Source organism: Leuresthes tenuis, unplaced genomic scaffold (genome assembly GCF_036924035.1).
Source record: "Leuresthes tenuis unplaced genomic scaffold, fLeuTen1.0.hap1 SCAF_8, whole genome shotgun sequence".
In the NCBI taxonomy this organism is placed as follows: Eukaryota; Metazoa; Chordata; class Actinopteri; order Atheriniformes; family Atherinopsidae; genus Leuresthes; species Leuresthes tenuis.
The window spans coordinates 14,616,132-14,760,310 of NW_027325362.1; the positions used below are offsets into that span (position 1 = coordinate 14,616,132).

At 39.4% G+C, this 144,179-nt stretch overlaps 2 protein-coding genes across 2 annotated transcripts; both read right to left on the reverse strand.

Annotated features, from left to right (window-relative positions):
• Nucleotides 1-19,551: 19,551 nt before the first annotated feature.
• LOC140313050 (zinc finger matrin-type protein 4) lies at nt 19,552-75,676 on the reverse strand. Its single transcript, XM_072390993.1, has 7 exons — nt 75,218-75,676; nt 59,097-59,213; nt 54,098-54,190; nt 48,096-48,273; nt 44,115-44,372; nt 34,697-34,793; nt 19,552-22,073 (listed from the first exon to the last, which is right to left on the reverse strand). Exons 2-7 carry the CDS (start codon nt 59,205-59,207, stop codon nt 22,052-22,054), a joined length of 759 nt encoding a protein of 252 aa, XP_072247094.1. The 5' UTR covers nt 59,208-59,213; nt 75,218-75,676; the 3' UTR covers nt 19,552-22,051.
• A 33,529-nt stretch (nt 75,677-109,205) lies between these two features.
• On the reverse strand, nt 109,206-121,909 carry sfrp5 (secreted frizzled-related protein 5). The gene is made up of 3 exons (XM_072390994.1): nt 120,891-121,909; nt 114,361-114,438; nt 109,206-110,749 (listed from the first exon to the last, which is right to left on the reverse strand). Exons 1-3 carry the CDS (start codon nt 121,441-121,443, stop codon nt 110,421-110,423), a joined length of 960 nt encoding a protein of 319 aa, XP_072247095.1. The 5' UTR covers nt 121,444-121,909; the 3' UTR covers nt 109,206-110,420.
• Nucleotides 121,910-144,179: the final 22,270 nt, after the last annotated feature.

The following is a 144,179-nucleotide window of genomic DNA, read 5'->3' on the forward strand; positions in this document are numbered from 1 at the left end:
TATCTTTTCTCCACCTTTCATAATTTTGATTGTGTTTAGTTTGTGCATGTGCTCAACTGTGCTTTTGCTCCCTCAGATTATGTGTTAAATAAACCTACATAGCTTCTGACAGAAGATGTGTAATGTAATTATATCAAGAGCAAAAATACTGTGTAGCTTCTATATTCATTAACAGAGTGAACATTTGTGCTGAAACAAAAATTCTTCTTTGTACATTTTAACAACTGGATTTTAAATTAAGAAATTATATTTTGTCTTATACGTAGTTAAGCAGGTACAATTTCAATTCTGGTGTCTGTTGGTCAAGTTTTATAAAGTCCTAGCCTAATTCTCCTGCAGGGATAAGTAAGTGTCTTTATGTGTGTCTGTACATCCATATTTGCACCAGTTTGGAGCAGCTTCAAACTATGAAAAATAAAATAACTGGGTTTCTGTCAATTTGTGTGAAGTCATTGCTTTGTACAGAGAAACCCACACATGAGAAGAAGAGAAGCACACCGAAGTGGGGACACAGCAGTCTGCTTCTTCATGCCTCAGTTCCCTTAACATTTTATAGCTGCTGCCTGAACGTGTTGGTCAGACTTGTGTTGATCGTTTGTCTTGAACGCTTTAAGATAAAGAGTCCTTGGAAAGATGGCAGCTTCATAATGGGTCGGCCCATTGCCGCATCTTCAAATGCTCACATGTATTTTTTTTACCTAAGTTTTGTTAGGCCGGATCGTGAGTCACTTCCTTTTTTATTCAGTTTACAAAAACATGCATGGTAGGTTATTTTGTCATTCTTAATTGATCGTAGGAGTTTTCAGCTGCCCCTTGCCTGATGATAGCAATAATTCCCCCGCGGCTCTGATTTCGATGAAGCAGGTGTAGAAAATGGATGGATGATTCAATTAATCAATAAAGAAATAGACTTTATTTAAGAAATAAACATCTTGAACAATAGTCTTTTAAACAAACCAACAAATACTTTGTTTGCTTTTGTTAATTATTAGTGTCGTGAAATGAGTGGATATTGGGGAAGATGCCATAAAATGACAACAAAAGGGAAATTAAACAATATCATACAGTATAACTTATACTTTTCAAATTTCTGTTGGGAAGACATGTAGAATTAGTTTCTGACTGCACGATTAAAAAAAGGGAACAGACGGAAATAAGTTTTCTTTCCATGCTGTGATGAATCAGTTCAGCTGGACATGGGGCTTTATCATGAATCTCTGGATCTACCACTTTTGAAATCTTTGCTGCTGAGACAACAGAGATGACATAATTTCCTGTGTTTCAACATTAGCAGCACAGTGATGGCTGGCTGACAGCCAGTGCTGCGCCGTGCGCATCAGACATTGGAGCAGTGTTTGTCATGCATCGTCAAGTAAACCCAGCTAATCCACAATGAAATCTGTTTTCAACTGTTGCAGGAGTAAATCTGAATTGATTAGGTTTCAGTATTTTTTTTCTACTGTGGCTACATCAAGATTTTAGCTATGAGAAAGGTGTGTTTGTCAAATCAACAACATCTAGATCCATAAATCAAAAACAAATCATGTCATTTAATGTTTAAAGAAGTTAGTAAACTGCTTTTGTGCTTATTTTTCCTAATTTTTGAAAATTGCGATTCAACAATCCAGGTACCCAGAGTTTACCACTTATATTTCAGGAATCAGGGTATAATCCCCGCTGACGTCCATCAAATTCAGTCGTGTGCTGCGAGACGTTTTTATATCGGCAAAGACATTCCCTTCCTTTCTCTGCTTCTCATTGCGTGTAAGCAGTTTCCCTCTTTGGAGGGGTTGTTAGGTTGAGATAATCTAATATTGATCATTACTCCCTGGTGTCAAGCAGCAGAAGATATGTGACTGCTGAAATACTACAGGGCCACTTTTGGGTTTGTGAGTGCTCCTATGTGTCACTTTTTCTACCACTGTTTATTATTTGATGGACAGGCTGTTTTGAGAAAAAAAAGAAAATTGAAATTAAGACTGTCCTCACTTTTCTTGGTAACTGTACACCGTTGCTCCCTCCATAGCGGTCAGATTAGTCTTTGTCTCTTTAAGCAGTGTAGCATTATTAATTTGATGATAGGTGCTATTATGTGAGATGCTCAGAGATGAATGGAAGCGAATGCCCATTACTCCCTCTGTTAGAGCGAAGCAGCATGAGTACCTTGCAGCTCATTTAGATTCGTCTAAATTTGCCTCAGGCAGGACCAAGGTCAGTGAAGCCTTGCCATCACTTTCACGTACTGTGCAAACACAGGCACATATACATACATCTTATATATGTTAATACATATCTATATGAAAGATTTATTCATGTGAGAGCTAGGGTCAATGTGGTGTTACAGTGCTTTCAAAATGACTCATAGGGTAGGTAACATTTATCTTTCATTAATGTGCCAATAATGATGTCATCAGTATGTTTTACATGCATTTGTAATCAGCAAGAACGTGTCCACATATTTGGCAGTTGCTTGCATTATGTCTCTGATATCTGAGCCTAGTGCCAATGCCTATTTATTCCTCTTATTGATTTACTCCTGATTCTCTCTCGCACACACTTGCTCCTACACAACGCATGTCCCGGAGGGATTTGCTACTCCTTCCTGACCTTCGAAGAGCTCCCAAGTCTCTCCTCCCTTCTCTCGAGCTTACTGTGTGTGTTGCTGTTGAGCTGAGGGAGCAGTCCACTAATAGAAAGTCTATTGACTGGGCTGGTCACTTATTGCTGCTATTATAGCTGGTAAGGCCCTCTGGAAGCCAGTCGATAAAAACTGCTGGTCTCTGTTCACTGGTAAGAGGCCTTTGTCAGCACTGGAGGAAAATTAAATGTTTGATCGACCATCTTAGGATGCAGTGTGTGTGTGTGAGCATGTTGGAGAGCCATGTGTGTAGGAAGATATGTAAAGAAATGAAAATGGGAACTAGGTTTGACAATGCAGAAGTAAATCCTCTCTGATTATCTGTCTGAGTGTGTATACATGTGTGTATGTTTGAGAATACCACACAAATCCTCAGAAATCTTGTTCTTCTTTGTGCCTGGAATACGCACAACTGGCACCTCTGTCTCAGTGTTTCTTGCTGCAGACAAATGGACACACTCAAGCCAAGTCCTCTCCAGAATGTTTTGGCAGCAGTAAGTGAATCTTAAAGAGGACAAATTGAACAAGGTAAACATCTTTTGATAGTGTAAATATTTGCTTGCAGTGTGCGCAGAGCTGGATAAAAATACCTTGTTAGTTTTCTGATGATGTTTGAAACATGCCCGTGCCACTGTATGAAAGACCGCCAGCTTTAGAGGCTATGCGACACTGTCACTGTTCCTTCGAGACATGTCCCTGAGTGGCAAAAAAAATCTTCTAGGCTGCCACTGCTAATTAATGTCATCTAAATTGAAGGCAGTTGGTCTTGACAGGCATTCGTGGAACCTACCGATGTCCCTGGAAAGTATTTTACATTAACATCTGGCCAGAAATAGTGTTTTCTTAATATTTATATGTACCTAATTTCTAATCTGGGGAAACTTGAGAAGCAAAACTTGAAGTCTTTGTCAAAGTGAGATTTGACAGTGAAATTAAGTAAATTAACTTTCAACATTTTTTTTTTTTTTATTGAAAATATCATACTTGTGAACCAGGAAATGGGATAATAAAGGCAGGTTAGAAGTGTATTTAGCCATCCAACAAAATGTCAATAAGTAACTTAGTTTGATTATATTTGGAACAAACCAACTTTTGTCACATTGCAAAAAAAATAAAAAAGGTTTTGACTGCATCCCAGTCAACATTTTTATGTGGGGCCCATATACAAAGTGGGCTGAATAATGGGCCCCATATGGGATTGTTCGCAGGTTCCATGTTGGCCCCAAGCCTATTGCCCATGTGGGTTTAAGGCAGGATTACACCGGGTTTTAGGTAGGCCCCAGCTGTGCAAAATGGACAAGACCCATCTTGGTCCTGGCTTTAAGTCTTATGTGGTTCCTACATGGGGACAACATGGGTTGCCAGTGGGATTGTATGCGGGTTCTATGTTGGTCGCATGCTTGCCCATGTGGGTTTAAGGCAGGATAACACTAGGTGTTAAGCGGGCCCCAACTGGGGTTACTTTATTTTTCAAATAATCTGGCTCCATAACAGTACTTCTAAGAGTAAATCTTAAAGCTTGAAGTTTTAATTGTACTTATGCATTACACAAAGTAATCTTCTTAGTTACTTTAAAACAAATCCTAATTGAGTACAGAGTACAGTAAACATCCAACCTAGAGCTGCAATAATAATTCAAATAAATGATTAATCACCAACCAGTTTGAGTCTGACTCTAATTTAAAAAAATGGCCACATTCTCTGATTTCAACTTTTTATTCATGAATGTTTTCCGTTTTTTGGTCAAACATTTTATGGACCAAATATTTTGCAGATTAATAGACAAAATGATCAACACATTTATTGGTTGATGGAAATAATTGCTACAGAAAAACAATGTAACAGTTTAACATTTTGCGAGCTTGTAAGCTAACATTGGCAAGAAAACAATGTAATATTAACTGTACCCGAGTAATATTTTAACTCCGTAACTATAATTACACCTGTATACAAATTTGATAATATACATTTTTTTTTTAAATTCTGCACTCATATTCCACCACTGGTCAGTACAGTTTAATTTGGCACTTGCTGTCTGGATGCCCTTCGTCCTCCCTTGTCTCTTGCCCCAGTGAACCATTTCGGCAGTGCCCTCTCTGCTTCCTGCTGGTTCACCTTTGCTGTCAAGGAATTCTTTATAAGAGCCTCTGTAAAACAAATTTGGTTGACAGTATGAGCTAACACTAAAAACAGTCTTTAAACACCATTTAGAATGAAACAATGGCCAACTTCAGGGCCATATTGGAAAAAGTATGAAGGATAATCGTTATGGATTTTTAGCACAAGGAAATATTTATGAAGCACTTGAACTTAGTAAAACATTTTATCATATACCCTGGCTTTGTAAGGTGTGCACAAATAATCATAAAATAAAATTATGCACATTTTTTCACATTAAAAGGCTCAAATGCACTAAAAGCAATAACTGATACAGTTGAGGCTTCAATGGTATTTTTCACATCCATTTTTAGTCTCAAGTACGAGTGAAACACTTGAACTGTCAAGCCCTGCACAACAAAAGCGCAGGTGGTAATTTTTTTTTCTCCAACTGACGAAATTTGTCGGGGCGACAGAGACCTTTAACCCTTCAGATGGAATGTTTACTTACCAGAAACAACGCTGAAAAGACGCAAGACCCTAAATCTCTTGGCCAAACGTGTTTAAATCCAATTCCTGCTCATTTGACAGAATGCATTTCATCATTTGCTTCGTTGCGTCATCTACACTTGTGCCCCCTATGTCTGCCACCATGGAAACCAAGGGATAAGAGCCAAAAGGAGAAAATACATTAAATGCCAAGACAATTAGCTTTAAAAAAAAGTTAAAAACAACAACAACAACAAAAAAACACTTACAACAGCAGACATTAGTCTGTGGTCCCCCAGTTTCTCCTCAAGAGCCTCAACATCTGCTTGAGTTTGCTATGGGAAGACCACTCCATCAGGAACCTCCATCACTGATGCATCTTGCTCCTTCAGCAGGACATTTATCATCTTACCATGAACCTTCTGGGTCTCCTTAATTTCTTCTAAAATTGTAAGAAATTTAGAGAACATGGCTTCACGACTGGGGCTGGCGCCCTGCTGGACAGTGAACCTGGCGAAGTGCTGGACAGTGGGGCTGGTGATCCGGTTGGTCATTTTCTTTGCTGCTGGCCCAAGGAGTTTTTCTGCCTGGTCCACAGCTTCCATGGCAAGGGTCATTAAATGCTGCTGCACTCTAGCTTGGATTCTCCTCCTCCTTGTCCTTGAATTGCCATTGAAGTAATCCATTTCACTAAAATACACAAGAGACTGTAGTGTTTCCCACATGTAAAATGGCTTGTACTACATCACCATTTTGTTCAATTGGTTTGAGGTAACTGGTAGGCATCCCATGTAAACAACACCCAGTAAACAAAAATATTATGTAAGTGGTAGGTCTAATCAAAAATCAAACTCACCCTAAGCCTTCTTTGAGGTGGTTCAACCTATCATCACTAAGAGGGAAACTTAAAACAAAACTACCCACTACCTGAAATATTTTGTGTTTATTTCACAAGGAAATCTGGTTTTGGTGGACACCCGAGGGGTCACGAACCCCTGATCGAATTTAATCCAATTTTGTGGCCATTAATCAAAACACTAGCACTGGAAAGTCTGACACTGTTCTTTCCTTCTTCATCTTACACATACATGCTTACAGAATTAATGAAACTGAGCAGAGGGAGGCAGCTACTGTCCACCGTCATGCACTTCACATGGCCTACTACAATTTTTGAGCTTGCAAGTGCAATAATATCGGAACTGAAAATGACAAATGGGCATGAACGGACAACATATACATCGTGCATATATGGCAAACTATTACATTCAAATTAATTACGTGGCAAAGAAGAACACTTTCCGAAAGAGTGTGAAGAATTGTGATCTGGACAAATCTAAATGTGACAGGAAGACAATGGTTGAAAGAAGAACAGGAGGCACTTTTATAATTTGCTTTGCACAGGTACAAAGAAAATACAAATACAAAGAAAGGTAGTGAAATTTGACATTTTCACAGTAATCCATATGATTCAACCATTTTCACATTGTGGGCCGATGCATGAAATTCTTTTTGGCAGTTATATTATGGAGCCGTGTGACCACCAGGGGGCCCAAAAGTGTTTTGTGTGTGTATGTGTTGTATTTCGTTCCGTTTCAAATGTGTTTTCAAAATTGTTGCACTTTGCGCACACAGACCCTGACAGAAACACACACCTACACAGACACACAAGCCCGCCCGCGCAGGAGCGTCCCAAATTAAACATTCAAGGGAAAAATTAAACGCCCGCCTTCAACTGAGAAGCCCTTTTCCAGAGATGATACCTCGTCAACGAACTGATCCAGGTACTGATAGGAACGCGCGGTTTGCTTTTTCCACAAAACACATCAATAACAAATGGACCTTTTTCAAGTGGGAATTTGCCTAAGATTGGCCAAAGCTGTTTTTGAGAACTCTTGAATAACGGCAGCCCATCAATGTTAATTTGCATCAAGATTGTTTGTGACTGCAACAAAAGTCCAAGGACTTACATTTAATCTGTAAAGGAAAGTTATTCAGCTACACAATAGCACTCAGAACAACAGGCTGAATAGGTGTCTGGTATGATAATGTAACACATTAACAGTTATTCAGCTACACAACATCACAAAGAACATACCTGAGAGGCTGAATGGACTAAATGAACAACACAAGCCAGCAAGTCCAACAAGCAAGTTACCGGTAAGCAAGTTTATAAAAGCTCTTGATCTCGTTCACATAACTGAATCCATTGAATTCTTCATCCTTGGTATGTGTCGCTTTTGAACAAATTTGGAACTTATCAAACCACACCAAGGAGGCGTGGTAGTGAAATTGCAACGGTATCATACACCGACATTAACCTCTGTTCAGGTAAAACTAGCAAATGTAACTTTTTTGGGAATGTAACGAGAACTCGATATGTTTCCCACAGTAATTCGTCCATGTGGAGTTTTAGGGACAAATCTACTATTGGCCCCACGTGGGTAAACCCACAGGTGGGTTTGCCACAGAACAGGGTTTGCCAATAAACCCGCATTTACCCATAGTTGGCCCATATGGGCATGTTTGCATCCAGTGTTTGCATACTCTGCCCACTCATAGTCCCTATGGGACCCATATGGTCAGTCCGCATGGGCTTCCTATATAGGACCCATGTTACAGAAATCATATGGGTCCCGGCCAATTTGCCCAGTTCAAGCCCATGCCCACTTGGTACCCATCAGCCCCTATGTGACCCATATGGGGCCCACATGTACATTAAGATTAAGATTAAGATCAGATTTATTATCATGTACATTACAGGGAACATACACGAAATTTCTTCTCCGCTTTTAACCCATCCAGGTTGGCACCCGTTGAACATGCACATGCACATGCACAGGGTCCTACATTGGAGCATGCTGCTGAAATGCATGATATCGTAATGTATGCATCGTAATGTCCCTTCGCCACTTTTTGTCCCAGAGACACAATCACATTGCATAAGCCACCTGATATTCATAAATGTATCTGTACAAAACAGAGGCACCCAACCTTTTGTCAAAGTGAACTGGTTGTGTACAGGTGGTGGTGGGGTTTCTTCATCGGCTGTCGATACATGGTAACTACCATATGGCTCATAAGCATATTGATACATACATTACCAGATTTCTCAACAACCATGACTGTATTTGCATTGTGTACAATTGATAATATGCACACAGCATGTGTTTTCCATGCATGAATAAATCTCTGCAACTCACCAAATTAAATCCAGCAGAAGACAGTGACATATGTTGCAGTGAAGCAGGTGGCATGAGCCCATTAAAATCATTACAGCACAAAATACTTTGTTCAGTGTCATTAAGAAACAATTAGCATTCTATGTTATTTTGATATACTATGCATGTTTCAACTGTTGTTTCTTTTTTTTATTTTCCGAAATTAATGCATTTATTAATTTTTAGCCAGATCACTAGGTGGTTGGGGATCCCTGAACTAAAACATCATGGAAAGACTACACACAGAATGTGGTAGTGGCTATGAGATGATATTAACTCACTGGCTCTCTAAAAATATTCTGTTTTATGTGCTGGGCATAGAAGAGTCGCATTGATCGTCAGATGGCATATAGGAAAACATATAAATGTATGGGCTATATAAGTGGATTGATATAAGGGATTTTGCCACCACAAACACAGTGCTAATATATCTTTGGAACAACTGTTTGACTAGTGTAACTGCACATGTGCGTATTGCTACTTTAACAAATAGCACCGCCACCAGCAATTGTTTAACCTTTATCACAATATGGACCAAGTGGTTTTTTAATATGTGTTTTATGATCACTAAGGTCATATTTTGTCCTATATGTTACAGAGCATATTGCAGAAAAAAGATCCTTGAGGTAATTTGGCATTTGCATCAATGTAGATGTTTATATAATGAATATCAGCCCCTATATTAATATTATAATATTATAATGAAACACATAATTAGAATTGCCTCAGCTATACAGGCCTTTCATCTAATTTAGACTATTTGGCAGAAAAACAAAATAAGAGAGTTAAATAAATATGTTATTGATCAGCTCATTCAGCAGCTAAAGTAAAGTTACTATTGTTTTTTTTTTTTTGTTTTACAGTAGTTTGGTTGTTTTTGTATGAGACAGTGTCAGAGGCAGCCTTTTGTCCCATAATGGTGATATGCACCTCATTAGAAGAGCCCCTACAGTCACACCGTGGGGAGGCAAGGAGGTTATTTGATTGACAGCGGTGGCATTCAGAATTAGGAGCAGACGGTGTGTAGAGCAGCAAGGTCACTGTCAGGGGATAACAGACATGGAGAGAACCACTGGTGTGTATAAAATGTATGGCACATAGTGAAGTAACTCAGTCATATCTACACACAGTCCGTCTGACCATCAAGGCCACAGAGTTGGAACCATGGGGAGACAATGGTATGCAGCTTGGATGGGATTTTTTTTCTGGGCCACATGATCCTCAGGGGGTCCTCTCTTAGCAAGCCATGCCTGCATTGAGCTGCCTCGGGACAAACCTCTGACACGTGGACAAGGTGTTTTTGAGCTGTTCAAACTAAAATTTAAACTGCTTTGAGTTGCAGTTCCTCAGAATCTCCAAGTATGAATCGACGTGTCTTTGTCAGTACACAGACAACAGTTAAAAGTAGTCTTTGTCAATACTTTAGCTACTGCTGGGAGCTTGTGTCACAGCTCAACCACATCTCCCACCTGGAAGAAAAGTCGCTGCTAATTCTGCCCCACATTTCTGCTTGCTGCAGACAAGGAGTGAGAATGGCTAAGCCAAACTGCTGATAGGAAAAAAAAAAAGTGTCCAAGTGCATAGACACAAATATCCACACACCCTGGATGTGTCCATGCACATCCACATATACACAGAATGCAGGAGGGAAGGAAACTTAAGGTAAAATTAAGTGAGAACTTTGTGAAGTTGTACTGCTTCCCTTCAGGCGACAATCCGATTAACTTCATTAACATACCTGGCTAGAGCTTCATTGCTGGAAAGGAAGGCACGCTGACAGAGAAATAGACAATGTATGGATGTACGTGGGGGGTGACGGTGCTGGGAAGGCAGCAAAATTAGAATGAGGCAATAGCCAGATGGAGAGGTGAGTGAGAGAAGGGGAGGAGGGGTGAGTGCTGAGTGATATCTGCAATGTGCAGGGTGTAAAGCGTGTCATCTGTCATCTAATAGAAAACCTGTGTGTGGCCGAGACTGAAATGCGAAAACACGCTTTCCTTTTCCATCTCCCTCTCGCTCTCTGCTGCTATTTGTACCCACAGGGTAACTGGTCCAATCACTAGCGGTTGCGCTGCTGTCCCCGTCCATTCCACATGCCTCCACGTTTATTCCGTGCCGCTCAGTCACCTGCCACATATACAGTTATGGGGCAATTTTTCACAACTGTGTGATGTGAATCTTAAGTAAGCTGAGAATGAGAAGTTGATTGAGGGCTGTGTTTATTACTGAGTTGTTCAGTGCAAATTTTCAGATTGAGCTGCATTTGCAAAGCCACAGTAACAAGGCTCTCATTTCGCTTTCCGATGAATGCATCTGTTTACTGCTTGTTGGCAAACGGTTACCTTTAAATGAATAGCCTGATTGGCGAAAGATGTTTTCAGCTGGCAGTTTATGTGCTGGAAAGAAGATGCAATCACAAAAAGGTTGTCCTTGACGAGCTGTTTCTGCAAATGTAATTAAAAATTACAGCGATATTGTCTTCAGGAAGAGTCTAGACTGAGTCACAAATGTAATTCAGTTAAACTTTGATATTGCTGCAGCTGTTGTTCAAGGTCAGGGGAAATTTGTTCCATCTTTGTGCAGTGAGGTAACCATAAAGCCTGCAAGCTAACGTGTTCAAATTTAGTCTTCTCTAAATCTAGAAGGTGCCATCAATTTACTACTCAGAAAGATGGCACCTGTCATGGAGTGAGTGTGTGTGCTCATTTTCTGATGACACCACTTTGAATGCCAGTGCATGAGTAACATGTTTGCCTCTCTGCAGGTCTCATCAGTTATCATTGTGTTATAAGTTTTGAAAATATTTTGCAGACTTTTCATGGCAGTCTAGCTTATTAATGTAATTTTCACTTGGATTACTTTTGGAGCACAACTGACTCAACCTTATTGTTTGGCCCTGTTGTGAAGAAGTGACACTTGTGACTCACATGAGCAAACTGAACTGCCTTCGTACAGACTTCAAAACAGCCGCAGCTTTGAGGACAAAAGGAACTATCCACCCTCGGGATCTGAGATACACTGGCAGCCTATTCAAACTTTTACAGTGTTATTCATCCCACAGACATTGTGATGACAGCCGCCCTCTGTTTTGTGACTTATAAGATTATATATCTCTCTTCGTGAAGAGCTCAAGATAGTTAACTCCCCAGCCCTGCACAAAAGAGGAGTCTACTTATGGTGTAGTCACTTCCCACTTTTCCTGCTCTAATGAAGTCTAAGTGAGTTTTAGTGTACTAATGGTTTAGCTACAGACTCTGTCTAATCTGGTTCCCTTATACAACAGTGCCTGATTTAGGTCAAGGCTCATAGATACTCTGCTTAACATAAAAAACTGGGTTATTCATTGTCAGAGGTTGCGGAGGTTTCATCCATTTTATTATTTTAATATATTTAATTTTCTTACATCAATTTAAATGATTCATGAATGCAACTTTTAAGGACTTAATAAAAGGACGTACCTTGTTATGGACATTACAGTTTTCTGATTATGGAATGATCTCTGTTAACAAGCAAATGTGATTCTGCTCCTTAACTTGATGCAATTTGTTTAACAATTACTTTTCCATCCTTACATCTTGACAAACTCACTGTGAAATCTGTCAGAAATAATCCTGTGTAAATTCTGCAAATGCCTGTTCGCTGAAGCCTTTCTCTTGTGCTACTTCTGTGTCCGCCATCTCCTCACCAAGAGCTTTGTTTAAATAATACGAAACATGTCATGTTAACATGTCCATGTGGCTTTTTATTTGCAAGAGTAAGTCAAACAAGAAGTCAGCAACATCGTTGAGTAGTTTCACCTTCAGCAGTGTACTAGTGACATTCAGGCGATTTTATGTAGCAAACCTAAGAAACCTAATACGCTTTATTTAATGTTAGGGTTAGGGTTAGTTACTCTTAATTAGCTGTGTACTAATGTTATCAATGATAATGGCAGTTTTAATTATGTAGCACATTTAGACAGACGAAGTCGAGAGAACCCCACATCAAAATTAAACAAGTCAAAGGCTCATGTTATATGAGGTCACTGTTGTCATTTCAGCTCAGTGTGAAACAGTTGAACATATACGGAGTGCCTTGGCCAGTTTGAGTCCCACTGAATGTGTACATGCAGGAGTAATTTAATGTGAAACTGAATAAGTTGAATGTATTCGCCCTGATTTTGAAAATTTTATGTACTGGGAAGTACATTAGTCCAAGTTCAGTTGGACTAATATGTTTACATTTATTTTAAAGGTTTAGTTTTAGCCGAATGAACATTGAATTTTTTGTCTTTCTTTCTAGTGATAGAGGGTCCCTCGTCGTAGCTGTGGGGCCACTATGGTCATAGAGAAAAACAGAGTGTGTTGACACGCTGAATGGCTCTGGAGTCGCAGGTCCGTGAGTGTGATGACAACCGCATACACAAAGGGTTCTAGCCATGCAGTTACGGTGAAGGCAGGCGTCACTCACTTCAGCAAACAAACATGCACAGTGGATGAGAGAAGAAGAGATGGGAGACAAGTGATGGGAAAATTACGTATCTCAACTCAAAACAGAAAAATTGTTTTCCCAAACTAGTGGGTGATGTCACAAAGGGTTTGTCCATTAATCATTATCCTAAGATGTTCTCTGCCAGAGCAGCAGCTGTCTTTAATTCAGGCTTTTCCCAAGATTTTTAATTCACCCTCATCTTCTGCTAAGTTGAATACACACTGACTTGTCTCAAGGTCATGTCACAGATTGGACTGAATATTTGACAGCTCAGCAGAATGTTTAGGAAAATGTTCCTGTTCCATTAAAGAAACAGAAAACATCCCAATGTTATTGCATAAGAATGTACCCATTTTTTTTTTTTTTTTACTATTGACCCATGAGGAATGTTAACACCCTTATACTTTAAAGCTGAAGACATTTAAGCTGAAGTAAGCACTTTACCTTAAAGTTGGTTAATTTCAAATTTCGTGTGCTTACGGGCAAAAGCCTAAACAAGAGGAAATGTGTCACTGTCCTACTAATTACTAATTGTGCTGTTCTGCACTCAGAGGCTTTTGGAAAAAAAAGTTGCAAGATTTTGCAGTTTTTTTCTTTATGACCAACCTCCCTTTTCTACGCCTTTCTTCCTCTCTCACGTAATGCTGATACATTAAAAATGCTGCTGCCTTGTTCTGTTTCTGCACACCACTTTGATTTGATTTGTGTTCAGGGTTGTAATGTAATTTTCTGCTTAGTTGAAACTCTTAATTGAAACAAAGGATTTTTCCTCATGGAGGATTTTTTTCTGTATGATTTCTGTGACATATTACGCAATAAGCAGCAAGGGGACCTCACCCAAACAGGTGGGCACTTGTCATTTTTTCAGTGGGTACAGTGGATGGACAAGTCTAAAAGAGTTTTTTAGGTTGTGTCCCAGTTTCACAAAGCAAACTGTGGCTTAAATTATCCTGAAGCTGAAGGATTTACAGGATTAACACTTGAAAATGACTAATTAAGTGTAATCTCAGTCTACATACTCAATTTTGAGTGACTCCTGAATGTAGTGTTGATCGACACCATTTACGCTCAAGATGCAATTAAGTTGGAAAATGGAGTAGTTGCTGGCAGCCTAAAGATTAAGATGAATTGCACAGCGGTGGAATCAATCTTGAGAGTTTTGTCAGAGACTCGTTGTCAGAAAACTTTCTTTTCTTTTTGCCTTTTCTTTAACTCCATTCAGAACATATTTCAGAACCATTGTTTGGCTTTTTGAGAGAATGTCTAATTGGCTTTTGATGAATAATTTAGTAAGGTATATTAATTCCCTAAGATAGGCTTAAACCAAAGCCATACTGACTGCATGTGGTCATGTGGATTTTAATGCACAGCCTTGCTGCCATCTTGTCAGTTTTGTTTACCTGCCCCTCTGACTGTCAGGTGTAAGTAAACAATCACCTATCTGTCAAAGTGAAAATGCCACTACATGTAGTTATTGATCCCACTTTATTACAAATGGATATGAGAAGACGGTTGCTTGACAGCAGCACAAAGCACCCGACTAGCTGCCTGTTAGCTTTGACAACCTAAATTTTTTAGCAGCAGACTGGCTGCCTGTGCATGTTTATGTGTGTGTCTGCATGCTGGTAACAGATTTAGATCCCTGGTTGTGGCGAGCTCTGCAGGCTAGGATCTGGATGTCGAGATGACAGCAGTCACAAGGGGCGGGGGGGATCAGATGTAGCCGTCAGCTGACAGACAGACTTATTGCACTGGCTGTACCCCTCCTGAGTAATGGACCAGATACATACAGTATTAGTCCAAATGTTGGCTTGCTGGCCCAGTTTATGCTCATACTAGTGAAGAAGCTTGTAGTTTTTTGGGGTATGCCTGTAACATCTCTATCCTAAATCCTGTGGGTTTATCATAAACAGCTACTTTTGCTCTACATAGGTTGTAAATTCTATTACAACTGTCTTTTGGCGCATTGTAATCATTTTATGTCAACTTGTACTCACTTTCAAAAAAACTTTTCTTTTAAAGAAACAAGAGTGCTTTGTCATAAAAGTCTCACTGATGGAGAACTAGATTTTAGGTGGAGCGGGCACATTTTAATGGGTTTCAAAGGGCGATTGCACTCAGCATATGCTATTAGCTGAAACCTTCACATAAATCTGTCACGAACATACATAAATATGCAAATGAAAGAAAAAAAAACATCTGCTTACACTTACACAAATGTATACCTGGAACACTGGTGCACTCCTTTCTTCACAGACATAAAAACACCCCCCCCCCCCCCCCCCCCCCCACCACCACCACCACACACCGCCAATGTGAGCTAGGGCAGTTATTTGAACCAGCGAATGCATCAGATCAGAGGTTTAATTAACGCTTCACTGGGCAGCTTTAAAGCAGGAACAGCAAAAAGCTTTTATTGATGGGATGTTTGGCACCTGGCAAAGCTTGCATATTTGAAAAACAGCAAGAGACAGATTTGGATTACAACAAAAGCCAAAAACAATGTCTCTGCTTGACTGGAGATACAGCCGTGTTAGTTTAGTTTTAACATATTTTAATTTTTATAATCTAATTACTACACAACGATTGGCATTGGTCACAAAAGCAGATTGGATGCAAATTTACAACAAGGACATTCATTTAAACTACATATTTGACATTAGATTATATGAACACCTGCAGTTTTTTGTACTGACTTGTCATAATTTTGTCCTCAGGAATTTCTTTTTTGGATCAGCCATGAATTTGATAATTTTTACACGTCTCTCCTCACTATAAAACATAAGGGACACCAGCAACCCAATCACCTGACATTCATTTACAGGTTTGTAGAATATCAGAGGAGGCATTGGAGCTGTTCCTGAAAGACCAACTTTCAAGTCCTCTGTAAGGCTGTTGCTGTCATACATTAATTTGTTTCCATTATCTGTTTGGTTGGGTTTAGAAATCAAAATAATTAAGTTAGAGTTAGAGAAAGATGGTGATTTGGCATAAAAGTTAGTTTGTGCTGATAAGGTGCCCAAACAGTGCAGTGCAGGACTGGTATCTTGGCACTTTAGTCCACCAAAGGTCTGATTCTCTGAGATTTAGTGCTACCAGATCTGTGGCTGTGCTGCATTTCAGCTTCCCTTTCCACAAAAAAGTCCTTCTTCATCTCTTTATTCTTCTGCACTTTTAAGTAGACAAGCCAAGCTCTGCAAATTCTGGGTTTCAGGAAAGACCAATTTCTGTGATAAAGGCCAAACAATTAGGCTATGTTAAGCTAATGTGCTGTTTTACACCTTTTTATAACATTCTGCGTCACGGGTAGGGTCAGCTTTAGTTTGTCTTAAAAACTCAACACCACTGCATCATGGAAATGGGATTTTTGACCTGCCCTGACCTGTACCTGAACAGAGAATTGATTAAAAAAGCAGTTTAACAGTACAACTAGGCAGTTCAGTAAAACACAGCTCTCTGTCTTTTAACATTTATTAAGCAACTATTCTCTCAAAGCTACTTCCTGCTAACCTCTGGTTAGGACATATGCCAGAAAGTTCCTATGTGTGCTTGGTTTATTAGTGTTGGTAACGTAGTTTAGAAATGTGAAGTGATGGGGAATATTTTTGTCTACACTGTAACACGTTTTGATTAGTTAAAACAAATTCTGGCCAATTTGCAGGGTAAACATCGTTCGGTTGGCTTTTGTGAGCTGTTAATCAGTAAAAGTTTTATGAGCTTTAATCTGTGACTTATGCAGAACTTCCCGCTTTATTAGTCTTTCTGTGCATGTAAGGTTTGACCTACTTATCTGGTCCAGCTGAAAAGGATAGCTGTTATGTAGCAGCTCGGTGTGCTGTATAGCTCAACTGGTTCAACAGAAGCGAGGATGAATGTCTTCAATGCAGCCGGCCCAGGGTTGTGTCCCAGTCTGAGGCCTTTTGCTGTAGTCACCCCCCCACCACCTCTCTCTCTCTCTGCCCCCTTTCCATTCCACCTACTGTCAAATAAAGGCCACTTGTGCCCCAAAAACATTAAGGTAAAAAAGAAATGTATGAAGTCAAAGGTCAGCCTGCAGCCCTGCAAGAATAGAAGAGTTTGGACAGATGGAAAATCTATACAGATATGAGATTTCAGCATTATAACATCCCGTCTGTCCTCAGTAGTTATCACAGTATCATTAGCACTTTGGTATTGATGCAGATGCATTCAGTGCTGCTGGCTGCATATGCATCTGGCTGCTTCTGTTGCCCACGAGGCTGACCCCTGTCTCAGATGCCAGCAGAGGCTGTAGGGTCAATATTGCGACTACAACAATGATTTTTGACAGGAAAGCTCTGACGGGTCTAACGATGAACAGCTTGCTGCACAGAGCAAAGCGGTGGAGTGGAAATTGCTTCCTACTGGGTTGTGCAGGGTCACATCACTACTGCTGACAGTTTGACATTGAGCATGCAGATACTGTGTCTGATTCGGTGAAGAGGGAGAATGTTTTAAATCCGTCATTGATTCGTGGAACTGTCTATTGAAATGTACAGGCTACAGTGTTGCGCTGATGTGTTTTTGTAACAGGATTAAAATAAAAAAATCCCTTTTCCTGTGTGTCCTTGCTCTTTGATAATTGTAAGATGCTTTAGTAATTAAAAGCACTCTCTGTACATCTAACATTGTTATTATTGTTACTGTTTTTGTTAATGGAACTGAAGTTAAATCAAAGAAATGTTTTTAAAAATTAACTAACTGTATTACCTGGATGACATTTTTTTTTAAATTTAGGAACTGTGAGTTACTGTAAGTCACTTTGCAAATACTGCACACTCGTAAAAATACTGTACTGCAAAGTAATGAAACCATCACTCTGCTGTATCCTTAATAAGAGATTTGGCTTTCTATGAACTCTGTGCTAAATTTGTCCTTTAAAATGTCAACTGAAGACATATCTCTGTTTTGACATTTTCAGCAAATGCTTCACATAATGATGCAGTTATACAGGGTCACAGAGGAAACTGTAGCATCCAATATTCTGGTTCTTGGACTGCCTTCACTGTGACTCACTGACTCCCTCATTTGTTTTGAGATTATTACAAATGTACAATTAGCAAGGCTAATTCAGTGTAAATAATCCGCGGCCACTGATGTTTCAAATGAAGCGGTTCAAGAATCCCAGCTGTAAAGTGCACCTGCTGTAAAGTGATTACCTTTCAAGAACACATCTCAGCAGAACATGAGGTTTCAGCGACAGGGTCATGAATATAGATGAGTCAGGAAAGCATACCCTACTGCAGGCTAAGTGGGGTGGCGGTCTTGTATTCTCACACCCACTGACTTCTACATGGAGGTTGGATGGTGCAGTGGAAATGACATAATACCAGCTTTAATGTTTTATTCAGCTCATCTCCTGTTGACTACAATGGGTTATTAAGAGTGCACAACATCTCCTGTTTGCATTGATTTCCTCTCCCTCCTGCTGCGTTCTTTCCTCTCTGACATACACTTACTTTTTTCATGCCATTACTCTGCTGCTCTTTATGCATATTAAATTTAGTTTCCAATCAAAGAAATTACAAAAAACATTTTTCTCCTCTGTGGAAAATTTCTCACTGAGCACTAGCACTAGTACAATGAAAATGTTCAGAGCTGCGGTTTGAAGCTGTATGAGAAGCTTTCCAACATTTTTATCTGCTCTTTTCTGTGCAGCAAATGTCACATTCAACAGTCACCGCCCCCCTTTCATATCATACCTGCTAAGCCTTTCACTTTTGAAGCGCTTCCTACTTTTATGTTTAAATTAATGATGTTTAGCCACTTTGGTGAAAGTCTGCAGGACACATGAAGAAGTGTGTGTTCTTGTTTGATCCACCTAATGGGGGCTTTAACCTGAGTTCATGCACACCCATGAGGACTTTTGCCACTATGGGAACACAAACCTTCTCAGGTTCAAATCTGTTGAGGCAATGATCTTTGGTGTGCCTGGGCAAAAATTCCATAATAATCTTCAAGCATATTTAAATGGGGCACACAGGCATGGTAAAATGATTTGTAAGGTATTTGTTATGTTAACTTGTTAAAATTGGGTGTAAAAAAATTGTCTGCATTTTCCGTAAGGCCTGCGCCATTAAAGTCAGAATTCAATTCAGGACTAAAGGTATGAGTTACGTTGCAAGAATTTGCAACCTGTAATGATCATAAGAGCAACAAAATATCAACTGTAAAAATGGCAACCGTTAGGATGACGGCCGTGTTGTAAATATAATGTATTTTAGCCTTAACCAGGAATTGTTTTCTAATCTTTATCAGTTGTGTTTGATTCAACTTTAACCAAGTGATATTACTGCCTAAACTCAGCCAGGAAGTGACAGAACTGACTGAATGGAAATGCCGAAAGTTGCCATATGTTGGTCTTGAGCTGTTAAGGGTCATATTTAGGGGTATGAGCGGACTACCTATCTGGTCATTTTAACTAATAATAATAATGACTAAAAATCATGGAAATTATTGGATATCTATGTGTGGAAGTACTTTTGTTTTGATGTGTCATGTACTGTAAGGACACAACAAAAGACAAATTAAAGGAGATTATTCATCAAGTTGAAATAAAAAATAAAAATAAAATCATACAGGTACAAAGTTTAAAGCTTTGAACGTCAGTAATACCGGTGCAAACAAACAGAAAAAGAAAGACGCAAGCCTGGACTTTGCAAGAGAAAATAGATATAGTTGTCATCTTCACTGTATCCATCATCAGGTGTTTTTTTACAAATGTGCTCACAGTACATAGCTAACAAAAAGTCTCCTATTGCCAGTGCAGTTAGGAGCTTCACATACAGACACCCACCAGAAGCATCTTATCACACAGTTTCTACGCATAGATACATCTCTGCCATATATTATGTAACATCTGCTGAAATATGTGACTCATGGCACAGTTATGCTCTGCACAGGCTGCGATATAAACACAGAGACATAATTTCTATTGTGAATATTACAGGAGAGAAAAGAAGTCAAACTTCCAAACAGTCATGATACAAATCAAAAATTTCTTGTTTTTGCGGTTTTGTTATGGCATAAAAAAATAAAAATAAATAAAGCAGTTTGTTTTCCTGCATTTCTGTGTAGGCATTTTTGTGACTCCTCTTGCATTTCAGCTGATTCTCTGAGGGAACCGCCTTCGTGGTGATCGTAGTATTCTTCTGGAGAACAGCTGTCATCAAAATTCCTTTTAGTGAATACCGTCCACTGTTGTCCATGCAGTGAACATTGGTCCATTGTTATTCATTTTCTGATTGGGGATGAATTTATTTTCAATTAAGTTTATCCGTCTAAAAATGGACAACTTATTCTCATTCCAATGTCAGCTTATTTGCAATTTTAACTAATATTCATAAGAAACGTCATCATTTGTGGCTCATTGCAGATAAACACTGAATACAAAACTCTTCTTCTTCTTAAAACACAAACATCACCTGCAGCTACTGTTTACTTACACAGAACATTTTTTATTGTTAGTTTTTTTTTGCTTTGTTAAACTATTCAATTTCAACCCACATTGTATGGTTGTAAATATTACAGCTTGATTGCATAAAAACATCATTGCTCATCCATATGTCTGCTAAATAAAATGGTTTCTAATCAGGTCGCATGTAGTTTCGTCACCTCACTGTGAAATGAACCGAGCAGAAATCAGAACATATTGATGTTTTACAGCATTAAAAAATGGGAAAATAAGTGTGGAGGAGCCAACAGTAACTAACAGAGGAGAGCTCAGAACTGTGCTTTTCACTCCTTTCCTGCAGCTTACAGAATAATGCCATTCAGAGCCACTCTCAGTGCCAGCACAGAAAAGCAGAGTGAATCTTTTAGTTTATTTTATGGTGCTACAAACCCTCGTTGAAACTCACTTTCCAGACACTTTGAAGACACTACGTATGAGGTTGTTACACTGTGGTGGCAGATATGATGTCTACGTATCAAAATGTTTTCCCTTTTTCGATGAATAAGATGTTGATAATAAGCCAGCTCAAAAGGTGACTTCTTTGATCAGTTACAAGCATGTGCTGTAATGGATTACGAAGCTATCAGTAGAAAGCAGCGCCACTGCCGAAGCGCATAATAAATAGGCTTCAAAAAGGCCAGAGAATGCAATGTTTGCATGCATTGAATTACATCCCAGTTGTATCGTACATTGGCTGCTACATGGATCAGGAGAGTTTTTTTTTTCTCTGGTCATAGCAACAGAAAAATAAATATTATCTACATGTCGCCCTTCTCAGAGAGTTTCTGTCATCTCCAGACTGCATCTGACATCAGTATTTAGTTGTGTGGGAATGTTTTCAACAGTAGATGAGTCACAGAATTAGACAGACCCCTTTCAGAGCAGCAGTCTGAAAGTCTCTTTGTTGCTTTTCTCTTTTATCACCAAGTTTGGATTATGCGGGAAATATGAAGATGGGTTACAAAATGACACATCATTTGAAAAGAGAACAATCAACCACACTGACAGACAACACTAGATTCAAAGCAAAAATACCCTTTGTTTGAAGTTATGGAAAATCATGCAGTCAGTAATGGCTGAGGTCAGGTCAGTTTTCTTGTCCTTGGATTTGAAAGTCTGGGCCTGAGTAGGGTCTCAAGTGTTCTGAAAGCGAGCCATGTGTATGCCACCATCATCATCAGTGCATATTAGAAGCATGAAGAAACCAAAGACTGTATCCAGACTCGGATCACTGCCAGAGCACTTGGGGGACTGCTAGGTACAGAGTAATTATTACTTCTGTTCTATGACGATCATTGTAATGATTATTACCACTCTGGGCAATGACATCAGTTCAATTTTAGGATTGTGGTTCACACAGGAGTTACATGGCGATACTCAGCCGCAGGTTTTTTGATGGTTGTAGGTGTCAAACTCATCAAACACAAGGTGCTGCATAAATCTCAGTTAGAAATCAACACATTCAGCTACCCACACACATACTTTAGATGTATGCATAGATGCCAATGACACCCATACACACACACACACATACACACACCCACACACTAACACACTAGTTATTATTTTGCACTACTCTCTGAAGTAAGTCCTTTTTTCTGAAGTTGTTTATCCCAGTAATCTTTGTCTTTGTCTCTTCTTCTCTCCAGAGTGATTTGTCTCGTTGACCTACTGCTGGTGTTGCTTTAGGCTGAAAGCAAAACAGAAGAAAGAATTAGTTAGTCTTGTTCTGTCTCTGCAGATCTGACAAGACATGGCTCTTTTCTCACAGGGAACATCAAGCCCATTGGGAAGAAAGATATTCACTTTCTGCGACGCCTGGTCCATGGGAGGTAATCCCATTTACCTGTAACTCCATGCCACCTGCTATTTTAAGTACAGAATAGATAGCACAATAAACAAAGTTCCCATTGGTTAAGACAAATGTGCAGGGATATTCACAATGACTGTGAATTGCTATTATTTTTCAATACCTGCTGTACTAAAAAAGAACTACAAAAATACAATACAACTACATGTGAAGCATTAACCAATAGTCCTGTTTCCTGTTTCTTCTCATATTTATAGCCGTCTATTATGCCTGCTATCTCGCTCTTCCCCAAATTAAAACAAAGAAGATAGATTGGAGCATAAACCTTGATGTTTAAGGTGCAGTATTTACTGTGGATCTGAAGCCGCTGATTGATTTTCATGATGACAGGCGCTGCGGCTGCATTCTGTAGCTTTATCACTATGAAACAAAGCCACTGCAGGCAATGAAGCCACATCTTATTAAAACCAAAGAGATAAGTTGGATAAAAGATCATACAATACACAGTAAGCCTATTTTTGGCTTTTAGGATCTTTGAAAGGACTAAAATCTTGTGAGATCCTGCAGCAGAATTATCACTCAGCTGACAGTACTGAATAAGAATTCAGTAATGCTTATTCAAATGCCTGTATATCACAATAGAAATACCAACTGTAATGCTGTTTATCAGAAGCATTTTTTGTGTAATTGCTTATCTTCTCAGTTTTAGATGCTCTTTTTACTTTCATTATGTAGTTCTGAAATGTGAGCTTGGCCCTGTATGCCTTTACGAGATGAGAGAGACAAATGACAACAGACACACAAATTGAAAAGAAGATGTTATCCTCCCTGCACGGCCGTGCAGTTGCACCTGAAATTAAAGCGCTCTCACAGACAGAATGATAAATTCCACAATTTTCATCACAGTATTTGATAAAATGCCATCTTTCACTGTGCCCTAATTGTAGCGTTGCACCCCACCCTTCCTTGCACACAAACACACACACACACACAGCGTGCAAGTGCTGCAACAGAGTGAGAGAAAAAGGGAGGATGCACAGGCAACCTAGCTGTCAGCACCTATCCTGGTAATGGCTGTTAAAACAGTGGCCTCCACACCCTGTCTGCTCTGTCAGGACTCATCAAGTGAGTTGGACTCTTAGAAGAGTGAGTGTGTGTCGGGGGGCAGATACTCTGGTAGCTTGTATTGTTCTCTGGGAGGGGACAGGTAGCATGAGCAGTGAGGGTTGGGAGGGCAACAAGATAAGAGAGAGGCAGAATGAAAACCGTGTGGGACAGAAAGATGGAAGATTTTTCCCTGTATTTACATCCAAATGATTAGAATATTCTGCAGACCTTAAACATCGATCTCTACCTTTTTGAGTTGAAAGTATCAAATCTTTGACAAGTAAAGGACAACAAACATGCCACATAAAAAAATAAAACATTTTTATACCTTTTATTCTTCTTAAAACCTCTTTGACAGAGTCTGATGAAATTGTTGATGTTGCTGAATATTTTCTTTCCATCAGCTAAATTGACCATAGTTTCACAACTTTGTAAAAGCAGAAGTCATCAGAGGAATTGTGTTGCATTTAAATTTACCTCCGCATGCATTTCAACTGGCATATTTGCAGACTCATACTTATTTGTCATATTGTTTGGAAAATGTCCCCTCACTGGTCTGTCACTATGGAAATATGATTGACTGCCAAGTAAATTAAATTCAAACTGCTTTGACATTGTGTCATGTCTTTAAAGGTGAAATATTTGATAATTTAACAGTGGGGTGTTGTATTGTGTTATGTACCAGTTCAGATTTACTATATTAAAATTTAGGCCCCAAAGGAGCAACTCTATGCAGAAAAAAGTTAGTCCATTAACCCGATATCACTCGCACTGAAGTGTCTCAATATAATTTTACCTGCCTCTGTTGGGAAATGCATTTACTGTGTTGATCTTATTCAGGCTCACAGCAAACATACAGGACCCCCATCTGAGCTGATTGACTGTATCTTAGTCCCATTTGACAAAAGAATGTGCACCTTTTTTATATAGGCATTCTCCTTAATGTTCTTATGAAAAAAAATATTTTTCAATTCTGCACTGAAAGGCAAGATAAACCCTGTGTTAAGACTTGGACACCTGAAACACTGCACTGGGCCACTGCAGATCTAATTACTGGTTTTAAATCTTGTTCGATACTACCTGATTACTACCGCATCTGTGTTTTGACAGATTGTTAGTCAGTCACGGATCTCCCTTTATCTTCTACCATTTTGTGCTGACTCACTATCAGATTCTCCAGTTTTTCTGGTGTTACTTTTTTCATTCAGAAACATGATCCAGATATGAAGATACATGGGTCATTTTGTAACCCTATTCATGCACATAGCTCCCTTTTGTTTTTGATGATTGCAGGTTCTGAAACAGGCATATCAAAGGTTTTGTTAGTTTTTTTTAGCATTGTTTCTAGTTTGGGGGTCCTGTTTTCAGGACTGTCTCTCCATTTTATGATTATTTCAATGAAGGACATACTCCTTTTGGAATATCATCTCTCAACGAATGTGTTAAAGTTTCATAACATTCATGTGATTTTGCAAAAGGTGTATTCTGTTCATTATTATATGATATTCTCAGCAAAAAAACAGTTATCTTTTAAAGTTATTTAAAGTTGATTTATTATGATGAAAGCTGGTGCCAGGTAAAGAAATAGTGAAACACTGGGACGACGGTCAGAGCCGAGGAAAACAGCAGGAATATAAAAAATAAATAAAGCAGAGGATGGAGTAGAAAAAAGGTCACGGTCTTTGAGCAAACGGGGCTGTTAAAAGACTAATCCAATAATCTGTTCCAGGGTCACATGTGTTGGGTGGAAGATATATGAGGATGAAAATGTGTGACAGAGGGCACAGCGAGAGTGCATGTGGTTCTATAGCCATGGGAGGTGTTTGTTAGGATGTAAAGGTCACCTTAGTGTGCTCTGGGTGTTTGTGTGTGCGCGTGTGTGAGGAAGCAAAACACATACATAAGTCTGTACGTGCAAACATGCAACTCCTTATACACAGGCAGGCGTGTGTATGATCGAGTAGAGCTTTGAAAAGGTTAATAATGCCATTTTTCTACAGTAATGTTATTTATTATTAGCATTGTAAACAGAGTCTGGCAACAACTCAGCTGTCTGGGTTGAGAGAGAGTCACCAGAGCAAACACTCTCGTGAATCATTTGTCAAGTGTGATATGATTCATTTATTCATGATTTGACCCTTATTAGTCCCCGTTTTTTGTTGCAGCAAAGTTGTAGTAAGACAGTTATGGTTTGTTATATATACGAATCATAGAGCAGAATTAATGAGGCATTTCAACATATATGAAATGATTTTTGTGATTTTGGGTAAGGCTGTATATATGTGTGGGGTTAAGCTCTTTGGCTTTGACATTCTTCAGTCATGTGCAAGCAACACATCTGAGCAGGACCCCATAACTCACCTGTTGGCCAAGCAGTCTTACCCATCATAACACATTGTTTTAAAACCCAGACTAACAAGATTTATAGGCCTTCATATGTTCTTAGTACCCTTTCAGGAAACAAAATTTGTTGAGCTACTGTTATATACACAATACAGTCTAGGTTGATGACATAAAATGGGCCAGCTTGAGAGTTACCATTTTAATAATGTTATGGTGCTGCTTTCGATCCTAGTTTGCATTTGAAAGGCAACAAGCAACACGGGAGGTAAAGTGAGTCTTCACACCTTTCTTTGAAAACAGATGAAACAAAGATAGCTTCCCAAAGACCGGCAGTTGTGCTCTCACTATATCTTTTCTGTTCCATTTGATACTTTTGTCAGCTTAAACTAATGGGAAACAGCTCCTTGGGAGGAGACCCGGGGGGCAGACCTAGATTACGCTGGAGGGATTATATATCCCATCTGGTCTGGGAATGCCTCGGGATCCCCTAGGAGCCTTGCCTGTAGCTGGGGAGGAGGACGTGCGACCTCTGATAAACGGAAGATAATAAATGGATGAATCGATGGATCGCGTTGCCACCTCTCTAATCTTCTTCATCATGATGAACATTTCCAGTAATATCTTTAGTCTTTGATTCAAGTAACAAAAAAGAAGAAGAGAAGGTCATATGTATCACACTGTAATGTGCACAGACAGGAGCTGTTTTGGGGAGGTTACCTTACATCAGTTCTACACATAATGCATTACCACTTAAAAAACAGTCTAAATACAAAGCCATCATGAGTCTTTAAATTATCTTACCTATATAACCAAGGCCAATGTTTATCTAATAATCCATAAAAATCAAATGAATTGGGATTCCATTTAAGTCTTATCTTAAGCATTATCTTAAACAGGCCGTCATAAAGTAAACAAAACTTTATTATTTCTGCTGTAAATCTGGCTACTTTATCATATAGTTCTATGTGGGTTGACTTGCTGTTGGAGGTAGCTTGGAGTTACAATTGTAACAATTGTTAGTAACAATTGAAGAAATGAGCAATAGAAACTGTTTTTGTTTACTTTTATCTGATAAAGGTGCACAAATAAACCTCTCCAAAATCATAAAACTTATTTCATGGTTGTGTTACCATATCACGCTTGAGACAGAATGTATAGCTATTCAAACTGAAATAGCTGCTGAAATCCAGTCATATTTGTTACAACAACTTGTAGGAGTCTTAGTTTGTTACATACCTCCAGCAGTAACAGAACTGCACTCGACACAGCTGTAACATTACTTACTTCTACTTAGAATTTATCGATTGGTCAAGATTTAATGTAAAATGACACTGTGTACTTCTCTTCATTTCAGATAGGTCAGCTGTTACCAGATTCACTTAAATCATTTCTGATATTGTGACCATCCTCAGGAGTCGTGTCTATTTCCTTATTTTGAGTTTCCTTTTCGTGACAGTGCTCTGTAGTAGCCTGATAATGATTTACATAGTCTATATTTATTTATGTGCAGGTCAACACAGTTGAGAAATGGCAGTAGCAGAGGGAGCGAAGATGTGAGTCATGACTCCCATCCATGACATCACCGTGTCTGCATCACATCTACAGCCAAAACTGGGTGTCTGTGTGTATATCTGTATGTGTGATTTTTGTTAAGAAGGTGTGAGGGAAGACAGGTGCCTTTGGGGGAGATGTGCAAAGCCTAAGGCTTAAGCCCATGTGTATTTTTGTTCAAGAGTGACAAAGGAAGCATGTTAGAAGAGACCTAACCAGCAGCAGTCCAGAACTTGCCTTTCACCTTGCCTTAGGCAGACAGGGCATGCACATGCGCACTTACACATCCAAGCCATGACACACATATGCACGCAAGTGTGGCCTCTTACCAGGCTGGTTGATCAACATTTGCATTCAGAGCTCCTTTACAATAAGTTGTGTTGTCTCCCACTCATCTCTTTCTGTTAGCTTCTATTTCTCAAATATACGTCAGTTTATTTCCTGTGTGTGAACTCTGTTTGTTCTTTTTTGTACTGTGTGTATATGCGTTACGATGGTAAATATATTTCTTGGTGAGAAACCGAAATGGGTTGTCGGAGACCTCACCACCATACCACAGAGATGTGTGTTGACATCAGCTTCGTCATCATACACAAATAAATATTTAAGCACATACACACACGAAGGCCCGTCTGTTGTAGGATTGATATGGCCAAAAAACACCCAGGAAGCAGAAGTGATGCAATTCTAGTGGACGACGTAAAAATCAGTGATATAATACAGGCAGTTAAAGCACCAGCAGTGTCCCTAGTCAGACATAGTTTATAACCAAGCTGACAGTTTACATAATGTAAATTGCTTCGTTTTTTTCTTGTGAACTTCAAGTAGCTAATTTGTGTCCTGTCCTGTTTCATGCAGCTTTTTGAAAGTTTTCTCATGCCTTCATGCTGGTAACACTTATGATCAGAGGTATAATATTAATATGCACAGTGGTTCTCCATGCATCTATATGCCCCATTCTCAGGAGCAAGAGTTCAGGAACACCTTGAGGACATTCAGCATAAATGTTAACTAAAATTAAAACATGAATGAATCTGAATTTTGTGGTAACCGCTTAATTGAATATTCTACTGTTTTACTGTAGCAAAGAACTGACTACTCAATTGTTGCAAAGCCTCTTTTGGCCTTAATGAGTCACTGTTGGTATTAACAATCAAGATGCAGTCATAAGTTAGTGTCTGATTTTTAACCCTGGCCCGCTTGCATATGTATTTATTGGAATTTTCCTTTCAAAGTGCAAAATTTGGGGAGGACAGTATTTAAACAAATTCTGTTGGATGAATTGCTGAGCTTTGCACAATGCACTAATTATTGTGCCATAATTTACAGTGAATTTTGCACTTAACATGGCTATAGTAGATGCTGCATTGTTTGCATTGTAGCTGTTTATGAAATCTGAGCACAGACGGTAGGTTGTGGGGACAGCTGATTGTTGGATATGTCCTAAAAGTTTTCCTTATTATTGCTGTTTGGTTACAAGAATGGCTTTAACAACTCGTCCTTGCTTATGTGTGCTTTCTGATCCTGAACCATAAAGAGGCAATAACAATTTTAAATGTAGTTAAAGAAAGAAAGTGTGAAGTCTTTTCCCACTCAGGGAGGCTATTATTTATTGAATCTTTAAAAAAAAAATCTGAACCTAAGTGTGCATCTTACAAACTTCAGCTTTCGTGCTCATATGGGCTGTGTTGGAACATGAAACAAAAAGTCTTTGTGTTTGCAACTCCAAGCAAATTTGAACCACCGCTGCATTGGTCATTCTTGAAATGAGCTGGTTGCACCTACGTATGTTAATAAATCCTTACAGTTTTAGGTCTCACCAGTAGAGCTAGATGCTCTTATCGGAGAAGTTTACGATATGCTGTTAATGAGATGCTAATTTCCCAGGCGCAGTACATGGGACCTAAAAGTCAAGCTCACTCTAGCCTATATTCCTCCTGTTCTTGTGATGACTCGGACAAAGAATGAAAGGATGATTTTTTTACATCCAAAAGGTTAAACGTGAATGCTTTGGTGACAGTATACATTAGGGATCTGCCCAAACAGACTTGATGTACAGTGTCATAACTTACAAAGAAAGGGAGACGTGTGTAATGCAGCATCACAGAGTGATGGAGGTGTACAGCTGCAAAGTGACAGTTTTCTTTGATCTACATGTACATGAACAAAAACTTTGCAGGCAGTATAAATCTACTGGATCTACTATATCCTGGAGGATAATCTGTATGCTCACTGTGAGCTCTGTGAACACTTTTCAGAAATAACCACTAAATTTAATAACAGGAACACTACTGAAACAGACAGGATATATTTAATAAAACTTAACAGATAAAAAGCCACAATAAGAAATGAGACCCAGTAAGGAGCACTTTTAACCTTATTAGAGGAATTCCTATTTCAATTAACTAATTATTGTTACATATTCAGGTGTGAGCTGAGAATACAAACTAGTGCAAGATAATATCATAACATATCCCGCATTTGGTGTCTTGTATTGTTGCTTACTTCCATGAGAAATATTTAGGAACTAAAGAAAATTCAATTCAAAGTGTCCATGACATAAAGACTGCATCCACTGACATATTTGAATTGTACATTGTTACTGGACTCATATATAAGTAGCTCTCAAATCACCTGCTCTTCGAGTGCAGGCTTTGAGTTGCTGCGATAAACAGCATGCTGTTGTCAGAAAACTCTCTTTTACAAAAAAAAAACACTTCAGCTCTTGTTGGCTGACAGATTTTAGTACCTCCTTTAATTTTCACTTTCTGCAACTTAGCTATACGTTTTTAAGAGAGCTTGTGTTAGAGACTTACATTGGGATTTAGTGTTCATCTGGTTCAGTTCTGTACGCTGCTCACTTGAGTCCTTGTTGGCTGGCCAGCTGAGTGCATTGGCTTAATGACAACATACAGTAAACTGTGAACATGTTCTGCCAGTTTATCTTGTTATATCTCTGCTGCTGTCATCCTGTACAGGTCCAATTACAGCAGCCAGTCTGGACCGACTGTATGGTGCAGCGTTTCAAATGACCTGCAGCTGCCGATGAAACAGATGCTCGGTACAGATAGGGAGGTTTGTAGATAGATACATCCAGCTGTATAAAGAATAGAGAAATCTGTTGTTGTTTTATGGTGACACATTCCTAATGCCAAACATCACAGACACACTCACAAACAACACACACAAACCCTTAGAAATAGACAGAGGTGCTCACACACTTTACATAGATGTCTCTTCGGTGAGAGCTAATCCTCCACCGCTGTCAGCTGTGTTTTCGTCTCATCCGGAAAGCTCCTTACACAAGCTAGAGCTCATCCTGAGTGTGAAACAACACACGTACGACTCACACGTACACACATTCACTCAAACTTAGGGTGCAACATTTTGCATGACCTTGCCAAAGTCTCGTCCACCAAGTAAACAACCCAGAGATATGAATGCAAACATCTCTATATTCTCTTTGCACATTTTAGCACAAACACTTTAGCAAAAGCTGTACACAAGCGTTAAACACATTCCACTTGACAGCTTGTTCTTAAAAGAAGTAGTTAAATAGAAAAGAATGTACTCAGGCCATGCGCTGGCCAACCAAACAAACCCTGAAGCACACACACAAGCACACAGCACATACACACACTCTGTCAGTCATGGGCGCCTAAACTAGCAGTGATTTAAACGTTGTCTTGTCACATATTCGTGCTCTGTGAGTCTGTGTAAACGCATGTGCTTTTATTTTGAAAAATGACACTTTGCACTACCTGAGCGGGGCATTGCTTCCTATCATTTTATAATGGCCTTATATAGCACTGTGCTGCAGAAGCTAAAATCTGATGCATGCTGATGTAAGAACTGGTAGGAGATGTGAAAGACTGAGACTTAAGCCTAAGGTGGTTTCAAACTCACATTCATGGACAAGTATTGTGTTTCACCTGAATGACTGGGTGAAGACAGAGGAAGTAAGGTTGATGAGATGGAACCTTTGGTCTTGTTCTCTGTTTCCCATTGGATCGATTCAACAGTGCAATAGAGCTGGACAGACTTATTTTCTGTACCAGTGTTCATGCTAATGGATGTTAGCAGCAATTCTGGGAAGAGTCACAGTTGTTGTGCTTTAGAACTCTCTCATAGCACTTTACAGTCAAAAATGAAGAACTTTCATTTCCAAATGTAATTCGTTTGGCATGACTGTATTCTGTTACACGTCATTGCTGAAATAAAACTACTACTTTGCTTTTTAAACAACATATAAACATATTACACTTAATGTGAAATGCATCATTATCCACAGCACTGCTTCAGTCAAATGCCACATTGTGAAGATGTTCCCAAAATTTATCTTTGCCTTTCTTGACATCCCTGTGACTTTTATTGCTCTGATCAATAAGAGAGCCATAAAAAACACAAGCCAAGCTTTGCACTCATTTCTATCAAACATCATCTATTTCATGCCACTTCCCGTAAGCCTGTCTGATAAAGACAATGAATGACTTCCAGTCCTTCTTTGAAGTGACATATCAGTACTTCGCTGTAAATCTCTGTGGTACCTCTCTCTCAGTCTTTCATGTGTCAATGGTCTGTGAATCCTCCCTCTCCATCCTTAAGCTATGCTGTTGTCAGCAATGCTGGGTTCACCTCATTGTCCACTCCAGACCTGCTTTATATCTCTGGCTCCACATGTCAGTTCACTTTAGCTGATTTACTCCTTACTGCAATTTTCTTATACTTTCTTTTTCTTAATAGTTGCATTTTTTTCTTGCCAGAACATAATAAAGCATTTCTCCATGTCAGTGTATCTCCGTTTATTAATTCTATCTCAGCCTTTTGCTATCTCTGAACCCTTCTTTTCTCAAACATGATGTGTTTTTCTGCATCTCTCGTTCCATCTGTCTCTTGGTGTCTGTGGCGCATGCTGTTTATCAGTCTTGCTTACTCTCTCATTTTCTCACATGAACATGACTCTTTCACTGTGTCGGGACTCTTTTTTGCTTAGTTACCCTTAAAGTGAGTTATGAGCCAGCATTTGTTCCATGAATTGATGTCTCTGTGACATATACTTTATACAGCTCCAAATGTGCTTTATTCAGTCGTATAGCTGACTGGCTAAAGGGAGTTTGGAGGTACATTTGATGTTCATAGTGCTGCTTGGTCAACACCTACTTTTACAGCCACTTGTGAGACCTTTAGTTTCATCCAAAAACACAATAAGAAACACATTTTCTTCCTTCTCAACAACAATAATTTCCAAGTAAATTAAAGCAGCAGCTGCACCAAATCTTACAAAGAAGCCCTCCAACATGCTGTGAAAACAGCACAGCACATAGCTAACATTGATTAAACTGCATAACACCACTTGCTGAAAGAGGATTAGTTGGTGCTCAATATATTTTGCCAGTGGCTGATGCCAATCATAGAAAGCTGATATAATGTACTGTACTGTACTGATAATTACAAGTGTAAAAGAGTTGCTGATCTTTAATAAAAAACTAAAAGGGATATTTGTCTGAATTTTCTCCATCTGCTTACATAGATCTTTTATATAGTTTGAGGTAGATCAATGCTATTTTGTTATGTTTTGGTATTGTTGATGATATGGCCTAAAAATGAAAATAAAATATCCAATTCAATAGTCAAAGGTCAAATGAAGAACAGAAACCCCTGGTGTTCTTCCAAACTTCCAAAGAAACAACAGTGTTAAGATACGGCAGAGGAATACATTTCTTCATGAATCATTTCCACCAAAACTGAACCTGCAAATTGTATGCCTGGAAGAAAAAAAAGAAACCTCATTGCATCTGAATAGCTTCTGCTTTAAACATTAGGGAACCTTTCAGCTCAATCTGATATCTTACTTGTGCACTAAGATGAGCTGCTGCAGTATCTCTGCACCTCAACAAATCACACTGAAGCTCACTGAATAGAAAGCTAGAACTCTGAGAAAGAGAAAAAATACAATGTCTGCTGGATTTTGAGGTAAACCTTTCTTCAAGGAGTTCATTTGCAGTCTGCACAAGATAATCACATATCACACACTTTGGTGCGCTCTATATGTAGGTAAAAAAGGCTGCATGACATTTTCTATAATAAATACAAATACTCTTCTTTATGGCGACCACTGCTGATAAGCAGTCAGATTATATTTGATATTTTCAACTTGATAATGACTTTTTACTACTGTATTTACTTTCTGGTTTTGCCTCCTTCACTCTTTGCTTCTCTCATCCTTGTTTTTCTCACTGCACCCACCACTTTTAGAGTTAACTTTTTTGGTAGAAGTTAGGTGTATACAGCCCAGACAAGTTATGCTCCAGGGTGGTTAAAGACAGAAATGTTTGTTGCCTCAACTCTAAAAAAGAGAAAAGATTAAAAGAAAAGATTAAAAGTGAAAGCTACTACCACAATGCCATATCCTCAAGCATCCTTTTATTTGCCAAAGACTCCATTTATAACTCTCTTGATTCTATTGCATTGCTTTGAATAGAGACACACAAACAGGCACGACAACACACCTGACAATGCTGCCTGTAACCACGCTGACAACTATCTCATGGTAAATGCACGAAATGTAACCATTCCATGTCACACTCTCTTACTGCTGGTGGATTTATATCACTGTATATGTTGCAGGTTACTGTTGGAATTGAGATTTTAAGCTCAACGGGCTCATCCATATCGATCTCAGCAAAATATATCAAAGGACGTCTCAATTCCTAAGTTGCACCTAAAGGAAAGTTGAAGTGGATATGCGCAGCTGTAGACTTTGCAGGACGTAGCAGTGTTTCCAGCATCCATAACATATAAAGGGTTGTGGCACATTAATTCCACATTGTAAAATGAATTTGAAATAATAGATGTTTCCAGTAATGAAAAACAGAAGTGGGCTGTAACATAACAATGTGCAACTCATATCTAACTGATGTCTGTTTAAAGTGACGGCTCTGAAACAAGAATGTCTCATTTACTTAAATGCCTGTCACCTGGACTCCTCTCCGTTTGTGACTCTTTCTTCTTCTGCTCGCATCTGTGGTGGGAGGGGCTAAGATGTGAGAAGAGAGGTCGATGAAAGGACTGAGGATGAGGATGCACAAAAAGGCAGATGGAGGAAAAAAAAGAGTAAAAAGATGGGCTATAAGATAGAAAACCTATACTGTCCTTTTGGCACAAACCACAATCTAGTCTACTATGTACACTGAACATCTTATCAAACTATAATTAATGTGGTCAGAGATCCATGGGATTGCTCATGTGAAACATGCTTAAAGAAGAGTAGAATAGATACAAGAGATCTTTATTTGCCATTGTATAAATGCACTAAGTACACTACAACAAAATAAGTGCATTTCCCAGTGCATCCCAGTGGAGAAAGTGCATCTAAAAGCAATAAGAGACCAACAGAGGGACGTTTGCAGCATTCCCATTCTCATATTTTTACACAACACGCTAACTGAAAGAAAGTATTTGATTTACAGCTCATGTGTACTTCTTAACATTGTTGTACTCACTTGTTCTGGTGCTTGGAGCCCTGGAGGTGTGCATGGTACTGCTCAATAGAGTTGAGAATCACACTGCAGACACTGCATGAGTAAGTGCTGCGCAGCCCTGTAAAGCAACAAACACATAGCCAAAACTGTTAGCATGAGTCACTTACAGGGCGTAGGGTTCGTAAAAAATCCCTAAAAACTGTAGCTATCGTCTTTATAATCTGGAAGTTGCAACGACATCAGGAACAAAAAAAATCTGAATTGACACTAAGGAGGTTATTTTTGCACTCCGCAGTGCAGGATCATTTTCCTAATGTGAGTGCATCAAAGAGATTTGATTTCTAATCATTAGTAAAAAAAACAGTTTCAGTTTTAGAAATTGACTTCAGTGCCTTCGTCTTTTTAGTGCCCAGAAGTGTGTGGCTTTTTGAATCCTGAACTTAACCAGGGTTCAACAGAAGAATTAGGACACTAAGAATTGGAAAAGAACAGTGCAGTTGGTTGTGTGGAAGTCTACCACTATGAATGGCTGCGCATGTGTGCACATTTGTAATGTGGTGAATGCATGCTTTAGATGGTGCGGCTCAGACACAGATGTTAACTAATTAGAGGGTTTGCAGGTGGTCGTGATGAACAGCCTGAAATAGACTGATGAATCTGGTGACAGACTCGTGCAAAGAGAGATTTGGAGGTTGGGAGTCGAGGATTAAGCAGAACGAGTGAAAAGAGGACATTTACAAAAGAAATTAAGATTTTTAAAAGACATAAAGAACAGGAGATGGATAATGAAGTGTGGCAGCACAGAATTTCATAATGTTTTCTGTTCATAAGGAGGTGGTGGAAATGCTCTATGTGTCTATAAGGAGATGGTCTGTGCAGTCTTGGTCAGAGATATAATTAGGTGCTATTTTTGTTTTCTAACCTTTTTTGCACCCGGCAGAGTCATTTATGCAGAACTTTACTCAGATCAGAGATGAACAGCCGTGATGCTTCGAGTTCGTATGAAAAAACAGTACAAAATTAGTTTCTTGAAGCCTTTTCTTTCCATGCTCCCCCTCCTTGTTGGCCCTATTATAGGGTATTTTTGTAATTTTTTGAGGATTTGTGTGTAATACTTGGCATGTGCTGCAAGTGAAATTAGATGTGCTCACTTATGTGTAGGTGCCCTTTTCACTGCTGTCATTAATGTCCTTGAGATATATGAGTGGTCTGTGTATGTCCTCACCTTTTGACCTTCGCTGGTAGTAATGGGTGAAGAACTAAATTTGGAGAGGAGGTTGTTACTCAGTTGGGAGTGCTGGAATGTCATTTAGAAGGGGCTAGAGTTGCATAATGTGGCATATTCGCCCCATGTTGCCTCAAGATTCACTCTGTCTGTTTCAGGGACTATTAAGGACAAGCAGTCATTTGTAAGGAAGACACGACTGAATTAGCAGCCTGGAGTAAGCACAGTCTTGGCTTAAATGTTGATATTTTGCATCTATTAGGAGCTAACAGCTAAATATATGTGTGTACGTGAAAGAGAGAAAGGAAAAAAAGACATGCTACATCTTCTGCCAAAATGTCATTACTACTGTTTTCTTTTCATAAAGCGATGGCAATTGAATAAGATAATTAATTAAAATGGGATAATTTAGAGAAGAAATGAACGATAAGTCTCTCTTATTATGCCTTTCTCTTCCTGTAATTCTATACTGTTTCAAGGATTACACAAAGAGGTCTGTTCTTGTATATATGATTAAGTGTGTATGTGTTTGTGAGCACAGACAAAGCCAGCCTCCCTGATTTTAGCCTGATTGATCTCACTTCTCCACCGCCTGGCCGAGCAGCATCGCGTGTTTTTTTGTTATGGCATAAGTTATGACTTAAGACTCTGCGCCCTAATCCATGTTGATTAACTTACATGAAATCTGTGCATGCGAGTAACAGCACGCAGCTCAGACTTGAGAATACGTATTTTTTGTCAGACTGAGCAGTATTTGTGAGGATGTTTTAATCCTCGTTAATTACACGAGACGTTAAGCCAAAAAGAAAGAAAAGAGGGGGTGAAATGAGCTACGGCAGTGGGTGTGGAACTGTTTGTTGCCATCGTTTAATGTACAGAGCCTTCTGGTGTTGCTGGCACTGTATTACTCGTCAAAAAAGTAATGTGCTCACAAAATTGAGAAAAATATACTAATTTCAATGGCATTGTTGCTGAGGGATTTAACGTGTCCCTGCAGTTTCAGTGTCTGATATGTTTTAAATGAAAGTTTTTGACACAGCTCCCACAACATTAATGCACTAATTTAGGCCATGATATTTGTGGCTTGCTCCGTTCGGATGCTCTGCCAAGCATTCGGTGCAGTTCCTTTTATGTGGGAGTCTCAGAGGGATTTCAGGTACCAGTTTGCACTGACAATTCTGAAATCTGGTGTGCTGTCAGTTAAATAGCACTAAACCAGATTTTCAAGACACAGAGAGAGGAAATTAGGCTGAAGCACAACTGTAGTAAGTAACAACTGGATAATTGTATGACTTTAGTTTCATATTTCATCTTATTTAGAGATTTTCTGTTCTTGTTGCTGGTATGATTTTAGTTTTGTTGCTACCTCAGAGCCTTTGGTACACTATGAGTGTACCATACGCTCTGCAGGACTAAAACTGAATTAAAACAGAAACCCATTGAGATGTGATCAAAACCAACAGTCTGCAAAGGCTTGACAGTGAGTCTCTCAGGACTGTATCACACATATCATAGCAGAGAAGGGTTGAGCATTGGATATGAGTGAGACTGAATCCAAGTGGAATTTTACCAGGAAACTTAGTTAAAGAGTCTAATTAATTTTGCAGCCAATTGGACAACAATTGGAAAGACCATCTGTTTCAAACAAAAGAAATAAGAACCATACTAGGCTTGGAGTATTGTCAAAAATTTCCTGAATCTGTTCCAGTCTTGTTTACAAGGTCCCTTCAGATTTTATTTCCAGTTTAATACTGATCCAGTTCGCAAAATTTCAGTTTGTTATTCTCGCATATGAAAAAGTTATGAAAAGAGAATGAGATTTACTTTAGACCTTGCCCATGAGGAAGCTAGCTTCATAAAGAATTGCTTCAACATAAAATAACCACATTTCCTCTGTCTTCTTGCAACCAACTAAAAGTTTTCAAAGGGGACATAATATGAAAAAAATCCCATTTTGAAATGTGTTTGAAATCATATATTTGGATATCTGAAGTGATGACAGGCTCCAAACCTCCAACAAAACACAACTCTGCCACTGGGCTACTTAGGTCTGAAAATATGTCATTCAGTGTGATGTTCAGATTTATAGCTGGCTCAGATGTAATACATAATAGAGGTAGAACCTTCAAGCAAGATTATTTTGTAAACTGCTCTGTTGTCAGCTGTACAATGGACCAATTGTTACATTGAGCTCCAGCTGAGAGAATTAAAGAGCCAAGCAGATACTTTATTTAAGGCAATGGTCCAGCGGTTAGAAAAATTTAGCTAGTGTGTGCCAACCACTTTTTATCTCACTGTTTTACAAACTTAAGCCATTTTAAAACATGACTCGGAATGAAACTGTGCTTAAAAGAGGGATCAGTGTCAACTGTCCATGGCTAAACTGCTTACAAAGGGAATGTAGGTATTTGAGAAATGTGTGTGGTAATGTGAGCTTGCTTTGCTGTATAGCTCTCAGGCTATTTATTATGTGCTCTCTCATACATTATAACAAGCTTGGCCAGTAATTAATTTCCATTTAAATATGCATGGTAGCACAAAGCTATAAAACTAATCTGAAAAGAGGCACGTCCTGTGGAAGACAGGGCTGGATTGGACTGAAATGGCTCAGTCCCCCCTTGGAATTGATTGCTCTGAACAGGTCTGTGAAGAGATGGTTAAGAAAATGTGCTATGACACTTCATCCCCATGGTATTTGAACCAAAGTATTTCAAAGACATTTCACTAAGACCTAAAGAAATTGTCATCCTGTGCAGTTTCACAATTTTCTGCAGCACTCTGTGCTCAAGTGTATGGTTATATTATAATGCAGCCAAACAACTGAATTACCAATAAAAACACAATGTCCTGTTTTTGTACTCAGACTGCAAAACAAGTCTGAAATTGTGACAAAAAGAGTCCCATTAAAGCTGTATAAAGCTAATGGGTGCCATCAAAGTGTTTGAAGACCGTTGCTCTGCTTTGATAAAGTCCCGCTGAGTCTCATGAAATAAGGGGTCACGGGATATTGAAGCTCATTACTTGCATTTGATACTTTGGATACCATCAAGCCGATCTTTGAGTAGTTGTTATAGATGAACTTATCATTCTTAGCCACTGGAAAAATAACATTTAAACATCCTAGAGTGCTAAACTAGCCCACTATGGTAAAATAGCACAATGACAAGTTGTCACTACACTCACAAAAGAAAGTCCTCAGCTAAGGCTTCCTGGAACATTTCATATTTCATACTTTGGCAGCTTTTGTCAGAGTTTCTCGAAGCTTTTCAGTCAGTTGGTCATGACTTGAGGCCAAATACATGCTCTCAAGAACTTTTACAATACGTCCTCTTATGATTATGATAGTTTAATATCCTTGATGCCAGAATATTTCAGTAAATATTTTCAAGCAATTAATTTAGGAAATATAGATTTATCAAGCCAAACTATGCCAGACTGCTTGTTTAATTGTTTTTAATACTAATAATATGTTTTTATTTGCCACGTGAGCACATTTTAACAAGTTATAAACAACATATTGTGGGAAGACAGTGCAACAGTTAGATGCAGTTATAGCCACATTACTGATCATTTCATTAAAGGCTATTGTTTCTTGTTTTTTTTTCTTAAGCTCTGTAATATTCTCCAAAAACTCCTGAAGGAAATATCTAGCACCTTGGCTCCTAAATGCTCCAATACTTTCACCAGAGAGCTGTTTACATTTTTATGTCTAATGTGCTTCACGACAAGTAGTTGGTGTCTCGCATTATTTTTAGTGTAAACAGCTGCCTTCTACTGCTAGAAGCAATGATGAGAGCAGCGAGAACAAACTAATTAAAACAACAGGAAGAAAATGGTTAAATGTTTCATTGTGTGATGTTCCTCTCTTGGTTCTTTACGAGGCATCCTTTCACATTACAAATCGTTGTTTGAGCCAGTAGTTAAGACATTTTGTTTTGGACATTTTTAGGAAAGTTTTGACAACCAACCTCTACGTTCTCTTAAGACGCCTGTAATTGAACATGTGCACGCACTGCATGTAAGTTTCATCTGAGACTGTGTTACAGTGAGTGCTCTCTCGTGGGATAGAGGTTCATCTCTGTCCCACAGCTCAGGCACAGTCATCTATTCCACACAATTTTCTCTCTGCTTTAGTGCCTCACTTTCTCTCTTGAGTACTCACACACAAACACATGCACACACACACACACACACACACACACACACAGGCAGAAACACACACTCCCATCCTAGACGCTTATCTCACTGCTTCTAATTCTCCACTGAGTCTTCGGGGAGCAGAGACAAAGCACGGAGCCTGTCTTGAGAGGTTTCTACTCCTGTTGTGATTTATGTAAAGGCAAAGCCAAGTCAGTTGGGCTCCATCTCTCGCCAGTAGCCACCTCCACTGTAACTCTGTCGTCCTCCTACTTAATCCATCTCCAAGGGGTTTTATCTGGCACCTCGCCATAGAAAATCACAACATTCTCCCTTGTGCCTTGTGTGTGAAATTGCAGCAGAAAAATCCAAGGGTAAGAAATGGTGTCCATATAAATGTCACAGGAAATTCTTATATATTGGTCGACTTTAGGGGGTACAACACTGAATAATGCAAGTACAAGTAAAGGTCAGTGTCATCAATCGGACACAATTAAAAAAATACAGCAGGCAGACTCTATTGCCACAGTTTAAAGGAAGGAAAACTGTGTGTAAATTTGTCACCTGTACCTTGTGGAGACCTAATGAGAATGACAGATGAGACATGACGACAGCCCCTCATGGTGCACACACACGTTTACACACAAAACAAGCACAGCAAGAAGCAGCAAGGTGACAAGACAGAGTACAGCAGCAGGAAGGGGTAGGGAAAAAGATAAACAGAGTGTAAAAAGACGACAGCTCCACAAAGGGAAAGGGAGGACAAAAGGACAGAGATGAATCTGTGCTTGGCTGAGATTGAATTCCACATTTCTCCCCACTCGTCTTTGTGTTAGCTCAGCAGCCACGTCGCCTTCGACCCTCCCTCTGAGATTATACTCAGCGCACCTGTGACTTCGCACCTGAAGAGGTGATAAAAGCCAATCAGATGTGAGAATCTTTCACCATTTGAAATGTGTCTGAACTAAAAAAACCAATGAGTGCTGTCAATAGAACCGCACTGATGGCACATGCTATCAATCATGTAAACTCATAAAATCTTCCCGAATCAAATCTTAGACCAGTTTGTTGTCCTAGATGGGAAGATGTAGAAGATTTTGGAATGAAGCATCGCCCTTCACCAAAGTGCTAGAAGATTTGAAAAGGAGTTTTCTTTACAAAAGTTTCCTCTATTCATATTTACATATGCTTCAACAGTTTCTGTCAGAATCACCCCAAAATAAAATGGTTAAAAAAAAAAAGTGCCACGGTTCTGGGATCTGGGTCACAGTGTGTGGATGGAGGACAATATCTAACATGACACCACTTAAAGCCTCCGAGCCACTGTGGGCGGCAACATGACTCATGCTTTTAATATGATTGGCTTCTTGAGATGATGGTTTGTGTCACGGCACCTGGAGCACACAGTGAACGGCACGGCTTCGGCTCTCAGAGGATTTGCATGTGCTTGGCAAAGCCTGTGTGATGTGTGCTACGAGTGCTACTTGTATATGTGTGCTGCGGCAGGATGATGTTAGATGAAATCACATACTGTAGGATACAGAAAAAGCAAAAAAAGCAGTGCCTGTGCCAAATACTATTCATTATTTCATTAGTGGACCCCTCTGGCAAAAGTGTATGTGCGATCGTGTGAATCTATGTCATCTTACTGCTTGGAAGTGTTTGTGTGGGAGACAACGACAAAGGGAGTGAGAAAGACGTAGGAATAAAACCTCAGGACTCGCCTTGATAACTTATTCAATCTATGTTTTACCAATGAACAGAAATAGTATAATTTCTTCCTATTTGACCATTCCAAGTATGTATATATGTGGGACTGTTATGTAGCTGACTGATCCTTCTCCAATGTGAAGTGTATTAAAAGTTGAGTACGATTATCCATGCCAGCAGAGGTCCCATGACTTTTTTACACATTGCAATGCTCACACTAACAAGTGTGAAAGCTGTGCTGTAATATGAGCAAGCTGTGACCTCTGACAAGCGACATGGAAAGTTAAGACTGTGGCAAACAGAATTAATAAGATGTGTCGAAGTTTGGCTTTGAGATTCATGGCTCGTTGCAAATGGACAAAGTATTTGCTTGGGTTAACAGATGATCACTTTCGAAAGGGTCGAAGAGGTTTGGTCTCTAGTATCTATGCTTTGCATCAAGACCCAGCAATTCTGATAACTCAATTTACACTGATGCATCTCTGTTGAAACTTTTTGTTGGGCTCTGCTTCGTGATTGCTCCCTAGTTTGAAACATACTGCAGGCTTTTTAACGTGCATCTGACAACATATTCAGCTTATCATGTAGAAATAACATAGATGATAGAGCCGACTGAATTAATATAACGTTCGATACATGAAAGTGTCTTGTTTGCACCTAAAATCAGGAAGTCTGTGTGAAAAATGTTCTATTTGATTGAATATTATGACCTTTTTCGAGTGACCTGAAATCCCATGAAATCGTGGATATTGTTAAAATATCACCAGCAGCCATTTGAACCCCCCCCCCCCCCCCCCACACACACAAATAAAAGATTTTTCATTGTAATTGGCAGTTTTTACCTCAATGTAATGAGATAAGTAAACAAAGAAAAATATATTTTCCAAAAGGTCAATGCACCATATAGCCTGAATCTCAGAACGGATGCACCTCACCAGCATGGGGTGTACTAGAATATTGTACAAACCGTGCCCGTTGAGAGCTTGAGTGTGTGAAAGCCATATCATCTTTATATCATATTAAGAAGCAGGAGCAGAGAGTAGCTACTATGCTGCAGATGGGTTCACAAGGTTGGCAAGTTTCACTTTTTCAAAAAGAAATGAAAAACATTTAAACTGCAAACTCCAAAGTATACACACACACACACACACACAGGAATACACACACACAAAGCTAATTTCTATGTCCTCAATCTGTTTTGGCATTGTTAACAAACATAATGGTTTGGCCTACTGACCTTCAACAGAGCTTGAAAGAAAATACAATGTTTTGTTTACAGAAATTGGCAGGCGGTCTGCAGGGACATGTAAACAAATATTACTGATGTCGAACTGCAATTTATGAAATGTTCGACAGGAGAGTTCCTACCACTGTGTGGATGAGTGAATAGTTTCGGTATTATTGTTGCAATGGAAAAAAAAAACCTCACAAATAAAATTCCCTTCAAACTAAAACATCTTTAGGCAACTACAACTGATTTTTTTCAGCTCTCTAAAAATAGACGACTTGCTTTAATTTGTCTGCATGTAAAGAGGACTTTCATTTTTCATAGCAACTGTAATGTTTGGTATTTTTACCCTCTCTGTTCAAGCCTGATACAGGGTAACTGCAGGGATATATACAGAAAAGAACAAACAAATGACTATGGTACATGTGACTCTTGCTTAGTTGTCTCAAAACACTGATTTTCTTCTGTTATATTTTCAGAACCATGAACATTTCGTTGCTATGTATCAATTGGTTTGTGTGCATGTCATAGCAACATAGTAGAATAAAAAGAAAGTGGGTTGCTATGTGACCTGTGAAGTCTATCTCTCACATTAGGCTATCATTTATTTATGCATTCTATCTCCGCAGCCAATCTTAGTTATTTTAGAGACCCCCACCAAGCTCAGACTGTGACCCAACTCTGACGAGCCTCATGCCGAACAGCAAATCTTCACAATTCTCAATTTAAAGGTTAATATAGAAAGGTAATGAAGTCATCTCTGCGACATTCTTTCTTTACAAAATACATAAATAGTTGAGCAAACATCTAAACTGATGAGAGATGAAAAAAAAAATATGATTCAGTGATACTTCAGAATAGGTAGTCATGCATATCCAAATTTTGGGAAGATGTTATTTTTACAATAACTGGCCGCTGATGCTATATTTATCTGTGAATAACTGGTGTGACTTACATTAGTATGAGATCTGTGAAATGTACACCATATGCAAGGACTTACAGTATGAACATTTAATCACCCACACTGCCTGAGATCTTGCATTTAATCACCCACTTATCATCTTTCCTCCGACAAAGTCATAGCACCCTTGCTGCCCTTCATTTGTCACTTTGGTGGGCAACGGTCTCAAGAGGCTGACCTGTGCTCTCCGTGGCATCCAAACTTCCTGCTAGCTGCTCCAGAAGACGTGCCCTGGCTGCGTTCCTGCGGTGTTTCTTCCCCTCGTAGTGCTGCTGGGCCATCAACGGGTTGTTGAACCAGGCTCCGCACAAGCAACAATATTTCCCAGCCTCTCTACCACCATTTCCACTGACCACTGCTGTGGGCCAGGGAAGGGCGGGGGGAGGAGGGGGACACGCTGCAGGGTCTGTGGGCAGCGGGGTGGAAGGTGAGGAATCTGGGGAGGAAGGGAACAAGAAGGAGTTAGAAAATGAGGAATGAGGTGTGAAGGATTGCAGAAGGAGGAAGAAAAGGCAGAAGAGAGGAGGGGAGAGTGAGGGAGGATATTAACATTAATTCACATGCAAATGGAGGTGTAGTGCAAAAATGACGTGAAATGAAAATATTTTCAGCAAATTACCTTGACAGAAAAATGTAATGCATTCACATTCAGACAGAATCCCACACAGATGAAGTTTAAGCTACATGCCTGCACACTCATTCTGTGCATTCACATTAAGATTTCTGGGTTTTATATTCTACTCATCAAGTGTGCAGGCAAATGGATCACTGTAGGCCATGTCTGTGAAAATAACATGAGAATTGGAAAGAGGCCATCTGCACTCCAGGGTCCAGTCTGCAAGTGCCGGCTTCCTGCTCACATCTACTGTATTTCTGAACCCTCCCAGTTCATATTCTTTTTTCAACCTTCCTCCCCTCATCTTCTCTCTTCACTGAGGGAAAGAAAATAGGGAAATGGCAGACTTCCAGGTGACCCGCTACTCATGACATGGCACTGGTTACCATGGTGATTGCCCATTAATAGCTTACGGGCACTGACAGGACGTTGGTTGTGCCTCTTGCAGTGAAGACTGTGTCTGTGCGTGTGTTTGGGTGGTGGACTGTATGTGAAATTTTGTGTGTGCGTGCATGAATGAAGTCCCAGAACAGGCTGCCTGCATTTGTAAGGTACAGTACATGTGCCTAAAAAAAAAATCATTCTCGGAGGGGGTTAGGTCCACAGCCAGATTGTGTGAGAAAGCTTATGATGCCAGATGGCATGTCCAAATGTGCCGATTCACCATCCACTATGTGTCAGTGATTCTAGAGTATTACCGACTGTAACTACACAGACACAATGCCTCATGTTTAGACATTTTCTATCAGAAACAAAATCCCACTCACGCGTGCTTTCGAGCACTAATTAGTCAAATCACTTATTTTGCAACAACCATCAGCTCACTGATAACAAATGTAGAGCATACAGGAATTATTGATCAGCGATAATGAGTGGGGTGAGGTGTGCTAGCTTTGTGTGTCTTTTTGTATGTGGGCCTGTGTTGACCTAACTCCAACCCTGCGAGCTCATTGGCTGCTCATACCTTGATGTGTCTTCAAGCTCTGTTCACATAGTTACTGTATCTATGGCTGCATCTCTGCTCATCACACCAACCACACCCACTCATAGTCATATTCCCTTTGCTTTTCATCGTCATACCACTCCAACTTCTGTTTTATTGAATTTTTTTTTTCCTTTTTTCCTTTTTTTTTGTTTTGCTATTAACCTCAAAGACAAAGCGGTCATCAAATCTCTGGTTGGCATTTGTGTGCGTTTGTGTGTTTGCGCTTGACTGAAGCTCCTCAGCTCTGACAGCTCTGTGGAGCAGTCAGTGCTGAGCAGCAACAGGGAGAGATCCTTTAATGTATTTCTTCTCTCCATCCCTTGTTTTCCCACCATTTCTCTTCTCCTGACTGTGATCTCTGTACACTGGAGCAGAAGTAAGGGTTTTTCATGGAGCGGGTCACAAGGAGTGTGTATGTGAGTGTATGTGTGTGTGGAGGAGGATGGTTTGAAGTTTGTGTTAAAACAGGACGTGCACAGGGGATGAATCTTAAGCAAAGAATCTACTTTACAACTCTCAAGGTTTTCTCTAATACAAAAAGCCCTTAGTTTCTATTGATGATATTTTTTTCTATTTTCTCATAGCGTATGTTAGTGTCCATGTGTCCTGACATGCAAGTGAATGTATCAGTCACCGGGCTTATGTGTGTTTCTGATGATTGGTGTGCAGATGTGTATGTTTCTGTGCCCATGTGGGCACAAGCCTGTCAACTTTGCTGCGCATCTTCTTTAGAGCGCTCCTCTCAGAGTGCTCACAAAGGGTGGCTTTGACTTTAATCTCTCCTGAAATCCCCCTCTTCTCTCCCAGGTCACTCTCTTTCTACTTGCGCTTCTTCTCTTGTTTTTTTTTCCTCCAGGTCCCACTGTCATAAAACCACGAGCACTCCACAGCAGTGGGAGTATAAAAGAGACAGTTTTCCAAAGTAGGACAAAGTTCAGTAAAACTCACTCAGGGGCTTGATTATAACACTCCAATTTGTAGCAACTGTGTGTTTATAGCTCTGTCAATATGAATTTCCAATCCACACATTTATATAAATATATGTGATATATATATATATATATATATATATATATATATATATACTGTATAAACATATACTAAAATAGCAACTCTTCAGCAAACATGTTCATGATTGAAAAAGGTGGATTCTTTTATTTGGTATAGAGATTCATTCTTCAGACTTTTTTTTTTCCGCCTCATCTTAAGTTGGAAGTTTCTACTGAATCATGCCTAAAGAGCTCCAAATCCAGGCACTTTGAACTAAAAATAGATGTCAGTTTAGTGATACACATTGTAAAAAGCGGATATCCGAATTACTTGTCTTTACAGTAAGCGGACACAAGTTGTGTTTTGACAAAACTGATTAGCTTGATGACAGACTCTGGCTGGAGAAATAAACTTTGAACTCCAACAAAGTCACCAGTTAGCAAGGGTTGAAAGGACTAATCATGAAAGTACCAGTTTCAGGTCAATAGATTGATAGGCTGCTTTCAAGTTTAACCCGAATGAGAATGATACAGATGATGGCTAACTTGCCAAAAAAGGTTTTCTCTTTTTTTCTCCAAAACTGTACAGGCACTTTATCAGCACCTGAACATCGTCAGCTGCTTCATACCTGTGATGTCATTGTAAAGAAAATAGCACTGATGGAAAAATTCTCCACATCATGAACATATTTCAATTTGTGGAAATCAGTCTTATCATAAGAGAAGATTAGATTAATTGTCTTTTTGTTAGTCTACATACATCTCTTTAAAATGGTTCATTCTAAAAAAATTGACATATTTAAGAAGGCACAAACCTCTTTGCATATATAAGATCTAACATCCTGTGGCGTATCTGGGTAACTGGTAGTATGCCAAAAGGTACCCGAATGACAGTGAGAGGAAAAAATCCCAACTGTGAGTCAAGTAACCAAGTACTGAGTATCACCTGAATAATACCATTCCAGTCCATTTACAGTCCAACATGGTGATGGCATCATTGTTCTGAGGAAATTTTTTTTCATTGACAGGCAGTGGTAGAATAATCAAGATAGAGAGATGGACAGATGCTGGAAAAGTCCAGAGAAAATAACTTTTCTAAGGATGAAGGCTTCCATTTCCATAGAGACCCGAAGCATACAGCCAAGAAAAACACAGGAGCGCTTTCAATAGACCTTTGTGAAAGTCCTGATGTCTGGACTTAAACTCAGTAGAGTATCTCTGGAGAGACCTGAAAAAGGTTGTTCAGTGCAGTGGAGCTTGAGTGATTCTGCCAAAGAGAATTGGAAGATATTTTAAAAGGAAAGGTGAACCAAGCCTGTGGGATTGTCAAAAGAAAACTCTTGCCTGCCACTGCTGTCCAAAGTACTTATATCAATATCAAGTGAGGTGTCTGAATATTCGTGTAAATTGAATTAAATAAATGTTATCTTATGATGAATTTGAAAACTGTGGAAAAGATTTACTCATATGGAAACTTTAAAGATACCTCCACGATGTTAAGTATTTGGCCGTGTGAGGTTCATATTGTTGCTGACTTACTTAAACAATATAACAAAAGCTGTGAGATACCTGTGTTTGTAGGACTGGACATGGCTGTGGGTAGGTTGGGCGGCTCCCCCAGCACCAGGCGGACTCTCTTGGCGTGAGTTTTGCCCTGGTAGTGGGACTGGGCCACAATTGCGGATGTGAAGAACATATTGCACAAAGTACAGCACTTATTCCTGTCCACTTCTGTTTCTGCACAGTCCTACGGGAGAGACAGAGGGAGAGATTGCAAAAGAAAAATAAATGACCAGGGAGCAGAGGGTAAGGGAGGTGAGAATGAAAAGAGAATGGTGGAGGTGAAAAGAGGTAAAAGCGAAAAAGAGAACAGAGGCAGCAGGAATGGCAAAAAGCTGAATGTACACTTTGCAGTGAACCTAGTAGGCTTTTTCTCCCTCAAACAAAACCACATACAGGCGCACACAAAAGGTGGAGAGAGGGATGATCAAATATTCATCTGTCTCTCTGGGCTGAGATTGTAGCTTGGCCTTTTCACTGTTGCTGGTTCATTACTAATGATGAGGTTTGGAATAAGGGAACACAAACATACAGACATATTCATGTTTCTATTTCTTTATTAGATACTTCAGATTTAAATTCATGTCTTAAAGTTTTTTTTTTAAATAATTGTAACCCTAAGTACTACTTCCCTAATCATATCTTTTAACCCTAGCCTCGATTCAGCTTGTCATTTCCAAATGTTCTGATTTACAATGACTCATTTCTTGTCCACAAAGGAAAGATGGGTCCACACACTGCCATTGTGTAAACTGATTTATGTGCCCACAACATGTACATGTACACAGTCACGCGCACAAACACGTTAAAGCTACTTTCCATCATCTTTTCATCTTTTCCTCTTTGTTTCTTTATCAGAGCAAATACAAAGTGAAAATGTGCTGTGGGCTGCATGTCAGGAAAATAACAACAATCCAGTCATCTTTTCAAAAATAACATCCAATTGGTGCTGGTTATTGATCAAAGTTTGACATTTGCCTGTAAACCTTGCCACAACAGTCACAAAATGTGAACAGAATGAACTTCAGAGAAAAACAAAGATGGCATGTCACGTGTGTGAATCTACCTCAGATGAACAAAAAAATGTATTGCACTGTAATTTATATCAAAGATGAACGATCCACATGTAGCATAGACACATGGACACTCTTAGTATGTGTCTTCTGAGCTCCTTGTAGTTCCAGTTAAGGGAGAGCTAATTGTTCTGTGGAATACAATAATATATTAGATACTTGTATGCTGTCAGACTAGTGTTGAACTAATCCTTTCTTTGCTTCAGTGTTACGAATTGAGGTAAAAGATTTTCCCCATGTTAGGTTTTTTTTAGAACTGAGATAAGACAGACCTCTTGTGCTAGTGATGCAATGACTGAAATTTGATGGATGATTCTGACTTTTACAATCTCTGAGCCACCAATTCCGATTTTCTCACCAGGAGCTTTACTTGACATCATACACAAGCATTACCGTAACATTTCCATAATGGAGATTCTTTACTTGTAAGGGCATAGTAAACGACTGACTATTAATAACTGTGCCAAGTACAGTGTTAAAATACTCACTATGGTATTTTCTCTGTACGACATATTGAAGAATATCTTAAAAGCAGTTAAAGCACAGTTCCAGTTGCTCTGTTATTCTGATATAATGTATTCCCATTTATCTCTTCCTTCTTTCCTTTCCTCTTCCTTTCCTCCCTTTCTTTGCGCTGTCTCAATATAGGTGACAAATCCAGTTTCACAAGAGAACTTATTTGCAACAACAGACTACAATAATAATAAAAACAGTTTGAAACTCCATATCTATATGAGCGGGTGCATGCTGTGTGCATCAGAAGAAGTGTGCATGTGTGTGTCTTATGTCAACCCTGGTTAGCATCATGGACAGTGGATGTGAGACTTAAGGACACCTTTACCTTCCAGGCTTGGCTTTGTCTCTCAGCTCTCCCCTCTCTTCCTCTCTTGCTTTTTGTCTTTCCGCCTTGCCTTCACTCTTAGCATTTTTCTCTTTCCCCTTCCCTCCTTGCATCCTCCATCTCCCTCTGGGTACCAGTCTCAGTGACTCTGTGTGTTGTGGGATGAAATATTTATCTGTATTGGCAGGCCCTCGCCACCCCCTCCCCACCTTGCCTTCTCCCGCCTCGCCTTCTCTCCTCCCCTGTGTCTGGCCCCACTGTGATCATGTTAAAGGCTTGCTATGAACTGTCCCACACCTCCCCCTCCATCACCATTAGTAACTGAGTTTCTTTCTCAGTTGGTATGAATTTCTTATTACCACATGAAGCAGTGCCCAATGCAGCCAAACAATGATCTTTATTAATAACTAGCACAGGAGACATGCTGAAGTGTCTGTGAGAAACAAGTCGTACTTCTCTGTTCTCCTTTTCTTTTTTCTCTCCTTTCTTACTCATAGAAAGAAAGGTCCTTAGTCTGTCTTATCTCCTGTTCCTTCATCTTTCTTCCCCCTCATCTCACCTCCTTCCCTATTCATCCTACTTCCTCTCTTGCCTACATTGTCTGCTTCATACCTGCCTAAACATGACCGTCTAAATGTTGTTTTATCAAAAACTTAGATGAGGAAAACCAACATCAGTGGGCTCATGTCTCACCACACTGTCAACGTGTCTGTGTGTGTGAGTGTGTGTGTTTTTTTTGTTTTAAAAAACAAAGAGCCTGAGATGATCTCTTTGGTGGCCTACAGGGGTCTGACCTGTCAGAACACATTGAAAAGTAAGAGAAGCAGTCCGCAGAAATAGTACTGAAACAGAGAAGCATCTACTTGAAACAATGTCAGATATTACACCAGGGATATAGTGACAGTGTGGGGAAAGTGTGGGTGACTGACATATGAGTAACTGCCAGCTTATTACAGCTGCCAATCGGCTGCACCACTTTAAACAATAAACACCCTCTCTGACTCACTGTTTTCCCCCATCGACGTCTCCACCGAAGTCTCCACCGAAGTCATCCACCTTTCAGTTTCTTCATTTTTGACTCACTACCTGTCGCACCTCACACATCTGTTGAGACTCATCTGCATGCGGCCTGATTGTTGTGTGTGTTTGTTTTTGTGTGCCCATTTTGCACGTATGCCTGCTCACCCACTGCCTGACAGTGACGTCTGTATCGCTGAATATTTAGTGTTTTTGTGTGACTCCATCCTGCTCATACACCTAACAATAGACTCCTAATTAGCTGTGTTTATCTTCTTCTCCTTCTGTTTAGCTTTTTCTCTGCTCCTCCTTGCTTCTCTCACTGTTCTGTGCTGAGGTGCTGTGGGAGACATTGCTATATATACACATGGGGCTGCACAGCGAAACAGACGCTCTCATTTGGAGTTAAAAGAAGCTCTGAAAGTGTGAACTGGTAGGAACGATAGTGCAGACATATTATAAAAGGAAAATAAAAGGTTATGAAAAACATTGTTTCATCAGTTGCCCTTTACGCAGGCAGAAAACTTCAGAGACAGAGCAGAGGGAAAAGCTGATCGAGTCTCCTCCTCTTTCACCGGGGAGCACCTCTATGACCTACTTTTTCTGTTTGTTCTGTGACAAATGCCTTCACCTACACACAAACACAAAAACCTCAAGGCATGGCATTTTACTCTGGCATTTCATTCACTCTGTGAAAAACCTTTTCTGCAGCTCCCACTGGACTGCACCATGTCAATCAGTATGAAACTGAGGGGGCAGAAACACTGAAAAAAGATGAAAGAAAAGAGTTCATTCCAAACTGTATGGTGTGGATTTCATCTCTGTTCATCTGACATCAGTTTTCCAGCACTGTCTGATAATCAATATCATCTCTCTGTGTGAAGGGCTGCGAACAAAGTGCTAGCTGTGGTGCTCATGCTGTGTTACAGTATGGCAGATGAGGGAGGGGGGGGGCGTTTGTCTGAGTGTGTGCACATGACTTGTTTATGTGCATTCAGTGTCTCGTATGAGATAAAGGCCAAGATGGGCTGAGTCATGTCTCTTTGCACAGATGGAGACGCAGGTGTGTATTATTCTACAATATATGTGAGTGTATCTGTGAACCAATAAGCTCATGACACATTATATTATGAGTGTAGACTGGAGTGTTGCGCTTATTTTAGGAAATATTGAACAGCTTGTGGAGGAATCCAAGAAGTGTTCAGAATTTTAAGTCCAAATTTTACCAATTTGTTCATTTAATTTTTGCTCTTTTTTGTGGTTGCTGTCTCAAATTATTCAGTTTGACTTTTTTATTTTCATTTTATTCTTTTTGAAAGGCACAAGTTGCAACTTTGCTTTACCGGAGCTGTTTCTCGGCTGATTGAGCAGCATCGGAAACCCATTTTCCCAGTGGCTGTCTGAGGCTGACCTTCACGCCCACTTCACACAGAGATTCTCCAGGTATGTGAAGGTCAGGAAAAGTAAGCAGAGGTTGCCACTTTTAATCTGTAGAAAATTTGTGAGGAAAAAACTGAGAAATGTAATTTCGGAGAGACGGCCCAAAATGCACATGTTACTCTCCTCTCACTTAACCTTTAAGTGTTTTTCTTAGAGACAGTTTTACACTATGTGACGATTACATTGTCTGTTTGGATCAGGAATTCTTTTAGAAGATACGACTAATACATTATAATGATAAATGTGCTGTTAATAGAATGATGGAAAAATAAATATCTTTTCTTTTGTACTTTTCCCCAATAAACTTTTGTCAATAAACTACTAAAGTCAATATGATAACCATAAAGTTTCATACTGTTAAACCAGTATATCACTAAGCGGATGCTACTTTAGCTCCCTATCATAGATATATATATATAATAATTTAGTAAAGAGATTCTTTGGATACACATGGATGTAAGAAATTGTGTGAGTAATTGAACGCAATTGCGGGCTATGCAGGACCCAGAAGGATCCCGGGGATATGTTTGATTAAACATAAAAAGTAGTAACCATGTACTCATGTGTACTGAATAACTCCTATTGGCTTGGCTTTTTCTTTTTTGTTTCAAGGTCTGTGTTTGTGGATTACCCTTACTGGATTTAATTATGAAAATTAAAACAAAACAAACAAAAAAGCTCCTCTTAGTTTAGTCTGAGGACAATTGTTTGCACCATGAAACATTACTTTACAAGATCTTTAGCTTCTCATGGCTCTTATGTGAAAGTCACTTCTGAAATCTGCACTTTGAATTTCCTGTCCATGTAGAACGGTCCATCACCCCCTCAAGGTGACCGGCTTTGCACTGTGGTCCAAGCTCCTGGCTATTGCACTGTTTTTGGAAACAGTCCACCACTTTTCCCCCTCAGTTAGTTTGATAAGCTTTGTTTTTTCACCAGCTGTGTCCCCAAAGTGTGCGCTTCACGTATTCTCTGTCTGTATTTGCATTTTATGCCAAGTGGGACAAGCCAGATAAATGGGCTCACAGTGTACAATAGTAAATCTCCCTCTACAGTACACAATAGACTATTACACATTCACGCTCAAATATACACACGTATCAGCAGCAGCAGCAGCAGCAGCAGCAGCAGAATACCTGTTTTTTGCCTCATGTTTCAAGTCCAACAATTGACTGCAGATGCAACTGCAACCTCAGCATTTGCTAAAGCTGCAGAACCTAGAAATGGCACCAAACACAATAGCATTTCTATGGCACGTGCACACAGACAAACACATGAGCATTTGTAAAGCAGTGACCTCCTTAGCTATGTCCTGCAATAGTCAGATACAGAGCTACTTGGCGGCATCTGCTTCCACTAAATCTTTCCAGACACACAGCTAAGGCATAACCTCTCTTGAGAGCACAACTACAGATGAAACGAGTATTCCCATTAGCAACGTTCCTACTTCGGTAGTAATATGTAATATAAGTATAAGGCTACAGCTTAAACAAATCTTCTCGGTAAAACTGTAAAACATACACGGTTCATCCTCAAGTCATTAAGGTCACAGATCAAATCCTAGGGTGTGCCAAAATGTTACCAATGCATTCTATTAACACAGGCACATGCAGACACACATGGATTGAGTATGAGCTTACCGGGTTATCTGGCCTTAGTCTTTTGGAAGGTGGCCCTCCATCTTCAGGGTGAAGCATGTAGAACAGCCGTACCTTGTTGGCATGTTTCTTACTCTGAGAGAGAGAGAGACAGAGAGAGACAAGAAGGAAAGTCAGCCAGTTGGCAAAGTGAGTTTTGTTTTACCAAGTGAGCCAAGTGGGAAAAAAAATCAATGACTGCCATTCCACCTTGGCAACTTCCTCCATGCTTTTATCTGTGTTTAAGCTGATGATGCTAGCAGACATTTTTCTCCCGGTTTTGTGAGTAATGGCTCTGGCTGGCCTAAGCTTTCTGGAAGCCTGATTAAGATGGTGAGTAGGGGAAGTGGCGATGGAGGGGAGTGAGAATTATTTGCTTCATGTGCAAACGATGAGACTTCAAAGTGCTAATAGCAGTAAGTAAATAATTAAAGTGGCAACACTTATAATCAAACTGAAACATTGATGGCTTGGTTCTTTAAAGATACACAGAAACTGCAATAGGATAAAGAAATATTTGTTGTAATTAATTAATAAAAAAAAAATCTGGAGAAGACATTTTTAACATGAAATTAAAGATTGCAATGTGTGTGCAGATCAATAATAAACTGCTGATAGAAGTGTAAGTTATGTAAGCACACAATTATTTGTTTTATTCTTACTTTCTACCTATTTGGCATTCCCTTCTTCCTGACTGTGCTTTGCCTGTGTAACATAGCTTTAGACTATCAAGGTACGAGGTACAATAAGGAGGAATGCACACAAGTGTTTACATGAAAGGATTGTGAGCTGTTCTTGAGGCTGCTAAGTGTCACTTTAAAGCAGAACAATGAAAATAACTGAACACACTGCAGCAGAGAGATGAGTAAATGCATATGTGATTAGTGGTATGCTCTGGCCTACACACTTGCTTACTATCTACAAGCTATTGTTATCTATAATTTCAAGTCAAGTGCTGACACATCTAGCTTGATTGTACCACAAGTGAAGGTTAAAAAAAACACACAGTTGTATGGCAAAGGTGTGCAAGGATTCAAGTGAAGATTGTGATGATAACAATCACCTGAGAAGAAAAAAGCAGAGCTCTAGATTGGTAGACAGATACGATGAAATGCAAAGGATGTTGCATGAATTAAAACTTTAAAGTGTAAATGGTTATCATGGCTGAGAAGCACACAAAGTAAGCAAATGGGAAACTCTGACAAGACACTGCGCTTGCTGCTCCAATGCTTCTATTGGATCTTTGCCCCCAGGAGAAGAATTTCTCCCCAACCTCACAAGCCTCCTCACTTGTCAGACGACTGTTAATGCATCTTGTCAGAGGGTTTGTGTGTATTTTTGTGTGTCTAAGTGTATGCTTGTGTTCATAGGTGTATAAATGGTCATGTGTTTGATGGCCTTGGGATATAGGCTAAAAGCAGGACCTTGCGTCACCATGGCTACCCTGCAACAACCCTCAGTGCTCACCCTACTTTAATGGACATCGCATGCCTCACTCGGTCTCTTCTTTCTCTGTTTTTACCACGTGGTGAATCAAGTTGTGGGAGACAGACAGGGCAGAGGACAACTTTTTAAAAATATCTGCCACTTTGTGTTTGTGTATACCTACAGAACAAAAGACACACTGCATTCAGAGTAATGATCTGGCCAACAGACAGATGTTTAGGGAAAACAGTGGAGTTTTGAGGCTTCCCATCTTTTATTTACTGTTTTATTTGCTCATTGTAAAACATTTCCTTAAGCCTGCTGTCTCCGTGTGTAATATAAAAGAAATTAATTTGCTGAATTAATTAATCTGAAACATCATAAAGGATTTTTTAAATTAATTTGTTCTTTTCCTGTCTTAAGACCTTTTGAATACAATTAATTGTAATAAAGGACAACAAGTCTAGTGCTATTCCTGCACATACTGTCTCAGAGTTAAAACCATATTGGTCGGATAAAAAACAACTCAACAGAAATTAAACACGTTTTCAATACATTAAGCGACAATGGTTTCTTTTCATACTAATGAAGCGTAGCTTCCCACAGAATCAAATTATACTTGGGTTATACAGCGGTTGAGGCACGGGTATACTATTTTTAAATAACATTTACATTACAAAAGAAGCTACAGGCTGAATTGTGTGATTTTTTTTCTCTCTCTCTCATTCACGACCACATCCTTTTTAGCTGTCGCTTTCCTTATTCGTTCTCCAACTCACTGAACAGATTGCATTCGAGCAGTCAGTCGCAACTTTTACTTCAAATGAACTGCTGCTTCATCTGGAGCATGGCTGCGTCATGGTCATAACAATAGCACTCCTATAAGAGGTCTTCCCTCTCTAAAACTGAAGCGAAGAGGGGCAGCGTAAGGGAAAGGAAGTCTTCTACAGAAAGTAAATAAAGCTTGTTTAGAAGGTTATTGCAATGTGTTTTACTGAAAACACATTGATCTCTAAAAACCACTGAGTCTGATTGGTGTCAGCGTAATCCAGCGAGCACTCTGGCTGTGCAAAATAGTATACTGACGTGTGTATTATGAGGGTAAAGGCCGATGTAACCCCTGTTTGTGAGAGAGAGGGGTGAAAGCTCAAATGAAGCACTACATTCAACTCTGCAAGAGGAAATTTTACTGTTTGGTTGTAAAAACTAAAAATAGGAGAGGCTGGCTAGATATATTTGGGCAGCTGTTAATACAGCTGGGTGGCCCAACCAAGTATTGACCTTGTATGGAAAACCATGTGAAGATAAAGTTATGGCTTTTGCTAATTGGTCTTGCTGGCATTCAACAAGCAGAGAAAACCATCTAATCATTCAAGCTAAGACTCATGTTACACAAGTTAAGTTGAAATAGATATTTCAGATCAAAGTTTAGGGTGTGTGAAATATACTAAAATATCATAAATTCCATGGCCACGTATCATTGATTAATTTGTCTGAACTCATGTTACCAAGTCCGGTAAAACAATTAGCCTGCAGCTAAAGGAGTGGCTGGGATTACACAAGTGCCTCAACAACATGGCTTTTGGTGAATCTCTAGCCAGATGGAGAAGCACATATATGCCAGTGTAAAACTAGACAAGATTCTCACTGTATGCAACAGGGCAACTGTTGCATGATGAAGCAGCCACGTATACAAAAGCCAGTTCACACCCAAATAAAAGGGCAAGTGGACAAACCGGAAGAACACTGACAAAATTAAGCTTACATGGAAGGACTTATGAAGTCAGTAAAGATAAATTTCAACACAGGATGCTTTACCTTTTCTGTCAAATTTGAAGCTTTTCTTCAAAGAGAATCACATCTGTTCTCTCTGTTCAGCTTCTGTGGCACAAAAGCATTTAATGATTCAGTGTAACACCAGACCAACACAACGTAGACACCTGGCAATAAAGTTAATTGCAGAAGTGTCTGCTGGCTGAACAGGAGGATAAGACAAATACTAATGTCATGCCCCCAATTGCCCAACAGCTTTCAAATGGGAAAGAGTCAAAACCAAAATGTACTCCTCATGTCCTGACAAAGGTCTCTTGAACAGAAGGCCATACGCTGTAGGCTCATTCATATAAGGAATATTGCCATTACCAGCCCAAGGCCAGTCTTGGTCTTTCTGTCTTGTGCTTGACAGAGTGTTTATGTTGTTGAACTGACAGTCTTCTGGGAGGATACAGCAGAAGTGGCACAAGAACAGAGAAGACTGTTGCTCCAGTGCTGCAGCAGAAGAATGAGGCTGGGAGGTCTCGCTGGAGTGAAGTGCACAGGATATGTTGCTAATTGGAATGGGTATGAGACAGACAACCTGGTCTGATCAACCCATGAATTACTTGTCTCACCAGAGGCTGACCAGCTGTAAGGAACTGAGACACACAACTGAAGATGTGTCCAAAACCCATTAAAGTTTGTACTGACCAACAGCAGCCCACAAGTGGGCTAAAGACGGTGTGATAATGGCAGGAGTTGTGACGGTCCTGGATGAATTTTTAAAAGAATGTTCATAGAAGAAACATTTTTTCCTAAAGATGAAATACATGTGAATTTTTTTTTCTTTTTAAATTAATCAGTCCAACTGACTAACAAATTAACAAATCAAGATAATAGGTAATCTTATAGGTATTTTATCAAAATAACATGCAATGGTGGTAAATAAACAAACGGTCACCTGTAGTTTGAAGCAACACATTAAATTTGACATTTATGAGTGAAATGTGCACATGTGGAGTTACCTGATATTCCAACAGAATCTAGAATGCCAAAGTTTCCTGCCTTCATATGATTTCCTGCCCTGTCCTTTTGATCTACTAACCCCCACAGAGATTTTTTGCAATGGGTGACACTGATGACATCCGGTGACTCAAATAGCTGCTGTCTGCTCTCCTCAAGTCTGTGTTTTTAGCACACTCATAGGATGAGGGACAGAAATAGATAACTATCAAATGAAAGTGGTAGGTGCACGTGTGTGTAGAGACATACACGCTGTTGTCGTCCTTGCTTAAGTCTCTCCAGATAAGGGCCTTGTCCTCATTAGTCTGCTTGTTAATCCCAGTTGTGTCTTGTAATCAAGGACGACCTCAATACATTACACCCAAGGAAGCACACATACATGTGTGGTCGTACACACACATGCACATAAATATAGATTCTAGTTAAATAATTCAAGGGCTGATGATTTAATGGGCATCCATTATTTTACTTTTAGAAAGTCTACTGAAAAGGTAGACTACATTAAAACAAAGTGAGTGTCTGCAGTTTGTTTGTGTGCAAGTAACTAGCATTACCATGCTGCATTAAGTCTATGTATAATGGATGAGCAATGTTTTGAACAGCACAAGCACAAATTGGTACAAATAAGGCTGTTGCAAAGTGTACAGTGCAGTGCAGGGATGTATCAGAGAAAGCGGTAATCGTAGCAACATTTTTGTTGTACAGTGCATACGAACCTCTGTGTGTTCCTCAGTTGAATCATGAATATTTACTTGCAACCTGAGAAAATACCTCCAAAACTGAGCAGAGACGGACTCACCTCATAGTGAGCGGTGCGCTGGGACTCGGAGATGAGCTGGGCATTGCAGATGTTACAATAGCTCTCTGTGAACAAGCCTCCATCCACGATGCCCGCAGACTTCATCTTCATCTGAGACTACACAAACACACACACACACACGCCCAAACAGATGCAAATATGAATACGATTAACATGCAGAACGCAATAAAATGTCAGTGAAGCTTACAGTGTGTGTGAGAAGTGTAGGAGCATGCAAATATCTCGACTTAGAAATAATTTCCCTTCAAGATGACAGATTCATGATGACAGTTGAGCCCAAAATACGTTGATCCTGTCTGTCAGAACATCCTCTCATGGCTGAGTTTGGATCCAGTCTTAGAAACCACGGCCAAGTGTTGCAAGCATGTTATTCTTATAGAGGGTCAAGGTGGCTGTAATCTTAACTACATACTGCTCCAAAGGGGGCTTATAAAAACACGACATTTACTCAGTGCTCATATTTACAGTTGCATTTACATCAGTCCTGCAATATAACGAGTAACACCACAAATAAATGAAAAAAAGAGAGAAAATGATAAAAGAAAAAAATTAAGAAATTGTACAGTGGTTCACAAGGTTCCACAGCTGTCTTCAATATCTAACATAATTAAAGCTTTGTAGAAATGTAAGAAATTTAAGCTCTTTAATTCAAGCTCAACCAACATATTATCAGCTATTCTTATCCAGAGAGTGAATTCTGTTTTTGTACTGAATTTGTCTTGTTTGCCAAGTCAAAAAGAGAACAGAGTTCTCTAATCAAAGCATTTTTATTTAGAAAATGTATAGTTTAACAAAAAAATGTTTTTTATTCTTGATTTGTTTGTAATGTTTGCGTGTGTATAAGCTCTAAATCTAATTATGCAATGAAATACCTTACCTGACGCCCTCTATTCTGATTCAGGGTTTCCATTGTGTATCCATGAAAATGAATCGTAAATCAGCCTTTAAATGTTTGTAGATACAAATATTCATCTTTGCCAGGTCGTGTGCGGTAATTTACAGGGAGTGTCTGACACTTATATGGCTCTAAAAATGTGTATCTTTATTGAAGGTAAACAGACATTTATATGAATTTCTGTTTGCCAGCACATACACGTACAAGAGCTATGAATACCACTGAATCACCACAGTATGCCACCAACTTTGTTTTACCGACATAAGCTACTCAGTGATCACAATAATGCTTTTTGTTTTTCACCAGCCACTGATCTGATTCAGATGCAATTTAACAAGAAAATTGGACAAAATGAAGCTGCATCTATTCTGAGCGTAGACCTCGGCATCCAATCAAGTGACCCAGAGTGGGGTGATTCATTTGTTTTGTTTGTGCGAGTTTATACAAATAACATTTTTATTTCATAAATTTGCAACTCATGAGCATTATATATAAAGCAAATAAATCATGGTAACTTCAGAAATAACAAAGAAGAGTTTGTCTCTTCACTCAGATGCTCACGAAGGATGTACAGAAGACTAATGAGATAGTGACTCTTAGAGAGTCTTAAAATGTCTTTAATTTCTTAAAAAGTTTGAGCACCAATTCATCATTTGTCTTTATATTATTGGCTTTATAAAAGTTCATCAAATGAATAATGGAACACCGTTTATTAGTTGTGTGAGTACTTGTCTGTGCATTTACCGAGGTTTGCTGTCAGTACTACAGAAAGTGCAAATTGTTGTTATTACGTTGCGGTTTTCGAAGGTTTCCTTCAGAAACTGAAGGAAACTGGTCTTAACTGGTTTCCTTCAGACACTGTAAAAAAGAAAAAACAGGTTTCTAGTAACTTTCCCTGGTGAGGAAATGATTAAAGTGTCCAAAAGAACCTCGTCACTACGGTGAGCACTTTACCAATATGATGGAGACCAGAGGAACCACAGAGAGCTGCGGCTCTGACTTCCTAAAAACCTGGCAGCAGTGTTTTTCTTTTTCTCATATAGTAGGGTCTGTAGAAAAGAGTTTAATGATGTACTCTGGGGTCTTGTGTTCAATTTCCTATACTCTTCATTATGTGTACCCTGTAGGCACGGCTCTGACTGGGTTCGGGTGAGTAACTGGTCTTCAGGGAATGGTTCAGTAACATCAACCATTAAACAGGATGAGGTCCATTCGACAAGGACACAACAGCATGGAAGGTTTACAAGTGCACAGTGTTTCGTAGCCCAAGGTACATGAATACAGCAAAGGTCAGCTCCTGCAACCTGGAAAGAATGGGGCCTTTTGAACGGCGCGGCGCCTCCAAAATCGCAGCGCTAGTGATAAGATCAGAATCAGACAAAAACTTCCATGTGTCAGCAGAGAAAAGCACCGAAATGAATTGTTTTTCTTTGTCTCGGGTTTAGCATGTAATTACATTTAGCCAATGCATTTGCTCTACTCTTTCATGCACACACACGTCACACCCAGACCTTACAGTACTGGTAATTACCCCTGTCTGCTCATCTTGGCTGCTTAGTACACCCTGGACCTTTCAATTAACTTCAGACATGCTGCATAGACGCTTCCATCATTATCTAATTGAACCCACAGTGACACATGTAGAATAAAAAAGAGAAATGCTTTTGATCTAGGCAACACACTTTGCGATCACCTTTACATGTGCACTTGAAATTATACAAGCCAGTGAGGTTTTGTTTTCAATCTGAAATACCACAATTTACAAGCTGAAAACATGTTTTGTCTAGGGGCCTAGTCACATTATTACCTCCACTATATGAGGTGTCCTATGAGGCATGATGGAATAGATATATTTTGAAAACTGACACATTAAATTTTCCTCAGAATTTACAGCCTGCCAGAATTTTATGGCGAGATAAGACCCTGCACTGCCGGCAGGAGCGAGTCTCTTTAATCTTTGGGCTAATTAAAAGTGAGTGTGGCTGCAGAACTATCCATATCTTCTTAATATCTCTATTACCTCTGATTATTACATGCAAGATGGGAGATGTGGGCTAATTAATAGAGGCAATCTGTTGGAGAGATTAATGGGATGGCATGTCCAACAAAGAGAAACGAAGGAGAGATACATCGTGGGAGACATGATGAAAATAAGAAAGGAAGATGAAAAAATGGGTGGAGCGTGTATAATAGGAGCACAAATTGTTCATATTACATGGGTTTCTATGTTTATATATATATGAATATATAAGTTATTGCATATTTAGCATCAGTTTACAAACACAAGGCATAAATAAGCATGCATTCTATCGTATGAGCTTTGTTTAGCATAAACAAACGGTCTAATGTCAGTGCTCCTTTGTCTTATGTCCTATGTCTTGACAGCATAATTTACTTCTCCTTTTCACTTAAAAGCATCCAGAGTTTGAAACAATGTGATCATTAATGATGGGGCTGTGTAATTACAGTGTATGTATGTACAAGTGGAAGCTATTGTCAGAGAGATGCTCATCAAAAACATTTTCTTAATAAGCCTCCTGTGAGTAGTGGGTCCTTTCACATTTTTCATTGGAACTGGAAAAATTGGTTATCTGGTCTTTGTAAAAACACCTGCTGCAAAATGTGTCCAACATTTCACACATAAAGGTATAAAAAAACCATCAAAAGGATATTCCATTTCTATATAAAAATACATTTGGAATGTATCTTTTTTTTGTGACATGTCCAATATTCTTTCTTGTCACTGAGTTAATAAGTCTTTCCTGAAGAAAGACTATCAGCCGGGTGGAGGTGGGTGTGGCACAAACTGAGGACATCTGGTGGGTGGATGGGATGATACAGAAGGGCTCAGAGATTGTCTGAAAATGTGGAGGACAGGTTAGTATCCTAAAAAATGTTGAAAACATCCGTTAAAATGAGGGCAGAGACGTCAGCTATGCAGAAACGCCAAATAGAAAAAAAAATAGCCTGTTGAGTTTTAGCAAGCTAATGAAAGCCCAAAGCATCTGAATATGGAATGAAACTTCAGGGGATTCTCTTTTAAGACTACATCAAGTATTTAACATAGATGTGAACTCTAAAATTTCACCCTCTAGCCCACTACTAATTAAATAGCTGGTACTGAACTGGAAGAGGCTTTTAGTTTTTTTTTCTCATAAATTCAGCCATCTTGGCTCTTTTTCTGTCAGCTGGGCTTAGAATATCAATTATGTTGTAATATTACATGCAACAAGATGGTTTGGTTCTAAATGACGGGCTGATCGTATTGTCAGTGGGATAATTAAACCCAGTGGGAAACTTCAGCGACACTATTCCTATTACAGATGTATTGTCTTTTTTTTGGGCTTTTTTGGTTAAATGGTCTGAAGAAGAACTTATGTGTATGACAAAAAGCAGTAGTGAAAACTGTGCTCCTATATAGAGGAGGAGAAACAGAGAGCGTGATGGGTAATTATAGAGAGAGCATCTTTTAAGTTCCTCTCCTGTTTTCATTTCTGCCTGATCAGGAGGGTGGCTCCTGTGATCTGGACTGTCTGTTCCCTTCTTCCACTTTTTGATGGTAGTGCTGTTTTGTTTTGTCACACACTGTCAAATCATGCATACAAACAATGAACTCTTGACATCACTCTGTGAGCCAGTGACCTGCCTCATAGAGTCACTTGTGAGAATAATAAGCTATAAGGTTGCAGGGTTTAGAATATGTAATCCCATGTCGAAAAAGCACTCTGCCATGTCACTTTGATGGTTCACTCTACATTTTACTTCCTGTCAAACTCTAGTAATGTAATCATTATGAAAAACGACTCCACCCGTTTGCCTCCACCAACACACTCGCCACAAGATTCATAACCCTCCCCTTTGTACAGTTGCAATCAGAGGTGTGAGGCTGTTGGAGCAAAGTCTTCAAAGGGGGCCGAAGCCAGAGCCTGAATCCAAATCCTCATTCTGTTTGCTCTGTGGGAGCTTGCTTTGTACTATTCTTGCTAAATACTGCAAAGTGAACACATACACAGACTAAAACATGCATGCGAGAACATAAGTCTTGCTGCAGAATCTAAAAGGAGGAGCTAAAGATCCAAAACAAGTGATGTGAACATGCAGTCAGCCTTAATGGCTGCTCTCTATGTATTGCTCATTTAGACGTGTTGAACCAAAAGGGTAAATTTAAGTACATAAGGTACAGAAAATTGCACACTTAATTGCAAGGTCAGAAATATTCTCTATTCTGTCTTGTCTGTGGTGTTATGACTCCTTTTGCTCACTTTTTTCTAATGTCTAATCGTCATTTCTCCCCTCAAAAATTGGAACATCTTGATATTATACAGTGCTTTTCATCTCTCCACCTTCCTTTCCCAGCCCTTCTACATCCTTTCTCTCCTAGTGGCCTTTGGTGCAAGGATTATTTATGAAGAAGGGTATAGGCTAGACTTATCTACTCTTGGGAGAGAGAAGCAGTTTGACTTCTGTATTATGCAGTTTACAGCTGAAATAATTGGAATGCAACTTGAAGTCAGACACTCATTTCTCTAAGGTTTACATGCTGATATATATTATCATACTTGACATATTTTTTGCACTCTCTCTTGCCAAAGAGATGATTATATTTAAGAGATGTACTGAATGAATTTAAGCAACTAAAAGAAAGAGACTGAGTTTATGCTTGTTTTGAAAAGTTCTGACAGAGAGTCCTAAGAACGGCCCAAGCTTATTCATTTTATTTGCCAGTGATGTCATTATGATGATCAAGGGAAGAAATGGCTTAAACTTCTTCCTCCTTTTCTTGCTTTTTTATTCATGCTCTGAATCCTTGACATCTCCTCTTCACCTTGTCGGGATTTGGGGTCCCATTTCAAATATTACTTTAGCTTTGGAAAACTCAATTAGCGGCTCCCAAATTTGAACAACTTCCCCATTGCTATGGTTATATATCATAACAAATGTAAAAGTTGGTACGGCTAGTGCCAAGCCGATTGACAAAAGGACCAGCAGACGCTGTAACAACAGGAGTTGAATTGATACAAGGTTTATGTAAGAGGCTCTTACATGAAACCAAATATCTTGTCCCAGGTCTGTTTGTAGTTTTGAAGGTTTTGATGGAATTTGAATGCGTTCTGGTGAGCTTTTTGGAAGTGATTGCAACACTTGCATTGATTATAGAGTCACTCGAACCAGGCCTGAGTTAAGCACTAATGGGACGATCCCTGGTCTAAAACTAGAGATCACCCTTTTACGGTCAGGAGCCATGGATGTGTGGAAATGTTAAGGGACAAGTTAGGGTAACTTCAACAGTAACATTGAGGGCAAGCTAAGCAAAATATACCTGAAAAACAGTCATACAATCTTATTGACCCACAAGAAGTGAGCAGCCATTTGCTCATAAATTCCTAATTTTCTCTTAGGAATTTGCTGGGTTTGCTGTATCTTCTTTTAGGCTATAACTATTGGATAGTGGCTGTGTAAACTGTAAAGGACCCAAATTCATGACTGCAGAGGACTGCAAGACTTATTAAAACTAAACTAAAGCGCTGCTGGAGCAAGACAAGCAAAACATGAACTGAAGGTACAAAAACAAAACAAAGAAACAACAGACAGAAACTACAGGAGGCTCACAGAGGGGCAGGAGTACAACTACACAATGCAATGAACTGGCAAAGGAACAAAAGGAAAACCAGGAGAATATATTTAGAAGGAATGATCAGGTAAATGAAGACAAACCAGGTGTAACAGGAAATAATTAGCAAGCACAAGCAAACATATGGAGGACAATGCTACAACATAAAACAGGAAGCAGGGCATGAAGTGCAATAGTAAAGCAATAAACTAATAACAAAGTCAAACACAAAAACTCAGACCATGACAAAAACATCAGACAATCACAGCAAAAGTGTCACCACTGAAAAATGCATCAGTTCAAATTCCCGTCAGTTTCCTCAACTCTGCTCTCTGTCAAGCTAAGTCTGAGCCACAAACCTATTCCAGCTCTCTCAGCAGAACAGGGAGTTTCACACACAATCCAGCTCCTTAGTTGCTTAGCTGCCCGGTTTTGGTAGAGCTTATGTGTTGCAAAACATTTGGTAAATAAGGTTTCTTTCTCAGATTGACTGCTTTGCCTTTCAGTTGTTGTCTTGACTTTACTTTGTCCCTCTTGAACACCACCTTTCTCTTTGAACCTTTACCTTTACCAGAGGTTGAAGCGTCAACTATTTTAGGCTGAGTACTGTCCAGCTTAAAGGTAACACTGCTGGTGTTAGATGTATCCTTGTCTAACAAGTGATACAGTAGGCTTAACAAACTCCAGTAATAACTCCAGCAGCTCATAAACACAGAGTGACCTCTTCTCTACCTTTATGGAAATTTGCAAACAACGTTATACACGTCGAGCATGGAGTGTGGATCAGTAATCTATCTATATATTCCTTTATTATTTATTATTTAACAACACTGAAAACCTATTATCATGTTAACTTTAAAAGCCCTTGTATAAACGGGGTGTGTTTAATGTCTTTAGCTAAATTTTATTAGTTTTTTTTGTCTTATTTTCTGACAGCTTAATTGATACAGTCTACATTACATTTATTTTATTAGTAGGTGCTATTATCTATTCCAACTTACAAAGTGAGGCATGTATGAGAATGATGTAGGGTTTAATATCTGGCCTAAAGACACTTTGATGAAATACTATGAGAGGGTTTATGAACTTTGCAAAAAATAATGATGATAAAAAAAATCTTGGGAAACCACCACTGCTTTTGTTCATTGGGGAAATCGTGGTGGGATACCAGAGTCACACCCTGACATTGGCACTTGACAGATTTAATCTTGGTTCTTTACAGAGTTTCTACAGTTTAAAAGGACATTAAGTGCCTGTCAGTGAATAAATGAGTTTGACCATGAGATATCCAGTGGGGTTCCCATGCTCATCTTCTACTAAAATATTCTAGCAAATGCCTCGGTCTGCACAGACTCGGACACATTTCCAGCAGAACATCCTGCCACTGCAGCTTCTTCTCTGGTGGACTTAATTAAAATATTTTCTAGTTGTATCAGTTGACTCAATAAAATCAATTCACTGGTTGACGAGATTCATTGTTTCATCTCTAATCCAAAAATATCAATAAACTCATTCATAGAAATCAACAACATGTGCCAATGAGCCAATCTTTAGGAAAACTATCTGTATATATGGTTAAAAATTGAATGAGTTTTTATTGCCATTGTTTTAGTTCCACCTCTGTCTTTCTTGAAATCCAGTGCGGCTGTTTTTGTGCAATATTGCTGACTGACAAAAAGACAAAAAAGCAGCAATTTTAGCATACTTCCATCTTGGCTTTCTCCTTGGCAAATAAAACTTCTTTGTGCCCAGCCCTTATGCCCAGCCCTTCTGAAAATAGCTTAGATACTGTGACTTTATGCTGTCAGTAAGCCTAATGAATACACTTTGTGCAGCTGCTTTTTTAGCTTCTTTGTGCTGCTGACAGACAAAAAGATGGTTCGAAGGGCAGAGACACTGAATGGTGGATTGAATTATGAAGTAAACGCTTCAGTAGCACTTAAGCACTGCTCATGTCTTGTTTTAAAAGTTAATTGGCAGTAAGGCCAAAGCAGTTTGTAAAACAAACCATCACCTATCACCTCTATCCATCTCATTTATTTATATTTCATACCCTCTGTGTTTATGACACCGCAGTATTCATGAGGGTACTTTGGTAGTTTTATCTCTGAAAATCTCTCTTTGTGGACCATTAGTTGTTAATGGTATTAATAAAAGATCTTCCGCTCTAGGCCATAATATGGACTTATTAGAGGGTGAAAGGAGATCATTATCCCATGCAAAGTTGGGTTCTCTCAGTTTAACTGAGCATATCTCCGCCTCAGTTTGTCCATCAGTAACAGACTCCTAGGCAAACTGAGTTAATGGCGGGAGACAAAAGGCAGCCTAAAGTTTTAATGGGGGCTGTTGTATTACTGTAACATATGGGGAATGTAATGCTGGATGGCAACAAAACTGTCGGAGTCTATCTGTCCAATTAGAAACTGATTGCAGTGTTTTCATACAAGACAAATTTCGGCCAGATGTTGTGCTCTTTCTTTGCGTGACTGGTCAGGTCATGTTTTTTCTCGGCTTTTGCTCTTAAAACCCACATTAACATAGATACTGCAGTGATTCAAAAGTGTCCCATGACGAAACAACAAATAAACAAATCTGAGAATAAAGTAGACTAAAAAAGAAAATGTTAAATTTAGCACACATCCATTTCTATAAAAATTAGATGCAGATATGATATGATAAAAAAAAAGATATATTTGACTTGGATTTGATAATACAAAGATAACTGTAAAATTAACTGTCAAATTTATATTTTTGCCTGATATATTATGGGTTCTTTTCTTTCTTTTTTCTGTTTTATTTAAAATGATTTACAGGGGATGACAGTTATGGACTTGCAGACAGACCTGTGGTCTGTTTGGCATTGTCTTGTTGAAATAAGCAAGATCTTTCCTGAAAAAGAAATTGACTTAGTGGCAACATTTATTGCCCCAGACTTTATATATATCCGTACTTAGCTCACTGTGCATTGCTGTCTCAGTATACAGGATTAAACACAGCTATATAATAAACATAAAGCCTCGAGTGGTAGGAAGTGAGTAAAACTGGAATCCGAGCTCCCACTGTTAGACTAATATTCTCACAGTAGGGGCTCTGATCCCAGCTTCTGTCAGTTTTGTCATTAACGTAATCCTCTAAACCTAAACAAAAAAATTATATCTTCACAATAATATACTTTTTTGAAAAGATTTCAAGTGCCTTGAGATGACAATGGTTGTAATTTGGTGTTATATAAATAAAACTGAATTGAATTGAATTGCAAAGTACTGTTGACTAGAGTATAGCAGAACTGATAGACAGGTTTTTCACGAGGCAACATGCACCCAACAGCTAATTTGAGACTGAGCCTGTGAGAAAGATAATGAATGAATTAAAAAAGTGTAAAAAAAATGAGAGGAACAACTGAAGTGACACAAGCCACAAAGGCTTCCTCTGTCAAGTCTCTCAATCCTTCCTCACTCTTTGATCTCAGTACAGAACTAACATGAATGGAAACAGCTAATTACTAATTTGGCATTTACTCACTTACCAATCAGTAAAATAAGGTGCTTGTACTCCTCCACAAAAGGTTCAGCAAACACAAATCATGCGGTGTAATTCAAATTAATTATACGCCCCCCACACAAACACCCAACACCAAATTAAGTCTGTTAGTTTGACCATAAGGCAAGTGTATAAATAGCTACAGTACAAGCCGGCTGAAAGTCAGTGATGTACTTTGTTCCTTGATGAGTATGTGCACAAATATTATTGTTGGATCAACTGTCATTTACGAGGCCTCTATGTTTTCTTTGTGTCTTATTCTGTGTATCTTTTTAAGCATCGGTTTAAGTGTCTGAGTAAATATTAGTTGCTGTTCCTGGCGTAGAGACCTGTATATTACTCTTCTATATCTCTTTTGTATGGGGTGAGTCCCTCTGCATGTCTGTGAGAGCAGCATTTTCTTATTTAAGTGCTGAAGCCTTAGAATAAACCCTTCTTACACAGATTTTATGACAATGTTAAAGCAACAAAGCCTAAAAACATGTTGCAGAGTTGAGCCACAGTAATTATATCATTAAAGTACATAGAATAACAGTTTTGTGTTTAACTTGGCATCAGACATACAAGCAGACAAGGATGACAAAAAGAAGCATCCTAGTTAATAATTTAGACTGATAAAAAAAAGAATGCATTGATCAGTCAGCCAGAGACCTGACAAGAAGTGCCTTTTTCCTCCTACAAGATATTCACTGAATTTCAGATCAATGACTCAAAAACGTTGTAAAAACACAAGCAAGATCTCTTCCCCAAACGTTGAAAGGTGAACAATGATCTGCAGCCTGATTTTCATTCAAAGCAAGCTGTCACTGACAAGTGACATTGGTCTATATATATTTATTTAATCCCTTTCCTGCAGGACAGATCTAGTGAGTTATAGTGCAGTTAATTTTCTGCAAGATTTCACAAAAAAACAATCTGGAGCACTTCCAAAGTAATACTGTTCTATTAGTATATAATAACTATTAACCCCATTGCCTCTCTCATTTAAAGGGGAACACCAGTATTTTTAAACCTAGACCTAATTTCTGGCATGAAATACGTTTATCTACTCACTGAGAGCAGTTTGGCGAAAGTCGGCGTCCATCGGAAGATATTTAGATAACTCACGATCGGCGTATATCCATACAACGGAGTGAACGGGGCTTAAACGATGCAGCCTCTAAATAAGGCATTATCTATCTTTATTCCACTAACACTTTAAGCCGAATGAATGAACGAACGTGTACTATAGCTCTGTTAGCTCATAGGTGCTAGTATGTGGCTACTTGCTGCGATATGAGAGCTAACGGAGGGATTTCTACACAGGTACTCCGGAGTTCCCCTTTAAGGTATGCTGGGTTCCAGAATTGTTTGGAGTAAATACTTGATTTTGATCTCCTCCAAAATGTGACATTCTAAAATTTTCTCTCAATCAGTCAGAATCACTCACAGGTCCATTTTATACCTTAACAGCCCCTTAACGTCATTTTTTTTTTCAACGCAGATGGACGAATGTGCAGTCCTCCAGAAAGCTAACAACATATCAGCTCTGGAGATGATGCAATGCGTTGATCAAATGCTAATTGGTTGGGTATTACCTTGAGCCAGGTGGCAACAACAGCTATTTTCATAACAAAGAATTAAGCGCCAAATATCTGGCAAAATACACAGGTCAAAAGCACAGATAACAGCTGTACTAATATCTTAGCACTTAATTTCACTCATTCATTCACTCTGACTTCTGCCTCTAATCAGAACAAAGCTGAAGGACCAACAATTGCGCCAACACAACCAAGAGCAGCCTGCAGCTCAGATTGATCTATATATTTATTTGACTGCCTCCAGATGGCAGCAAAATGCCATATGTATTTACAAAACAGCAACCTGGAGTATTTGGAGTACCATGTTCAGCCCTTAAGTGTTACTGGCCACCTTAGTTTCACAAGAAGACGTATAAAAGTTCCAACCAAGGATATGTATTTGCATTTTTTTTCATTCAATTGGTTACACAAAATTACACAGAGGAACGCATTGTCATTTTTGGATTCAGTCACTGTCATAGACAGACCTTATACAGGGGCAGGTGTCCCGGTATAATCTCACACAGGAGTTAACCAGCCAGCAGTGAGGGATAAAGTGATATAATAGTAAGAGGGACAGAAAACAGCTATCTTAGAACCTTTATCAGTTGGTGTTTCAATTTCAGCAGCATTTGTTTGGAATTACCAGTAATAGTAGGCTTAGCAAAGGGAAATAGATGGAAATAGTTGCCTATTTCATAAACATAGCAAGTCTTTATGATAAAAGAAAAAGTTATCGGAATAATGGGGGGTCTGAGCCCCAGTAGAGCTCTTTGCCTAACAACGCCCCATGTCACTGTTTTGTCCCTACATGATTAAGTCAAGGAAAACATCACGGCTTCCATGAAAACAGGAGATAATAAACTATCCCTTCAAAACATAATTTTCCTGTATTACTGGCTGACAATCCCGCACTTGCAAAAATATTATTCTTGTCTTTTGTGGTACTATTGTTCAGTATTTCACTCGAAAACATCATTGCATAGTTGCTTCATGTTTGTAATGTTTTTGTCATATTGTTGTTAGTATTGATTGTACCAGTTGCTGTGATTGTATGTTGAAATACTGTGAAACAACTGAATGAATACAATCAAAGCACCCACCTATACATAGCAGCTTTGTATATAGCAAAGTGTTGCAAGTATAAGGTAGTCTTTGGGTGGGCCGTGTGGTATGGGCCAGTGTTTCAAAACAAACATCCAGTCGAATTTTCCATTCACGAAAAGGCACAAAAATATTTGGAACTGAAATACTAGAACTTTCTTGAAGAATAAATATGATAAAATGAGAAGAAAATAAAACACATTGTAAAAACGACATAATAAATGAATGGACATAAAAAAAATAATAGCAAATAGCACAAGCCACCTATCCAAAGACCTCACCCGCAGCTTACTCGCGAACTCTGCTCCCTTTGACACTTACACACATAGTCAAGCATCTGTGATGCAGGGTCTCCACATGCACTCTCCACTGTTTATTTCCGAAAGTAGCACATGCCTGTGTAAATATGCTGCACTGTGTTCATGGTGTGTATGTATAAAAAAAAGAAAATCACTCTTCAACCCTCAGGAATATGGTATTGATATTTGTGAGTTTACATCACACAAACACTCGTACACACACACACAGGCATGGACTATATAGGGCACAATCTTGCTGTGTGTAGCCTATATAAATAGCCTGTATAAAGTGTCTGTCTCTGCAAATTGCATTTATTCTTATGATGTTAAAGGGTTTTTGAGAGTGTCTATGACGTCTGATAAAGAAAGCAAGTTAGTTTAGCCAATTCAGCAGAAAAAAATATATTCTACATCTGATAAGCATGTAATTTCTTCTTAATTCACTAATGTATCCGCGATAACCCTCTCTCCTTCCTTTATTTACTCCCATCTGGCAGCAAGCCAGCTGCTGAACAGGATGATTGAGCAAAAAAAAAATTGATTTCAAAAGAACTTTGTCTAATATGCTCGGATATGAAATATGCAACCATTTATTAGTCTAACTCTGACATTAACTTAACACAACTGTGACAAGATACATATTGTGTCTCTCTTGTTCCTTCTGACAATTGAAATAGTGTAAAAAAATCATAAACTGACACTTGTTCGAAGCATAACAAATCCTTTGCACGACTATAATATCCTATTTATAATATTTTTTTTAGCTTCAATAATGTTTCATTACACAATCAAAATTTAATGTTTTAATCGTGTAACCAATCATAGTGGGTGGATATCCATTAGTTATTATGCAGCTATTAATGAACGTACACAATGAAAGGTCAAATGGCTCACAGACTGATGTGTATAACGCACACAGAAACACATACACAGATGCAGATGGACCCATGCAAAGACAGCACACTGTCAGCAGAAAGGTCACAGCACAAGGTGTCTGAGAAAAAAAAAGATATTTGAAGATTATATGCTGCCTGTTGCTATGGAGCGCTCCTCAAGGAGAACATACTCACAAATACACACACCTACTCACAGTGCTCTATCAATCTTAAAGAAACAATCATACGGCCATGGACATGAACCCATACACATGCTCAATCAATCCCCGTCCTATTACGGAGAGCTGCTACAACTTTTCAAGAGAATTACGTCTCGCGTAATTGTGCCCGGACTCACTGTTTGTGTCTTTCTTTCGCAGCTTGGTACAGTTTATTTTCATGTGCTGAGGGAAGTTGGATACTTTTCAAGAACAACATCACTTCTCTGGTAGTTCCTTAGGGACTTGGTAAATGATGCCAGTCATTTAATCAGATTCTGCCTTAGAGACACGGAGACAGAGGGAAGGAGCATTGTGTAGTTTTAGATGACTAAGAGCTGGGTAGAGCCACATTACATATATTATGAATTCGCCAGTTATCAAAAATATTCCATATCTGTATACAATCTGAGACTGGATATTGAGAACCGGCATAAATATCAATATCAGTTTTCCTTACTACCTTCTGGCAGAATGAGGCTATGTACAATTAAATGAATTTGCGGAGGGGCTAGAAAAATTGTTGATTTAACACTCTGTAGACATGCACTTGACAAAAAATACTAAATAATGCATTTTTAATGCTTCTAACATGAGTTTTTTTCCTAAGTAATATATATCAGTTCACTGTTGATTTTTTCTACATCTGCTCTGTTTAAGTTTAGAGCCGTTATGTCGTGGGACCTGGAAAATTTTCACAATAATAACCATATATTCATTGTTTCTTAGAATATACAGTACAGGTAGTTTCAGTTCTCTTGTAGCCTGCTGGCCAGCCTGCTGCAGTGACCTGAGGTACAGTTAAAGTCAGCGTGGGCAGGATTGATCACAGCACAAGGACTGATGATCACTTATGCTGACTTTTGATCTATAACTACATGTAAACAGAGCAAGAAGGCTCTGGGCTGCTGGGACATGAGGAAAAGCAGACCGGTGCAACTCATGTGCACTGAGAGCAAGCTGGGAAGAAAAGAAAATGTCCTTGTCTCAGGAATAAAATGATGGCTGCAAGGGATGACATTCATAAATTCAATTGTGGGAATACATGACACTTTATTGCAATGTGTCTGTAGGTCAGTTGGCAGGCAGGGGAGTGCTCTGAAAATACCAGAGGCCAGTATCATCCTCCCACAGATGCCTCCAAGAGGTTGACTGGTCATTGCTCCCAGAGTGACAGACACCAGCAATTAAAGGGGTATGGGTTGAAAAGCCATCATTAAAACTGGATGCAGTATCAGAATTAATCCATTTCAAATTTGACATGTTTGACATATTTGACCCTCACTTCATTTTTCACAAAAAAAAAGTCCTTACTGGAGGTGGGGCAGAGCTTTGGTTTGCAATGTTGTGAAAGGGTACAAAGAAGAAAATCCCTGTATCTAATATAAACTAAAGCTAAATTCTTTCTCTCTATGAATTCATCAAAAAGTGAATTAGAGTTGGAATGTTTTATAAAATTATGAAAGTTTGAAAAGAAATACAATGTTTAGATCATCCATTAATAATTCAACTTGTTTATCTTTGTGAAATGCCACCTAATCTGTTGTGTCACACCTTGCAGTGGGGGGGTATAACGGATTTACCGTCTCCGTCACTCTTTCCATCAATCATCGATAGGTTTTCTGAGTCGCATGACTCCTGTGATGGACATCTGTCGACCAGCTGTCGACCACACGAGCAACAAATGGAGAAAACAGTTGAACTGATGATGCTGCCAGAGGCCTTAGTACGCATTGATTAAACTCTTCATAGTTAATAGCTTAAATCGATATACGGAATTTAAAGAATAGAAAAAAAGAAAACAACAAAGTTTAGAGGGGTTGCTTTTTATCTGAGCTGCACTCGCGATCCAAGTAGGAATTTATCTGGACATGCTTTGTCCAGAAGTAAAAAAAAACAAACAAACAAAAAAACCACAAGGTCAATACCGGCCAGTATTTCATCTCTTGGACAAACTCCACTGTCAGTGTTTCCCATCTGTTCAGAATCCATCACTCACCTTGCGCAGAGGCAGTGACTCCTCTCCACGAAACCGACAACCATCCGCCAAGTGCCCGTCTTCAATCCTTTAATGCACCTGTTCAGTAAAATCCGTCAGAACTCCATGAGACTCGGTGCAGCTCTGTGCAGATACCTATCTTATTTCTCCTTTAAATCTGCGACGTCCCCTACGAGAAAATTAAAAAAAAAAAAAAAAACTCCCTCGAGCTGCTCTCTGTCGTGATGCGCGTGTCCTCTTGCGACTTCTCAGCTCCGTAGTATCACCGAGGTAAACCGGAGACGGAGCTCTGTTGATATCATCCACTTAACCTCGACCAAAAAGGCACAGCGGAGGGAAAAGAAAGTCAAAGGCGGAGTAAGATATCCCAGCGTGAAGGAGGCGAGGATGGAGATGTGTGAGTGAGCAGCTTTCACCGGGATGAATGAAGCACTGAGAGCGCTCTCAGCGTACACGCCGTGTGCGATAATGTTCACTGAATGCTCGATTTGTTCGGTGAGTGAGTGGGAGCACTGGTCGAGTGAGTGGGTCTCCGCACCCACATGAATAACATCTTACGTAAAATGGACAGAGGCAGATAAGCTGCCAAGTCCAAATTGCTCCACATTTTCTGTGATATTCTTATAATGATGCTCTGTTTACTCTAAGCTCATTGTTAATACTCTTCTGATTTGCCACAATCACCTGTTTGCGCCCAGTTGCACTTTTTAATTGCCTGTGCTCTTCATATCCACGCGTCTGTTACATATTTATCTACTGGTCAAATATTTACCTAAATGTATTGGACAGTAGCTCATGAGCAAAATTATAAGGCCACTTTGCTTCTAAAAACCAGACTTTGTTTTAAACTTTCTTTTAAGTTGTCTTGTGCAATAGCTCCTCAAGCTTTCTGATGTTTTTTCAAAGTTTTTCTTTGGTCATTGTTTGCTTTTCTCCTCTTATTTTCAGAGCAGTACTTGTACCTGTTCATCTTCAGGGGAAATGTTTTTGTTTTAGCCACTGAACACAGATCTCTGAGTCATTTAAGCATATGCAAAGGCTTCTAACTCAAGGGATGAACCTGTGTTGGGTCTACACATGACTAAAAAGTGAACAAATATTTCATGTTGAATGGATTCTTAGGCACTTTGTCTCTTGCTGCCTGTCACATGCTTTACGCTGATTTCCTCTGTTGAATCGGTGATTCCCAAAGAGCTTTTGCTATAAACTTGGCATATGTCAGCACGGTGTGCAGTGTGGCCTTAGAAAAATTATGGAAACTGGACAATTGGAGGGCAAAAGAAGAAGGGACAGGCCTGAAAAACTATACAACAGATGAACAGTATCTAAGAGTGATGAGTGATGTCCTTCGGAAGCAGGGAGAAATCCTAAAAAAATCTGACACAGTGAGATGCGTTGACAGATGCATCTGACCCTTCATTTGATCCATCTACTTTTCACTGAAGCCTCGTCAGGAATGATCTCCGTGGAAGGCTGGCTATTAAGAATGACATCTTAATCAAGGGAACATGGATAAAAGGCTGAGGGATGCTAAATGACACAGGAACTGGACTAAAAAACCAGTGGCAACAGATCTTCTGAAGCATGGTGTTAGGTTAGGATTAGTTGTTAGACAGAAGCACAACTTTTAAAATACCTCACTGAACAGGAAACGTTTGGTGACCATTCTCCACTTCTTTGAGTTTTAATATATTTAACAATTGACATTTTCAATTTATAATGGGTTTTAAGAGGAATTTATGAGTAACAGAAACTGTCATGAACACTTCACTAGACATTTGGTCCCTGTATCAGTGTTTTAAGTTTAGCGTTAGTGGTATTAAAACCTTTAAGTCCATCTTTTTTAACAAATATTTTGTCTGTTGTGTGGATGCTAATGTCAATGGACCCTTATCGAAATTCGGTTGGTTGAGTTTTAGAAGTTACAGCGGTTTAGGAGTTTGAAAAGGCAGGAACTGTGGAAATTTCCACAGAATCTGTGACGTGTTTGTTACAGCCTCCAGCTGTTACAAGGGAACAAAAATATTCCACCAAGTATGCAGAATGATATGTCAGCTCATATTTGCAAATAAGTCGTTACGTAATGATTATGACAAGTCTTCTATTAGGTGGCTCATTGGCCATTATCATCTATTACTATGTTCACTTATGAGCTGAAAGCAAGGTAATGATTTGCCAAAAGATAATTTACAAGATGGGGATGATTCATGTTGTGTCACCTAATTTCTAAACACCGATCAGCTGGAAGGGAACACACTTATGTTGAAATTGGCAGACTGTTGATATGATTGTCTCATAATTGCTGCAAATGACTGTATATTTCAGACGGAATCATTTTAAAGTGGGATTTGAATAATCGAGTCTCTTTCTTTCAATCCGAATCAAACCCAGACAACATTACAAAGCCATAAATCACACAAGCCTTATGTTTGATGCCAGAATGTTTTACACAGCCATCATTAACCACAACTGATCTATCAGAAATTGCATTAATTCACTGGGGCTTGCAAAAACAGTTTCCAAATCACATGCACCTCATTTAGAGTTTAGCTAAAAGGAGGGACATTGCCTTGCCCCTTTTCTTATCATTTTTCTCTCAGATTATACCGAGTCTTTTTGGAATGCCACATTATCTCGCTTCTGTATGAATGTGTATTCATTCAGGGAGAATGGGCGCCTATTACATGCTTTCAGAGGCTGTGACAGCAGCCCTCAGTGAGGAAGCCAAACACTTCACAGCTCAGACAATGTACCCAAGCAGACTCGCACACACATACACACAAGCATGTACTCTCAGATTCAAATGCGCACGAGCCTGCTGACACAATTCACATTGACATGATGAAAGGGCCAATTTATCAAACCACCAGCCAAGGCGGGCCTGAGGACGTTTAGTGCCAGCACTGGTCTGGAGAAAGAGGGCAGGATGTGCCCATATGTGTCGGCTCGTGTGTGTGTGTGTATGTTTTCTATTTTTTTTGACTAGACAGTAAAGCCAGTTATCTGTGTGTGACATGCACTTTTGCCTTTGAATGATTTTTTAATGGATCACCTGATTTTAGGTGCATGATGGGAATTTATCGCTCCTTTTATCATTAGATGCATTGGTCTAAAAAAGTGAAATTGTTTTCCATGAGTTTGTTTGAAAGTGAACAAAGGGAGGGAGACACGACACTGGGCTTGAGCATTAAACTGCAGGATTGATTTTCTCTCTCCGAGCTTTAGTATTTGCAAGCCATCCAAATTAATCCACCTTGAGAGAGGCGCTCAGCAAAGAAAAAAACAGAGGCTAAAATAACGTGTGCAAAATGAAAAACCCACAGCACCAAAATGTGTTTTCCATCCATGTGCATTTCACTATGTTTGCACTGCACATTACCAGGTAAGGACAAACTGATTCTGATTTGAGAAGGGACTGTGATGCACATATTTTAAAGTAAACTTGTTGTCCTTGTTATAAAGTTGCTGTTTTCTTTCTCACTAGCTGTGTGTTGAGCGTGGCATCATTACAGACCAGAATGTTTGGCATGACTTGAAAACGCCTGCCCATCTGCAAAGTCCCAATTGGGCTGCAAACGTGAGCACCGAAACACTGACTTAGCCTTGAAAATCCTCACTACACAGATCAATTGTTCAAATGTTGTTGTTTTTGTTCTTTCAGAGGTGAATGGGAACTGAGAGTTAGACACAAAGATAAATTATTCAGTTTAAAAGCTGATATGTAACTGATGTGTTCTGGGAGCTGACTTTAACCGGTACTAAAATATTCAGTTGTAGCGTTATGGGTGTATTTTATTAGTTTTTATATCATGTTATTTTGTTATTTTTTCATCCTGTGGAATTGCTGTGATTAAAAAAAACGGAAAATAGTTTCAATAGACCAGAAGGCCATAGAAAACACATTTTCTATGGTCTCAATAGAAGGAGAGCAGTACAACTCTTACAGACTTACAATTGCAAACTTGTAAAGTCCTCAGCGTGCATTTACTTACTGCTACAGCACAATGTATACGGCAGTGCTGAACTCTCAAAACAACCATGAAATATATGCTGTTTTAATAAAAAAAATAGTAAAGTAAGTAAAACTTTGTTTTTCAAAGCCACATTGAAATGGATAAAACAAGAGAAACAAAGAGAAAGTGAATGTTTAAACTGATTCATCAGATGTTAGCTCCACTCATTCGTTAACTCCATTGCTTGGCAGTGTTTGAATTTAGGTGTGAATATGAATGCGCATATGTGTGCGAGGAGGGCATTTTAAATGAAAGTCTCCTGATTCTGTGATGTTATCTTCAGTATGGTGCATCTGTTGGGTTTTGGCTGCTAGGATACTGGACTCGTCTGCTTGATACAACTCCAAGGTCTAGGGGTAGCCCGCTGGCTCTTTTAGTTGGTGGGAAGCCCAAGCGGGATTGTCTGCCCATCATAGATGCAAAAAGAAGTAAGACCAGCTCCAAGAATGATGGCCTCCAAAGTATTCACAAAATCAATATGCCTGTTTTACCACCAGAGGTCAGAGACAGGAAAACAGAGACACAACCATGCGAGTGCCTGAAAGAGTACAGCACTGTATGTCAAGAGTTAAGGGCATGTAGAACCATAGGGATGCTGACAAATATGGATCTGATGTGGTCGCCAATAAAGTCTTTATTGGTAACAGGTGACAAGAAATCCAGCGAGATTTAATTTCAGGAGCATCAGCAGCTCTTACCATTACAGCTCAGATCACTTACAGACAGCCATATATAGAACAGAGCTGAGACCAAGGGTGCAGAGAGGGAGGTAAATCAAATTTAACATGTCAACACATGTCCTGTCAACACCCCAAACACCAGATGAGGAAGAAACAGTGGCGTAATTGATATCTACAGCGTCGATACCAATGCAAATTAATCTTTGTGACTCATGCCAAATTCCTTTATCATCCACAATTTGTTAAAGCAACCTAAAAGCAAAGCTCTACTCTGATTTGTATTGCAAAGAATGCAAAATAAGAACTAGCTTTTCGGACACCCCACTTTTGCTCCATTTCACAATATTCTACATTTAATTCTCCTATTTGCTCGTCACAGGGAGCGAGGAAACTGATGACAGAGTTTGTGTGAGCTCAGCTATCGTGTGAAGACGGTTTATAGTGAGGTGAGAGACATATCTGCCTCAACCCCACTGTACAAACATGATCCTTGTCATCGGATGTCTGGAGCTGTATTTTTACCCAGACAGCGTCTGTAGAACACACATTGGATTCTGTCATTTATTTGATGTGTTTTAAAACTGCTTTGAACCACGGTTCTATTTGTCAGCTTTAACATATATCAATATGTCACATCTTGGAGAGCAACCACTGCCTGCAAATGTATTTTGGTCTTTTAAAATATTCACAGTTTCTAACACTGAAATGCTGTTACAGGTACTGCATTTTTTTCGATAAGATGCTGCGTTTGTAAACAGATGACCATTCTTGACCTCTGCACATTTTTTAAGAATCCTGCTGTGCAACAAACAACATCCCTTCCTCCTTGGATATTTTGGTCTGCTGCTTGTAGCTGTGGCCATCTAGAGGAAAAAATAACACAATGCAGTATTAATGCATTTACATCACACTCATGGTTTCCACATTTCCAACTTGTGTCTTCTTTCAAGAATGCTGTCGACTTGAAAAGCTCTTGTCCTAGGTCTAGCAACACATACCTAAAAATAAAAGAAAAAGAAGAGCATAACTGATTATCCATTCTATTTCATAAAATTCAGATTTTTTGTTGGTTGGATTCAGTTAGTACATGGCTTACAGTGCCGTGTAGAGCTCTAAGAGTACATTTTTTTCCCCTTAATCTTTCCTCTTCTGAGAATTGTTCAAATGCTTGTTTCACTTTAAGGACTTTTGTGTCAAAATGTTTGGCGTTTGCCTATACTGTAAAACAAAAGCCTCAGATTTCATGACTTTACTATGTTTTGGAGAATCTTTTTCCTCCCCTGTCTGTTATTGTGTTGATCATCTTATCAACCCTTAATTTTGTCTCATGAGGGTCCTTTTGAAGGGTCCTGACTTACACACTGGAGTCCGGTAGCATTTTGTTTTTATATAGCATGTAAATGCCCAAATTATAGTATATTTCATAAAATGGGTATTTTGTGACACATTGAAGTTTTGCAGTTATTTGAACTGCTTTCATATCATTATTATCATAGCACAGTATACAGTTAACGAAAATTCTGCTTATTTTCAATCTAAAATTTTTTCAATAGACTGTCTCATCTATTGTAGGATGAGTGAGGAGCCACAAGATGACACCAGAGCACTACTATCTTTCTCCTTATCGTCAAAGGAAAGTCGAGCATGAAGAGGAGAGTCACATCAAAACTTCTGTCATGTTTTATGACTGAGTGCTTCCATTTAAACCAACATTAATTAAATTTATGGTAAATTGAGTTTACACACTGGAATTGAGTTTTCTTTACAGAAATCCCTTTGAGTTGACATACTCAATCTTTTCTAGGTGGTTGACTATAATTGCATCCAAATGACTTGGTGCTCATTACAGCTGTCTCCCTGGAATTTAAACACTTGTGAAGTGTCATACATCAGCCTATGCCCAGGAGTGTGTATACCCTGAGGATTTGAATTATTTTACACAACATACATGTATTTACTTTCTGTGTGCAATGTGGTATGTCTTCTTTGCCATGCTGGTTCCCGAACAGACTTCTGCTTCAAGTCACCAGTGTTTTCTGCCATATAGGGCTGCCAGGCAGCAGCATGTGTGACTCATGACTAAGATTCTCTCTGGCTTTTGCTGGAGAGGTTGGGTCATCTTAATCCCTTAAAACCCACTTTATACCTCATCAAATCCCACGCTACCACTCTGTATTTCTCCCTTTGCTTGAGCAGGTCTTAAATATAGCTCTCTGTATTTGAACAGGAATTCTGCATTGACACAATAAATTCCCCCTTGAGCCTCAGATTAAGCTTCCCATTGCATGTGCACACACAGTAAAACTCTGCATGGGACAGGCAAACCATCAGATAATTTTGACTACATGTTAATCTCTCCGTCATCACTTCCCAAAAATGTGACAAGTGACACCTAAGCTATGAGAATTTCCATTCCCTGTGTGTCCATGCTGTGTGGAACAATGACATGATCCGTAAATGGCTTTATTCTAAATCCCCAGAAATCCGTAATAACCACTGGCATGAAAGTAAAGTGGGGTAACCCTGTCCAACAAGTCATTATTCTCTTTCTTCAAAACAAAAGAGACTTAGCTTTCAAGCTAACAAGACTGAACTTTTGGTCTTGTGGTTTGAACAGAATAAAAACATTCAAATGGTCTGTGTACAGCCCTGTGGGTGACAGCAGGGGTCCTTGTGTGTATATATCTATGCAAATTAGGTCCTACATATTTATTATGGCTTTGGCCTTTACTCAACATTCCATTTTTGGCAGTTCCAGTAGACGATGGGTTTACATATAAGGTCAACAGGCTCCCTGGGAGACAGTATGCACATTTACATTCTTGAGTGTGTTTGTTGCTGTTTGAATGGAAATTGTGTCATCTAAATCAGTCTAAATGATTGACTTTTGCACAATACAGTGAAAAAGTCAATAAATTCCTGTTACAAAGCCATCCCCTGAAACACTCAATCAACAACAGCAGCAAACAGACAGGCACAGCTTCAGTGTGCGATGTTTGTGCATCAAGAGAATACAGTGCAAATATATGCAGAACTACTCTTCTACACACAGCTTTGCAGAATAAAGCTGTGTCCTCTTTATGCTTTTGTTGCCAGATTCATCGCACCATCACAACCAGTTTTAAGTCTCAAAATGGTGTCAGTAAACTGCATCCACATGGTGCTTCCTTTCGCATCTGGTGTAGATCTGAGTTACTGTTAAGGAATAAAACATGTTTTTGACTAAACTCCAATAGTTGGCCACATTTTGATCCAAGCAACTTAGGGGACAAACGTGCTGTTCTATGAAATGATTCGACATAAACAGTTCAGTGCGCACTGAGCATTTTTTCAGCAATGCACAGCTGCCTCAGATGATTTTTTTTTACCACTAATAGCACATTTCAGATGTAATAAAGACACAAGCACATTGATTGAATTACATTTAGATTTATTCATTTGTCCTTTGCCTCGTTTGACTCTGATTAAGGCTCTAATGTATTTCCACTATTGGCTTCACATTGATCTGTGTGCTCTGATGTTGATAGATACTATGCTCTGCTTTGCTCTGCAGATCTTTTGCACATCAATGACAAATTTGACTGTTTATCTGAACTTTCTTTTTCACATTATGTTTCATATTGCCTTGCCCTATTGAACTCAGGGAAAATCGAGAAAATTTTATATGTATGAATATCTCACACACACTGAAAGTTAAATGAACCCTGGATTGAGGCACTTTTTCTTTTTCCATCACGAATAATTTACATAAGGTATAATGTGACAATATCATTTCTGAGAAGGGCTCAACTCCTCTGTGCACTTTGGAATATCTCGTGCATGTGTCTGACTTTGCTCTTATAACTTATCCAAATGGACTGCTTGGAACTGACCACATATAAAATTTAACAGTACACTGCAAATGCTTAAACAGACAGTCTTAGAGAAATGGAAGTGATGGCTTGTAAAAGTCATCAAACAGAATTACCATTGAGGCCTTCACTTACCTCACTGTGTGTATGTGCTCTTTTGTGTGAGTGTGAAACTGTTATTCCCTTAATTCAATCTCCATCATATCCCACATTTTTTCTTCTCCAGTTCTGGTTTGTTTTGCCAAGATGTGATTGACAGCTGTGCCAAAGTGGTTCACTTGGATGTGTGTTTGGCCCTTGCTCAACTGGCCCGCTCTCTGTGATTTATGCCTCTCAGGTGGAAATGCAGTTCCTGGGGAAAATGTCAGTTGATGCAGAGATCAGCAATGCAAGTTTTGTGTATGTGTTCTGCTACAGTAATGTCTCTCAAGTGAGTGTGGATGTAAGGTATGCTGTACCGTGCTGTATATCCATCACAGCTGCTGATAACAAGCAGTTTGTTTAATCGCACATGGAGATTCATCTTGCAGCAGACTGCCGACCACACCAACACAAGAGCACTCTCTCTTTGGCTGCTGCTGGGCGCCCCGTTGCTTAACATCTGTCCATGCTTTCAATGTTTTATGTAACCTGGCAGACATGTCATTTGTCTGTCTACTCTGGAGGTTCATCTAACTGTGGGCCTACTGAAGGAGGAGCCTATTGTATGCTGATTCCTTGTATTGTGGGCTTGTGTGCACTGGGCATATTGCACGTCCATATGCAGCCTTGTGTGTGCTCTACACTGATGAAAATGTGCTCCTTACTGACGTGGCAGTTGGAACAAGAAAGCGTTTTTTGGATCAAAATGTCTTGTGGGACAAAGATGTGTGTCATCAGCCAGGGACAGGGTGGGGACGAGATTTATGAGGTGCTGAGACTGACACAGGCCTTACATGTTGCAATCGCTCATGTAAGCTTGAAGAATAATCATAAACACATATAGCCTAGAAGATCCCAGGACACATGCATGCAAACCTACAGTTTTTAGCCCAACGTATCATGACCACACATAGACAAACTATTTTTTTTTTACTTAAAAAAGACAACCGTGCCATTCGCCTGTCTACAAAACTGTAACACTTTCAAAATTAGCAGACAAGGACAGGGAAAGCTGAAATATCTTTTTACATGTGATTAATTTATTGGCTGCAGATGGATGATTGAATTGTTACCAATCTGGCAAAAGCATGTATGGTGCAGAATGAAGCATCACTCTGTACTTAATCTGTAGGCTCTGGGCTCTATTATACAGGTGCTTTAGCGGCATGTGTTGTCCATGATGAGCTACGCTCAGGCTCACCTCAGGCCTAGAGAGCTGGGTTAGTTCCAGATGTGGTTCTCTGGACTCTGGAGAAGTGAATTTGGCCAGAGCTTGCCTAGGGGCCACTGATGGGCCAGAAGAGAGGTGAGGTGCAGAGTTGTATATCAAATATGTATGATTTGGACAGACCGGGTTGTCATTGCTTTTTGATGATGCAATGGGTAGTTCTGCCATGCAAATGAATTGGCCCAGTGGGTATTCCAACTATGCTTTATGTGTCTGTAAAGTGCACTGAGGTGTGTTTTATAGATTGTTTTCAGGGTACCTAGTGGTAACCAAGGAATTAGTTAACTTTATTTTGAGAATTCATATCTCCAGCATGGAAAAAAACTGTACTGGCAGCTGACATGATCCACAGAAACTGTAAATCACCATCATAATCAGTTTCCCCTTTTCTTTGATTAAGCTGACATTCTTGGATTAAAAAGATATTCATGTATATTTAAACGAGATTGAGAGACCTAAAATAAAAACTTTGAAAAGTAAGACAAATCATATCAGTGATTATTTCAGGTGAAATCTTAAAATGTGGCTGAAGGCTTTTATGTGACCTCATCACAAATGAACCAAATCCTTAAAAGTTTTTATTTTCATCTATGGTGTTGAGTTAATCAGTGATTTATAGAGTATATGGAATAAGAAAAGCGTGATAATGTGGCTTAAGTGCTCATACAGTATACTGTGGATATCACACAAACACTTGACCATACATACAGACAGGCACACAGGAATACAAACACAGTGGCGTGTGCATATAAGCACAAAGGGCAACGCAGATACATAAAGACACATTTGTAAGATTTACTGTTGTCTTGTGCAGCGGGAATGGGAGGGGTTAAACAGCTGCAAAAGGGTGGACAGGTAGTATGTTCAAAGTATGTTCAAAAAAGGGAAACCGCAAACTTTTGGTTAGCATATTTCTTTATTATTGCCTTTCGTCAGTGTGTAATTGGCATTGTTCTCAGTGGTGCTGTGTGTGTATGCATGAGTGGAATAGAGAATGCAGGCGTCTAACCTAATGTTTTATCTCTGCACAGACCGTTGGTGTGTTGTTTCTTACAAGTTCTAACCATAGTGATTGTACAGTTCCATGTTCTGATCGAGGGAGCCAACACAGGTTGTCCAGAATACATGGATGTGTCTATGTTCATACTCCGATCCTCTACAACAAATGCTCCCATGATATGATATCTCAGGATTAGTGTCTCATAATGATAATAAACATGTGTGCTTGTGTGGATTTGTTTAGACCAATTTAATGAATAATTAGCTGATGTTTGCCGGTTGCATTTTCAAGGCAACTGGGCAACCAGACACTCCAAGTTTATTTCAAAGTTTTATTTGCAGCTGAGTGTTGTGGCAATTAGAGAAAATTAAAGGAAACCTGCTGAACCAGACTAAACATGCTTTACCTGTGTGTTTGCATGTGTGCGTTAGACTAAACTCGAGTCAAAGACAGTAGATGTGGTTTACTTCATGTCTACAAATAGCTATACTGTAAGCAAACATGAGGAAATATGCAATTAGAATAATGAGCACATGTGGTTTAGTTTCAGCAGCTGACAGTGAACATCTGCTGAACACTGACACCCTCTAACAGCTAACTGATCATTTGTTGTAGACTCGAATAAAACACAAACATACACACTGTTGCCCTTCCAAACAGTTAACACTCCTCTTGTCTCTTTTTCCCTCGATGTTACTTACTAAGGCCAGTACCATTGCCATGGCAACTAGCAGTGTTTTGGAGAGTGCTTGTTTAGGGAATGTGTGTCAAGGGACAGATGAGCGAACACATGGGACCCTCTGTGCTTCTGCAGGCACCAGAGAGGGAAGTAAGACAAATGAGGGGTTTAAGGGGGAGACCAGAGGACTGTAAGATAGCAATCAGCAGACCAAGCCTTTTTCATAGTACCTTGCTTTTCATATAAACCTGCAATGCCTGTGGTGTATGATATACACAAATGATCAAATTTAACCCTGCATCCTCCCCAAATTTACCCACGAACTGTGCTGCAGAAGAATAGATAACATGAACATTTTTTTTAAACGACAAACCCCTGTTGTTTGCAAGAACAAGCCATGCAGACGCAGTTTATGTTTTTTTTAGCGTCATAATCGATGTCTTGTAGAGTATTTGCATCTTCATTTGTCTTCTTATGGTCACTTTGTGTCTGTTTCTCTTTTTTTGGTCTGATTTAGTCTTTTATGTGTCATTTTGTTGTTTTGTGTCACATTTTAAACAGCTTCAGTTGTAATTTTGAATGCCTTGGCGTTATGCCTTGATTTGTTTTTTTCACACAACATCCATCCATGGTTCATCCATGTCTTTTTCAGTGATTTGGATCATGATATGAGTCTTAGTAGTCAAATTGTATCTCTTTATGGTTATTTTGTGTGTCATTTTGGTCTACATAATGCTGTACATCTTTTCATTATACATCTCTGTGGCATCTTATTTATTTATTCCATTCCCAGTGTTATATGTTTCACATCCAATGAAGGGCTCCTCAGACTCCTGTTAGCACTTTAGGCACATTCAGAAATATATCCATGATTTGAATATGTTCATAATCTGAGTTTTTTTAATTGCTTTAGTCAAGTTTCATGCCCTCTTATTGCCGAGAGATTAACAAAAATATTAATGCCAAACCAAAGCAAGGGAAATGTGTCTGTATAGTTAAAAAAGTAAAATAGTGAGTGAGGTACAGCACAATGAAAGTTAATAAACAAAGTCTGCCGATGTAATTAATTAATTGAATATGATGGTAAAGAAGAAAGTCTTAAGGTTTTATTCAAAAGAGGCAAGAGTTGATGCATGAAAAACTGAAAGCGGCTTCTCTGTGTTTGGTTCTAACTCTGGGGGAAAGTAAACAAACCTGTTCCTGAAAACCTGAGATGTAGTGAAAGTTCATAACGTGCCAGAGGATCTGAGATGTACTGGCTCCAAACCATTTAAAGTTTAGATACATATATCTATTTAAACCAACAGCAGTATTTTATCTGATGGACAGAAAGCCAGTGTAGAAATCAGAACTGGAGGGAAATTATCCACTTTTCTGGTTTTAGTGAGGACTTGAGCAGCAGTGTTCTGACAAGATAAAAAAAAAAAGTGAAAAGATGAATCACATGAATGTCAACATTAATATGACTTGCTGTGTGTTTGTCATTAGCTGACCTGGTTCTTACAGTTAGAGGAGTAACTGTCCCTGTCCACTGTGTTGGTTATTTCCTGTTAGATCTTTTGGAACAAGTGGCCTGCAGTGTCAGACATCTTCCCCCATGACACATCACCACAGCATATGCGTCATGATTGGAAAAAGTTTGCAGCTACATTTACCACCGTTTTTCCTCTAAGCTCTTGTTGTCTCGTTGGATTAAAGGAGTTGCACCCGTTACAATAAATAACTGTAATAATTCAAACTTTAGAATTCACCAAAAGAGGGCAGTCATGTGCAGTATAAATACACATTGACAGGCTTTATCTCTTAAGATAAAGTGGTATTTTTATATTTTATTTTGCCTTTAGAGAGAGAGAGAGAGTGTCTGTGTGAACAGCATTGTATGTTATATCTGTTGAAGGAGGGATTGGTGCAGTGGGTTTTGCCTGTCCTATAAAGAATCTGAAGAACGTGGATGGCCTGATGAGTGAACTGGTCCAGAGGTGATGGTGTAAATCCATCTGTCACATACTCAGCAGATACACGGTGGCTGTCTCTGTCAAACAACCAGATTTAACAATTCTTGCTCATCCATTGCCGACTACAACTCAACTTCAAAGGGAGCGGCCGCTCTGTGTGGCTGGAGTGATAAAACTGCCAGTCAATGTAAGAATGTTAATGATTAGGGCTACTCTACTTTAGATGGAAGAATATATATAGAGCCAAGTGAGAGCGTGTGAAAGAGTCCAAGTGGGTGTCTATGGTATTTCACAATAAAGTTCTCATGAAATAGCACTTGTATATAATACTAAACATGGTAATGCATGAATCACTGAGATAAATGGCACTGTTAGAGCCTAATGAGGTATCAGTGGAGTTTGTCCAGTGTGACTGCAATATGTTCTGGACAGCTATGGAGGGAGGTTAATGCAGGTTTAGATTGTGTTACCACAGACACTGATGAATAGCGACCGTGTGAAAGTGAGGCCTGCTAAGCTGTGTGAAGGGCTAATTCACAGAGCCACTCAGGGGAAATTATGAATCAGATCGTTTTCGACACCACGACTAGAATTTGGGCTCAGAGGGAGAAAAGACCTAGAGAGAGGGGCATGGAAAGAATCACAGAGGATTTATGATGTCTAAGCCCTCCTGTGAGAGGGCCTTTCCTCTGACAGGCAAGGAAATACTTCTTCGATCTGTCTCCCTGCTGACACCAGCACGTAACAGGCACATACATGCCCCCCTTAACCCTGCCTGCGCCCCTCACTTTCCCCACGCTGCTCTTCGTCTCCCCTGCCTTTAAATCTGCTGGTAATGATGCAGCTCGTTGAAAGTGGTGAGAGGAGGAGAAAGAGAGACTGAGAGGGGAAAAAAATGAAGAAAAAAAGAGTCCAGTATGTCCAGTCTCCAGAGCTTCAGGGATTCCCTGGCTGTGGAAAATGTGCGCCCGTCATCTCTTCATCCTCCTCCAGAGAGAAGTTTTCCAGGAAGCGCAGGGGTTAAGAACACACAGTTTGGAGCTGACCTCTCACCTCTGGTTAGCCTAGCGTAGCCGCTAAGTGGTTCTCTGTGACTCTTCCACTCAGCCTGCAAGCTTCTCAGACCATTTTCACACAGTAGCAGCAGGAATGATATATTGCCTTTGTCACGTTGTGTTGACTGTTTTGCTGAACTGATTACTAGACCAACACATTACAGCTCAGTGTAGCTTGGTTTCATAATACAAATATTCACATTAACATTCTCACAGATGCACAGCCAGCCCAGAGTGGCTAAGAGCCTGTGGTAAAGGTAACTAACAACAGGCTCTGGATCTGTTGCTGCACACGAATGCCTGTGGGCAGTGACCCCGGCTTATTTGTGGCTTTGCAACGTGTGATTCTAAAACTTTATTGCTGTGATCATAACCACCGGCTTTGGTAATGTTTTTTCCTCCTCTTCCACAGCTGACCCAATTCTGACCCTTTTTTACTTGTCATGCCTGATATTAGAAAAGTTTAATCATTGCTGGGAGACATACAAAGAGGATTAACATTCCTAGGTCTCCTACACTCAGACGTTGCCGTTCTCCTGCCCATTTCTCCTGTTTGGTCTTTCGCCCCCTCTCTCTTTCCTCCTCACCTCTCCACACTTTTTTCCCCTTATTTTCATGACTTGGTTGCTACTTCACTCAATTGCTCTTTTCATAAATGTACTAATATTCCTGTCACCAATCTGAAATCTCATCGACTACAGTTCCTTCATATCTTATCTTACAAGGTAGGCGATTATAAGTGACTGGAAATACAGCAGTGTATTCCTGACATAAGAACGCTGTGGTTACGATATTTCATCTTGCTTGTGTGTTTTATTTCCCCTTCTTTCCTTTGTTTGTGTTTATCTGTGCAGGACAGTTAAGCAACAATTACAGAATTTCAACACAGAGGCTTCTTTTGTACTCAGCCTGAAGGATGAAGGCTCTGTGTGTGGCGTGTGGGCTCCCTGGTGCCATGTCCACTGTAATACATACAGGATGAGTCTGCTGTCTGTGTATACTGTATCAACAGAGCATCTGTATGCTGTCACCTACTGTACACAGTGCTCTCTGCATGTACAGTAATAGCTGGTCTGTATTTTACTAGGTAATGAGTTTAAAGAGAAGTAAGTGCAGTTGGATGTTACAGATATACGTCTCCAGGCAGCTCTGCATCTCTTCTATCTACAAGTCATCATGTGCACATTTCTCGTTTCCTGTCTACCAGACACTGCGGACGTTTCTGTTTTTATAACTTCTCACCCACATCTTATGGGGTGTAATTGAGTGAAAGGAAGGCCACCGTAGTTCTCACCCTTATCTACTCCTGCCGTTTAACGCATCTTCAAACTATTCAGCGCGAGAATGAGTGGATAAAGACATATCAAGACAGGGATGTATTGAATGGCACACAGAGCAGGAACCAGGTGCACATTTGACCCTTGAATGTAAAGAGGATCAACTGTCAAATCTTTCTTTGTTATGCACCCTTAAACCAATATGCAGGTTCGGCGTCCACAATTAAGGACACACACCAAACTGTTTGTGTTGAATCATTCCACGTGTGTTTTCCATGTAAAGCCTTGTGTGGGCTAAAGCCGGATCACTTTCTGCTGCAGCCAAAGAGCACAGCAGTATTTTCAGAGTTTGTTTGATGTATGATGTTATCTCTTGAATGTATAGCACCACCTCAGTGCTGTCTCCAGGTTTCTGAGTAGTCCGCCTGAGGCTATACAGTAGAGACTAGGCTTGTCTTTGAAGTTCTTTGTTGATCAAGTCAGCTATCATTGGTAACAGCCTTGTTTCAAATTTCCTGCAGAATGCTTCAAGAGTTTCAGTATTTTCTGGTTTGTCGTTATAGATCAAACTAATCTGGGCCCTAAAGTAAGTACTTCTACAAGCTAAACTACAAAAACTATGCACCTAAAAGACAAAGCAGAACAAATATTTAGCTTTTTTACTGTGCTAAACCCATCTTGAGCCCTCACAATGTTTTTTTCACAATCTTATTCTCCAGTCAGTGCCTGCATTTCGAGATGGTTTAGAGTTTACAATATTAGTGAAATCAGAGAGGAGGAATATTAAAACTGTCTCCTGAAAAAACGCTTTCAGAATTTGACAATTAACCTAACTATTGCTGTTTCACATTACTAAATACCATAATTTTAATTTTAACAATTGATCATGCTATAAAAGCCAATTCATTAGAAACAGAAAAAAAAGAAAAGAAAATTCATATATCTTATTTATTTATGTATCTATTTTTTTCCACACGTTCTGGCCGACATAAAGCACCTATGGTATATTCAATACCTACAGTAGAGACATTTTTCCCGAAGTACTGCTTTTTCATAATGTCCTTGTGCTATCTGTACTATATTGTTAGGCTTAGAAAAATAACTGTTTTCTAAATTTAGAAGAAAAAAAGTTTGGTTATGCACCCAGTGTAACTTTAACCCAGAGTTAAAACCTCCCTACCATGGTCAATAAGAGCTTACTGACAACTGCCTGGCAAAAACACTGCTGATCATTTTCATTTCTATACATGACATCACAATTCCATAAAAACAACACTTAAATCTTGCCTAATATGGTTGAATTTGTTCTAATATCAGAGTACTATCTGTTATGATGAAGAGTTGAAGTTTTTGGGACCAAAATTTAACTGGTTGCATCTTGGCCAAGTGCGTGTTAAAAGCTGAAAAATCTGTGTCATTAGTGTTATCTTATGCGTGCTGTGCTCCGCCCTTCTATACTCTGACCCCTTCCTCTGTCTCTGCGACGAAGCAGCTTTCATCAGTCAAAGAGCTGTTCTTCTCAGCCTATCATCAGCTGTCATTAGTGCTCTGAGAGGCCCTGCTGTTACTCTCACACACATGCACACACACACACACACACACACACACAAGTGAGACACCACAGGCTGATCTTCAAGGTTAGGGCTTAATCCCTTACGACATGGTCATCATTGATGAGATTTCAGCCAGAAATCTCAGGGAGTGAGAGGCTCTTCATCTTTGAGCTGTTTATTTATTAGAAATTGGATCATTCTATGAAGCTTTATGACACCTGTGTCGTGTTTGTCTTGGGATTTTAACCTTGTCTAAGAGAAAGAGCCATTATCTTGAAACCCCAGCACACACCCTAATTGATTGCTATTTATCATTGACCATGAGCAGTCCTAACACATAGACTCTCAGGCACGTACACAAACTCAACTGCCCCTTTGTGATGGGGATCTTCTCCAAAGCCATTGCTTGTTGACAGCTTGCCAATAAGTCCATCGTTCTCTGGAGTGACAGGATGAATTATTGTAACCATTCTGCCCTCTGTCTCTTGATGAATATCCACATTATGCTCCTCTGTTGTAACTTCAACAAAGGCATGACCAACTTTGTGTTCTTTAGGCCAGCAAAAATCATTACCGTCTTTGTAATGGTATTTTCCTCTTGCTTTTTAGAAAAGATGGATGTACAATATGAATTTTCAGATAGTCTTATATAATTTTTAATCTACTGGAAAAGAAAAATCTGCCTAGGACCTCTCAAACATCCATCTTAGCTACAAAAAACATGAGCAGTTACATGTGCTGCCCACTGATTTTGACATTTAGATGTTTAATTGTTTTTTGGGAGTTCTGTAAGTGTTGCTGTCCCGCTGGCTGTAAGTCTTTTCAGTCTTGTTCTGTTTAGGAGAACAAAGCGATTATAGTGAATCAAACAACATTCCCATTTCGTGTTTGAGAATTACTGATTATTTCTAGACCCAGTCAGCTCAAGCTGCTCTCTGCTGAGGCGCCATCTCTGTCTGATCTAGCTGACTCTGAGAGCCCTTGTTGTTGATGCAAAAATGTGTTGGTGTTTGCTTTGGCAGTGGATAAGCCTGTAAAAGTCTATTCTTAGACTTTGAAAAATTAAATCAGGCATCCGCCAAGCTGTTGGCTGTGAAGTAAGCGACTGTGTCATGTTAGCACCTTGTAAACATAGATGAACACACACAAACACACATATTGCTCACAATCTTGTGCTTTTCAGGTGTGACTGTTGGGTTAATTGCAGGCAATTGCATGTAACCCCTGTGCATATCTGTATGCATGTAGATGAGCGAGTGCAGCACAGTTTGAGCTTTGTGTTATGAATTTGGTAAAAGAAGCTATTGATTTGCTGACTTGTCCCTCTACATCAACAGAGCTGGCAGCAGTAGGTCTAAAGCAAATTAAAAGACAGCGAGAGGAAGAGAAGGTGAGACCTGTTGGGACTGAGCTATACCAAAGAGTCCAGCTCCTTCAAACTTTGACCTTAAGATACACACGAACACAGGCTCTCACAGGACAGCAGTCATACTGTCAACATACACATTTATAAGTTATTTTGAGAGTGCTACAGAGAGCAGGTTAACATCTTAAAATGGCCTGGTTTGATTGATCAATCATCCAAACTTGAGGCAAGAGCCAGGAAATGCTGTGTAAAGGCCAGATAATTAGTCTGTTGTGGTCAGTCAACCAATTGTTTTCCAACTGAAAAGACTGAATCCCTTTTGAATATATTTTCCATCATTTCAGGATTTCAAATACAAAGCGGTTCAGCAATGAGGAATGATTTAAACCCATTACTTTTTTAGACTTTTTTAGATTTTAGACTAAGAAAAAAACACATGGATGAAGCTGTTCTTAGCATTTCTAAGAATCAGGCCTCAGCACAAGAATATTTGGGTGGTGAGTATAAGCGATGACCAATCCTGACGCCATGCCTTCCAGGCAAAGAGTGACATAGAGTGACAGCTCATCCAAGGCTTGGGGTGGTGAGTAAACAGAGACTTCCTGGTCAGAGTGGACAGAGTGATGAATGCCCTTTCCATCCATGAATGTAGAGTGAGGAGGCTAGTTGATGACTGTTTAATAGCAGAGACATGTGCTTCCAGGGAAAAAGCACAATACAAGAGGACAAGAGGAGTGAGGTGGTGGGGTGGCAGTGTTTATTGTGCACTATGAGCAGATCAGCACAATCCCCTTTTCCTTGAAGTACTCATTCATAGCTCAGGAATGTTACATTTGTTTCTGCCCATCATAGTGTATTAGCAAGTATGTTACTTGAAAACTGGTGCCATTCATCTGTAAACTACCCACTCTGTAACTGTGGAGCTAACTGCTCCTGTCTGTAAGCTATTACTGTCTGCGACTGTAAATGAGTGTACGATTGTGTGCGCTGTCGGCCTGTGATGGCTCCTTCACTCTTTATAAGCTGGTGCTGACAGACCGAGACAGAGGTTGTGTAGAGTGTGATGAAGGACCCAGGGAATCTCTTTCAAATGGCTGAAGGTCAAAACTACCAAGAGGTTCATCATCACTCACCCTCGTTGATGCTATGTCAGCGCTGCTACTCTGCATAGGCCTGAACTCCCTCAGCAAGATCATCACAAAGAGTTGCTATGGATCGACCCATTCCAGCAGAAGGAAAAAAAATAATTACTGTGCTTTTATTTGTAATGTCTTCACTTTAAACCAAACCATTGAAAAATAGAGCTGATTCTCCAATTTTGAAAAAAAAAGCTGTGTACTTTGTTTTTCTTTTCTGTTTCTTCTTTTCTGTTGGAATTGAAGAGTAGAAAAACCCAGCAGATAAGGAAGGAGTCATTAATATGGACCAACATATCAAAACAAAATCAAGGAACAGAACCACTATCTAAAAGAATATGCAAATTAGTTTATTGCTAAATTTGTAGTTTACCTAGCTAACTTTCATAGATGGAAGTATGGATTTAATAATAAACTCACCATTAATTATTGTATAAACCTACATAGACTTTCCAACAAGGTTGGATATTTTTTAGATTACCACATTTAAATTTGACATGGGATATTTTTATCCACAAAGTATGTCATGTGTTATTAATCATACTGGAATTTTGAAAATCTTGTTTATTCATTCCCATTTTAGTACCACCACCATACAGCATCAATCTGAGTAATCCCAATGTAAGACAGCAGCACATATTTGCCTGCATGACATATAGCTGTCAAATTGAATAATAATCGTAATATATTTTTCATCAATAACCTAACATTTCTTACACAGAGAGAGGAACGGCTCGGCTGCTCGTGTGTTGAGGTATAGAAGGTTTTCTATAGCTCAACACATGAGCAGCCACACATTCAGGGTTTGCTGTCTGCAGGTCAACCAAACATTTATATTTTTGCAAAGTTAGATCTGTTTGCTAAACTCAAATATTTCATTCACAAGTTGTTGTTTTTCTATTGCTGCATAATACAATATTTTACAGTAATGTGTGTTTTACTATAATTGGTCATGTCTGTCTATCTGAATCACTCAGAAACCTTTTGTGGGAGCACATTACTGTTGTTAGTAATGCTGGGTGCTGCTTCTTTTCAGCTTGTTTGTTATGATAAAGTCAACACAGACATGAGTGGAATCTTTTTTTTCATCAGGTGTTTCCCAGTACTCAGTCAGTGTTAACAGTAAACATACTTAACAAAAAGATCCTGAACCATTTATCTTATGGAATTTATTAATACATTTTATTCATTCATTCTGAGGTGATTGCAATCTTCCTTTTCTATTTTTACTTTCATTAGAATGACCATTCTGTCCTCTTAGCGCATACTTTGATAGTTAGTCAGAAAAACAGCAGGGAGGCATTAATCATGGCAGCAGAAGAAGAGGAGCCCAGCACAAGAGGGATAGAAACAGGTGTCCACCACACCAGACAGGAGCCCAGGTGCAAGGAGGCCTCCCATCAAGTTGCGGGAATAGTGTACAGGAACATCTGTGCCGACTGTGGGCCGGAAGTCCCAGAGTCAGAGTGGGAGATACCTCCAAAGGCGATAGAGAATGACAGAGCTAAGATTCTGTGGTACTTCCAGATTCAGACTGATAAACTGATGTTGGCTAACCATCCGGACATTGTGGTGGTTGACAAACTTAAATTAGAAACGTGTCATGATCCGTGTTGTTTTGATGTTTGTTTCTTTCCATTCTGTTTCTTGTTAGGGTTCTGTCACTTCCTCACTTGTTTCCTCAGTCTCTCTTCAGTGCAGTCATCAGCTCCACTCCCTTCACCTGTGTTCATTTATCGTCAGCTGCACTCATTCATCAATCACCCTCCTCTGTATTTAAACTCCTGGTTTCCTTTGTTGCCAGATCCTCACCGTTACGCCTTTTGTGGGTTTCTTCCTAGTTCTTTGTGGCTATTTTTTGTCAGTTCAGTCATTCAAGTTTTTGATTTTGTTTCCCCATGTTTTAGTTTTTGTATTTCCGGCTTTGCCATGCCTTTATTTGAAAATAAATAGTTTTGTTTAATTTTTGCATCCTGGCTCTCGGTCAGTGTCTGCACCTTGGTCTTCCTTCCTCCACCATTGACACATGAAAAAATGTGGATGTAGCAATCTCAAGCGACAGCAAAATCAAGAAAAAGTGAAATCTCTGTCTAGATGAGTGCAGTCCCAGGCACAGCTAAATCACTGCAAAGGACCCTCAGATTCCCAGGCCAGGACCTGAGCTTGAAAGTGTGACCGCCTATATGGAATGCTTATTATATAAGCACATATGCAGATTATCTGCGTTTGTGCTACTGTCACTTAAGACACTCAGAGGTCCAAAGGAGGCCGGTGCATGCATGCAGGCCATGAACATAAAAGTGTTTTTGCGGCTTTAGATCTGAAATGCTAATTCATTACACTTAAGCTGGCTTTGTGCATTTCTCATGATTTTTCATTCAAAGGATCAGTATTAAACAATGGTATTATACATGAGGATTTGCAGCAAAGCATTGTAAAGGTCATTCAGAAGTTGCATACGGTACATATATATATATATATATATATATATAGAAGAATATATATATATAATGTGCAAGGATTATATTGTTTGTTGAACAGCTTTTAAAAGAGGCCCCGTTGATCATCTTGATCTCATGATCCCTTTGGCTAATAACACTTTTTAAGACCCTTAGAAAAATACAAATAACCTTGGTGGTCCACATGAGAGCAAGCCTGTTTCTCTTCCTGAGAAATCAACTCACTGTGTAACAATATCTAGCATACAACCCCAAATCGGAGAAAGTTGGCACGGTATGGAAAAAGCAAATTAAAAGGAAAAAAGATAAAGAAACATTTACTTTGGCCTTAAAGTTATTGTGACTGTAAGAACCCGAGATACCTCATTTTTGTATCCTCAACTTCATTTAATTTGTTTAGATACATCCATGTTTGCATTTTAGTTAGATCTTTTAGTTGCAAGATCAAAAAAAAGAAAAGAACGGGGGCTGTTTAGGGCTAGTAATGAGATTAATATGAATGATGATGTGATTTCAAATCAGTGATGTCAATAGATGACTGTAATAATGAATTATTTGATTATTTGATTTGCAAAGTTGGACAGAGGACAACAAATGTGTGAGAAAATCAATCGTGTTCCTCAGAGAAAGATTGGAAGTTATTTGCATATTTCTCTCTCTACAGTGCATAATAAATTATTCACAGAATCTAGAGTCATTTCAGTGAATAAGTAGCAACCTAAACTGGTAACAAATGATCACTGATCCCTCAGAAGTCATTGCTCAAATAGTCAAGAAGTCATTTATCAATAGCTTCTATAACCACATGAGCAAGGGATTATTTTTGTCATGCACTACAACACATACTTACATTCACATATTGTCATTGGTTCTGGACTTTGTGGACTTTGGTTTTGGTCATGTTTTTCTATCTAGTTCTTATCAGTTATTTATTCATTTGTTTTTATTGGGATTTTTGCTGTTTTTCTCTGGTCTTGATTTGTCTTTTTCTTCATAGTTTCTCCTTGCTGGTTCTCTGATCTTGTTCGTTGTTATTCATTTGTTGTCAGGTTTCTTCAGTTTCTAGTATCCCTTGGTTGCTGGTTTTAAGTTACACTCATGCTTTTTCATAGCCAGCTTTTACTTTGATCAGTTAGTCCTGTCTTGGTACAGTTCTCACCCACGGCTTCCCCAGTTTCCCTCCTGTCTGGTGATCAGCTCCACTGCCTTCCCCTGTGTTCATTATCCTCAGCTGTACTCATTCACTAATCACTCTCCCCACAGTATATAGTCTCCTTGAAGTTCCTCAGTCATTGTCAGATCCATGCTGTTACTGCCTCCTCGGTTTTCCTTGCACTCAAGTCTGTGTCCTAGTTTGTCTTGCTTAAGTTTTCGTTTTATAAGTCTAGTTTCATATCTTTTCTTAAGCAGAGAGAAGAATCAAAGCTGTAGGAGCTCATAGGAGGTTCTCCAGCAGTCTAGGCAATCAGCTGCTTGACTAAGGGATGCTGCAGGGTCACCTGAGCCATGCCTAACTAAAAGTGTGATCAAAAAGCAGAGTTTTGAGCCTAATGTCAAAGGTAGAGACAGTGTCTGCTTCACAAGGCTATACTGACATCTGGTTCCACAAGAAAGGGGCCTGATAATTAAAGGCTCTGCCTCCCTTTCTACTTTAGAGGGCTGAAGAAAGCAGAAATCAACCTGTAGTCTGAGAGCAAAGCGCTCTGCTGGGAAAATATCAAACTGTGACATATTTCAGATAGGATAGAGCTTGGTCATTTGGAAATTTATAAAAGTGGAGAAAAAATTGGAATTCTATTCTGGATTTAACAGGGAGCCAATGAAGAGAAGCCAAAAAACTTAATAAGTTTAAGATATGTGATCTTTTCTCCTAATTCAACAAGTCTGTGTTTGAAATGGCGACTACAAATAGAAGTGCCATATGCACCAACATCGCCAAGATCTCAAGTTAATGTTTTTGAATTCCCTTTGCCATGATATAAACACCTGTGTTAAACTGTGTTAAAGAATGCCAACTGATATATTATCAATGCAGAAAAAAAACTTCAACAGCAGGAAAAATGAGATGAACAATGTGGTCATTTTTCCTCGTGCCTGTCAACAAGTGCTCTCTCAAAAGGGAGTAGCTGGCTTTTTTTCCATAAAAATAAATAATCTGCATTCCTTTGTTAAGTCCTCTGAGATACCCTATGTTATTATTTGGCTCTATATTATAGAATAGAATTAAATCATATTGAAAAAGCCAGACATGCATAGTTGCATGATACCCATAAACCCATGAACATGGTGTTTGAGGAAGTACTGCAAGATGATTTCCATTACTTATTGTGGCAGATTGCAGCATGTTCTAGGAGCTCTTGAGAAGTTTTTCCTCATCCTGTCAGATAGTACAAGGCTTCTCTTTCACCACAGGCGGAGTTTGATGCTTTTGCAAGTAATTTAAGCCTTTTATGCAATCTAGAAAACAATGACTTCACCAGGATGTCAAAGTGCTTTCAGCTGCACTTTTCTCCATCTACACATGAGACATGTGGACATGCTAGAATTCTGTTCCGCTGTATTAGTTTTATTTATTTTTACCACATGTGAGGTGGATGTCAGTAGTTTATACAGAAATGATTCCCCAGCCAGGTGTGGATAAAATAGACACTTCTATGCTACTTAATGTCTATAATTGTGAATGTGCATGAAGACCACAAACCAAGACATCATGTCTGTACTTTATATCCTCAGCCTTCTATTTGTTTAGTTATGTTATTCTTATTTCAAGCACCATTTTATACTGTATCCTAACAGCGCAACTGTACACTTCTCAAACAGTCTCTGTTAAATGATCTCAGGATGGTCTGCTCTCTGGGGCAAAGATGCAGGGGTGAAGCAAATGTTAAGAGCTAAGCTGAAACAAAAAGAGAGACAGATGCTGAAAAGGTTCTTAGCAAAGAGTAAAACTCTATAATAATAATTAAATGATCTTGTCTTGACCAAAGTAATCGGAAGAGAAGTGAGGTTGTTACATTGATACAACCCACCCACCTTAATGTTGCCTGAAGGAACATCTGACGTCTTTATTTGTGGTAAACACCTGTTTTTCATTGGATGTCTTAGATACCTCTGTGGCCAGACAGTGGATGTTTTGGTTACTCAGACCACAAAACCGTAATATCCCTTACTACAAAACAACACAACTTCTCTCATGAAATGCTTTTCACTGAGGCACGTTTTCTCAGCCGAACCAAGTACTTTGCTATGCCAAACATGTGCTGCTCTTTTGAAATGTTGGATCATTATTGTCCATAAACACTTCTAACCCGAAAGAGCGATTGCTTTAAAGCTGGCTCACAAGGGCTGCATTTGGTGGGGTAATTGTTTTAGGCAGACGGGAGAAAATAAAGACCTTAGTCTGGGCAAGCAATGTGCTTGTGGAAAGGAGTCGGATAATGAAAGCAATGCAGTCTGTATTCACACCAAGGACGAATAGCAGCGGGGATTATTTGAGAATCTTGGTCATAGCAGAGCTGTGTGAAGATTTATAGTTGTACGGTTTATTGGAAATATTCTCTGTAAAATGTCTTGGTCTTTCTGATATATTTTGACATTTATTGCGCAATGTTTGTAGGACTGTGCGATGAACTTTGTAAACATGCAGCGTCAGCACTAAAGATATGGAGCCGTCTGATTTAGCTTGTTTTGCCAACTTAAAATACCAAAGCAATCGACCATATTATGTTTCAAGTGATGTTGTAAGATTTCTCATTAAGACTAGACGAATCTGCCTGTGAGAAGAGCCCAGTCCTGTAGTTATAATCTAAATGTGTGTTTCGTCATCTCAATGACTTCTCATCTGCTAAGCTTGGCTTTGGAGACTCAAAGAAGGGGTCTGATAATGACAGAACAGCAGTCGTTATCATGTGTGAGTAAAGCTTGAACTTTAAGGCTTGTCATCGGTGCAATGAGGAGCAAAGAAAAAGATGAAAAGAATGAGAGGTCTGCTTTGAAGCGAAAAAGGTGCCAAGAAGTGAAAGAATAAAGAAGGCAGAAGCAGGCTTAAGAGTGGCTAAGACTGCTTAAATAGTGCTCAACAAGGTTTATTAAGATGTAAACACACACAGCTTTTCTACCAAAACGGTGCATTGCATTTCCAAAGGATTACTAGGAGGCAAACTTGAATGAATGAATCAACAACTTCATGTTCTTAAAAATCCAATTGAGACTTTAAATTTTCTAACTTATCAAATACATTTGTGTTATCCAGGCTCAACCTCATTTGTTTTTTCTTAGAAAAGCCCTGCTTTTTCCCAGAACACCTTTCCATTTTAATATGTCTTGGACTACAACACTATTCAATTCAATTCATTTTATTTATATAGCGCCAAATCCCAACAAATGTCATCTCAAGGCACTTCAAGGTCACATTCTGTCCTGAACAGATTGATTGAATTATCAAGTGAACAAAAAGATTTTGTTTTCAAAAGTTTATTGTGTTTCGCATGTAGAATTAGCACATTTAATATTTTCAAACCAGCAGACACACAAATCTGTGTTTGAGTCATTTGCAGTACTTTTAATAATAGATCTCAATGTTTTCTTCAAACAATCGACGGATCCGGATTCAGTCATGGACTTGAAATATCCTAAATGAAATGCAGTGGAGTGAGACACAAATGAGACAAGGTCTCTGTTCTTCTTCCAAACCCACTTGGTTCTTTAGGCCAAAAGCAGGAAAAGGAGAGCACTTGATGGCAGAGCTAACAATGGTACAGGAACCACTTTCACTTAACAATAGCAGAATGCCACCCAAGCACTGCCTCCCTGAGACACAGTGATTAGGGTTTGTTTGAAAAGCGACTGACAAATAGGAGATGGGAGATTATGTCAATTAGTGGCCTCAGTCCCACCTGACCGGACCGCCTCATCTCTCTGGGTCTGTAAGGGGTCAGAGTTCGTGACCTCGCTGCTAAAACAAGGAGTCTGCTATCCTCCGGCCACTGTGGCGGGCTTTGACTCTGCGCGGTTTTATCAGTCCCCTTACTAAAACACACCAACACACTTTCACCTCCCTCTGACCTTCCACTCATCCCTGCCTGCCCTTGACCTCCGCTGTTGTGTGTGTCAAAATAAGAGAGGGAGGGAGGTCAACATGTCTCCAGGGAAATGGATTTATTTATTGGCTGATGCTTGTCTTTCCAAACGGGTGTAAATCTCCTCACCAGCTGAGTGTGGATGGATGAGGAGTGTGAACTTTAGTTTCTGCTTACGGGTTTGGACCAGTGTTTGTTTTTAACTATTGCATCCTGGCACTGTTCTGTATAGATGCATGTTTGGCTGTACCTTAGAATAAATCTTCTTCGTTTGTGTGTGTCGGGGTGTTGGAGTGTGTGTGGATATGTGTGTGTGTGTGTGTGTGTCTGTGTGCTTTCCATGTGGCTGTAAATCTCCAGACTGACTTGTTGGTTCAGTAGGGAAACAGCAGGTTTGGGACACACTGATGGTCTTCACAGATGGCTTCAGGACCCTGCCCACGGGAGGCCTTCTACTCCACCTATTAATTTATCCATTTTCCACTGCAGAGGAAACACTGAGGCCAATGTGATTGTTTCCGAACACCAAAGTCCCCTGAGAACAGCATGGTTGTTTTTTTATCCAGCCCTTTCTCCTGCCTCATTCCTACCTCAGCCCCCCTGTGCCCTGCATTCTTTTCTACAGGTTGATAATATGATGCACGTGTTTGTTCCTTGGATGTAATCCTCCCACATCAGGTTGGCTAATTGACTTTGAGTGTCACTGTCATGATGTCAGTGTGTTGCTGAATTGGTGTTGAAAATAGAACGAAGAGGAGTAGAATGTCATATCTTTGCCATGTCCAAAAATGATTACAAATACAGCAAGAACAACAGTGCAGTTGCTCAAATATGGTTGATATGATCTGAAAAAATTTGCTGCACCTCTGTGAGTGATAAATATGAACATAAGGCTCATGTATCCTCAGTGTAACTGCCTGATGAAAAAGCCATTCAGCCTTATGTTTATGATGCCTGAACAGCTGACTTTCCTTTAAAATTTTAGTGACAGGAAGAGAGATGCTGCAGTGATTTTAATACATCAGTCTGCTCTTGTAGCATTTATCTGGGCCTGTGATTTGTGCAACCACTGAATGATTTATTTTTTAGCCAGTATACCCGGCAGCTTCAGGTGCATTTCCACAAGTATCAGGAGACGAGGGAAAATTTTCCTCGTCCTGCTAAACACAGCTCAAGAAAGAAGCAAATCAATTTAATATCAGGTGTAATAGGAGATACCTGTGGTCAAAATTAAACATGCATGTATTAAATTGAACCCTTATTGTATATTTGGAAATTCCTACTTTTTTTTGTATTTTTGCTTATAACACTGCAGAAATGTTCTTATATCCTTCTTGAGAGGGCTTGACAGAATACTTTTTAACAGGTCTGTGAACAGTGCCTTTAACCTCATGACTTGCATTTTACTCCGATATTTGCCATGAATTGTAATATCTTGTATTGTCAGGTGTGTGTGTTTTCCAATTATGTCCAGTGACCTTCATTGAGCACTGGTGGACTCAAACTAAGTTGTCAAAGCACTGCAAGGACCTGTGACTGAAGTAGTCATAGCAAAGCGTCTGATTACTTATACTTGGATATTTCAAGGTTTTATTTAAGCAAAAAAAGTCTCAACCTGGATTTAACCAAACAAATAGATAAGACACTTGGAATCTTGTGCTGGAGAAGACTTTATACAGTGATCTGACTCTCCCTTCATCAATACAAGATCTTAGTGAAAAATTAATGAATGTTGTGATGTTGCATGAGCTTATTGATATGATGCCACAGAAAATGTGTAACTGAAGCTTAAGGTTGTCCAATGAAAGAATCCATTTGACATGCATTGAATATTCTTCCTGTCCACTTAAGAAGAGTGACTTCCTGAAGTCCTGATATCCTACATGCCGTAGTTCAGACTTATTCTTATGCACCACTGGGGTTTGGAAAATAAACAGTTCTGATTTATTGTTCACATTCATCATAAGTGTGAAAAACACTTAGCTGACTGAAACTTGTGTTTTAACTTCAGTAAGTTTGCATATAAATAAGATAAATTCTGTGGAAACGTGTCCTTTCATTGTGGATGTACTCCATGTAGACTTTATAATAAGGAGAAAACTATTCAGTGCTTTAGGCACTTTAAAGGGAGTCAGGAAACACGTGTATAGACACATTTATTCTGATCTGTTTTTGCATCTGCTATGATGGCTTTTAGTCTGTATTGTATCTTCCGTCTTTTGATACTAGTACATTTTTTTAAACTTTTTATCCATGTTTCCATGTCTGGAGCACTGTTGTTGTCACTGTTATGTTCACTGTCTCTGTTGTACTAAATGTTGTCTGTGTTTGTGTGTAAGCAGCCAACTCTTTTGACTGTAACCAAATCTAACTTCGGTATGAATAAAGTTACCTAATCTAACACACAAACACTGAAAACTCATACACACAACAAACACTATGCAACATCTTTATTGCATTTCACTCATGAAGGCAGGCCAATGCTCAGAGAAAGACCAGTCCTGCCCATGTGCTGCTGTTTCTCTCCTCTACTGGTCTCTTCCTCTAAAGAAAAGTACAACTCCTGCCTGCCTGTAGACAGGTGGTCTTGTGGTTCAGACCAGAAGGATGTTGGCTTACTGTCTAATGCTATTTTAATGGTACACTGTGTTGGGTACAGAGAAGTATGCTGTAACTAATAGAATTCTTCTGACTCTCCAAAATGTTATATAATGGTCTCTTTCTGTTGAGGCAGTCTGGTCAAATCTTATTATCGTGTATGAACACGTGTGTGGGCGTGTGTTTGTGTGAGTTCAAGTGCATGAGCGTGTTTTCTGCATGAATGTTTCAGTGAAAGAAAATTTAAAAATCAATAGAAATAGAAAAGTCAGAGCATACTTGCTCTTTCATTGTCCATGACTTTCAACGAAATCAAATTAGATTAGAATGATAAAGAGTTTGGAGATGACTGGAAATGATCAGCATATTACAGCCACTGGTTTCAGGGCTGATATTTATACAATAACAACACCATTTACAATACATACATTCACTCTTTATTAGCTCATTTCCTGAAATAACTTTATCGCACAAGCAAAATATTTTTTTCAAACATTAAGAAAAGTGGGTTTAAGCAGATCACGCCCGTCTCTCTGGATTTCGTCTGAAGAGACTTAAGAAAAATGTGGAAAATCGCCGGTTGAAAAGGAACACATGGCTGGGTGAGGGAAAGTATTTCAAATGAAAAAGCAAATTACAACTCCTGGAATGTGCAGTGTAGTCCAGTGTGTGAGTGAGCACTGTGTGTGTGTGTGTGTGTGTGTGTGCACATACAGGTGACAGACAGCCACTATTCAACTGTGAAAAAGGTGCTGCTTATCAGCACACTGCAATAAAAAGAGACAATGTAGCCTTTATTCTACACTGTGTGTGTGTGTGTGTGTGTGATGGTGTTCCTTTTTTGTTATTTTTCATTTCTTTCTTTTTCTCTGCAACTAGTCTGCTTTATTGTACATGCACTGTACATTTGACAGAGCTGATGTTTGTTTAAAATGAGGTCGAGTGAAAAGTGAAACAACGTGTGCTTGAAGTGCTTTTGAGTGTATGTATGCTTTTTCATTTGTGTTGCCAGTCCTTCATCAGGCCCTTATTAACTACACAAGTGACCTTTGAGGAGGTGCTGATGGGAGTCTTTGGGGCTGAGCCAAGTTTCTCTCCCGTCTCCCTTTTCACCTTCCGTCTCTTTTGGCTTTCTCTCCTTGACTAATGAAAGCTGCTCATCGTTTTCTTTTAAGGCATATTGTATCTACTGCATGTGTGCAGATTAGCTTCTTAATGTGGGGTCAAGGCACCTCATTTGAAAGGCATTTGAATTTCTATGTCAGTGTTTGTTGTTTTCACACACTGAAGGTTTCCAATTAAGCTGTCCTGCCATCACATTTAAAGCCGTTAGACTTGTCCCCTCCTGTTTCTGTCATTCCACAGTCTGGGGACTCTGCACTATCTCTACAATCACTTGGAAACAGATCACAGCTCTTCTGGCGTTCACATTTCAAATGGTCTCCAAAAGTTGTAATTTTCCAGGAAATATGGGACAGTTCATTGTACAGTGTCACAATTGATCTATCTTGGAGAACAAAGATGCCAAATCCATTTTTTTTTTTTTTTTGCAAACTGTGTGTGAGTCTGGAGGGATTAAGCTGCAAATGCCTCTTTATAAAGTTGGTCAGCTAAATTGCAGCCTGCTGTCTATCTGTATCACCTATTTTTTGTTTTTAAGGAGCCCTATTATGCTTTTCCTTATTTTCTGTCATTATTTTAATGATAGAATGGGGCATGTTCATGTTAGAGGTGAACAAGGTTTCAAATAGGACATTATGTAGAGGTTATTCCTGTGAGCCAAAAGCTTAGGCTTTAGACAGTTTCCAGAATTTCTATTTTCTGCTCTTGTGGTGAGTCAGCTCGTCATGGACGGCTTTGAGCCATTCTGCTACAGGCAAAGTAAAGTAACACAGGCATACAAAGAAAAATGTTCACATATGGTATAGGATTGGAAAACGTAATACACCGCTAGTTCATGCATTAAGCAAGGAATGAGTGTAGTATTTATCAAACTTAGACGTCCTGCTGTAATCTAGTGCTGCTGATGTTTTTATGTTTTCCACTCACATATTTGAGATAGTTTTAGGGCTGGAACATGTATGGATGTGCAGTATATGAGAAGGATCTAAATCCAAAAAAAAGTGAAAAAAATATTATTCTGTTAGTCTTAGCAGGTTTGCAGTTTGCTTTCAGAACTTCTGCACCGGCAAGAGGTGACGCATTACGGGCCAGTAGAAGACAAATAAACATAGTTCTATGCAAAGATGTGCTTTTCATTTTGTTCGGTCTTTTTTTTTTATATTCACCGCTTTGGACTGTTGGTTTGTTAAATGGAATACGAATAAGCAGCAATAAATAAGGATAGTGTTTATCTTCATCCATCTGAAGAAGTACATCCTCTGTCAATTCTAAAGTTTCACATATGATGATGTACTGCAAAATCATCTGGTTGTTACCAGGTCTTAAACTTGGGCATATACAACCTCAGATGAACAGCAACATATGACATGTTACACAAATGCATAAAAAGTACACTATATGATTCAAAAGTTTGAAGATCCTTTAGTATTTGTTTCCCGTACTCTGCTTGAAAGCATTTCTTCACTTCATTGAGGTTTGTGAACTTTGACAGGAGCATTTTATTTTTCAGGCTTTCTGTTGCAGATTTGCTTGGAATAACGGTCCTGTTACAGACCCGACTAACTGTGGGACTTTTTTGTATACAGACGAGTTCATGGTCGACTCAGTGACTGCAAGGTGAGTGGCTGCAAAACAAGCTCAAATCATCAACCCCCACCACCATGCTTAGCATCTCGTATGAGTTCTTTGTTCTGATGTGCTGTTTGGTTACCTCTAAATGTGCTGCTGTGCATTATGACCAAATATCTCCACTCTTAGAAAGACTGGCAACTGCCTTGAATGTTTTTTCGACTTGTAAATAATCTCTCTCACTGTAGAGTGATGGACTCTAAGTAGTTACTAAGTGGCCTTATAACTCTTCCCAGAGTGATGGGCAGCAACAATTGCTTCTCTCAGATCATTGCTGATGTCTTTCCTTCTTGGTGTTGTGTTAACACAACATCTGCTTTTATAGAGGCCAGTTGATCAGAGATCAATAGAATGCATTAGATAAGCAGCACCTGGCTGTTACTTACCCTCTTACTATTGAAATGTAAGGGTGAACTTTTTTTTTTTTGTTAAATAAGAAATTATGCACTGTAATATATCATGTGTCGTTGTTAATCTGAGATTATATTTACCTAAAAGTAGCTGCACTTCAATATGTTTAATGTCTTGATATCGTTTTTGATAGTTTTTCCACACACTCCTTCTGTGTTCTGGATTATCATTAATTTTCCACCCCCGGCTTTATTCAATTCAGGGCCTGGAAGCTATCCTAGCACTCCACCAGACAAAAGACAGGATACGTTCTAGACTGGTTGGCAGTCCATAATGGGGCCAACACGGAGAAATGAGACAAACAACCATGCACAATCCCACACATTCCCGAGGTCAATTTAGAATCAACAATAAATATAGCATGCATGTGTTTTGGACTGTGAGTATCTGGAGGGAGCCCATATATGCACTGGCGGACAACCTGCTGACATTTAAACCATCTTGCTGTGAGGCGACAGTGATAACGGCCACAACTCCACGCAGCCCTGTTTTAGATTAGTTTGTTCAAATTATAATGGCACTGTGTAATATAGCATGTGTTGTTGTATTCTTAGAATTTTAAGACCTTTGATCTTTTAAATGGAATATTTATGCATCAGACAGACACATAAAAGTGCATTTCCAATGGAATCAAAGGAGGATGAAATTTCTATTCTGACTCTCAGTAGTTTTTTTCAAACATTTTTTATCCAGACTTGTTAAGGTTAAACTTGTTGGTTTAACCTTAATGGCAAAGAAACAGACATTTCACAAACACTTTCTTTATAAAAATTTCAAATATATTTTATTCATTCACTTTTTTGAAAAACAAACTATTTAAGTAACAGAACTACTTACAGTTGAATAGGTTAGACAATATTGTCAAAGTTAAATTTTCATCTTTCATTGCTACAACAACAGTGTATTCAGGTGCTATGTCTGTATGCATGATTTCTGCTTTCATACCATAGAAGTTTAACTGAAGAAAACTGAAAGATTAAAGTATAAAAAAAGAAACATTTGAAGACTGATAGTGAACACTTGCGGGTACCAGAGACTTATCACTCCAACAATGTTGGTTTTGTCCTGAGTCTCTTTCTTTCTCTCTCTTTTACGCTCCACTTGTTTTCAGGAAAATGTCTTCTCTGCCTTCGTATCTTTCTCCCTCTTATTCAAAAGACAAAAAGAATTCAAATCTCCCTCTTGCGGGCCATGAAAAATGGTGCTGTACAAAGTCAGTGGAAGCATCATGCAGTCCGTCAGTCTGTCTCATTTCATTGCCCTTCTCTCCCAGAATGGATAAAAAAAGAAGATAAAGCAGTTTTCTAACCTCTAGTTTTCATCTGAATGATCTGCTTTTTACATTATTAAAACATACAGTTAAGTGGATAATCTACATTTCTCTGCTTTGACATCTTTCCTGAGAGCTCAGTTCCAACACGTGCACTGGCTCACACGTACATTATCAATATCTTTTATTGGCTGTTTTTACATGAAAACAAACCTTGCCTGCCCCTTCCATTTTCATTCAGTCTGTCTACAATCATTACACTATTGAGCAATTCACCACCTCCTCCATTAACTAAAGCGACTGTCTGATTGATAAGGTTGCTGTAAGCGTATGATCCAAGTGTGGTTCGAATATATCAAAAGAGAAGAGCAGACATATCAAAGAAGATTGCATTCAATTTCAGAGGGTTGATCAAAATTCGGGTCTTTTTTTTTAGAGATAAAAACAACCTCATCCTGATTATAAGCTCTATGTGAAGCAGCTAAGCCCATCAGAATGACACCCCTAACTACCCGATTCATGTTTTAGCTGAAAATATAAAAGCTTGAGCACCATGCAAAGCCCTGCTGGACTATAGGTTATAAAAGACTGGTAACAGATTTCGTTGGGATGAGGGATGAGTTATTGAAACAATTAGATTTGTCTGAAACAGGGTGCAATGTGGGAACAATCGTGGATCCTGCTACACTGCAGTGAGCCACGTCACTGGAAGACAGTGTGGTAGGTGGGACACTGATGAGATTTCATGTACTTAATGGCAAACTTGAGCTCCTTGCTCTTCTTGTCCCACTTGTGAATGGACATGAGCAGCAGCTGCTGGTCCACTTTGCGGCCCATGATGAGAAAGTTGGAGCCCAGGTTGTCCAGCTGGGAGCATGGACAGTTGGCGCCGTTCTTGATGTACAGAGTCAGTTTCTTTAAGTCCTTCTTCCTGAGCACGCCCTGCTTCAAAACCTTTTTCTTCTTTTGTGCTGCAATCAGCTTCCGGTCACCTTTCTCCTTTTTCACCTCCTTAATTTTCATCTTGAGGGCTGAAGGAGAAGAAAGGGAGATATTCAAACTCAGTTAATGTAGATTTTTATTCTACGTAACACAAACATTCAGACTCAGGTGCTGTTAATGTGATTCCTCTGTTCCCTGTTACTTTGAGAAAATGCCACATTTTTGTCTGTTGCTCTTTGCTAAACCAGTGACGCAGCAATTTTACAAATCTCCCCAGTTTTATCAATTAGCCTTCTATGCACTTTACATAAACTGCATCCTGTCTATTTGTTTGCGAGCCGTTTACTTGAGAAAAAAAAACCTAAAACCCTTTATCTCCTAAGACATAAACGAGTATGCTGAGTGAAACTGACATGAAAAACAACATATAGGAATACATTTGGTGTAAATGTAGTGTTTTCAATTATGAGATGTGAAACATGAGTTTGCTGCTAAAGTTGTTTTGCGTGTTTGAAGAATGACTTCATTACAATATTTTGTTTCAATATTTTTTTGTTTAGGCTCATACAGCCAAATGATTAGTTTAGGTGTAGGAAAAGATCCCAGCTTTGGGCTTCACAATATTAATCCTGTTTGAGAAGGCAACCTACTCCCATATGCGATAAAGTTTCTCCTCCATTTTTCTTGGTTACCCGGGTAAGCAAGGATGAGCAAGTCCTAGTGACAGTGTCATCATTGTTGCCCATGGACCTCACACATTTTACTGACTGTATTTTACATAACTGTAAGTGTTTTAGATGATTTTTTATTTTTTTTTTCAGTTGAACTTGTTACAGATGCAAAATGTGTTTGATAAAAAAAAAATATTCGGTTAAATCAAAAAGGCAGATTTTGAAGTTCAGCCAGTTGTGAGCCAAGACACAAGTCTTTCAACTTACAAAATGCTGCCCGTTAAATGATGTGGTAAGTGAGACTGTATGGGTCTTACCTGGTTTTTCAAAAGTTAAAGCTCAATTTCAATGTTTTTGCTTTCTAGTTAGGTTTATATGAATTAAAGATAACTGTTGCCTTAAGTCTAGCAGGGAAATTAAGGTTAAGTTTCTGGCTCTAATTTCTTAGACAGAACTTCAAAACACAAGCCTACAACACTGATTATAAAATGAGTAATGTTACCACATAGAATCACTATCATCTGTCCTCACTTGCTGTCACATTGTTTACATAATTTGCTAAATTCATTCTCTCGCATTGGGACTGTGGTCTGATGTAAGCCGTGTCTCTCCTTTGGACATGAGTCATGTATTTTCAGGCACATATGCAGAACAGAGAACCTCTGTACAGTTTTCATTATATGTGGAATTTGGTGATAGCAAGCTCAGGTTTATCTGCCCAAAGATGCACTGACTTATATCTACAACTGACTCTTGTGTTTATAAGTTCATATTTTAAAATGCAAAAGATTAAATTTGACCAGCAAGCATTTGAGAGGAGAATTTTTTGGGAGAACATTTTGACAGGTGAGATTAATCATGGGTTTGGGTGAAGGCATTAGGCATTGCTATGTACCCAAGACTGCTGGAAGACTGCCATTTCACTTGCATAAACACCCTTCAGTATTCTCTGATAGGTATACTGTACATGTGAAGTGATAGCAAGTGCTCAGAAAGGAATGTGCGTGCTGAGTTGTTCCTCGATCACATCCTGATTCACATCCAGTTCCTTTACAGTGTGTGTTGATGTGCTGCATTTGCATTACTGCATGCCTGAGATGTGAGTATATTTGTGAATGACTGAAATGCTGTGTGTGCGTGTGTTCAGTAAGGGTACGAAAGATAATATCGCCACCTTTCCCCCCTTGTTTCACTTTAAATGCTCACCCATATTCAGTCATGTTTAGTCAAAAGTAATACAGTGGGGCCCTATGTGCAGCCTGGCCAGCATCTTTGTGACAAGCTGTGCCCAAGTCTTTATACAAACTCACTCTCCTTAATGTGAACAGGAGAAGTGTGCTGTCATTTTGAAGAGAAGCAGGTTTTCTTTAAGCTAAAGCAAGCAACCTCCTCCACCAGCCAGGTGTACGTGTGCTGGTAGAATTGCATCCCACCCTGTTTTTTTGGTCATGTGCACCATTCTGCTGGATGGCACAGCAAAGAACGGTTAAAGATCAGACAGCAAATGCAGACAATAACAAAACCAAAAAATATCCTGAGGGAGAAAATGGAGAACCAAAGATGAATAGGTAGCAGCATTCATAACATGTGAGATCAAGCTGAAATCAGCTATGGCTCAATGGAACAACATAAGAGAAGGATTCTTGCCTTGATCTCAGAGTCCATATGTCAGAGTTATCTTACCTTCTCATCTTCTCCTCATGTCGGTCGCTAACATTCTTTGCCAATAAAATATGTCTATATGGCTGGCTAAACATGATCATGCTTCATTTTAATGTTCCAGAGGAATGTGCCTTTTGCTTTCTGTTCCCTGAAACACTATCGCGTTAAAAGATCGAGATGTGTAATCCCTCAATTAAGCACAAAGAACAATAAATATCTGATAAGGTAAAGTCGTGATTAATTCTAGAGGATGAGCCTGTATTTTGGCTGCAGCTCAGGGTGTGAGCAAAGTGCACAAAGATGTATTTTGTTGTTCCTGGATGTGGTGGGTATATTATCTTTAATGGGTCATGCTCAATAAATTAATTTTGCAGGTGTGGTTAATTGTTATACACTGTCATACCAAACATGGTCTCCTCTAAATTCAACTCTCATGCAGATTTTTTTTTTGTTGACATTTCTAATTTTGCGCCCAGAATCTTATGACCAGAGAAAACAGAGAGCAGTATCTGAGTCAGAACACCAGAGCAATCATCCATGAGAGCAGGAATGAATCTGCTGTGGAGTATGATGCGCCAAAAGCCTCGATCAGAGCAGAAATGATGGAATAATTATGTTCTGGCTTCATGTCCACATCATTACTGTGTTGAAACAGGAATGCTGCAAAGTAAATGGTTTAAAAAAAAAAAATAGTGTTGAAAGAGTATCCGGGACACGAGGCCATTAAATTAATTCATCAGTTCATGAGAAAGAGAAGGGTTATAGTAGAAGAGGCTCTGGTGCAAAGTGAATGTGTGTTCTACCTGTTGATTTCTGCAAATGCAGTCAATAGTCAATGAGGGGTAACTGAAGAGGAGGAAGATCAAGCATGAATCAAGGAATTTGTTGGGCAAGAGTTATAAAATATGAATTTGTACCTCAGACTGTAATCAGATTTGCAGTTTTAAGCCTCTCAACATTTTTTGAAATATGCTTGAAGACACGTGCTTCTGCTTCATTATCACGCTTTGGTTCAAATGTTTTTTTTCATATTTTTTATGTCCTTTAGTTAATTATTGACATGCAATACAGATTTACAAAACGAAATTCACACAGTGGGACTTGCACATTACTGTTAACTTGTTCATTAGTTTCAAACTTCCTTGAGGGAGTTTAGCTGACTACGTGATCTTATTGCACAGCAAGTGAATGAGACACTTCAGACACATGCTACGAGTCATTTTCACGCCCTTTTCGCTTCGAGATGACAAACGGTTGTGGTGTGTGATGACACACTAAAACATTAATATGCTCTTTCAAGACTTTAAACTGGACTGGGAGTCTTTTTATATGTGCCTCTATTTTCCTTCTCTATTTCTGCTACTTACCAAAGTCACTGGCACAGAAATGCTCCATGATGTTGTCTGCTTTCAGCTCGTTGTCACATGGCGGGCACACATTCGACACTGAAAGGACAGGAAAATAATTTGTCATCGGCTGCACAGAATCACATTATTTGGTGCCATTAAGGCCAGATTAGCTCATATCTAACAGCTGAGTTGAGGTCATTGTTAATCAAGTACACTCAGTAAAGCCAAAGCTGTGTTGGTATGAAACTGTTAAATCTTGAGCACTTTTTAGTCACAAATTTTCAGCCCCCACCAGCTCGCCTTGTCAGACGCAATTTTGCTGATACTCAGCCTAGCAGGCTGACTGATGTTTGCCCTGCAATTACACTGGAGAAAATGTTTTTATTCTGCTCCTTGTATATTTTGGTGGTGCAGGCGTGGTCTCGGCTGTGCAGAAAGGTAAACTGGAAGGGGCTGCTGAACATGGCGAAAAGTGATTCAGTACACAGACAAGGCCAGCGCTTAGGCCACACAGTAACCACACATTGTGAAACAGCACGGGTAAACCAAAGCAAGAAGTTCTGTTTATTTGTAACTCAAAATTTATGGTCATGCATGCTTTGCTTGAGAGCATGTTTAGCCTCACTTACTTTGATATGGAGCTTTGGGGTTGTTATTGTGTACCCACCCGATCAAGACACATTGTGATGGAGAAGAAGTACAGACCTTATGTGGATCTTTTTTATTTATTTATAGCAAGAACCTGCTTGTTTTTACACTTTTGTATTTACAATCGCCAGCAAAACGATTCAACAGACACTGCATTGGATTCCTTGTGCCTGATATATTGATTAAACTGGCAAAGTAATTTTGGAAATGTGATTCATCATTTTATAATGATATTTTGTCCTTTTGTTTGTAGAACCCAGGCCATTTACAAAAATTCTTTCAAAAGCTTTATCACAAACCCTCACGTCAATCCCTTTTGCAACCATATATATATTATAACTTTTACTAAACAAACTCCACATATCCCAAAAGAATTTGGTTAATGCTCTACACGTCTGGTATTAGCCCTCTTATCGCAAAAGTAAAGACTTGATCCAGGTGAGAGCACAATATATAATATTAGAAAGGGTCAGCAAGAGAAGAATGTGTTCTCGACATCTTCAACTCACCACTTATGCAGTATGCACGTACAAGGCTGTATTGAGACAACTTGTCTAAAGGGAAATAGAGCTGACCTTTTGCTGAGTTAGTGGGCTTTTTTTTTTTTTTGGGATGACTGCTTACATGGCTGCTACACTTTTCTGTCATTCACTCACCACAAAATCTAAAATATGTTCTCCTTCAAGAGCTCCCTGTTCTCTCTCCTTTCCTCCACTTACAAACGCACACGGAACAGTCCTTGCACAGTTCGGCCCCTGGGTTAAAAGTCAGGGTTCAGAGGTTATCACCCCAGTCCAGACCTCAGTGTCTGGACAGATAATGAGAGGGGTCAAAGTTTAGCATGCCTCACTGCTTGGGTCACGGGGAGGTGAGCCCCTTAACCACCACTGAGCGTATGTATGAATGTGTGTGTGCATATGTGCATGTCGGAGGTAGCTGAACCATGTTCTTGTGGAGTAACTGCCAGTTTTTCTCCTCTGAGGGTTCCCATGCTTTCACAGGCAGGAGGCCTATGAGGCCTGCAGGGTCAGGCTTCTAATTGTCTGGTGCTGACATGCAGATTGGGACAGGAGCATGGAAACACACACTCACACAGATCAAGAGACAACTGAACTTTTCTATATTTGTCTGTTTTGAGTGATTCCCTTGAAGCTGTCACATTTTATTCAGTCTCCACAGTAATTCATTCTAGTTTCACAGGGGTGGTATGTTGGCAGGAGTCCCAGCTGCGTGGATGCCAGAGCATGTGTCAGGAGAAAGCAGTGCCTCCATGAAACTTAGCTGCGCTTGGACTGAAAACCACGGCTTGGATCACGGTGAGAAATCACTTAGGCAGCGACTACCCGCATCACCAGTCTCTGTTGGGGGAATCACTGTCATGGTCTGATGGTAATCAATGCTGTGTGGCTTAGATTTTTTTCCTGTACTAATTTTATGCCCATCAAATATCTTGAGATTAAGTCATTAATGTATTTCTTAACAGATTCTCAAAGCAGCTACAGAATTTTCTACATTCCATAATTGTGAAAATTAAGTTTCTTGCCATGGTTGACTTTGGACTTGACTACTCCTTGTGTGCTGGTTTTTGGCATTTGTATGCTTGTCTATAAACTTAATTATGGAGACTTTAATGTTCCCATTGATTCAGACAAATAATGTCTCACAGAGCTATTTATGTGGAGGATGAGGAGTTTGGGAGTGGATCATTAAGGATGAGAGGAAAAGGACGATGGGAGCAGCATGAATCAGGAGGTGGTCTGTTGTTAATCTTCAAACAGCAAGCCAGAGTGGAAATGGTGAACGGCAAGATTCCAAGAATTCAACTGCACAACTTCACTTAGTCATAGCTCTGAGGTTAATATCACTTTCTCCATTTCAGCCTCTGATTCCTGCCGTGCCTTTTGCCTGTCATATCTCCAAAGAAATCTCCAACAAAAACATACTGAACTTATTTGCGCTCACTTTTGATGTTGAGTACAAAAATGTGCAAGGTCACTTGTAAACTAATTTTGGAATAAAAAGCTACAGTAAAATGTTCCATTTTGTCTTCTGTGACCACAGAGCACACTGATACTATTATCGTTGTCATTTTGATGGCAATAACTGGTGCTCTGGGAAATGACTTTCCTGCAAGAACTTAAGTTTGTATAAACAAAAACATAAATTATGGACATCACAAAGTCACTTAATTACTTTAAATAGTAGTTGAAAATACAAACATTGTAAGATGTATTTTTGTGTGTGCAACATTCTCCAAATCCAGTTAATTGAGAAATGTAGGTACATTAAGTTGCATGCCTTTGTTTACTGTCTGTCACACACACACAGCCACACACAAAGGGCAGCCCGGCCAACAGTATGGTCATGCACCTCGCTTGCAGCGTAACAGTGACTTTTATAGGAGGAACCTTCCATTTAAAGTATGCCCGGGTCACTATCTCATGCCTCATTTGGGCCCTTTAAGTTATGAACAGGAACACTTATGACATAAAACGGTACTGTGCCGGAGACGAAATGCAGCGTGTGATTTATGTCCGAGGGCTTCACATCTGTTTAAATGTAGCATGCAGACAGACAGAGGAGGCCTTAAACATGGCCCAAAGGCAGCCCCCCCGAGACCCCTAAAACAAAGCATGCTCCTTGCATCTGTAGGAATCCTATACAGAAGAGAAAATACGTTCTTAAAAGGCATCGGCAGTCTTCCATGCACAGAGCATTGGATCACATTTTCCTTTTCATATATTAGCCTGGGCCATGAGTAGCACCCATTGTGCTGCTGAAGACCTGACAGTGTTGCCTGTCTCCTTTAACATGCTTGTAACTTAAACTATCACAGAGAGAGCAGCGAGGACAGGCATACCATGAAATTTAATTTATTTTGACTAACTGACATCTTATCTTAAATAATATCCTCCAAGTCAACATGCAACTTCAGTTATAGATAGTGCAGACCTTATCTGTCTTTGTCATACCTATTGATGTATTGATGCGAAGAATAGCAAAAAGCAGCATCACGAAGGCGGAGTTGATGGTGCAGCATTTGGTGTTCAATGACCTGACAGACTGAGCTCAGCTGGGCTTTTCTGCTCCCGGGATGCGTGGGCCCTCTTTTGTCAGCAGTCTACTTGTCTTCCCTTGTAATAATATACAGACTTCTGTTTCACATAATCACACCCCATTGGGTCCCGACACACACATACACACAAGGGCTATCAGAGGTGCATGCACACACTCTCACACATTGCCAAAAAGTGTCCCCACACACAAACTGAACTCAGGTGGTGGAGTTCCTCCTCACTTTGGCCTGTGGTAGAGAGGTGGAAAGTGAATCTAACTCTGTACTGTTAGTTTCCACAGGAGCCCTCGAACCGTGCTATATCATGTAATTGCAGAATAGCTCAGATAGCATCTGGGCCTCGCAGACGGGGAGAGCAGCAGGTAGCGCAGAGCTTGATTCCTGTGACTGACCCAACTCTCAGAGATTCAGTTGGATTACCCCATGATCCTGCATAGAGAGAATCATGGGTGTCCTCCAATGACACTGAGGGTTCCCAGGAAACTCACTTCTAAGGGTTCTTAAGTGAAATTCCTTTCTTATTATTGCTGGCCATCTTTTGTGTGTGTGTGTGTGGTGTGTGTGGTGTGTGTGGTGTGTGTGGTGTGTGTGGCTGTTTTAGAGCCAAAAACTTGTCCTCAGGATGGCCTCAACAGCACATCTGAGAATCTCTGGGTCTTAACAAAATGTCAGTGACTGTGCCATTGGGCTAGAAGTGATACGGCTTCACTCAAGCTTCAAACACTGTCACACAAACATGCGCACATACAAAAACCCACACTAAAAAATTTGGTGTTTAACTCAACCATCATCATTCCAGTTTTGCTCTAACATGATTCTAATTATCTGATTATTTAGAAACTGAATTATATCGGTTGTATATTTTGTTTTATCACTACCTAAAATATTTCGAACGGCTTCCTTTTGTTTCAGAGAGTCCCTGCGCTGATTTTGCAGCACTTTCCATAATCTATCTGCCTCTTATCTTTATTTGATTAGATTGGATCAACAAACAGTTGTCTGATTGAGAAGATGGCTGATGACGTTTAAGCTGCCTCTTTAATAGAATGGATATAGGGGAATGAATTATGACTCTGTAAAGCTGAACTATCACATAGTTGATACCAGTCCTACAAAAACAAAACCAGCCATTTTCCCTCATGGAAAAAGTGTACAAATTCAGCTGGGAATCCTCCAATAATCTTTCCACACCTATTAAAAGATTCTGAGGGAGATATTTAGATGTGAGTGTGCTATGAATATTAATAAAAGGCAAAGATGTGTCACACAACGGCTGAACTAATATGTTTTTGGCTTTATTGGCTTTCACTTTTGTGCTGTATGAAACCAGTAATGGTATATGAAAGAATGATCCATGTAAAGGTAAGAGCATTTTTTTATTAAACAGAACATTAATATGCGGAACAGGAACGAGCAAAGCAGGTGGGAAATGACAATAAACAGTTAAAGGCGGGTAATAGAGTGATGTGAAGAATGACTCGTTTTCTCCAAACCCTTTAAGAAAGCAGAGAGGCGGACACTTCTTTTGCTGCTGGAACCAGCTTTTCTCTACTTTCATGCACTGTCTGCCTCTCTGCACTCTCCAGCTTCCCTCTTCTTTCACTCCTTCCCATTAGGATCTCTTAGGAACAATCAGACTTTAAAGATTCCCATTCTCTGTCTGCTTCTCTTGTTCTGTCATGTCTCCTAATTATCGGAGCTCAGTAATTGGCCTTCTTGTTAATTGGCCCGCTGGCTGCCAGATTCAACAAAAGCCGAGCGGACTGGGACACAGTGGGGACTGTCCCATTCCTCTGTCTAAAGGCTCTCATCGAGTCCCTCTCAGGACTGACTGCTTTTTTGAGGAATTTCCCTCACAAAGACACCTTTTTAACATCTAATAAGTTCCCACTCACTTTATCAGAGTCCAGTATTGGCCCATTTGTCTGTCCTCCTTCTCATTGAGAGGAAAAATATGCATTAGTTCTATTGTATATATGTTCACTTAGTAACATTCTGCAGACCAGCTTCCGAATGGCTCCCTCTGACATTAAACATACTCCTTTGACTCACTTACTAGACTGATTGATTAGCTGTAGATGGACATCTGATAAAAGTGATAAAGGTGTGCATGCATGCAAGTGTGTGTTACCCTTTTCCTTTTTTTTTGGTTTGGGTGTATTTATCATCACAGCCCATTTGTCTTAACTCAGTGAGCGATCTGGCCACTGGAGTCTCTCAGTCTCCTGTCTCTGTCCCTCCCTGAGGCGAATAAGCTTTCCTGAATTGTTCACTTACTCTCACTTACACTTTCGTGTCATTACCGCAGTGCAGGGTAACCGTATGAGTCACATCCTCACAGTTTAGAGTCACTTGCTGAATCTGGGATCTTGAACTTTCATCTGGTTTTCTATTGTTGTTGATGTGTGTTTTTGCATTTCAGACAGAAAAGTATAGCAGTCATAATAAATCATGTTTTTCATTTGTTTTAACCTATGCTAAGTTTATGATTTTTGCTTTAATTTATAGAACATGTTTGGGACAGAACATTCAGTACTTTCAGCTATGACACTGCTTTTTGAGTAGAGAAGTTTTACGGAAAAATAATGCTTCTTGTAAAAGTAAACTGATTTTAACATGGCCGCTGAGCTTGTCATTTTGTGTAGAATCTTCACTTTAAAGCAAACAGTGAAATTACAGCTTATGCAAAGTGTTAATATGTAGCATGCTGTTGAATCAAAAGTTCGACAAGTACCTTTGACAGGAGATACACAGATGAACGTTTTTATAGACAGTTCACTTGTTTAGATGCTTTCTTGTGAGAGTGTGCACATTGCTGTCCTACCTGGTGGCTGAGTCTCATGGTCCTCAGTGAACTGCATGGGGATGCAGAGGTCGTTATCGATTGGGAACTTGTCGCAGGTCAGCATCTCTGGCCAGGGGAAGCCATAGGTTTCCATGACTGGAGCACAGCTGTCCCTGACAGCCTCACACAGTGAACGGCAGGGATATATAGGCCTGTCCAGACACACAGGGGCAAACAGTGAGCACAGGAAGACCTGTGTGTCAGCATGGCACCTTTTGGCCAGGAGGGGCACCCAGCTGCCTGCCTGCTGCTTGACTTCTGGCATGGTCTCATGGTCCAGGAGGTTGGGCAATCTCATCTTCTTGTAGCCCACATTATGGCACAGGCGCAGGTCAGCTGGTATGTCCACACACTGGGGTTGCTTGGTGTAGAAGCGGCCATTGTGGAAGTTGTCTGACTGCCAACTGTAGTAGTCGTACTCATCTGCATCCACGACAGTAAGGAGGAGGAGGGAGAAGAGCGACAGGCTCAGTGCCAAGCTGAAGGAGCCCTGGGTTAATGCCCACCTGGGGCTCTTTTGTCCGTGCGCCATGCCTTTCTGAGTTCAGACGAACAATTAAAGAAGGTTGTTTCCAAAGTCTCCAAAGTAACTCAGTTAAGCCAAAGTGCAACAAGATGAGAGGAACAAGTGGGGCAGGCGTGCAAGCTGTAATCCCTTTTTTCTCCTGAGTATGGACGCAGCGAATTGAAAACAAAAGTGTTTAATTCCCTTCTTCCTTGGAGAGTCAGCCCACTAAAGCCTACCTGAAACACCTCCCTGTATATGTATTGGTGTGCCTCAGGTGTGGAGTGGGGAGGCAGCAATCAGGGATGTGTGAGCACACAAGAAGGATCTCTTACTTTTCTAACTTGCCCTTTCACAATTTCTTACTCTGCTGCCCTCGCTCTCTTTTAGAACTGTCTCCAAACTTCCCCTGCTCTCTATCAGTCTGTAGCTGTAAAGACGAATACCTAGGTTTTTAAGAGGCAGTGGTAGCTGCTTTCCTCAGCTGCCTGCCCCCCCCTGACAGGCTCCTAGACCATTCATCTTCCTACTGGCCTCCCCTGGACTCACTCACAACAGCATCAGCCAATCCCAACCCTGGAGGGAGGCTCCTTCTGGTCCTCAGGACACTCCCTCTGCCCCTTATTCTCAACAAAACCCCTCCTCTAGAACAACTTAACAGAAGAGAGTTTGAGAGAAACATTTGGCAAGTTTCTCTAGCTGTAGTTTTATGTTCATTGATCAAAAATGCACAAGACTCTTTGGTTAGTTACACACACTGGAGATGCCGTGACAGATTCTGCCCCGCTTCCATTCCAAGAGGCTCATTCTACACATAACAAAGGGTGTCTGCTTGGCATTTAAACCTGCTCACTTCATTAGCTTGAAACAGTCTGGCAGCAGCTCTCTGCAGGCTCAAACACACACTCATTCACAACTGTAAATGCAAAACATTCAGGGGAATAGATGAATGAGGGGGGTACTGTGTGGGAGAGGTGAGATTACAGAGTGCTTGTTGTGCAGCTACAGGTGGCTAGGTGGTGTGCTGGCACTATGGGAGATATGTTAATGTGTGTGTTGGTTGTGAATAGAGGCACGCTGCCCCTCTGTCTCTTTCTATCAGTGCCACTGACACAGTGAAGGCCTTCATCTTTGGTGCAAATTCACTGGAGGGGTCACATTCAGATCCAAAAGGCTGAAGCATTGTGAACAGGATGTGGGATCGGTGGCTCACACGCAGGGTGTTCTTGCATCTTGCATTTGATCTGCGTCACGCATTAATGCTTTTCCTCATGTGAATGGACTGTAAATGCAGGCTCATTCAAATGATCGTAAAGTGGCTGTTTGTGCAGTCAGACATTTTAACAGGATATACCAAGATTGTCAAGACACAGGACGCCTCCTCTTGCAGCTGAGACTGCTGACACTTAAATGAAGTAAACAGACATATAACTTTGGATTATTATTATTATTATCCGTAGGTGGCAGAATAAACAAGGAGAGTAAGAAAGCAGGCGCATGTGTGTTTTGCAGCTGGTGGTGTACTTGGACGGAGAGGCAGGGACTATATTGTTCTTTGCCTGTAGCGTAGAAGATAACATTCCAGAAACAGCTGACAGCCCATAAAGTCTAATTCAATAAGAGGAAATCAAATAGATAAAAAAAAACTGGCTTAATATTAGGAAACCAGCCACATCAATAAAAGTCCACAATATCTAAGCATCTATATAGCTTTATGGTGTCTTGACCACACTTTCACTTACATCCAGAGCCAGGGGATTCTGAGTAAGATTACGGACCCATCTAATCATTCAAGAAAGGGGCTGAGAGTGTTTCAACCTTATCTTCTCGAGCTACAATTCATATCCTCGATGCATTATTAGTATGTGACACTGCAGATTGATTTTACTGGGAATCAAAATGCTGCCAGCAGACCAAACAAGCACAGCTCAGCTCAGCTCAGAGCAGTTTCATAACCTACAACGAGGAAAGATGAGATGGTGGTCAGCTGAAGTCACCCCAGAAATGCTGACATCACAGCTTTAAGCAGAGTTGAGGGTATGTAAAGCACTGTTTTGGTTTTGATCATTTTATAGCCAAATCTTTTGACTATACGTTCTGAAATTTTCTCTCCCGTCACTTTGCTCCCACCTTCATTCTCCAAAGGGTTGTGTTATTCACACACACTCCTGCTCTGCTAACCTTTGCACTGTGGGTAATCAATATTTCTCATGGCTAATAATCTGTGGACCTTACTCTTTCATGACAAGGTGTTTTATCAGTGCATGTAACTATCTTGAAGTGTATTTTACGTTAGAACAGCAGTGACCTATTTTAAGACTGCCAGTGTTTCCTCTTGATACAAGCACAGTGTCCTGCCTTCAAGTCAGTAACAAAAGTGTCTTTCATGGTAATCAATCAACAATGGTTGTCTCCTCTTGTTCTCCTTCCCCTAACTGGCCCCTGTGGCCACCGGCCAATCAATTCCACTCTTAAGTTTCCAGGCCTCTGATTGGATGGAGGTTATAAGATTAGGTCCAGCCTGTATTGTTATGCCTAAAGGTTTAGCATGGTTTGAAAAGAGTGTCTCAGCAATTGTATAAGTGAGTGTGTGTGTGCCTATGGAGATAGTGGTTGTGTGTGTGTGTGTTAGGGTGATTGTAAAGAGGAAAGACTTGAGAGTGGGTGAGGTGGCCAGCCGCCCAGATATACCCTTCAAGCAGTTTGAATTCCACACCACACAAGAAGTTGGAGGGGATGATGTAAAAGACAACAGACACACCAGCATGCTGCATGTCTTTCTCTCACTGAACTTCTACACAAACAAGAGAAAGTACAGAAAATGTATTTTAATAACCAACATTAAGGCTCAGTAATCCGCTGCTTTCATTCTTTTTGTAGGTTGAGTAAATAAAATGCTAATATTCAGCTGAAATGTTTGTAGATACAGTGCAGCATGACTCCTTTGCAAATGATTACCTCAACATAAAAAAATGTAACTTATTCTTTACAAAGAGCAGAAAATAGATCTTAAAGTTGATGCTGCTACACTAGATTAATGAGTTACAAGTAAATGCATCAGTTTAGGAGGAAGCTGTGCAAAGGTTTTATCCTTGCAGTGAAGTTTTCAGTAAACCCCCACCTCCTCATCACACTCACACACACACACCAACACACACCAACACACCCCCCACACACAGCAACAATTGAGATTAGCTTGCAGAACACACAAACATGCGCGAAACACACAAAACCATGTCTCCCACAAATAGTTTTTCTTCTTTCTTTATCTCTCTGGCCTGCCGGTTAATTCTACAATTGTTTGATCACATTTCAAGATCTCAAAGCATCATTTTAACTTTTTACTTTATTAGATGACCAAGAAGCAACATAATAAAGTAGCTCATACTCTCCCTTTTAACTGAAAATTATTCTGACCCCTCAAACCAAAAACTCAAACCAAAAAAGGCAAAAATCCTAGATTTTTAAAACACTTCATTGTCAGCTAAAGATTTGTAAACTGAGATTATCAGGGAATCCATGAACAATTGATTAGTCTTATCTACCGACATCCCGAAGAAGGACCCAAATCGGCTGTGATAAAGTTTGAACTCCTGAACTAAGCTAAGACACTTTATGTTAATGTCTTCTTGTCAGTCTATTATGACCATGTAGCCAAAAATGTAGCCTTCTTGTATTTCCTTTAGCTTTCCTAAAGAACAAGAGCCAGCCTGTCTTTTCTGGCTCACTATATTATCTTTATATTAATGTTATTTCTGGCTCATTATATTATGCAATTAATTTTGTTGAATTTCATAAAAGCTTGTATGGTTGCAACACATTTTTTAAGAACGTTTATGACATGTAAGATTAATCAAGTGGTAATTTGCACATTTCCATTATTTATTCATGATGCTTTGTGTGTGTAAAGACCTTTACGCACAATGTTAGCAGTGTCAATCCACTGACCACAAGAAATGAATATCCAGACCGGCAGACACATACTAAAGCAAAATACATTAGCAGAGCGCTTTATTTCTCCATAAATGTCACAAATTTGCACAAATGTGACAGTTTGAGTTCCACCAGGAAATTTTATGCGATATAACTGATTTCTGCCTCAATTTGTTTGCTTAGCCTTGAGTCAGGAACGACTTTGTCGGAGAGGAACTATTGCACATAGTCGCTGAAATGTGATGAAATGATGTTGGAAAGTTTTAGCACCACTCAGCCACATAGTGCTAAACCTGTAGATGCCAGTCACACAGGGCAGTGGTGTGGAGATAAGCTGTCTCCCGTCTTTGACTGTCTTTTGCTGCACAAATTCACAATCACATCTATTTTCTTCTTTTCAAATGTATTCGTCTTTTTGCTTGATGCTTGCGCTGCTTCTCTTTGTCTTCTCTGTCTCCATCATATGCCTGTCTTACTGCTTACAGCCTGTCCTTTTAGATGTCAGCGCTGACAGTAGAGTCAGGAGGAACATTCAGTCACACAGTCAAAAAGACAATCAGGCAATTTCCCCTCCCTCTGTCTGCCAACCACCCAAACATACACACAGGCAAAAACACACTCACACCTCCCTTAACTGTCAACTTGAACCCTTAAGAACTGGCTTCAGCTTCCCCGTGTCGGACTCTTTGTAAAGGGGCTTTGACCATCTCACCGTCATGGAACCCAATGTAAAGAGACGGGAGAAGAAAGGGTTGCCCAAACTGAGGGCTGAGGGGTTTTTCAGTCTGGGTGTCAGCTTCCAGTAAAAACCGATGAATGACAGGAGACTTCCTCTGAATGTTGTGCTACACATATATATATGAACATACAGACACAAGCAGCAGCATAGCTACAACAGGCTGGTACTGTGGCAGAGTCAGAGATGATGACTGTCGTCAGCAATTTGTGAAAAAACTTGCTACCACTGTGCTAGAATTCACACAATTGTTACGTGTGTAAGCATGAGCATGGTTGCATATCCAGTTTGCATTTCTACATGGAAAAAAATGTGTTTTCCGCAACTGCGGAATGTAAGCGTCAGCTGCAGTTTCGTCAGTCAGCTCAGTTCCAGCAGCACATGTTTCATCCCAACATCTTGATTCTGCTCACATGCACTATTTAACTGTGCTGTCAGATATAAATAACAAGGGGTGAAATAAGAGAGGAGAGCAGAGGAGAAAGTAAAGAGGTAAAAAGAACAATGTCCTCAGGAGTGCATCCACTGGAAAAAATGTGTTTTTCACAGACCTCCTGACAGAGCACACGCACTGCGATTTTGGTTGACTTTACGCAGAGAAAAAAAATAACCGTTTCTGCTGACTGAAATGTAACTTCATTACAAGCTGTACAAAGTTACAACTTGATCTGTATATTTTTCAGGAAACTTGATAGGATCAGTTCAAAGTATGGATTTGATTGGTTTTGAAGATTCGTCAGAAACTTTGAAGGTTCCAGGCACTGAAACCTGACTCTACTGTAATGGAGTTTCTTTCAGAGGGAGTTAACTTTCTCAAAGAAACCACAGGGTCAAACTACAGCGATTCCAGCCACATTCCTATAATTGGCTGGGTAAAATAAACAAATGTGGGGCTTTTAAAATGGCTTATTTATTTAAAGAAAGGATGTTGAATGTTTCGAAGCTGACCAGGTTCCTCTTCTGCTCCCACCATTATATACTCATACCCTGTATGTGAGCTACTGTACAGCTGAGAAGTTTAACACAGCTCTTACTGTCTGGTGTCATTACAAGTGTTGCTGTTCGTATTGTGAACCCGAGTGGGAGCTGCATGTTTAGGAAGTTACTGCAACATCTGCGGTGATTTATGAGGTGTACGCTTCATTGTCAGACACTTTCCTGTCACTTGATCTGTTTGCTGTTGTGTGTGTGTGTGTGTGTTTACCAATCCATCTGCTTGTCTTTCAACATGAAATCACAAGAATGTCAGCACGGAAAGTCAAAACTCATTTTTTCTCTTCATTCTATCTGTTCATCGTTTTGTGTATGTGCGTGTACATGTGCCCTCTCCACTCATCTCTGTAATGGTTGGGGTCATCAGTTAAGGCTCATACATCCCCTCTGTTGAGTAATAGAGAGGTAGATGTTTCAACAAACAGGGAAGGATTTTCCCATATCTCAGTCGAAGATTGCATGATAACATTTTTGGCTAATGGGAGACGAGGTCTTGGCCTTTATGTTGGCCTTCAGCAGTCTATTTTTCAAAACTCTAAGATGTTCTCTCACTCAAGGACCCTCCAAAACACTTTATCAGAGTTTTCTAAAAATAGATCTGCTGGCTATCCTGAGACTTTTCATCTTTTTTTTTTTTTTGCCCTTAGAGCCTGCTGTACCACAACAGTGAAGTTTATGATGGTCTCTTTGTTAAATGAGCTGGAACAATTGATAGACACCAACTAAATTTGTCACAAAGGCGCTTGTCGAAATGTGTTTCATGTGGTTCAACAACATTGGCTCAAATAAAACATCAGCGTCACTTAAACTTGCACTCACAGTTGTGGAAGTCTGTGAAAAACATCTTGGGATTTGTCTGATACATTACCCAGGCCTCTGACATTGCATAACCACATGTTTCTACTTTCCTTACACTGTTTTATGAGGAGTTTGTTATTGAAATTTTAAGTCCTTTGCTGAGCAGCCCTCACACAGCTAGATTTTACAGCCTTCCAAATTGATCAACTTAAACAATTCTGACACGAAATCAAAACTCTTTAAACCATGAAAGGACTTTTTTAATGGTGCCATCATAATAAAATCTCTGAATGTTTTCCAGGGATCAGTTTTATGGACACTGTAACACATCTCAGTGTTATTCCAGTACAACAAAATGAAAGGAATCACCGCTAAATGACAACATTTCCAACAAAATTCATCCATCTGCTTTTATCTCAGACAGGGAAAACAGCAACTTCCAAGAGTTAGATAAGCCCACAATATCACAGCCCAGCTGCCAGAAAAAGTGTTTGTGTTTTACATTTTTAATAAACTGTTTTAATGTTATCAATGTTTTTAACCATAAGAGCCTAGTTTTCCCCCCAACTTGTCACATATCAGATTATTTCTTTATTGACCTTCCAGAGTTATTAAAAGGTTTCCTTTAAGTCAGCCCATGATCTTGTCCCACAGCTATATATATATACGTTAATAAAGTGAAATAAGTGAATGGAAGTTGATTTGTTGCCTGAGTAAAATGAAACTAAACAGAAATTTGAAAAAAAATGTGATGGAATCCCGATGACATTCCAACAAGTCTCTTAATTGATAAGATCATCTTTTGAAATACGCCTGATAATGGCGTCTTGTAAAGGTAAAGAACCACTCCAACAAGCAACAGGAGGCCAATACGGCTCATATGAGGATTTCCAAATCAGATCAGATGTCATTCTAAATTCTTTCCTTTAGGAAGCCGCATAATCTTCTGGAGTAAAGAGGAAGGAAGACATTTTGGCAAGTTTGTTAGCTTCACAATTTGTGGAGTTCCGTTTTGTTTTTCATGTTTTGGTTTTTCTGTGTTTCATTTCGATAAAGTTTTCTTTTCTATCACGTTGTCATTGGTCGTCATTTGGATTTATTGTGTCTGTATTTCTTTAGTCTCAATTTGTCTTTTGTTAATAGATTACTTCTTGGTTGTGCTGTTCCACTTAGATGACATTTTATTCAAGCTTGGTTTTATTTTTTTGGGTTTCTTTAGTCTAGTATTTAGTTGTTTATAGTTACTCTCATGGTTTTTAACTTTGAGTCATTAGTTTTATCTTGCCTCAGTACTGTTCTGTTTTAATCATTAGCTCCACTGTCACACCTGTCACCTATCTATCATCCTCAGCTGCTCTTACTCACTAATCGACTCACCCACAGTATTTAAGCTGGATGTTTTTTCACTTATTGCCAGATGTTATTATCACCTTATGTTTAGCCTGTCATCTCTAGATTCATGATCATTGTTTTTTTTTTTTGGATTTTTCAGTCATTTGATTGTTGGTGTTGATCGCACTTTATGTTACTGTTTCAAAATAAATTGACTTTTAGTTCTTTTACTACCTCTTGTCTTCTTCTGTGTCTGCAGTTATGTCCTCACTTCACCACTCATCGGGATTAGTGAAGGTTGGAAAATAATCACGGTTAGCTCTAAACACGTTCTTTTTACGATGCAACCCTCATCCTCTTGCTCCTCATTTTTACAGTATCTGTGCAGTTGAGATTGTATATTCAGCATATTCAACAAATGGAATTTTAGGCTGATGCCTGATTTTATGTGATAATCTGTACTCTCATGTGTGGTGCTTGAGCATTTGTTGAGAGACAGTGAGGTTTATAAGTGGTGGAAATAACAAAAATAAAAAGTTGAAAATGGACATGGTGGAAATGTCTTTTCAAAAGATTAATGTGGAGTTTCAAAAAACTCTTTATCAAATTATATCATTCATTTACATTTTTTCATTATTTTCCCTTTCTAACCATCATCCTTTAGCATTCATAGCATAAAACTGCCATTTATCATCCCAAAAAAGTGACCTCATGGGTGTGAGAAACAAAAATTAAATGATAAAGAAGGTGATGAAAGTTGATATGAACTGAAAAAGGCATTTCCAATGAAATAGTGACAAATTGTCACTTGAATTAACAGACAGACATCTGAATTTAAACAGTGTTGCTCTTACAATCACCAGCACTCTTAGTTTCTACTACCATTCATCATTCACAATACCCACCTGACATTTTACATTCAAAGCTTGCAGTTCTGTTAACTTCCACCTGAAAAAAGAGACACCCAGTAAACGACTTAGTGTAACATTACCTGCCATCATGATCATTAGCTTTTCTGATCCATAATGATCTGTTTTATTTAACAATTCATATATTTGTTATAAAAAACATCACCAGCTTCACTGTAATCTTACTGAATTCTAACCCATTAAGAATAACAACGGGCTGTCTAGACTGTTATTATTAAACCATTACTGATGTTCTTTCATAGCAACTTCTGTATATCTAAGCTGTGTCTGGGTGAGGCACATAATTGAAGCTGTCAGTTGACGGCAGCAGCAGACGAATGAAAGGCACAAGTGAGCTGTGCCTAACTAAAAGGATGTGACATATTGCATAAGACCATGTGTCCTGAACAAATTCTGCCCAGATAAATGAAAGTACGAACAAACTAGTTAATTGTGAAGTACAATGGGGCTTTTCACCAATCCAGTGGGCAGACATGCTGCCTTACTGTGTTAATGGAAGAACGGCAGTTTCGCATTGGCAGCAAGACTACTGTTCCAAACCACTTCATTTGTCCTCCTCCAGTCTGGTTACCATACACCTATGCTAGTTTTGGACAACGCAAAACTTTGGAATAAGAAAAGCATAATTCTCTCCTTTTTCTCACTTACTCACTGTGTCTCTATGTCTCTCATGCACATTACCCCACACATACCAATGTGCACAGATGAAAAATGTCAAGGGCAGACCACCTGGCTATTCCATGCCTGGTCAGAGGAAAACCACCACCGTCTTCATCAATGAGGTGCAGTGTGCAGAGTGCGCTCTGTCCCACTCACATATCACTGCCATTAGACAGGCATGTGCTGGGCCGGTTCCAGGGCAGTGCCTGCTGTTCTGCTCACTGAAGTCTCATTCAAGGTAATCTAAACCAACCCAACCAATTATGCAGGTGCAAAAATGTGTAACAAGGAGAATTTGAAACATCATTGCTTTGCTCAGATGAGCCTTGCGTGAATTCAGCGATGCATAAAGGCCTGTTTTACAAGCCAAATGGCTGTTTCAGGTATGAAAGAGAAACCCAGTGACCAGACACCCGGCCTTATTCAAATACTGTGCACAAAAAACATCATTACAGCATTTCAAAGCTCACAACTGGAGAATAAACTCATATTAACAATTACAAAAAAATATAAATATCTAAATACAAAATAGGCCCATGGGCATAAAAGTTTGTGCAACAAAGGTGACATGACTGATCATTGGATTAAAACTGAGAACTGATTTCAGATTAGTCAAATGTCACAGAGGGCAGGATTTTATGGCCTACAAGCACTTGAGCTTTCTCCATTTTGTATATTTTTTGTACCATTTTGTTTTTCAACCAGTTTGTGCTGTAAGTTGAAATATGTGATTGTGAGTCATCACAAAGAGAAATAGGATACAGGGGGATCAGTGACCAACCAGAGACCAGTAGAAATACAGCTGAGGCAGTAAGCAGGAGCTACAGTACCACTAGTCAAAGTTTGAGTAGCTCCCCTCCCAAAATTATTGACAGTGTTTGACAGCACATTTCTGGCACAATACAGTTGTGAACGCAGTTGGGCAAGTGCTTCAGACTTGTCACATTGATTGTCAATGGAAGTCAGGGTTTCTGTGACAGCTCATTCTGTGTGAAGGACTCTGCAGCAATGAAAAAACGTGTGGATGACATCTGAGAAGAAAATCCTCACTGACACTTTGGCACACAGCTGCAAAATTAAACTTTGCAAAAGAACAGGAAAGGAAGCCTGACGGACATTTGGAGAACATTCTCTGGATGAAACACGGAAACATTTTTCGGCCCAAAAGGAATAAACTTGACAAAGATTATCTAAGTCGATTCCTAGCCCAGAAAATGAAGTATGGGGGTGGGAGTGTCATGATACGGGGCGGCATGAGTGCAGAGGTGTTGACGACATGACATCTAAACGTTGCACCATGAATGCTTTAGGATGAATAAAAGAACAGGCTGACAAAATGACTCCCAGTCTCAAAAAGCTCGGGAGAGGAGAAAAAATACAGCATGATAATGATTGAAAGCTTGCTGCCAAAGTAACACACAAGTATCAAAACACAAGTGAAAACTATGACTTCAACCAAGTGTGTTGCTTGACTTGGCTTGATGTGAAGCCATGAATGCCTTAAACTTTAAACAGGACAGTCTTCCAGCAAAGAAAGAAAAACACAACAGTTAGTGCTATTTGAATATATAAAGTTTGGGAATTATTGCCATTATTATGACATACTGCACTATTTCCTGTGACTCACATTTCCCTCTGTCATGGTTTGATTAAATTATTTGTATGCACAGATTCAGTAAGATACTAATCCAATGAGTCACACTATATATTTTCCATTTCTCTGTTCTTTTTAGTTTAAGTTATAGGTTAATTCTATAAAAGGTGAACAAAATTAATGACTACCTTAGAAATTATAAAGATAGTTTAGCGTTACAAGGAAGTGTGTATTTTAACATACAGGAGAATGTGTGTGTGTGCATTTTCCAGAGCTCCAGATCAGACAGTTTTCTGAGCTACAGTACTATGTAAAGATTCTATAGTGACCTCTTGGCTTCTTGGAATTATAAAGAAATGAGGACATGGTTCAACACTTTTGTCACTTAAGGTGAGACAACAACCCAAGCAGCTTTGGCTCTTTCTACAGAAGAAACAAACCCTTAAACATGCCAAACTGACAAAAGTTTTTGAATTTCTCTTTTCCTCTTTGTCTTACTTTGTAATCTCATTTTAGATTAACAGGCTTGGCTTGGTGTATTGTGTAATCAATGTAAACCCATTCCACATGGAGAATGATTTCAGTTTAATTTCTCTTCAAGGAAGAGCTATAATATGCAACGTCCTTTGAATCTTATCCTTGACTCTCTTCCTCTCTTGGTGACAGGACAATTGTCCCTCTCGTTACAGCTGATTTGAGGACAGGCTCTGAGCCACAAGACCACTATCCTCCTCTGTCCAATTATCAAAGTCCAATGTGGGTGCTGACTGGTCCTTTTTTTACTCTTCTGTGTATAGTTTTCTGTTGGCAGGTGATGAAGACCTGTCTTCATGTTCCTCCTCATCCATGTCCCATCCTGATGTGATTGTCTCTTGCGTTAATTTCCTGGGACACTGTTCTGATTATTTTTGGCATCTGGTAACACTTTGTGCCATTTGACAGCTGTAGTTCATACTGCTTTCTTGTATGCAACTGACATCACCCTGCATGCATGGCTTTCTTCACAGCACCAATTGTTTCCTTTGGAGACGGTATATTATACTTACATAGAGAAACCACTTTCCCCTGTCCCAGAAACAGAACTGGTCGATTAAGATTTAAATGAGTGGAAACACACCAAAAAGATATATTCAACTATCCTCTTTTGCCTGTCTTGCACCTATATAAACACACTTGATTCAAAGGACTGTCTCCGTGAAACTTTATTCATTTGATTGATAATCACTGCTGGAAACTAAGTATTAACATACATAAAAACTCATTCTTTCAATTGTAAAGATGAGTCTCGGCAGCATTCAAAGCCCTGTATATTAACAGAACCAGTCACTTTTTCATTTTCTGCAACATCTAAGACAAATTTGTTAGTCTTTGTGTGCTTCCAGATCAAATGAACTCTGAATTGGCTCCCACAGTCAAACCATTCCACATTTTCAATGCATTAGCCCTCTCTTTATATTCATAAAATGCTAACATGTGGGCGCCAGTGCTGCCAAAATATTATAGCTCAAATATGTCCTCTCACTATACTGGAGTTCCCTTAATTTCCACTCAAACCAGACTCCCACTGTGGTCACCTACCTTTTTCATCCTCTTTACCTCTTAATAAATGTCAGACATATGATAACAGATGACAAGTCCATTAGTTTGTCTCCCTCACAGTTTGGTAGATGGTGCTCCTGTTCCTTTAAGTGAGCAAACATGAGAAGGTGTAATTTCCTGAGTCTAAGACCCAGGTGCACTCCAAAAATAATCTGCACTCACTCATACTGTTTTGGTTGATGAAAGGTACCTCAGCCAAAAAGTTCCCATATCAGATCTCAGGCCCCCTGTACAGCTTGGTTATTAGATGGCAGCAAGAGTGACAAGTTTATGGATCATAATGTAATAAAAATATTAACATAGAACACTTTGAATGATCAGAAGCAGTAGGAGGTAACAAACAAAGACAAACAAGATGTAATTTGATGTGGTAAAGCTATAGGATTGATGACCATTCACGTGTGCAGCTGAACACACAAAATACACACTCAGCTGTAATTAGCAGCATATCTTCGTTTGGCTTCCCTGTCAGGCCGGGGCCAGAGCTCAGCACAGGACAGGAAGACTGTCTGACTGTGGAAAGCACAAAGCACTTCAAAGCAGCTGAAGACTGGCTGGCAAAGACAGCAAGATGACTGGAGAGATAGAGAGGGAGATACAGCACATGAAAAGAAACAAGGGAAGAGGAAAATCTATCTAAATTGTGCTCGGAGAGAAAGATGGAGAGACAGGAGAGGAAATGGAAGAATCAGGGAGAAATTGAGCCCACTGCATGCTGAACCCATTATCTTTGTTCTTTTCAATTTATCTATGATTGTGCTCTATGAAAGCTGATGTTCATGAAACCAAGGTGAGCATACTTAGGAGTTATTATTGTTTCTATGATGTTTTTTTCTAGAATTCCAAGTGACTGAAATTGCTGAAAGGGTGAACACTCATGTCTGTCTGCTTGAGTGTATTTGTTGCTTGTACACATAAAAAGCACACTCATGCACAGACGTCAGCTCCTCCGATAAAGCTTGAATAAAGTAGCCAGCAGTTCTGGGAAGGAGTGGGCAGGCTCCTGTGCTGTGTGGTTGTCTATGCGGGTGTTCATTTGTGCATTATTGTGTCTGTGTGCACTTACTCATTCATTTGTGCTCACCCTTGTGTGTGTGTAATGAGGCCTGGCATTCATCTCCCATCTGCTAGAGTTCATTATTTCATTTTTAAAAGCATACAAGCTGACAGCAGTTGCTGTTGCTGTTATTGTGCTTGTCATCTCTTGTTCATGCTTTCTGCTTTTTTTTTTGGGTCCGTTGTCATTGATTAGATATGCTTGAGTCTTCATTATTTCTTCAAACCCTTCTTCCAAAGAGTCTCCTTGGGGTAGAGTGGTGCATCTCCATACAGGAATGCAAAAAAAAAAAAGAAAAATCTGTATACTTGAGTAACAACTTGGGCTCATTTCAGAATAAGTTTAAAAACATAAATGTGTTGACTCATCAAACAAGGTGTTCAGTGTCCTTAGCTCACATGCTCTGCCTTTATACTAATACATTTAGCTTTGCTTTACTTGTTTAAAATACATGTTTCAGTAAAAATGTTAAAGATGTGGAACTGAAATAGACTATGCAGATAATCAAAATTATGTAAACAATTATTTTGTAGGTTATATTAAAGTCTTACAGCCTTTTCCCCCAGATGATACAATAACGCAATCTTTTCTGCTTTCATTGCTTGTCTCTTCAACTTCTTTGAATAGAAATATTCATCCATCCATTTTCTATACCTGCTTAATCCAATTCAGGTTTTCAGGGTGGGGTGTATATCTTTTTGTCTCTTTTTCATTACTTTGCCTATCTTTGTTTATCCACTAGAGGGGGCAATAGACACGGTTGATCTTTGGCCCTGGCTAACCTTTCCGCCTAAGAAGACCCGAAGTCTAAGATGTCCATACAACCTAAAACTGCTATATAAGTATCACGCCTTACGCTTTGAGAAGCAAATGTTATCACATATTGTGTATATTTTTTTCACTGTGTGTATTTTAAGGGAATTTTTAATCAGAAAAGTCTTTTGATTGTGTGCAAGCAGTCCTACTGCTCAGCGTTGTGGAGGCCATATAAGCCGATGGAGAGTTGGATGAAAGGCAGCATCGTAGTATCGGCCCTTGGGACTGTACCATCTGCTCAGCCATCTGAAGGCAGGAAACAGGCTGCCTTCATCTTACCTTCCTCTGTAGACTCCATCAGTCAATACTGTACTTCAGCCACAGCACGAAATAAGCCTCCCAACAGCCTGAAATTCTGCTCTCACTGTGGGCTACAAGGCACACTTGGCATACAGCCTGAAACCACACTTTCATTTGTGATTACAGTCATTTGCACGTGGTAAGGGGGACAATGGTGATGGTGTCTAGCTACATTTAGAAGACCTGCATTTGTCCTTTCTCTGGAATCTTATCATTTGCAATGATCAGACTCATTTCATATTAAACTTAAAGACAGTTAGTTTGGAATACCAGTTGCACACCTGCTGTTTCTTGTTGCATGCCACAGCTCCTCGACAACAGATCAGCACAGACCTGTTCTCAGTCTTCCCTGTAAACAAACAGCAGCTGGACAACTAGCCAGTGGCTTTGCTGGATGTTGCCGGAATAAGTGCATTTTAACCTGTGAAGAGAATTGGCTGTGAAAAGCCCATCAGCAGCCAAACTTCACATCAGAACTTCGAGGGGGGATTTTTTTTCTTTCTCATGACAGGCTCATTTTTCTTGTCTCACTGGAATGGCTGTTGGTAGTGGTATCATTACACACTGCTGCGTTACAGAACACTCCATCATGGCTCAGTCCAATGGTTTTAATGCTCATTGTTGTCAGTATCAGTGACAGGTCCTCACGGTGAAAAGACTTGAAAGGCCATAAATTCTATATATTTAACAAGGCAACCTTTTGAATCTGGTGTTTCACAGTGCGCTGTGTGCTGCCAATATTTTCAGTGCACCATATCTGGATAAAGGATTATGTACATAAAATGCGCAACAGCCATGACTGTCATCAACTGAGTGAAAACTCTATTTCATTTTTGGTGTCCTCTACTCACCCCAAAGTGTACTCAGAGATGAGCAGACATGGGAAACTCTTTTAACTATATGTGCATGTCTGTGCATTCTCTTTCCTTTCTTGACAACTCAATCGTTGTATTGACGTCAGAATAGGTGGGTGCCCTGCAGGGTACCAGAAGAAGTGCATTTTTGTCTGTTGAGCTTTCCACAATAAATAAGCACCTCCATGTGAAGCATTTAGGGAACATCACAGAAGTTAATTGTTACATCTGCCAATAGTCTGTGTGTAAAGTGAGTGCATGTTAATTCTTGCTGCTGAAAACAACTGCTGAGTAATCCGCTTCCTACCAGGACCATTTCTCTTTCATATTGGTGAGATTTCCATCTTTCATTGTGTGCACACCGATTTACACACTAATTAATTAGCATCGGGACGAAAATCCCAGCTGCAGCTTTCATAAAGCCTCAGTTTTAAATATTTCAAGTTATCATAAAAAAAGTAAAACAAAATCAAGCAAAGGAGAAAAAAGCTAGGCATTTCATATGTAACAAAATGCCCTGTCTTGTGCATCTTGGACATCATTCATCAATTTATTCCTTTTTTTCCCCAAGGAAATTATATCAGTGCAGTTTGTATGATGAGGAAATTTTAAATATGCAAAAAAAATAAATAAATCAAAAAGATTACCAACAGTTCAACATTTGCAGTACAGACACACTCCTTCCATCTGTTGTAGGCAATCCTTTCTCCTTATTTACTCTTGCCACTCTGACAGCAGTCTCTGTCTGTTTGCCACGGCTCCATTCTCATCCATTTTATCTGCCAGTGACCTCACATTCCTATGTGACAATTGTGGGAAGAAATGGTTTAAGCTTCCTTCTCATTTTTCTCCTTTTTGCACCCTGACCAATATTTTCTCTTAAATTTAGGGTCTTATTCTTGGCATTATGGGTTTTTGGAAAGCTTAGTCAGCTGTTCCTGCATGTACACAACCATCCAGTCAGCATGGTTACTCATCATAACAGATGTCAAAAGTGCAGGAATTACTGGTGGAAATCCCTTAGGCAAGAAAGTATCCAAACTAGCAAGAGATTTGTATTTATTTATTCATTTCTTTAAATCAGTGTTTTCATGAAGTAGAAGATGCTCAGCGGAAAATCTCAAGAATATCCAATTAAAGACACAGTAAGACCAAAGCTACTGTAACAGGCTGGCACCAGGGTGGCTTCTGGTCAGAATAACCTACACATACTTTAGGAAAAGTGTTTTAGGGATTTCTATTTGAATTTAAATTTTTGTTACAAAAACAGACATGAAATATAATGATAACTATCTTCCTTGAAATTTATACCAAACTGTTTTCATCATTTACATCGTTTCACTGTGAAATGTGATATTTCTCAGTGAGTTTGAGTCCATCATACGAACCTAAAATGGTGAAAAAATGTCTATAGCTTAGAGAATCCAATGAAAACAAATCATCAACTGTCTCACCCTCAAAGAAGGCCACAGAAATCCATTTAAACTGACCAGTTTGGATGCAACAGCCTCTTTAAAGTGAAACATTTTGTAAATAAGAGGCACATTTACTCAATATTATCCAACCAGAAAGCAAAACATCAAGTTTATCTGGAGCTTCCATAAGCACAAATCCCCCAACCAAACACAAAATCATACCATTGCATTTCAGCCATTAATATGGCAGTTGGTGACTTTTGTTGTTTCTCCAGTCAAGCTTGTCAGTTTTGACAATTGTGCCTGAGGAAAGCTGATATTTCTTTTCATCAAATAACACAGGCCAAAACGGCATTTGGTTTATTTGTGCTTGTAGCTCAAATCAAACAATTCTGAAAATAGTAGAACATAATAGAAAAAGAGACATAAGCGTTTATGTGTAAAAGTCTCAGAACAACACCAGAGGGAATGTTCCTCTGAAAAGTCAACTAATTTCTTATTCATTGATAGATTTTCCTCTGTGATATTGAGGAAAAATCCTCTCACACCTCAGTAATGAGCTTTATTTTGGGCCATTTACCAGACACGGTAGCAGGCACTAAGGTGAGTGAAACCAGGGTAACAAACCAGACTTATACATATGAGAGTTCCACTAGCTCAGTTGGAAGCTATGTATGTCAGTGTCCCAGCAGACTGGGATGCATTCTCTCCTTTCCATTTGTGTCCATCTTATACCTGCGGAAGCCGAAAGGCATGTCAAGCTGTTTTCTGAACACAGTCAGTGGAGAAAAAATTCAAATCGAGCAACTTCTGCAACTAAAGTGAGAAAACAGTCGTGTGGACTTGAGGATTATCTGTAATTTCTTCATAAAGCTCTTGGTTAAAGCAGGACCAATGCAGGCACCGCACAACCATCTGCCAAGTCATGCATGTTAACATTGTGACTGTGTGTTTCAGCAGGGAGGGACAACTATCCTCTGTGTGTCCCTTTAAGCACAGCTCAGTGTGTCTTTATATGGAAGTGCAGCGATGAGCCATCGAGGCAGGAATCTCTTGGCTCACCTCATTTCTCTCATCCCCTTCCCCCTGGCAGTGGCCACGCTGAGGGGCCACATTTGTCACACCGCAGCATACAGTTAGAATATTAGTGTTCTGTAAGATAGCTAAAAGCCTCTGAAGCACTTTTTAAATGAGAATGCAAGAGTACAGTAACAAGATTAGAGTCATAACCATTGCTTGTCATTTCCCATTAAAATTGGAATGACAAGCTTATAAACCACGTCTCGCATTGCAATGAGCAACAAGCATAACTGTGATCATTCATACTGCTTATTAGTGAAGCCAATTCATTACACACAAATTTAAATCAGAGTCATTTCTGCTCATATTCTGCTTTATTTTCATATGTATATATATATATATATATATATATATATATATATATAACTGTGCATAATATCAGTCCCTCCTGGAGCACAAAATCACCTTGAACCAGCAGGGGAAATTCATGTGTTGCTTGTTATTATCTTCTTCACCGCTAAATTAGCTATATTGTTGCTCACAAGGGATTACATGCACACAAATCTCATCCTCTCTGCCTTTTTATATTTCTGTTTTTATCTCCTCCCCCGTCTTGCTTCTTTTGCAACCCCAGCCTCTGATAGCTTAGAGGAACTAAATCCTACTGATGTGTCTCCCTTGATCTGAAAATTATTAGAGACGGATGTTCCTTTTTCATTTTCTATTTATTTTTTGCCTCCAGTGCATCATTCTTTCATAACAACCATCCTATTTTAGACATATAAATATATATATGGTTCAGCTTAAATTGTTCTGGACATGCCTAAGTGTGCCATTTTGCTTTCTTCATTTCTGTTACTTAGGAAGAAAATGACCACACAGTTTACTGAGGGGGATAATGATTAAGTTTTATTTTGATTATGCTTTGGCCCAAGCAGCACACAAAATGGAGCATGATGTTGGCTTCTGTTGTTCATCTGTCCACCTAAGACACAACAAACTTAAAAGTACCTGAAAAGCAAGTCTTCCTGCCCTCTGCAGGTGTCCTGCACCCCTCGTTATTTCTTCCAATTATCCTGAACTCAGACTTATCTTTTTTGTTCATTTTATAAGATCAATCAGTTGTCGAAAATTGTTCCATCTCAGAGTTTTACTCTCGTAATAATGCATGCATCTAGATGATGCTTTGACGATGTGTCTTGTGAATTTTGAACCAATATCCCAGCTGGTATGCAGCATTCAACCAGCCAGCACTGATTTCAGATATGAGAACATCCGATGGCTCTAAAATGAAAAGTCTTCAACTCAGATTAGGTTTCCAGCGAGACAGATCAACATTCCTGCAGGATCAGACCAACTGTTGAAAAGCCACTTGGACAAGACACCACATAGTTCACTCCATACTTAGGAATAATAGAGGATGCGTGGCAGACAGAACCAAAGACAGACTGACTTAAAATGATGATTGGTTGAGTTTTATTGAGTTTGTTTTTGGTTTACAATTTGTTTGGTAACATTTAAGGAGATGTTTATTTGATTTTAAAGATTCCAATTTGATTAATTTTTTTGGGTTTAAAACGTCTCATTTCCCGTCATGCTGAAAGAGACAGGATACAAACAGAAAGAAATAGGATCTCTTTCACAGTGTTCCGAAAACAAAATCTGCGTATTTGTGTGTGTGAGAGAGATTCTCAACTTGTGGTTAAGTGAATAGCGGAAGGGTGTTTGCTTTGGCAATAAGCCCAGATGTCTTGGAGATAGAAAACATTGGATGCATGAACACAAATTTCATTCTCACTTGTACAGGTAGCATGTGATCCAAGCGTAGACACTGATGGTAAGACAAGGACATGCTATGCTGCATAAACAAATGTGTTCCAGTGCTCTGGGCAGCAGAGGATCGTTTTGACTGCCTGCTTTAGGAATGTGAACCTCCCAGGAAATACAATCTGCTCTCGAAGTTTTCAGCTCGAATTTGACTGCCAAGAAGGGGGACAGGTCAGCATTCCAGGACGGCACAGTCACCCGCCCACACACACACACACACACACACACACACACTGAAAAAATACAAAAAAAAAAGCCACGAATGAAGACCCCAAACATATTTGTTTTACAGTGGGGACAGCACTCACATTCTTTGCATTCATGTCTAAATTTCTAATGCAAAACCTATGGAGGACATTTCCAGACACATTGGGTCTCCTTTGGAATGTAGTCTTTATAAGCTTTGAATATAAAAAAAAAAAAAAAAGCATTGATTGCAACATTAATCAGTGATTTGTTTGTTTCGCTGAAAAAAAAAAATCAAATAGTGGACATAATTATCATGTTCATATTCATTTTGTCCATACTCATGTCATGTTTTATGAGACATCATCGCCGGTCAGGCAAACACTCCCTCACAGCGCAGGTGATGATTTGATTATCCTCACAATTTACAACCACAATAACCAAGCGACTTTGTGAAAGAGTTTAATGCAACCTCAGCACTACAAGTTTAAGGACACGGGAGGACATGAGACCAAAGAAACTGCAGCGAAGGTTGTTTTTTTTTCTCTTTTTATTGCAGGATCAGTATCACCGTCTTCAACATTTCACAGCACAGGCTTCAAATAGGAAATGTCAGTTTTGGAATGAAGTAGAAACCACGACTGTTTTTCTGAAATAAATATTTCATGAAATATGAAATGTGAAAAAGGCAATATGTGTGTGATGTGTGTGTGTGTCTGTGTACAGTGCTACGGGTCATTATGATAATTTAAGGCTGCGGCAAAGTTATTATTTTTCTGCTGAAGTGCAGATTTAGACACATTGAAAGACCAGAATGAGATGTAATATGAAGGAAACTTCTTTCACAAGTTTCTCAATATGAAAAGGAATGCTTATGTTCAAGCCGCGACGGAGGCTTGAATGTAACAACACAGCAATTTTCCTCATCCTGCCTACATCCACTGGAAATCATCTCCGAACTCAGACCCAAAACCTTTCTCACCTCAAACAACATGTGACACTTTGTACATTTCTGTCAGTCTACTAAACCTAAATAAACACACAAATGAATTCTAGCTTGTCAGTGCAGCTGCTGCTTTTTCATGAAATTGTGCAACATGACCTCATATCAATCCCCAAAATGCATAAATGAGTTTCAAAAAAGTTATTTTTTAAAACTTTTTTCTTTCCCATTTTTCTTTTTGGATATTTTAAGGTAATTATTGTGATTTTTGTTAAAATGGACTGCAGTGGTGACATTATTTACATAACCTAACAGATAAATAAAGACCAATAAAGCAATACTGCTGATTTGTCAGTGCTGCTGTACAAAATACTTCCTTCTTAGCCATACTAGTAGCAAGGCTTTGGAGATGGTGATATGAGTCTTCTAATTTAACACTTATTATCTCATGGATTGTGCGTTAGTATTAGACAGACTATAACAATCCACTAAAGAATAACACAGCTTTGATAACTTTAAATATGACACCTGCATTCCTGTCTGTCTCAACTACTTTGAGACCACTGCCAGCATATCAAAATGCTAAAGTTGGGATGAAAACAAGCTAAGCTGGGACATAAACAGAACCAGCTGCTCACAAGTTGTATTTTAACTCATTAACACCTGGGGTGCCCTCACTTTCCAAGTGTAGCAGAGCATATTTCCCCCATGAACGCATGAACACATTCAAATTTAAACATATTAAGAAGGTTCAAACTGAAGCTCAAAATGTGTGCTGTGAGAAATGTTAAATCCAGTATTGTATATTATCAGGCATGTCTTTTTAACAGTGAATCATTGTAAGCTCGCCTGGAGTCTTTGAATGAAAATATATAACTGAAACTGAGTATGTCTTCTTTAGGTATGTTTGCCAAACCTTAACCAAGCTCTTACTATTTTAACCACAGCAGTGAACTATGATATTCTACTCAACCCAGCCAAATGGATTTTGTGCTCAAAACCTAATATTCTTGTGGTAGATCCAAACATTCTTGTGCATATTCAACATTTTGTGGCGTTTGTGATGCTTTTTTTTTTTATTTCACTGACCGAAGATGTTGCTCTGCAAAAAGTCAGGACCTTGCATGGGTGGTTCTGGAATGAAATCTCAATACATTCTGATAATTGTTTGGGGGATTTATAGTTTTTGTACCACTGTAGTAAAAGCAAAGTCATCTGACTGTTAAACATCTCTCCAGTGGCCATTAGCTCCTGCTGCAGTCACCTTGTCGTGACTTTCTACACATCCTGCACACAGTATAGTGAGACTTGATGAGTTGTATCAGCTGGAAAGGTGTTTGCTCCAGTTTAGCTTTATGATGTGAAAAGTATGTGCCATACCATATGTATGACTAAAAATAATGCAGGCATTCCAAAACATGATTTGCATCTTTTCAAGCAGTCTGGATCAAACAGCAGAATCTTGGTAAATAGAATTAGTTCTGGTTTATGCTCATTTTGTTTCTGGATTCTGTTTCTATTCAATAGAGTTGGATGCAGTAGTGTGAATATGATTATGTATGTTTGCACGCCTATTGTGTGATTTGATGCCTTGCCCGGCAGGTTGATCTAAACTAACTTCCTGCAATGAGCATTGTAATGTGTGTAGCAGATCAAGAAATGATGCCAAGGAGCCAAATATAGCATCAACTAATGTGATTTCAATGATACAATTCAAGTTATTTTCATTTTATCAGAGACAGTTTTGTGTTCTTAGGCACACAAACCTGAG

What these genes read in the sequence shown, in the direction of transcription:
- LOC140313050 (XM_072390993.1), bottom strand. Translation starts at nt 59,207, where the DNA reads ATGAAGATGAAGTCTGCGGGCATCGTGGATGGAGGCTTGTTCACAGAG. An exon ending in AGCGCACCGCTCACTATGAG is followed by an intron (nt 54,191 to 59,096) that starts GTGAGTCCGTCT and finishes TCTCTCTCTCAG; the next exon opens with AGTAAGAAACATGCCAACAA. An exon ending in GGCTCCAAGCACCAGAACAA is followed by an intron (nt 22,074 to 34,696) that starts GTGAGTACAACA and finishes TTTTGCTTTCAG; the next exon opens with CCTAAAGCAACACCAGCAGT.
- sfrp5 (XM_072390994.1), bottom strand. Translation starts at nt 121,443, where the DNA reads ATGGCGCACGGACAAAAGAGCCCCAGGTGGGCATTAACCCAGGGCTCC. An exon ending in CCATGAGACTCAGCCACCAG is followed by an intron (nt 114,439 to 120,890) that starts GTAGGACAGCAA and finishes CTGTCCTTTCAG; the next exon opens with TGTCGAATGTGTGCCCGCCA. An exon ending in TTTCTGTGCCAGTGACTTTG is followed by an intron (nt 110,750 to 114,360) that starts GTAAGTAGCAGA and finishes CTTCTCCTTCAG; the next exon opens with CCCTCAAGATGAAAATTAAG.